The sequence below is a fragment of the Pituophis catenifer genome, unplaced genomic scaffold, assembly GCF_029215685.1.
Source record: "Pituophis catenifer annectens isolate HBS135680 unplaced genomic scaffold, rPitCat1.0.hap2 SCAF_2, whole genome shotgun sequence".
Lineage (NCBI taxonomy): Eukaryota > Metazoa > Chordata > Lepidosauria > Squamata > Colubridae > Pituophis > Pituophis catenifer.
This window is the reverse complement of record NW_027256882.1, coordinates 176,217,967-176,362,145: the sequence shown is the minus strand read 5'-3', so window position 1 is coordinate 176,362,145 and position 144,179 is coordinate 176,217,967. Positions and strand designations below refer to the sequence as shown.

Genomic DNA, 144,179 nt, shown 5'->3' with positions numbered 1-144,179 from the left:
TATTCATTTTAATAACATGAGAGAATTCTGTTGTATCTGAGCAAATAAAATAAGGGAAAAATGGGAGAAAGGATTCTTCTTTGGGAATTATGACAATGGAGTCAAAGCTGTTTTGACACTATCCTCTCTCTAGCAGCCAATAGCACATAGTTTGAAGCCAGCTCAATTAGTTTGGGGCCTTGCTATTTTGAGATTACAGTTGGTCATAAAGAGGGGGATGGGGCAATTTAATATTGTTACCCCTCAGGTCTGAGATGTCACTCACTTTTTCTTACTAACAAAAGATACAAATGCCTGCCATTTCCATATAAGAAATAGATGAAAATTGTGTTGTGAGTATACTAGTATAGCTTTCTTGGGTGGTATCTGCTTATAAACTCGGAGTTTAGTAATTGTGGTCTAAAGAACGGATTTCCTGACAACTGTGACCAGCGTCTTCAGAGGCAAAGTGATTTATTTGTTTATTTAACTTGTATTCCACCCATCATGCGGAATACAAATGAGTGCTAAATTAGCAAATCATCATTAAATTCCCCTCCCAAACCCAGCCCACCCTCTCAAATCCTCTTCAAGTGGTTCTGTATATCAGGGGTCCCCAACAGTCCATGGTCTGTTAGGAACCAGGCCGCACAGTTGGAGGTGAGCAGTGGGTGAGTGGAACTACACAGGTACAGGTTGCATTCTCCTTCCCCCCCTCCCTGCCCCAGTCTGTGGAAAATTTGTCTTCCACAAAACTGGTCCCTGGTGCCAAAAAGGTTGGGGATTGCTGTTGTATATTATTCTGCTTTAGGTGGTGAATGGGTTCTGCCAGTTTAGTGCCCATTCATTTTCCAGACTGGTCCATGGGTCTCTAACCTTTATGGTATCAGTGATCTATGAGTAAGCACTGAGTCTCCTGCTCAGCTGAAACTACAACTTTGGAAGTTGTGGGAGCTTCATCACTGGAGGCTTTCAAGAAGAGATTGGACTGCCATTTGTCAGAAATCATGTAGGGTCTCCTGCTTGGGCGGGGGGTTGGACTGGATGACCTACAAGGTTCCTTCCAACTCTGTTAATCTGTATCTGTATTTCTGTCTCTGTCTCTGTCTCTGTCTCTGTCTCTATCTCTGTTTGCAAGAGCAACCCACTGAGAGATGTTGGTGGATGAAGCCTCATGTTCTGTTGCCCTCCCCAAATTCTCAGGGTTACCATTTTTGTTCTGGCCTAGGGCTCTTAATAGTCCGTACCTCACTAGTTTTGAGAAGGGAAACATTTTCCTGTTGCTTTCTCTACAGATCTGTTCTTTTGATCTTGAATCTGTTGTTAGCTGTACAGTGTTTTGCAACTTAACTAGGATATGTGTACTTCAGATCCCAGAATTCTAGAAGTTGAACTCCACACAGTTGTCAGGTTTTTAAAAAAAAACTCAGAAGGAGCATGGTTAGAAAAATATTCGGCAAAATTCTCTAAAGTTGATCTAAAGCTTCTCCGCTGTAATGCTCTCCAGAGGTATGCCTGGTTGGTACTTCTGAGAGGTAAAATGGACACCAGGAGAGGGAAATTGTCCTGAGTCCTTAATGGCAGCCTACAGCCCATCAGGAAGAGAAGTCCTCTCAGCAGCCTTCTTTGTCCTCAGAGTGATTGGCCAGCCCACTGGATGTTGAGTGCATTAGTCTGCAGCTGGCTAGCTTGCTAAATGGCTCTGATAGCAGGTTTGCCGTCGCTCAGATGTACTTTGCCAGGCAGTGCTTGAGGAGGGCCGATGAATTATTCAGGCTGCATCCCTCCTTCCTGCTCCCCTCCCAGCCTCAATTCTGTTCTGTCCCTGAAATGCTCCTTGTTTCAGGTCCTTGAACTTTCCACAACTGGGGTGAAGCTGAAGAGGTAGGAGGAGGTGGAGAGGTATGGTGGGGGTAGACATCCATCTGCGGCTGGAAGCGATGTTTGCTCTGTCCCCTTGCCTTTCACAACCCAATGAATCTGGAGAGTGAAATCAGTTGTAAATGTGCAAAATCACACCCATGCTCTTGTGTGAGGAAGAGCGGAGAATTAATTCTTGTAGCAGCGAGATGCAAGGCATGGGGGAAGGGAGGGACCATAGACAGGTAGGGCTTTTGAAGAAAGGCAGCAGAGGGCAGAGTAAATGCTTTGAGAGACAGGGCAAGCGTCCTCTGAGGATCATCCCTCTAAGGTCACCTGAAGCTCACTTGGACTTTGGCAGTTGGAGAACTGGAGCAGAATTATATTTTCCAAGGATGAGAAATATTGCACCCTTTTTGTTTATATAATCTTGAAAGGCAGGCAAATTTTTCGATCCAGATTTGCATACGGCTGATCCTAATATGTTGGGGAAGCTTTTGCCAATCCATATTGATGGAATTAAGAATCATAGAGGAAAAATGGCAAGTATTTCATGCCTTGGAGAGATCTGAGGTCTTGGATATCTCCCAAAGGATTATGGGGGCTGTAGTCCAACCTATTTGGAGGCCATTGCTGTTAAAGAAACTATCAGGGCTATATTGATCTGTATGACCTGAGCCCTTTGAACCGTAGGGAATTATTTCCAAACTAGGAATTTAGTCTTCCAATCAAAGACGGTGAGAGAGGCTTTCTGTTCTCTCCCTTCCACTATGTTTTGTTCAAGGAACAGAGTCCTGGAAATAGAGGAAGGAGGCAGAAGGGGCCCTCCATACCTACAGCCAGTCCTCTGAACTTTACCTGCCTTTCACAATTCAGGCAGTAGAAGGGGGTGGGAAATATACACAGGCAGCTCAGCCAGAGATGTCAGCAGTCTCCCTTCACTCAAGAAGATCCTCTTAGACAAGCAAGTGACAGCAGCTGCATGTATCTTCTTTCCTCAGCATGAAGCATCCCTGGTCCCCTTCAGCTACTCACTAGTTTCCTAGTGCACAGCGCCACCATTTTGATGCCATATTCTGGGAAGTCCTGGTTTTTCTTTGCAGAAGAACCAGGAGAGTTGAATTTTTTCTAGGCATGAATCCAGGAATAGAGAATCTATAAGGAGTGGGATGAGAATGTCAGTATTGCTTCGTGCTCCTATTCCACTGCAGATAATCAAATATTTTCAGGTAAAGAGTGCTTCAGTGCTGATTAGTTTCTAAGGGAAATGTGCTAACTTGGCTTCTACAGAATCTGGACAAAGGCAGTAGTGGAGGATAAGATCTGGTTGAGGGAATCCCTATATTCTATTCTCTCAATGACCACACAATAAGTGGAGAATAACCAATATGTTAACTAGCCTGGCACTGGGCTAGGGCAGCAGTCTACAATTTCTGCGAAATTGGAGACAAAACATCAGGTGAGGGAAAATGCAGTTTTAATCAGTCAGGATTTCTGAGCTGGAGAGCCTCGTGATGCCACAAGATCTTTTCACAGAAACGATAGAAGGAAAGAATTCCAGATTTCCTCAAATAGGAAAAATATGCTTTCATAGCAGCGGTGAGGAGCCTGTGCTCTCCAGGACTCAGAATAATATACCCATCATTCTCAAACTTGGCATGTTGTCAGGAGAATCTCAATAACACTTTACTGGGTATCTTAACAGAATCTTGAAAGCTTGCCCCAAACCTTCATTACCCCCTTTTTAAGGACAACAAGATTAAAGTGGTGCTGTTGAATATCTCACTCTCACTTCCCACATTCCCAGGACTGCGCAAATATTTTGCCTCCCTCCCTCCTTCTCAGGGCTAGAGTTGAATCCCTCTACACCTTGGGACTTCTTGTAGATACCACAGAGTTCCCCTGTTTGTGTTTTGTGTCAATGAGATTTCACTTAATTGTTAACCTGTGAAGAACCAAGTTATCTATGCAAACATTACTGATACGTTTTTTTTAAAAACCATAATCTTCTAGGGTAAGGGTGCTCTTTTCTTGTCTGTTACATCTTGTGCTTGTTTTGAGGGTGACATTGTACCTTGTTTATAAACGATTTTCTCATTATATCTCAAGTGGTAAATCAGATTTATATTATAACTTATCTTGATGTAAGTGAAATTTATGTCACTCTTGGCCTGTTCAGACAAAACTGGAAATTGTAACTTAAATAATCCATGGTAAATCATACAATGGATTGGGCCATTAAATATGAATGGACGTGGGTCTATTTGTATTAGCTCCTCCTCAAGATATTTCCTTTATCCAGAGAATGTGAAGCTGATCCATCTAGGTTTTGCCTTCTTGAGGCCCTATGCGCAACCATCTTTCCCAAAAACTGCATAGAAAAAAGGAAGTTCTCCTTTTTTTTATTTGACAAAGCAGGACCACTAAGAGAGCCTTGAGGATTACAGAAAATAGAAGCTGAAAGAAATCAACCAACAGAGGAGCAGCAACAAAGCAACAGGAGGTCTGACAGTTGCAGACTTCCTGGGACTTGTCCAGTTTTGAAAGATATAGGCTGGCCTACTATCTACTTTGTGAATTAAGGAAAAGGAGATGGCTCTAATTCACCCCAAGGCCTAGATGTGGATAAACACACCATCTCCTCTGCCTGTTTTCAGATGTAGTTGAGAGTTTTAGGTGGCCGATTGCAACCCAAGACTCACCTCATCCCCCTAAAATGATGTTTGGTTATGGTGTCAGAATCACCTTCTAGGCAAGCCTGAATATCCCCATGCCTTCCTTCCTGGATCATTTTGTAAGCTTCCCTTCAGTCTGTGTGATGTTTCATCTGCTGTTTTGTTTCCATTCCAGGTTTGGGAGAAATGGGGAGAGCAACTGTGAGGGACAAGAAAGGAAGTCTGAGAAAACAGTGAGAACATCCTACACTTCTTCCTTTGCTTCAGAGGATACCATATGATTTGTGGCTTGTGTTTGGCAACTCAAGGCAGAAGATGAGAAGGGCTTCCCTATATTTCTTATTGGAACATTCCAATTGAGAATGCCCATTGGCAGTGTCTGTGTGGGATACAGTTCACAAAGAGCAAGATGGTAGAAGTCCTGTCTTCCCCCTTCTGTGCCCATTAATTTAAACTGTATTGAAGCTGGAGACCTTTTCTAAGAAATGGGACCTATGGACCAACTCTATTAGCCTCGTCAGTGCTAGATCAGCAGCAAAGCTATCTTTCTCCAATTTCACTCCCTACAGTTGTATCAGAATCACGACTCCTAGTACTTCTAGCCAGCATGAATACAATTCTGGAAATTGTATTCCCACTACATTAGGAGAGCTCTCTGGGCCATTAGTGTGATTGTAATAAATATTTAGCTCAGGAAATTGCAAACCAAAATATAGAGAACAGAATGGGAAGGGAACCCAGTCAGCAGCCTGTTGATGTATCTTTTATTTTTCCCCCAATGCTGATCCCTTGATTTTTGGGGGGAGGCAGAGAGAGAAATAAATTTTGATTTCTTTTTGGGAGACATTAAAACAATATTCCTGTGTTTTGTGTATTACTTTTTGTATTGCCTTTTTTTTTTCATTTTTGCTGGTCTCAGTCGTGTGTCTTAACAATATTTTGATATGTAGTAATAAGAGGAAAGCTTTATCACTTGACTTTAGCTCTATATTCAGAAAAGCAAAATCAGCTATATTTCTGGGTGCTTGACTGCTATACTAAAGGCATAGGAATGTTGATGGTTAAAAAAAAGATGGATATAATCAAGCAATTGTGTTCAGTGAGGCTTGTAGAGGACATTCTGATGGATCATGCTCCGTAAGTCTCAGATCTGCTTGTCTTGCAGTCCACCACCCATAATTGCTTCAAAAATCAGATTCATCTCCAGCTGCAGTACAGCCACCTCTAGCTGTGGCTATTAAAAATTCACTCTTGCCAACTGCTGCCATGCTGAGAATTTGAGTCCTTTATTATTATTATTTTTTCACATTTCAGTAAGCCTTTTGAAACTGAATTGTAGACCAAAGCTATGTGGCCATGTTATTCATTTCTGTTGAGTTCCTGATTTAACAAACAAACAGACAAATAAATTGTCATTCAAAAACTGTGCAAGAGTCTCAATCTAAAACTACAATATGGAAAAAATGCAAATTAAAAAAAACATTTCCATTGCATTCTCTTGAGATAAATCTCACTATCTATATGCTTTTATAAAACACGCATTGAAGTGTTCACATTGCACTATATGCCAAATGCAAATATTCTGCAATCTGTCTGCTTAATGCAAACAGGAATCTTGTTTAATTTCTTCTGCTTTTCCTTATGAGAAGGAGTCTAACAAGCCAGGCAGAGCAATGACCCTCTACTACGAGACCCTCTCGTACTCTAAGTTTTGTTCTTCCACAACCAATTCTCAAATCTCTCCTACCAGCCACAGAGGTTAGAATGTGTCCTTTCAGATAGATAGATAGATAGATAGATAGATAGATAGATAGATAGATAGATAGATAGATAGTTTTTCCCCGAATGCCATCACTGTGCTGAACAATTAATTCCCACAACATTGTCAAACTATTTACTAAAATTGTATTACTATTATTCTTCTCATCCTTCCTATTTTCTATCTCCTCCCACTTATGACTATAACCATGTTGCTTGTATTTTTACAATTTATATTGTTCTGTTTGTTTCCTATTATGATTTGATTGCTTATTAGTAACCTTGACTATCACTAAGTGCTGTATCTTATGATTCTTGATGAATGTATTTTTTTCTTTTTTACCCATTTATGTACACTGAAAGCATATGCACCAAAGACATATGTCCAATCACACTTGGCCAATAAAGAATTCTATTCTATTCTATTCTATTCTATTCTATTCTATTCTATTCTATTCTATTCTATTCTATTCTATTCTATTCTATTCTATTGATAGAACAAACAAACAAGCAAACAAACAAACAAACAAACAAACAAAAAACAAACAAACACTGCATATATCTGTGAGAGCCGGTCCAGATTAGTGGTTAAGACACTAAATTACTGTAGAAACCAGGACATGGTGACCCCCAGTTTAGGCACAAAGACAGCTGGGCAATCTTCGGCTAGCCACTCTCTCTCAGTCCTAGGGAGCAAGAAAGGCCAAACCACTTCTGAAATCTTGCAAAGAAAATTGCAGGAGCTTTTTCGTCAGGAGTCAAAATTGATTTGAAGGCACCAAAGTTAGGCAAAGTAATGCCCCCAACCCCCAGGTATTTTGGGCTTCAACTTTCCTTAGCTTTAGATTCGTTGGCCTATGACAAGGGAGTTGTAAGTTAATGCTTTTCACTGTTTATTCCTAAACTAGTGTTTTAAATCCAGGATTTCTCCCAGCCCTCTTATGGGAAATATTTTAGTTCATGTGGAAGGATGTAGGGAGCAAAAAGAATCTAATCCTTAAAAATAATTACTGCAGAAATTAATTAGAAAAAAGTAGAAGGTAGAGGGGGGAACTGTTAAGAGTATGCAAGTTGTCTTAGAAGCTGTACTTCCTAGCTCTTCTGTTCTCTGGTTAAACTACATCCATGAAAATGAGCTAGATGCTTTGAGTAGAAAAAATAAATTCTGTTTAAATCCTCAAATTTGCCATTCAAATTGTCTAAAAGCAAGAGTTTGAATGGGAAATTGGAGCTCTGCATTCTAAATGTAAACATTTGACAAAATGCAAATACTTTAGGATTGTTGAAATCACTTTAGCCAAGATTGGCAAGCTTTAAATAAGAAACCCCAACCACCTCTCTCAAGCATATATTTGGCTATCAACAATCAAATGCTCTCCTGTATCACTACCAGAGGTGGGTTTCAGCAGGTTCTGACCAGTTCTGGAGAACCGGTAGCGGAAATTTTGAGTAGTTTGGAGAACCGGTAGTAAAAATTCTAACTGGCCCCGCCTCCATCTATTCTCTGCCTCCCAAGTCCGAGCTGATCTGGAGGAAATGGGGACTTTGCAGTAACCTTCCCCTGGATTGGTGGAGGGAATGGAGATTTTACTGTATCTTTCCCCTGGAGTGTGGGGTGGGAATGGAGATTTTACAGTATCCTTCCCCTGCCACGCCCACCAAGCCACACCCACCAAGCCATACCATGCCCACCAAGCCACACCCACAGAACTGGTAGTAAAAAAAATTGAAACACACCACTGATCACTACTGAAATAAAATATAATCAGATATCAGATATTTGGCTGCTTTTTTTTTTAAGGTAATTGTTTCTAACATTTTAGACATCAGCATTTACAGAAGAGAATTTGGAGGATAATTTTAGGAACAAATGAGGTGGCCAACCTTGAATCCAAAACAAGTCTTCAGGCCTTGTGGCTTTTATTAATCGCTAACTTGGCAGGGAAACAGCTCTAGATTGAACAATAATGGCATGAGTCTAATGGACTAAAACTGAGCCTGGTGACCAAGGTCCTAGCAGCAAATGCTAGCTCTCAGTGGTGTGATTTACTCTATCTTTCTCCCTCTATCCTCTCTCAGATACCAATGAAATTAACATAAGAACCTTAAGGTTCTGTTAGGCTTTATGCAATCCCTTTCAAAGACCCCTGAACACATTGGCTCAACATTTTCAGCAAACGTACTGTGGTGCCACATGTTGAGGTGGTCCCTAGATTATAAATCCTGGTTTGCATCAAATAGCATGGGTACTTTTGGGGAAAAATAGAGTTTTGTGCTTATTGCATACTGGCCAGGTCTTATCATTAGCAGAAAAAACTTTGTGTGTCATACATACATCTACATTTAATAACTTAGTCCACAGCTACTTTGTCTTTTTGTAAAAAACAAAACAAAACACAACTTTATGTGAAAGCCTTGATTGACCAAATCCATGATGGGCTGTTAAGCTCAATATTTATGGCCTCTCTGGTGATGATCGTGGCATAGAGAAGATGGCAATTTGGAATAACTCTAAAGACCATGAGTTAAAGAATGAAGGGAAGGGAAGAAAAATGTGGCTAAGTGGAAGAGAAAGCAGAAGGAGAGAACATTTGAGTGAAGGTTTAATTGTGAAGACAGAGCTAAAATGTATATCACAAAATGTGAATTATGGTCATCTTGCTTGGTCTGAATCCACATAAAAGTTGGAATCAATAGATGGGTGATAGAGGGATATTATACTCCAATGAATAGCAATAATGGAAAAACAATGTTGAATTGGGAGGAAAAAAACTGCAACATTCTGAATAAATATGACCCAAGAGAAAATATATTTGGCAAATAATGGTTGAGTAGGAATGAAACAAGAGATTATAGAAAAGCAATTGGCTCATTTGGAGATCCAGGAATAAGGAAAATGGTGATTATTTTTGATAAGAATCTGTCTAGAAAAACATCTATTTGTTTTTCAAATATGTGGTTTAAATATAAGTCTATTTGTATCGACACATGGTAAATGTAAAACTATAATTGGATTCATTATCATGAAAGATGGAAAACATTACTGAAGGATAAAAGAGCGATGAGAAGTTCTCAGTTATAATTTTTTGGTACTGTCAGGACTGCATTTTGGGCAAAAGGGACATGGAATAAAAAATAAAAGAAACTAAAGTGAAGATAAATAATTAAAGGGAGAGAAAGGATGAATCCTGTATGAAAAATGTCAGAAAATAAATTACTCTTCCAGCAGTATGAATGGAAAAGGAATGTAAGAAAGAAGGTAAACACTTCTTTTAACAGAAAGAAAAGTTAGAGTGGGAAGTGTAAAAAGGGATAGTTGGCAAATGATGAAGCAAAAAAGGCTGCAGATGAAGGCTAGCAATGTATGTGAGGGATTGATGATGAGAGAGTAAAATATTGCCTTAGTGCAATTATATGGTGAAAGAGCAAGGAACAGTTAGGAAAGATGGAACGGAACGGAATGGAATAATGCGTAGAGAAACTTTCGGACATTTAGAAGGATAGCGTACAGTACGTGGTCTGTTTCCAGGGAATAAATGTTAAAAGGATAAAAAATGGCTGTGACTAGGTTTGTGCTTCTGTATGCTTTGCTATATGGCAGCAAGAATTACTTCATGAGAAACAGGTTTAGTGTGGTGGGAATGGTATTTGAGATCTCTGTGAATAAAAGAAGATATAGAGTCAAGAAAAGAAGGGCACTGAATGAATGAAGACTGAATACAAAAGTGAGTAATCATTACAAAAATGGATTGAAGTTGTTTATAGAGAAAATGAATGAAGATTGAACTGTTGAGATGAGAGGGAAGACTGAGAAAACTGTGATTGTATAGATCTGATGATATTCTCAGAAAGTTGAAAATTTTTAAAGTTAATGTATAAATCCAAGTATGAACAGTGTTATGTCCATATAAGGGCATCCGCCCTGATTGGCTGCCAGCCATCGGGCGGGAGATTTGAATCCCTGTCTAGGGGCGGTGCGTCTGCCGGGAGCGAATATAAGGAGAGCTCCGGCAGCGCACCAGCAGTCTTCTTTACTTGTTACTATGTAAATAAAGTTGTTACATGTATCGAGCTGGTCACGTCTTCTGTTCCTGCGCCTGATCTAACACTGGCGACGAAGGACTAGAGAAGAGAACCTGAGAAAGACTCACGGCACGATCGCCCAAAGAGCTGAAGTCACTTCACCACAGCGACTTCCAGAATGGCTACCCCGCAAGCCCCGATGACCGCGCTGAACCCGTTCGACCCATCCCGGGAGAAGTGGAGGTCATACATGGTCCGATTCCGGCAGTTCCTGCGAGGCAATGGATACCAGAACCTCGATGATGAGAGGAAAAGAGCCCTCTTCCTGGCTCATTGCGGATCGGACGTCCTAGAGATGGCGATGGACCTCGTGGCACCTAGGGACATCGAGGAGATGTCCTGGAACGACCTGCAGGACGTCTTACAGGAGCACTATGCACCTACAGGCACCCCCATCGCAAACAGGTTCACCTTCCAGCAAAGAAACCAGCGGGAAGGTGAATCCATCAAAGAATTCGTGGCAGCGCTCCGCCAACTCGCTGCCAACTGTGAGTTCGACAATGTGGACAACGCCATCCGGGACCGCATTGTTTTTGGAATGCGAGATGTGGGGCTGCAAAAGAAATTCCTCAGCAGGAAGAGGATTCCGCTCAAAGACGTCCTCGACGAGGCAACAGCGGCGGAGACGTCCGAACAAGCAGCCGCTGCAATGGTAAAAGCAAGAGGGATCCATAAGATCCACAAGTCGGGCCCAACCTCATCAGACGAGGCAACCACTCAATCCGAGTCTGATGAGGAAATGGCCGTCCACAAGGTGTCCCGCCCTCCCAGGCGGGAAACACCACAGCATGGCGACCGTGGAGAGCGATGCGGCAGCTGCAGAGGCGACCACCCCAGAGCAACCTGCAGATGGAGGGACGCGACCTGCCGCCGATGCCTGAAGAGGGGCCACATCGCCGAGGCCTGCAGAGCCACAGACCCAGCCCCGGAGCCGCCCAGACCGCGATTCCGGGAAAATCGCAAAGATAACCAGAGGACATCCAAACGGTCCTCAAACCAGTCCCGGCGCGGGGAGGAGGAATATCCCCGAAACAGAACTGTGCACCAGACCACCACCATCGCTCACACAAGTGACGAGGGAACCACCAAGTTCCACGTGACGCTGCTAGCAGAGGGGTCTCCGTGCAAGATGGAGGTAGACTCCGGATCCGCCTTCTCCATCATGGACTGGCAGCACCTACAACAGCTGAAACCGGCATACAAAAGAACCCAGCTGAAAGCCCCGAAAGACAAACTTGTGGACTTTAACGGAAACCCCATTGAAATCCTAGGCAGAGCAACCATCCATGTGAAATACAACGACTTCGATGGGAAGCTACCCATCACCATTGTGCAGCACAGCCGACCGAACCTGTTGGGTGTGGAGTGGTTCAAGCCTCTAGGACTTTCACTTCAGGGCATCCACGAGATCCGCAGGGACGAACTCGACTCCATCATCGAAGAGTTCAAAGAAGTCTTCGATGGTAAGCTGGGGAAATTTGTGGGGAGGCCAATCTCCTTTAATCTGGACAAGGGAATCACCCCAATCAGGCTCAAGCCCCGCCGAGTTCCATTTGCCCTGCGGCCTAAAGTAGATGAACAGCTGGATAAGCTGATCGCCCAGGGCGTACTGGAACCGATCGATCATGCCTCATGGGAGACCCCCATTGTGACCCCACTGAAGCATGATGGGTCTGTGCGCATCTGTGCTGACTACCGTTGTACCATCAACAAGGCGTTGGCACAGAGCGCATACCCAGTCCCAGTGGTGCAACACCTGCTGCATTCCCTGGGATCTGGATCAATTTTCGCGAAACTGGACCTGGCCCAGGCTTACCAGCAACTGCCAGTGGATGACAAAACGGCGGAGGCCCAAACGATTGTCACGCACAGAGGGGCATTTAAATGTAACCGCCTCCAATTTGGAGTCAGCGCTGCCCCTGGCATCTTCCAATCCATGATGGAACGCCTTCTCCAAGGCGTTCCAGGGGTGGTGCCTTACTTCGATGATGTGCTCATCTCCGGTGACTCGAGACCCCAACTCCTTGAAAGGCTCAGGCTTGTCCTGCAGCGGTTCAAGGACAAGGGTTTGAGGGTCAGGCGGGACAAGTGCATCATAGGAGTACAGGAAGTCGAGTTCCTGGGCTTCCTCATTGATAGCACAGGCATACACCCCACCAAATCAAAAGTGGAAGCAATCCATGAAGCTCCAAGCCCAAAAAACAAAACGGAGCTTCAGGCTTTCCTTGGGTTGCTCAACTTCTACGCCATTTTCTTAAAACAGAAAGCCACAGTTGCTGAGCCACTCCACCGCCTGCTGGGGAAATCGGCTTCCTGGAAGTGGGGCCAGGAAGAGGAAGCAGCATTCCGGGCCATCAAGGGACTATTGACGTCCAAAAGCGTCCTCATCCAATACAGCGAGACGCTCCCCATCAGACTGACCTGCGACGCGTCGCCCTACGGGGTGGGGGCAGTCCTCAGCCACGAACTGCCCAATGGCTCGGAAGCCCCAATCGCGTACTTCTCAAAGACAATGTCCGGCGCAGAACGGAACTATAGCCAGCTGGACAAAGAAGCCTTGGCAATCGTGGCTGGAGTGAAGCGCTTCCACGAATACCTTTACGGAAGACGTTTCACCATAGTCACAGACCACAAGCCTCTTCTGGGACTCCTCGCAGGCGACCAACCAACCCCGACCTTCATGTCCCCAAGAATGACGAGATGGGCCATTTTCCTAGCTGGCTACTCCTATCGGCTCGTGCACCAGCCAGGCACAGCCATAGGGAACGCTGATGCTCTCAGCAGATGCCCATCGAAGAAGCCGGTCAAAGACCCAGCCCCCACGCTCCACCTACTCCACATTGATGACGACGCCAGCTGCCCGGTGTCGTCTGCAGATGTGGCCGTCCACACCCAAAGGGACCCCACACTCCGCCAAGTGAAGTCCTGGATCCTCAGAGGGTGGCCAGCAGAAAAGCCAGAGGAAAGATTCAGCCCGTTCGCCAGGAAGCAGGAGGAGCTGTCCACCATAAAGGGCTGCCTGCTATGGGGAGACAGGGTGCTGATTCCAAGCACTCTGCAACGGCGGACGTTGGAAACCCTGCACAAGGGGCATCCGGGCATCGTCCGCATGAAGGCCCTGGCACGGAGTTACGTCTGGTGGCCCTCCATGGACAGAGACATTGAACAATGGGTCTCCAGATGTGACCCGTGCCAAGAAGTTCGCCCAGCGCCGCCGCAATCCGAAGTCGCGAAGTGGGAGACTCCCAGCAACCCCTGGTCGAGGATCCACATTGACTTCGCGGGTCCGATGCAAGGGCGACACCTCCTCATCGTGGTAGATGCCTTCTCCAAATGGCTCGAGGTGGTGCCCATGGCATCTACCACAACTGAAGCAACCATCCGAGCCCTGCGCCGCCTTTTTGCCACACATGGCCTACCGGATGTGCTGGTCTCAGACAACGGCCCCCAGCTCACATCCCTGGCCATGGAGTCCTTCCTGGCAGGACTGGGCATCCGCCACGCCCTGTCCGCCCCTTACAGGCCGGCCGGAAACGGACAAGCCGAACGCATGGTCCGACTGACCAAAGAGGCCCTCACCAAGATGGGCCCGGGGGACTGGCAAGAGCGCATAGACAACTTCCTCCTCACCCAGCACATCACGCCACACGCCACCACCCACAAGAGTCCGGCCGAACTGTTGATGGGCAGAAGGTTGAGGTCACCCTTGGACCGGCTGCACCCCCAATACAGCCCGGAAGTGACCGCAACCGCCAGCCGCCTGCTCCGCGCCTTCAGCAAAGGAGATTCAATCTTCGCGCTGAATTTCAGCGGCTCCCCTAAGTGGCTGAAGGGGAAAATTGCCAGCACAACCGGGCCCAAATCCTACATCGTTGAGTTGGAAGATGGACAGTTCACGAGACGCCACATCGACCAACTCCGAAAAAGGTGGGGGGGGCACATGAAAACCAGCCTGACGAGGGAGGCCTACAACACCCCGACGAGGTAGGCCTCCAACACCCCGGCGAGGTTGGCCTACCACACCCAGACCAGGTAGGCCTACAACACCCCGACGAGGTAGGCCTACAACACCCTGACGAGGTAGGCCTACCACACCCCTGCGAGGCAGAGCAGCACCACCCCGACAAGGTTGGCCCAGCCCACTACCAACTGCTGTCACACCGGCAGCCCAGCGAGGTAGACCGGGGCCAACCGCACGGGGGATGGCAACACCAACCCAGCCAGGTGGGCACCGGGCACGGCAAGGCCAGGGACCACCAACCCAGCCCGCAGGTAGACCGGGACCTGCCCAGAGGAGGAGCAGCGCACTCCACCAGTTACAGCAGCCTATGCCAGCCCAGCCAGGGAGACTGCAGTTCCAGGCGAGTAGACCGGGACCCAGCCAAGAGGGGCACCCCACGACCCACGGGCGAGGGTGGCACACGAATCACCGACGTGGGGGACCCCCGCCCATCACAGAAGACAGCCAACAAACGACACCCCGACCCGGATGACCCCAGGCACCACCCGACGGTAGACCAGGGACTAGGGGGAAGGGAGAGCCGACAACAACCCGGCCAGGTAGACCTGCACCACCCCGGCAGGGGAGACCTCCACCGCCCCGCAGAGGTAGTGCCGCAACAACAGCCCGACCAGGTCGACCACCACCAACCAGACGGGGTAGACCAACGCCAGCCCGACCTAGCAGACCAACGCCACCCCTGCGAGGTCGAACAACACAACATGGGCCAGCACCACCCGCAGCCGGCAGGCCGGTCCAGAGGGCACCAAACAGAACCACCACCCACCCGGCACCAGGCCGAACCGCAACCGAACCGCAGCGCCCGGGAGACCAGGGAGGAGCAAACGATGGACTTACCGAGACTCAGACGCTCTTCCCGGGTCGGAACCGAGCCACCGAGACGAGGCAACAGATCCACAGGCCAGGAAGAAGACCATCAGAACCAGCCATCCAAGGTCTGCGGTCCGGCCGGAGGCGCTGGGGGTGACCCCGCTCACTCGACAGCCGAACCAAGCCCGGTTCCGGAGAGGGAGCCCGGAGACGACAGAGCCCCGTCCATCCAGGTCGGAGACGGAGAACAAGTGAGACTGCGCAGGTCAGCTAGGGTGCCGAGGCGTCCTACGTACCTGCGCGACTACGTGACTTTTGTAAACGAGATTGACAGTTCAGACTAAGGGGGGAGGAGTGTTATGTCCATATAAGGGCATCCGCCCTGATTGGCTGCCAGCCATCGGGCGGGAGATTTGAATCCCTGTCTAGGGGCGGTGCGTCTGCCGGGAGCGAATATAAGGAGAGCTCCGGCAGCGCACCAGCAGTCTTCTTTACTTGTTACTATGTAAATAAAGTTGTTACATGTATCGAGCTGGTCACGTCTTCTGTTCCTGCGCCTGATCTAACAAACAGCAAATAAGATTAGGGAGGATTCTAAAGATATGGAGTGACGTGGTGAATGGTGTTGCTCTTTAATTCAATTTTAGCTGTTTCTTTTTTTTTAATTGACGTGCCTTGAATTTCTATTAATTTCTTCTTTTTTGCACTCTGCCTAAATGGGTATAGTATGATGTATACGTATGTCAGTATGCTGGTGACATCATTATGTTATTATGTCATCCTCAAGTCTCTGGATGCCAAAAAATAAATCACAACCTCATACTAATTACAAGGCACACCTCGACCACAAAAACATTGTCTATCCTCAATTAGGACAATGGAGGTACACAAAATTTACATAGGGTGGGGCTGCTACATTAAAGATGAAAGCTGAAGATTTATCCATGTTTACATGGAAATGAGCTACATTATAGTTCCAGGAAATAAAGCTATATAAGGAGCAGTATGTGGCATATTCTGGGTAATAGTTTGATAGTACAAGCAGCTGTCCAAGCACTTGTTTGGGGTTGGGCAGATGAGGAGGAGGTGTGATGTGTTTGGATATCCCTGAGCTTTCTGATTTTCCAAGGGCTTCTGGTGCAAAAACAGAGAGTCACAGATATATGCAGTGATAATTGTACTACCTTTTGCATTAACAAGCTGCCAGCCCAAATGGTCTTCAAGTACTGGTGCTGAGAAGCTGAACACTTCTACTCTGATGTGGCAAACAGTAGCCATTGTTGAGCACTTGCCAATGGATCAATCCCTTTAGAGGAAACATCAGATCTTTTCTTGCCAACTCAAAATGCCAGCTGCAAGCACTGAGGTCAAGTATTATTCATGCTGCTGGAGCCTGACTGGCTGGAGTCCATCTGGTGTCTGCTCTTCAAGAGTGTCTCTAACTCCAATGCATCATCATTCTACAACAAAGGTAGGGAACGTTATCTTGCAGATATTGTGAGTCTCTGATTCTCATAGGCTCCAGCCAGCAGGGTGAGTGGGAAAGTTGACAGGAGCAGACCTCTGCAGCAGGCTTAGAGGATATCCATAACCACAGTATAATAATCCCAGCAAGGAGGCATAACGTGGGTCAGGAAAGATGCCACAAATCCAAGTGGTATTTAACACACCACCCAGAGTCTGAGAGAGATGGACTACTAATGAACACATGATAGAAAAGAAGCCTTCATAAAATGAAACTCTTGCCTAAAAGGGATAGAAAAGAAATGCGAATCTGCCCCACCCCCACCTTAAAACAAAATGCAATAATGTCTGCATGACAAAGTTTTGAGAATCATGTTGTTAATAATATTAAGGTCAATAAGAAAAAGAACATTTAAGTAGATCAGAAGCCAGGAAGCCAGCTACAAAAATGATGGGATCATAGAATGAGAAAGGAATCGAAGAAGGACAAGGAGATGGCAGAGATGCTGAATGAAGAATTCACCTCTGCCTTCATTGCAGAAGGTACACAGGGATAGATTCATCCTCCCCACTGTAGTCCAAGAAAAAAAGGAGAGCAGGATCCTAAAAATAACAACTGGCTAAGCAGAGGTCTCTGAGAAAGATTTCAATTACTAGACTATGACCTACATCAAGAGTGTAAAGAGGGCAGGGATAAGCTTTTCTCACAATGGCAGAAACAGCTTTGAGAATTTTACTGTATTAGGAAGACTTTAAGCTAAACTAGAAGTGGAAAGTATCAGAGGAACAGAATTGGGGGAGGAATGCTGGGAGCTAATAACACAGGAGGCAGCAAGAGTACCAGGAAGAAAATCCTCTTCACAATATGGCAATAGAAAGTCCAATACAGAGTGACATCTCCAACCTCAAGTCACCATTCTTCTTCTCTCTACATTCTCCTATCAGACCTCAAAAGAATAAATGAAAAATATTTATTGGAGAAAATTAGGAAGCCATGCATGTAGGAACTTCTCTATATAGTTTAATTGGTAATCCTTCCATTGATGTATCTGATTCCTGGTTTCTTCGTCCTACCTTTTGGAGTTGTCTATCAAGGAGCTACTCATTTTCCTGCATTGAAGTTTTCTGCTTGTTTATAAAACAGTCAATCATTATAAGATCAGTATTTCCAGCGTACGCTGCTGAGCAACATACTTGGTTTCCAATCGTCAGGCGTGATACTGTCTGCAGGTGGGGGATATTGCTCTTTGAAAGCAACCCTTCCCCCAACACTCCCTAATATTCATGACAGTGAAAATGTTCAGCTCTTTGGAGAGGCTTCTGTGGCGATGCCAGCCCAAGCATCCCCAGCTGGCATGCAGCTTATGCCATTGCAAAAGGAAGTGCAAGAGCATATTGCTACTATCAGCTTGCCAATTCCCTTATGTTACAACTCATTCATATCCTCTATTACAGGGCCCCTCTGGTGGATTCAGCATTTGAAGGCAGGAGATGCTTGAGGCATCAGTCAGCATAGGTCAGAAATGATGGAGGAGACTCAGGATTGCCCCTCTGGGAAGCTCATGCGGTTCCAGGTCAAGCTTCAAATGAGGTGCTACATATAGCTATGGGCAGGTTCATGATAGACTGTTGCATTACTCTGGGCTGCTAATTTTCTTTTCCTCCTCAGTGTGCTAACTTTTCTTTCCACCTGAAGGCTGCTACTGGGGTACATGGACATATCCACTTCCAAAAATGAGCCACTTTCTCCCTTCTTGCATTCATCTCTGTTCTGTTTCTCCATATGTACTATTAGAATACACTCCAGTGCCTCTATAACCATGATCAGCACACCCTATGGATGCCAATATCAGGAAATCAGGTGGGTGAGGGCAAGACCAAGGTCCTTTTATTGGCATTCTCCTTGCCTGAGGCTCCAGAGGGCCAACATGAAGCCACCTGGGTGACAGGGACCTTACTGCTAAATGTAGCTATGGACACCTGTGGGGTGCTGTCAATTCTTCCAGCAGAAAGAAGTATCAGTCTTGTTCTTGGAAGCAGCTGCTACCTGCACTGTGCTTCAAACACAACTATAGACTTTGGGGTATGGATGTGTTTGTGTATGCCTGTGGGGTCTGAGCAATCAAAATGTTCTATATGAATCATTCTGCAAGTCCAGTAAATTCTCCACCTCCTCTCCCAATGCTTCCTCCATCAGCTGCTTCTCCAGAGGCCTCCGTCCATCGATTTCCACATCACCAGAGGAACAGACAGCCCAAGTGACATGGTAAAATGGTGTGTGTGTGTGTGTGTGTGTGTGTGTGTGTGTGTGTGTGTGACTTCCCCTCCACATTCCTCTGCTCAGCATTGGGGAACTAACATGCAGGACATGCCAAATATTTTGAAGATGCATCCTCTGTTAACTAGATCCTTTAATTCCACCCTTTTCACAACTCTGAGAATTGAATGCTCAATGCTCAGCGAAGCAGGGAAAGAAAGGAACTAAAGCCAAAGGTGCTTTGCTTGGTTCCCTCCCCTACCCAGTAAGAGAAGAGAAAACAACTTTGGGGGTTTCTCAGGAGGACTTCAGCATTTTGGTCCTCTATGCAGTAACTCTGAAGCACTTCTCTTGCTTCTTGAACTCATAACCTGCTTTTTCATGTGAAAAGGGTCCCCAAGAGCAAAAGAGAGTAGGTATTCTGCCCCTACATACAGTTGTTTGGGAATAACATTACCAGATTTGACCATAGAGACTGGAAAATAAATAAATAATAATAATAATAATAATAATAATAATAATAATAATAATAATAATAATAATAATAATTTTATTTCTATACCGCCCTTCTCCCAAGGACTCAGGGCGGTGTACAGCCTATTAAAAGCACAAGACAAACATCAATTAAAATAATTTAAAATTATTAAATAATTTGGCTCAATTTAAGACCCCAGAAATTTAAAACACCCAATTTAAAATTATGTTGATAGCCCGGCCTGGCGGAACAACAGGGTCTTGAGTGCACAGCGAAATACCCGGAGGTTGGAGATCTTACGCATTTCCAGGGGCAGTTCATTCCACAGGGCTGGGGCTCCCACAGAGAAGGCCCTCCCCCTGGGTGTCGCCAGCCGACATAACTTGGCTAATGGCACCCTGAGGAGACCCTCTCTGTGAGAGCAAATTGGCCGGTGGGAGGCAATTGGTGGCAGAAGTCGGTCTCGGAGGTACCCTGGTCCTATGCCATGTACAATAACAGTAAATAGCATTACTGTTATTGTACAACTCAAGGCAGCATAGATTATGTTCCCAGTCCTTATTTTTTTTTCCCACAATAGCAATCCTATGAGGTGAGGTGATTGGACTGAGAGAAAGGGACTGGCCCAAAGTCACCCAGCTGGCTTTTATGCATAGGGGAGATCTAGAATTCACTGTCTCTTGGTTCTTAGTCCTGCACCTTTAACCACTATACCAGAAGGTACTTCGGTTGACAAATCAGGAGTGCATAAGAAGGAACAGAAGGAAATGAAAATACAGGATGACAGGACATGACGAGAGTGACAGACTTATCACATCAGGGGTGCACTGATAGTTTGGGCGAGGAAAAAGGACTCTTGGCAGGCTTGCACTAAACACTGACATAACAAAGCAATCTTAATCTTTAAATTGGAAAGACAATTATACTGAACACACTGCTAAGCACATATGTTGGGATGTTTACTAATTATTGTATTTTCATCCAGATCTAGAGTTGGAATCGTCACATTTTTCACCCAGCAAGATGGATGCTCAGAGCCCACGAGCATTGGTGATGCCCTGCTCTGTTTCATGCTGGAATATCAGTTAGCAGAAAATGTAGAGTACAAACTAGCGACATGTACAATATCATGTCACCTGGCATTCTCAATAAAATCGCTAATCTGTGGTTAGCCTTGGTGATGTAGCTTCTCATTTTACTTTCTTCGCCTTCTCTCAACAATAGAGCAGTAGAGTACAACAGAGCTGACACATCCTGAAGAAGTGGAGGGAAGATCTGGAGTAGCAGAGCAGCAGTTTACTCTATTCCTTCCCATATGTTCCCCCCTCTCCTTCATTCTCTCTCTCTCTCATTCACTTTTCTTTTCTCTCTCTTTCATTCTCTCTCTCTCTCTTTTATTCTCTCTCTCTCTCTTTCATTCTCTCTCTCTCTCTTTCATTCTCTCTCTCTCTCTTTCATTCTCTCTCTCTCTCTCATTCACATTTCTTTTCTCTCTCTTTCATTCTCTCTCTCTTTCATCCTCTCCCTCTCTCTCCCTCCCTGCCTCTCTCTCATGACAGATTAGGCTAAGAGAGGGCAACTCACCCAAAGTCATCCTGGGAATTTCCATTGAATTTGATCCTGAGTTTTCCTGGTCCTACACCAACACTCTTCCACATGGACAGCTTCATATACACATGCTTCTTATTTTTAAACGAAAATAGGTACAGTACAGTGGTGGGTTTCAAATTTTTTTACTACTGGTTCTGTGGGCGTGGCTTGGTGGGCGTGGCTTGGTGGGTATGGCAGGGGAAGGATACGGTAAAATCTCCATTCCCTCCCCACTCCAGGGGAAGGATACTGCAGAATCCCACTCCCTCCCGATCAGCTGGGACTTGGGAGGCAGAGAATAGATGGGGGCGGGACCAGTCAGAATTTTTACTACCGGTTCTCCGAACTACTCAAAATTTCTGCTACCGTTTCTCCAGAACTGGTCAGAACCTGCTGAAACCCACCTCTGGTACAGTATCTTTAGAATCTACTGATAAATGGATAGACTGAGAGGTTATTGCTGGGGTGCAGAAACAAGAGGATAACAATACCAAAGCACCATCATTTTAGAACACTGGCAAGGGTTAGCTCTCAAGAGCAGCAACTTCACAGTTATCACCCCCATTTCCTCTTCCAGAATTAACTGGTATAGTATTGTGTTTTGGCTCTGAAGCAGCAGCTGAAGCCGGTCTGTGATCTCAAGAAGAGTGCTTCCTTTCATTCTAAATCTAGCTATCATTAAATAAAAAAAGGTCAATACCAGCTGAGTTCATTGCCATAGATGTATAGAGGATGGTTTCTGCTGGTGCAACCGTAGGATTGCATCCTGTCCTCTGCTGAAAGCAGAGCATCCTATCTTCATGGCCATCTTGCAACAGGAGGATCCAAATTCTCCGCAAACTTTCGGTTCCTTTTTGCAAAGCCCTGGGCTGTGATTTCTGTCCCCTCAAGGGCTCCAAGGCCTTCCTCCACTTTCATACTTTGAATGTCAGATACGATCCGGGTTATTTATTACCACAGAACTTGGTGATGCCAGCAGACTTCAGAGAATCCACCACGGTGTTTACTTTGTCCTTTGTGGCTCTTTTTTTCCGTGCTGACAATTACCCATGTAATATCCAGGAACAGCAGTGAGAGGAATCATGTCTGTGTTGCACAGAAGTGATACACGCTGCTCTTGCACTATTGCACAATCCTGGGAAAGCTGTACTCTTGCAAAAATACTACTCTTTCAGTGGTTGTCAAGCAAGGTAGCTAACAAGGGACTGCATTGCAGTATTTAGTGCAAGAGGCACAGCTGCCAAAATACATGCTGCTGCTACTGCCACTACTAGCTTCCGTCTAATCCTGGGAAATTAGTCCCTTTGAACTGGAACACAGAAATAGGTGAAATTCAGTAGTTATTGTAAGTAGGAGTATCTACTTGTAATTGAAAGTATAATTGAATGTCTCCACTTATTTACTGGTTTGCCAGAAGTGAATGGGAATGCTAGTAGGAAGTGACCAAGGAGTCTGGATCTGACCTCAAAGCTGGCAATGCCTAGAAACGTAATTGAACATGTAACTGAATTATTGTTCTTCAGTGTTTGTCTACTATGTCTGCAGGGTCTGCTGGTTTCTGTACTTTGATCACCTGTTTTTTTACAGTGAAACGGCTTTACATTTATCAGCCAACTTGTTCCAAAGTCTGATATTGATTAGAACAGAGGGGAAACGACTGGTCCATGGTCTCTCACATGGCTTTTGTGCCCAAGAGAGGACTTGAACCTGGGTCTTCTGGCTCTTAGTCCAGCAGCTTAACCACTATGTGATACTACACTGGCTCTCGTGTAATTAAAGTGTCTGCTATTAAATTCAATGGTCTTCTACCCTGGGTCTCATGTAATAATTTCTGCTATTAAAATCCAGCTATTGCACTTCTCCTTCCACTTTGAACCTCATGTGTGTGTCTGTACCCATGATGACATTGATAAATATGCACTCTCATACATCCAGGCATGGGTGCACAGTCATGTAAACACTGAAATATATATGTAGATTTACAGGTGTATACACACAGGATGATTTTATACCCACATTCACAGCTCTCTCTCACTTCACTCTGCATTCCTCCTGCATGCTTTGAATTTATCTGCCAGGCTATTTTTGGATCTGGGTTTAGTGTTCTTTCAATAGAGCAGTAGATCTATGTTGAGAAATGGTTTGAATCAGTGGTGGGTTCCTCCCGGTTCGGTCCGATTCGGCCGAGCTGGTAGTGGTGACGATATGACATCACCGAACCGGTTCTCCCCCCCTGCCCTCCCCCCCCACCCTCCCACGTTATTTTTACCTTTTATTTGGTCCCACCCCCAATCTATTGCTGCCTCCTGAGTCCCAGCTGATGACTAGAGGGAAAAAAACTGTTTAAACTCTTGCCGCGGGGCTTCAAAGGGCCGTCCTACAGCTGATCAGTGTTAAAAGCAAACAAACAAGTCGGGTCGTAAGTGCGAGGACCTTCCAGAAATGACTCTGACCAGCTAGCCACGCCCACCTAGTCACATGACCTCCAAGCCACACCCACAAAATAAGCCACGCCCACAGAACCGGCAGTAAAAAAATTTAGAACCCACCCCTGGTTTGAATGTTAGGTCATAGGCAGGGAAGAGGGTTTGCAAGGCACATTGGAACTAGACTATCAAAGTATCAAAGTCTTAAAAGACGATGCAGTAAAAGTGCTATACTCAATTTGCCAGCAAATTAGGAAAACTCAACAGTGGCCACAGGGATTGGAAAAGGTCAGTTTACATTCCAATTCCAAAGAAAGGCAATGCCAAAGAATGTTCAAACTATTGCACCATTTCCCTCATTTCACATGATAGTAAGGTTATGCTTAAAATCCTACAAGCTAGACTCTAGCAGTATGTGGATCGAGAACTAACAGAAGCACAGGTAGGAATTTGAAGAGGCAGAGAAATCAAATTGCCAATGTACGCTGGATCATGGAGAAAGCTAGGGAATTCCAGAAAAACATCTACTTCTGCTTCATTGACTATGCTAAAGCCTTTGATTGTGTGGATCACAACAAATTGTGGCAAGTTCTTAAAGAGATGGGAGTATAAAACCATCTTATTTGTCTCTTGAGAAATCTATATGCGGGTCAAGAAGCAACTACTGATTGGTTCAAAATTGGGAAAGGAGTTCGGCAAGGCTGTATACTGTCGCCCTGCCTATTTAACTTATATGCAGAGCACATCATGAGAAAGGTGGGGCTAGATGAATCAAAAGTTGGAATTAAGATTGCTGGGACAAATATCAACAACCTCAGATATGCAGATGATACCACTCTAATGGCAGAAAGCGAAAGGAACTGAAGAGCCTCTTGATGCGGGTGAAGAAGGAGAGTGCAAAAGTTGGCTTGAAACTCAGCATTAAGAAAACTAAGATCATGGCATCTGGCCCTCTCAATTCCTGGCAAATAGATGGGGAAGAAATGGAGGTAGTGACAGATTTTATTTTCCTGGGCTCCAAGAGTCCCGCAGATGGGGACTGAAGCTAAGAAATTAAAAGATGCTTGCTCCTGGGGAGGAAAGCTATGGCAAATCTAGACAGCATATTAAAAAGCAGAGATATCACCCTGTCAACAAAAGTGCGCATAGTCAAGGCTATGGTTTTCCCAGTTACAAGGTATGGCTGTGAAAGTTGGACCATAAGAAAGGCTGAGCATCAAAGAATTGAGGCTTTTGAACTATGGTGCTGGAGAAGACTCCTGTGAGTCCCTTGGACTGCAAGGCGAACAAATCGGTCAGTCCTAGAGGAGATCAACCCTGACTGCTCTTTAGAAGGCCAGATCCTGAAGATGAAACTCAAATATTTTGGCCACCTAATGAGAAGGAAGGACTCACTGGAGAAGAGCCTAGTGTTGGGAAAGATTGAGGGCAAAAGAAGAAGGGGACGGCAGAGAACGAGGTGGCTGGATGGAGTCACTGAAGCAGTAGGCGTGAGCTTAAATGGACTCCAGAGGATGGTAGAGGACAGGAATGCCTGGAGGAATGTTGTCCACGAGGTCGCAATAGGTCGGAGACGACTTCACAGCTAACAACAACAACAACAAGCAGGTCCTTCTCAATTATTTCAGTGACCTGACCATATTTGACAGGTGTCATGGTACCAAATTGTTAGGGACTTCTAAGCCACAGCTAGAACTACTAATTGACACCAGGATTGCTTCTTCAACGAAACTGTAACATGTACATGGCCAGTTGCCTCACTCAGCAACCTGGCTATACCTGCCCCTTCAGCTGCAGCTTCCAAACCAACCGCAGTAGTAGCTCCCATTACAGGACTTTACAGTAATTTAAATGAGGTTACCTGTGAATAGATAATTGCAGCTAGACTCTGTCCAGGAAAGGCCATACAGTAAGTACCATATTCTTCGGATTATAAAACGCATCGGAGTATAAGACGCATCTTAGTTTTGGGGGAGGAAAATAAGAAAAAAGCTGATTGGGGTGGATTGGCCTCCCAGAATACCCCCAATCAGCTGTTCCCAGAAGTGAATTTTAGCAACAGGTTCCTTGGTTGTGAGCTCTGCGCCTTGCTTTTTTTTCAGCCTCTGAAACCTCCCTTTCAGAGGCTTTTTTCAGCCTCTCAAACGGAGGTTACAGATGCTTTTTTCAGCCTCTCAAACGGAGATTTCAGAGGCTGGGCAGGGCTACATTCAGACTATAAGACGCACCCAGATTTTCACCCTCTTTTGGGGGGTAAAAATGTGTGTCTTATACTCCAAAAAAATACGGTAATTGGTATACAACTCACTCTGGCAATAGACAAGATCAAGCAGGATGAACAGATGCTGCACTCATTTCCCATCCCCACCCCTCACTCTCTTCAGCAACAGGGGTCATCTATAAGGACAACCATGGCTGGTTTTACCCCAAGACAGACTTGAACACAAAAGACTAATTAAATTATACATTAAACTGTAGGAGTCGGCAGCCTCCCAAACTTATGTTTGTGGTTCTGGAAGCCCTGTGAATATTCTACCACATTTCATCGGGTAGCCAGAGAGTTGGCAGGGTGGATTCCTGCCAAATTGAGGCAGGAAATGTAAGACCTAAGATTACACTTTTGGGAAAAGAAAAATCCCATGCTGAATTGCACCCTGAAAACCTTAGCCTGGACAATGGGTATGAATCGGCCTCATCTCCTTTGCATAATTGTCTCATCTCCTGTCAAGACTGCCCCTTCCTCTGAAGAACCTAAATGCTTTCTGTAGTCACCCAAAGATTATTCACCACTGCTATGGGTGGAGCCCTGGTTTAGATGTCTTTTGAAGAGGATTAAGGCAGTCTCAGGGATAAGGCATTCAAGGGCTATTCATCAAATTACCTTCAGTGATGTTATATTTTCAATATTGTTTTGCTTATGAAGTATTGTTGATGGATGCATCTTTGATATTACTGGTTTGTACGGCATCCAGAATCTTTAGACCAGGCAGTATAAGCATTACTGGGATAAATAAATAATAAGAAAACAGCAGGCTTCTCATAACAGGATGGAAGGGAGGTCCTATGAAGTCCTCCCTTTCTGGAAGGCAGGCCTTGCTCTGATCCAGCCCTGCTTTTCCTCTGTCCTCATGATTGACGTTTCACTCCTTGGCTCATCTTTCAAAAGGTTCTGCTTCTTAGAGAAGCCCTTTGGTTTGGACTCCGTTCCTCCTTGTGCGAGGGATGCTAACACATTTCCTGTATCCAGCTTTTCAAACTCCTCAGTTCGTTTTTGAGATGAGGAGTAGATGCTCTGAAACCACTTGCAGACCGCAGGGTAGTCACCTTCTCCTCCCGCCTCCCCCCCCCCAAACATGCTGTGATCCAGGAAGCCCTGCTTTGCTGTCTCTGGGGCTCCTCTATCTCTTCCCCTGGGGAATCCCTGGCTTGCCCATCAGAAACCTCAAATCCCCAAGTGCATCTTCACTGACCAGAGCAGAGCACTGCCCTGCTCTGTGAAATATAGCAATATGGCCGGCACCCGTATCTTTAGCATCTTTTTAGCATCTTTCCACAGTAAAAGACATTGGTCCTCTAACATCTGCCTTTACAGATGTAACCCTTCTCTGGGTTTCTTTTTCCCCCCGGAGAAATACCAGCGGTCCTTTGGCCAAGGCACTAGGGCTGTCCTTCAGATCTGTAGAGTTACAACGGCCATCATCATCCCTAGCTGGCCAGCAGAGCCGCTAGCGGAGAAAGGCTGTTGATCACCCTTGCGATTTGGCTGGGAGGATCCAGCTGCTTCTGAGCCGGGCTCCGCTGCCGCCCATGCGCGCCAGAAACCTAGTTGGCTGGTTCCGAAGGATGTCGGTTTTAGAAGCCCTGCGGGGAATTGGGTGATTTGGGCGTGACCTTCAAGCAGACTCGCCACATCCAGGAAACAGGGCTTCAGCAGCAGCTTAATTGATTTCTTTCCTTCTGCATTTTTTGCTCGGGCTCCCATCTCCTGTACTCCGCTCTATCTGCCCCCCCGCCCCCCCCACCACCAAGGCATCCTCTACCTCACCCGTTTATTTCTAAAGCACCGGGGAGAACCCTCCCCTCCCCATCCCAAAATGAGGGACCCGGGCGTCCCCCTCCCCAATCTCCAGGATGCTGAGAATAGACCAATAGGTTAACCCCACCCCAACCCCAACCCCACCCAAGTTTCCCAAATTCTTCTTAGAATACGGCAGGGCGTGTGTGTGTGAGCGTGCGTGTGTGCGTGTGTGTGTGCCAATAAACCAATTTCCACCTTACCCCTCCTCACCAGCTCTGGGACCGAACCGGAGCTGGGAAGGAAAGGCGGGGAGGAGGGATGGGGGGTAGGGCGGGGCACGGAGGGAGGGGACTCTCCGCCGCCGCTGCTGCCGCCGCCGCCGCCGCTGCCGCTGCCGATTATGTCACATCGATCAGACGCTGCAGCCGAAGCAGTAGGAGCCAGAGAGGCGACCGCAGCGGCCGCGGAGTGAGCGGAAGGACGGGCGCGGCTCAGGTAGGGGGCTAAGAGGACCGAAGTGGGGAGCCGAACCGCTGCCCTCTTTATCAACTTCGGGGCTCTTCGATGGACGGTCGGATGGGGGAGAAGGAAAACCGGGGGTCCCCGTCCCCCGTCTTTGTCAGGACCCGAAAAAAAAAACCTGGGGTGCTTTCCCTAAATCTGGAAGAGAAGAGAGAATTATGAGGTTCCCAAAAGGGCGCGAATTCCCCTCACGATTCCCTGGAGTGCCGCCGCCTCCTCCCCGTTAGAAGGTTTTTCGGTGCCCCCCTTGTCTCCGCTGCTGAGAAAAGTTGCGCGGCTGGGGGTGGGGGTGGGGGGCGTGTTGATGAGGATCCCCCCTGAATCCGGTGCAACTTAAGGCTCCGGTATGGCGGGTTGGTTGTCTGGTTTTATTACAGAAGAAACTGAGGAGGCGGGTGGGAGGGAGATGGCCCCCGACCCTTAGGCGGAGTAGGGGGGGATCCCATCTGCAGAGACCTGTATGGGAATGCGGGGTTCCCGGGTCGAAGACCGGGAGATTAGAGGAGAGATCGGGATCAAAATCTGACAAGTTTTTCAAATCAACGTTTAGATGGATAATGCAACGGGGGGGGGGGGATTGTAGCAGCGCTGGGGGTGAACCAAAGCTATGGCCATGAAAGAAATGACAGGGAGAAAATGCAGATATACGTCCACTTATATGTTCACACTATGTGCCGATCCATCAGGGTTAAAGATTGTGTGTGTGTGTGTGTGTGTGTGTGTGTGTGTGTTTCTGTGAAGGGTTTAGGCTTACACTAGGAGTAGAAAAGGAGTAAGGCTATCTGCAGGATGGGGCATTTGTGTGTCTTGGTCAGGGAATGGTCTCTGGGTGCCATTAGAAAAGGAGGGGAGAAGTGGAGGAGATCAATCTGTGTATGAATGCACCAATGCAGAAGGGGTGCATAGTGGGCGAGGGGTGTGTGTGTGTGTGTGTGTGTGTGTGTGTGTGAAGAGCACAGAGAGTGGGGAGCTTGGGGTGTGAGAAGCGGAAGCATTGTGTGCTGGGAAGGATACTGTGGGAATTGTGGCCAGCGTATGGGGCTGAGTTATGGCTGTGGAGTGAGCAGCAGAAGGGTGTGGCAGTTGGAACCGGGCCTAAAGCAGAAGGCTCTTCCCTCCAGGAGCCCTGGGATGAGATCACCTTTCTTAAGCAGCTGATATGGAGGGAGGGGGGCAAGTTGCTCCTGATTTATGTATTAAAATTACAGCGGGGTTGGGGGGGGTATTGAATCTTGGGTTGTTCTTTGCCCTTGGCAGCACAACATTGTGGGGCTGTTTGCTGGGATCCATCTGTGCTCAGAAGATGCTTCAGGTTGTTGTTTCTTTTCTGAACAGTCTATGTGTGTTTGTGTGCATCCAAGGACAGGTGGGACATGCCCTGCTGTTCATTTGTATGAAGAGTCGTAGCAATTTTGATGAAGCATTACTCTCTTGGAGTTGGGGGGGGTATAACGTGAAGCTGCACTGCTTGGGGACAATGGCAAATGATTTGGGACAGAAGGATAAAATTCAGGGGGAGATCTCTAAGATGGGGATGGATGTGTACAAGAGTACAGGTTGTAGGTGGTGCTGTGCATGTTTGTTGTTGATGCAAGCAACAGCCTTTTGGGGTGTAAATAAATGGGGCTTGTGAGTGTGAGGGAATATTCATTGGGTGATATGTTTCCGTACAGAAGGGAGTGGGGAGGCACCCTGGTGTTTGAAATATTGTGCATGCAGAATTGCTGTTCTGTATTATATGGAGGATGAATGAGGCTGAGAATAGACAAGAATCCAAGGTCTATCAGATTTTTTGAGTTTACATGCATTTGCTATGTAGCTATGTGTATAGTACAACTAGTGTGACTAAATGGCAGGTAAATGGCAAGACTTCTAGATTTTCTGCTTTTTATGGAGTTAGTGCATAATCTTTAGTGGCTAAATCAAGTATTCAAATCTTTTGGACATGTCAGGAATAGCTGATGGATATTGGGACAGCTAATATATTTCTATTTCTCTCTATTTCTCTTTCTATATTTCTCTATTTCTCTCTCTCTTTCTTTCTCTTTCTCTATCTCTTTCTCGCTCTGTATTTCTCTCTCTCTTTCTCTCCAGGAAAAGAGAGGCAGTTTGCATGTAGGGGAGCTATATGTATCCTGACTGCATTATGACATTAAAATGTTCAGCTTTGTTTGGGCTCCTTGTGTATATATAGGGTGTCTGAGAACCTTAGTGCCTCTGAAGATATGTTCTTAAGGTGGAGAAATACTAGGATCTGTGTTCATGCAAGGCGGTCTTCTGAATTGGGTTCTGTAGTATTGTGTGTGCGCGCAACAGGTCTTATTTTGTGCAAGAGCTTGCCCAGTCAATCCACATTGAATTGGCTGAAGACTGGAATTTCATCATAAAGATTAAGCCAGTAGCCAAAAGCACTCAAAGGAGAATGCATTTCTTTCATAAATAGGGGCCATACTTAACTTACTACATAACAGGGACTGAATGAACCTGGCCTTTTATTTCTTAAATGACAGGTCCTGTGAAAAAGGGATCAATAATGCATAGATACTGTGGCTTTCAGCTTATCTCAGATTGTATCTCAGAAGGTTGTCTGAAAAGGATGTTAACTCATATTGTATTTTGGTCATGATCTTTTTCGCTTGTAGGTTGTACCCTGTGAATGTTTTACAGGTAAGAATCTTCTAAAAGGTGTGAATGTCTGATCTTGCTAAGAATAATGGAAGATCCATGCAAAATTCTGCTTGTACCTGATTCTGCTTGCCTGCTTGACATTCAAAGTCATAGAGCTTTGATTGAATGTCCAGCTTAGGATCTGTTTCATTATGGTAATGCCACCATTTTAAAAAGGTACTTTCTATCATGCACAGAGTGCTTTTCTCTTGCCAGGAAATCAATGCAAATGAAAAAAAGAGATGAGAACTAGATTTCAGTGGCTGTAATATTCCGAACAAGCATTCATTTCAAAAAGGAATTCTGTCCATCTATTTAAAGAGGATGGTATGGACAGCTCATCACCAATTTTTGATATGTACTTTTAACACAACTTAAGCAGGGGATTCTTAATCTTGGGTTCAATGGATAGATTTAAGGGAATCATGAACTTGGATGGGAAAAAGTGCAATTTTAATTTCACTAACTGAAAATTAAACATTTCTGTCTTTTCTCAAACTCAAGGATTCTCCTTGGATTTCAATTTGGAGGAAAATAAATCCCACGCTTTAGTGGTCACGTGCTCTTATCAGCAAAACAGGAATTATTGGGATTTGCAATCCAGAATATTCAGAATATTAGTCCCTCACTTCCAGTTTTATACTTTGCAAAAAAGGATCAGATCAGATTTGTGGAGATTTATTTCTCTTTTGTTCATATTGGGGTGTAATGTATGGAGGCTAAGACTTTCTGTCATTCCACCCCTTTTTCATCCGCTTGTCTGTTGGAACAGAGAAGGAAATTAGTCCCAAATATTGGACTCTTACAAAAGTCTTGCTTATTCTGAAAGGATTTGAGTGGATAGACATAGCATCCGCTGACACGTTCTGTGTTTGAATTCTTAGGGTCTAAACATAGGCACTGCAGTAATCAGTTGAGTATTTAGAAAAATGAATGGAAATGAAGGGCATTTTCTGCCCTGAGAGATAATGTGAAACAGGTCCTCAAAACTGGGTTAATTAAAATGACTGGGAAATGTATTCTGGAAAGCTGGAACACTCTTGTGATGCCGATTTTCTTATATTAGGTAAAAGGGGAAAATCTTTTTCACTTTGACTTTTTCTTTTTTGCTGGCGGGGACAGCCTGCTACATCATTTGATCATTTTGCTGGTTCCCTTATTAGGAAGGTGCTGTTCAGTTGTCCCTTTTATCAGCCTAATAACTAACCCAAGAATGCTAATATCCAGGGACATAATTGTGGTAATAAAAAAAAAATCCACTTATGGGTCATTCTAGTTTTTTTTCTGCCTCTTTTATTCCAGTGGGGAGGAGGTGCTGGCCTGTGGATGACCTGTCCTCCCACTCTTGTGCCAACCACAGTTAATAACCAAAATGTTCTTTTTCCTGGAAGAACGGAAGCAAAGCTGGTTGTTCCCCCGTCTGTCTCTTTTCCTCCAAGGCCCTGATAAGGGGTGGCGAGAGGGGGGGGGAAGGCTGACTCTGAAGGGGCAGCAGGTGGCAATTGATTTACAGGAGAATCTGTCTTGCTGCTGCTGGTGGGGATGGCTATATGTTGCTGGGCAACAGAGAATTATGGACTGGCATGCTCCCCATCAATCCAGCTTGTCAATAGTGCTAGTAATAGGATAGAGGGAAATACCAAGGGCCAATGTATCCAGCTGCAGAGATGCCCTCACTTGAGGCTCTCTGCCCTCCTAAACTGGGGCCCTTTTCCCTTCCTTCCAGCAGCCAGCCCTCTCTCTATCTTATTATCTCTGCTCTTGTCTCTTCCTTCTGCATTAGATCCCGGTTTCTCTTGTTTTCCATGAAAGCCCCTTTGTTCCAGGGAATCTGTTTCCTCATCCAATGGCCATACTGTCACCAGCTTTGGCGTTTCCCAGAGCAGCAACAGGACTGGAGACTAAGGGTTCCTTTTCCTCTGGGTTTGGGGTTGGCTGGGGGCAAAATGGCAAGGAAGAGACTGGGATTCATGGGTCTCCAGCTAACTGGCAACCTCGGGTTTTCTTCTGAATGGCTGCTGAATTGATATCACCCAGGTCCATAGCTCCACCAGGGCTGCACCTGCACATCCATTAAATGTAACCAGAGACCTCATGACTCACCCTTCTATCCACACTGAAACTGCTGATTGGCCTGCCTTGAATCTGCATGATCCCTTCCTCAACCTCTGCAGAAATAAGTTGGGGCTTGAACAAGAGGTCTATAGGGTACTATAGGTTGCCCACTCCCCCTTCCTCTCCTGCATGCCTGTGTCCTTGAACTTTATTAGCGATAAAAGGGATGTTCCAAGAGTAAAGGTTCCCCTCAGAGAAGCTATCAGAGAAATGAGAATTTTTAGCTTCCACTTATCTTGCAGATGATACCCCACTGCTCCATTGGGTCCTTTTCATTTGTGGATAAAATTGGAAGAGCCCTTCTCAAATACTGAGCTGTACATATACTTGCAGCTTGCCCTAGCCTGACCATCTATGAGATCCAGAAAGCAAAAAGGCACTTAGTCAACTGAAGTCTGAAAGGACTGAAATGGTGGAAATACCTCTATCACTCTAGAAAATCATCCATTGCTTGGTTGCTGATTGTCTACAGGTGATCAAGCAGGAAAATTTTCTGAAGTGGGAGAGAGTTGGTTAAGCCTTTGATTAGCTGGAAATGACTAACATCACAGATATGTAGAGGGCAATTGAAGCAATAGTAAAATTGGCTTTAATACTCATGATCTTCTTTGCAAAGCTCAGCCCAGGCAGGTCCTATTGAAATCAATAGCAGTCACAATCTTATACAGCTCTCAACAAACTACAATTAGGGAGATTGCCTTGCTAAGTCATGCCTGACTCTTCATGACTCCATGGACCATAGCTTGCCAGCCCCTCTGTCCTCTGCTGTCTCTCAGAGTTTGGCCAAATTCATGTTCATTGCGTCACTGACATTAACTATCTCATCCTCCCCTTTTGTCTTCAATCTTTCCCAACATCAGGGTCTTTTCCAGTAAGTCCTTGCTTCTCATTTGGTGGCCAAAATATTTGAGCTCCAGCTCTAGCATCTTCCAAAGAATAGTCAGAGTTGATTGCCTTTAGGATTAAGTGATTTGTTCTATGTGTATGCTTATGTGAATCAAGATCTCGGGATGCCATTTCAAAATCTTTCCCTCTTAAATGAACGTGTCACATACAAAAATAGAATTCCAGCCAGAATGTAAATGGCCTATCAGATCTGGGAAGACAGAGTGTCACATTTTTGTTCAAATAATAGCACAATCCATCCCATTCAACTGGACACAAATGTCTGTAACTCTCCACATTCTGCCCTTTGTTATATTCCTGATTTGTCCAGAAATTCTATTTCTGGGGGTGGGGGGAGCATTGATTATATGCTGTGATCAGGACCAGACACCCAAGGCTCTTTGAAATAAACTTATGCTGTAGGCAAATCTTAATTTTGTTTCTACACTTCTATCTGGCAATTTGTATTGGTAGCCATTGAAATCCCTGAGGCATCTCCTTGGTTCTTTTCATGTTTTTTGACCCCGTTGATAATACGGCTTGTTTGGAATATTTGCCCCTTGTACATTTTCCTTCTACAATCCCATTTCCCACCTCTTAGGGGCAAATCCACTTGTATGGGATAAAGATAAGAAAGCTGTACTTCTCCACTCCCAAGAACCTGTATGTTTATAAGCAGAGGATTCCTAGCATGAACAGTTAATATGAATTATGCACCTATTTCATGCTCTCTATGGATTTCTCATGACAAGGAATAAAGTGGAGGAAATGATAGAATAATATAGGAGGGTTACAAATGGAAGTCAGTGTGCCTGAAATTCTTGTAAAATGTTATGACTACATACAAAAGGCTTCCTTTGAAGCACTCTAGCTTTTTATTTGATGGTTACTGAGTTAGAAAGTGGGGGCTGGGGCAGCTGGTTCTTCTCATATAGAGTAATCTGCTTGGTTCCCACATGATTTTGCAGTCCCAAACAACTGCCTGTGTTAGGTATTATGGGTTGGGAAGTGTTAGTGTTCCAATAGCTGTTGAACCACAGTTACAGCATCCTTCTTAATTGGACATGCTGGCTAAGGCTTCGGAGGACTGTAGTTTGTTTACATTTGGAAAGCCAGAAGGTCCCTTCTTCTGGATTGCATTAGGCCAGGCCTGAAAAATCGGCCAAATTTTATTTGTGGATAACAACTTTACTCAACTAATATATCACATTAATTCTAAGATGTATGTGCACTGTATTCTCTGTTCAGGGAGTCTCAGACAGGCCATCCGGAGAACAAAAAACACGTACTCAACTGTCTGTGAATTTACATAGTACACAATCAGTTATCATAGCCTTCTAGGATTGTTAATATTCAACAATATTAACAGAAGTTCTAGAACAGAAGTAACCCAAAACGAGCAAGTGTTCAAAACTCTATGTAGATTTTAACCGGGCCTCTGAAAGAAGAACAGAAGGGTGAGATGGGATCTTGGAGCTTATTTGGAGGCCCTGCAATCATTCTGTGTCTTGTGCTGCCATCACTACTCTGGAATCTGGGTCCAGAACAATTGGCGCCTTGTTATACACTTGCAATGTGCTGTTCACTGGACTGCTTGTGGCCCCCAAGTTTCCGCTGCTGTGCCATCAGTCTGACCCAGCCTCGGGGCATCCTTTCTACAAAACAAGCTTGATTTGGAGATCAGGCAGACTGGTGGGATCTCAAACGGAGTGGGTGGAATGTGTCACAGATATATGGGAAGCAGGGTGGGTAAGCCAGCTGGAAGGGCTACATATCAGCAGTTTAGCATAGAGGGACAAGTGGGAGAGAAAGGGGAAAGTAAATGGCTCGTTCTTTCTCTTGTTCTGTTGGCAGGAGAAATGGGTTCTGCTGGGAAGCAAGATATGTAGGGGAAATTTCTCCAAACCCAATGATGAGTGGACACTACATGCTCTGCTTAAGGCAAGTTTATATTGAACTGCATTAGAGAAGACTACAAAGTTCTGCCCATTGAAGGAGGGTATAAACAGCTTTTATATAATTGTACAATAAATACAGTTGATGTGTCAGTTATCATACTGTTTTGATAACAAGAATTGGCTTTAAAGACAGTCCTCATTTGGCCATAGTAATTGGGCTCAAAAACTCCATTGTTAAGTGACACGATTGTAAATTGAAAAACCAGGTGACAATTCCAGCAGTCTTGGTTGCTGTCGTTAAGCAAGCATTGTTGGTTATTAAGCAAGGATCTCATGTGACTGTGACTTCTGGCATCCTGCCAGCTTCCCCTTTGCTTTTGCTTGTAGGAAGTCAGCTTGTAAGGTCACAAAGTATGATCATGTGACTCACTGCAGGATGTTGCAACATTGTAATCACTGAGTTCCTGGATCACAGTCACGTGACTGAAGGGATGCTGTGCCACCCATAACTATTAGGTCCGATTGTAACTACTACTAATTCAGCGCTGACATAAGTTTAAACAGTTGCTAAATGAGTGGTTGTTAAACAAGGACTATTAATATGCTTACTATATGATATACAGTTAGCAAAGTATATACAGGTAGTCCTTGACTTATGACTGTAATGAACCGTGCTCACCAGTGGTGGGTTTCAAAATTTTTTATTATCGATTCTGTGGGTTTGGCTTGGTGGACATGGCATGGCTTGGTGGGCGTGGCAGGAGGAAAATACTGTAAAATCTCCATTCCCTCCCCAAACCGGGGGAAGGATACTGTAAAATCTCCATTCCCTCCCCAATTCAGGGGGAAGGTTATTGCAAAATCCCCATTTCCTGCCAATCAGCTGGGACTCGGGAGGCAGGGAATATATGGGGCGGGGCCAGTCAGAATTTTTACTACCGGTTCTCCGAACTACTCAAAATTTCTGCTACTGGTTCTCCAGAACTGATCAGAACCTGCTGAAACCCACCTCTGGTGCTCACTACAGTCATAAGTCATGATGGTCGTAAGTGGGTAATTATGTGATCAAGCTAATTTTATGACCGTTTTGTTGTTCTGGTTGTTAAGCAAATGCCATTCTCATTAAGCGAACCCCTTGTTCATTATGGGACATTTTTGCCAAAACTTAGAAGTGAACATTGGTTTTTAGCAATTATGTTATAAATTGTGGTCATGTGACTGTAAACATAGCAGTCACCTATAAATGCAAGCCCATTGCCAAGGCCTGAAATGACCTCTGGGGAGATCTGGCTAAGTGACCAGTCGCAAGTCGCAGACTACTTGTATCTGTGAAAATCAGCTTTTTGTGGTTACTCACTTCCCAATTTTCTGTCAAAAAATATGAATACTATATTGCTGCAGTGGGCTATTATCTGCAATTTTCTGTCAGCATCTAGGCCAGGGGTCAGCAACCCGCGGCTCTGGAGCCTCATGTGGCTCTTTCATCCCTCTGCTGTGGCTCCCTGTTACTGGTCGGCTCCACAATTGATAGGGCTTTCGGTTAGGATAGGTAGAGGAAAAAGGATACTGCGCTAGGAGGACACTCTTTGGTGGGGGAACCAGACTTCTGGTCAACAGAGAAAAAAGGACACCGCGCTAGGAGAGGACTATAATGGGGGAACCGGACTTCCGGTCGGCTCCAGAATTGAACGGGGCTTCCAGTTAGGACTTTTGTGGCTCTTTGAGTGTTTAAGGTTGCCGACCCCTGATCTAAGCAAACCAATGGAGCAAATTAATAGAAAGGGTAACTTGAGTCTTTAGGGGCCTAAATAGATTACAGATTTTGGTTTGGGTGTTAGCATTGGATTTTCTCCCTCAGATGTCCTTCGCTGAGTCTTTCTTCCAGAATTAGGAGGTCCATTCCAAGCCTAACAAGATCAGGATTAGGAAAGCAGGATGCAGACCAGTAGTTCACTTCACTATTGGTTCAGAACTGGGAGTGTGCGTGCATGTGCACGAGTGAGCGAAGCGAGCAAGTGGTGCTTCTGTGCATGCGCAGAACCTTCTGTGCATGCGCAGAGCATCTGTGATGACATCTGGGTGGGTGGGCGGAGCCTCCCACCGCCACTACCAGTTCGCCCAAATTGGGGCGAACCGGTAGAAACCGACCACTGATGCAGAAACAAGACAATACCGAATGAAATTCAAAATGAATTTTTGCATGTGGCTAAGACATAATCCTAGTATAGTTAAAATGTATATAATTCAGGTCTCTTTTGGAATAAAAGACAAGACCGTCAGCATCATGTATTATATGTTACTTTTCATTTTTATTATTTATTATTTATTTATTATTTATTAATTAAGCTTATATGCCGCTCTCTCTCCGGAAAGGACTCAGGGCAGATCACAGCAATAAAAACAAATAAAATCAATATTAAGTGTTAAAAAACCATTAAAACTCCCCTTAAAAACCCCTTCAGTCCAATCCGGCCTGGCAAAATAACCATGTTTTAAGGTCACGGCAGAAAGAGCGCAGGTCAGGGGCCACCCGGAGCTCCAGGGGGAGTTGATTCCATAATGTAGGTGCACCCACAGAGAAAGCCCATTCCCTAGGAGTTGCCAGATGACACTTCCTGGCCGACGGCACTCCAAGGAGGCCCTCCCTGTGGGAACACACCAGGCGATGGGGAGCTGTCACGGGCCTAGGCCATGTAGGGCTTTATAGGTGATAACCAGCACCTTGAATTTCACCTGGAGGGCAATCGGTAGCCAATGCAGGTCGCGCAGGAGGGGTGTAAAATGAGAGTGTCGGGACACTCCCATCACTACCCGCGCGGCCGCATTCTGCACCAGCTGAAGCCTCCGAGTGGTCTTCACGGGCAGCCCCATGTAGAGAGCATCGCAGTAGTCGATCTGGGAAGTCACGAGCGCATGAGTGACTGTACGGAGGTCATCACGGTCCAGGTAGGGGCGCAATTGACACACCAGACAAATCTGTGCAAATGCCTCCCTGGTCACGGTTGCAACATGATCTTCCAAAGTCAACCATGAATCCAGGAGGACGCCTAAATTGCGCGCCCTTTCAACAGGCGGCAACACCTCACCCCCTATGACCAACGATGGAATATTCCTTTGGAGCCAAGATGCCGGTACCCACAGCCACTCCGTCTTGGCGGGGTTGAGCTGAATCCTGTTCCTCCCCATCCAGAGCCGCACCGCTTCCAGGCACTGGGACATCACGTCGAGGGCATCACTGGGCTGGTTCGAGGTGGATATAAAAAGTTGGGTATCATCAGTGTATTGATGATACCTCACCCCGAAACCACGGATGATCTCTCCCAGCGACTTCATATAGATGTTGAACAAAAAGGGAGAGAGGACCAACTCCTGAGGTACCCCACATGTGAGGGACCTCGAGGCCGACCTCTGTCCTCCTGCCAACACCGCTTGCGTACGCCCCGAGAGGTAGGAGGCGAACCACCGAAGAACGGTGCCTCCCACTCCCAACCCCTCACGGCGCCGCAGTAAGATACCATGGTCGATGGTATTGAAAGTCGCCGAAAGATCTAATAGGGCCAAGACAGAGGAATATCCCTTGTCCCGAGCCCTCCAGAGGTCACCCACCAGCGCGACCAATGCCGTTTCCGTGCTGTACCCGGGCCTGAAACCCGACTGGTACGGGTCCAGATATGATGTTTCATCCAGGACCAACGGGAGCTGATGTGCCACCACACTCTCAACAACCTCTCTCACCACACTCTCAACAACCCAATTTTTACCTGCAAACTCCAGAATTGGTAAATGAGATCTTGTCATATAAGTTTCAAACTTGGTAATGATTATTAATTCCATGCTGTGTATAATGTGCAAACTCTTTTTTTGTTGTTGTTCTGTTCAATCACATTGGAGACTGCCTGGATAAGTCTCTGTAGTTTTCTTGGCAGGATTTTTCAGAAGTTGTCTGCCATTGCCTCCTTCCTAGGGCTGAAAGAAAGTGACTGGTCCAAGGTCAACCAGCTGACTTTGTGCCTAAGTCGGGACTAGAACTCATGGTCTCCTAATTTCTAGCCTGATCCCTTTAATACTACACCAAACTGTGTATCCATGCAAACGCTGATTGCTTTTGAATTAATAATAATCTTGCAGAATTAGGCCTTTATGTTTCCATTTATAGATTTATTTATTTATTGTAAAGTTTTATAGCCCAGCCAACATAAAAGACTCTAAAGCATTGAAATTATGAACACAACAACACAAATAAATCAAGATTAAAATAAGGAAATAAATGAATGTTCTCCCAAGATGGATGCCTTCTCCTAAAATGAGGGATCATTGACCAGTCTTTCTCAAGAGGGATTGAAATCCAGCTTTCAAAGGGCCATGTTCGCCATATGGTCTCTACCCATGCTTGGCAAGAGTATCTCATAAGACTGCCCTGTTTTAATTCGCCTTGTTTTGAAACACAAGTGATATTTCAGCATTTTGAGATCAGAGAATCCACTCACACCATCAGTCTCAGACGGTGGGAGGGAGTTTTGAATTCCCAGTTCTGAACAGAACCTTAATCTTATTCTCAATCAATTAAATGCCCATTGAAGCACACAAGGAGCACACGGTGGATCCATCCTTTTTAAGTGAGGCGTTGGGAGTGTAAAAGATGCTGAATGTGTTTGTGGGATGATATTCACGCACTCTGAATAACCTTGAGCATTCATACTTGATCTCTCTGGACATCCGTTCTCAGAGCTCGGAGTGAATTGGGTTGGCAGTGGAGAAGACTGAGAAAGCCAAACACTCTTCGTTTCTCACAAGCAGTCACTTTGGCCAACCACCAAGGAACCCTGAGGTTTTGGCTCTTTCAAACTCAGTGGAATGTGAAGGAGCTTGTGACCCCGTCCATCTGTTGGCCAGAAGACTAACTCTCCACAAAGTGACTAGAATGGGATCATATTGGTTGAGGTGGGAGAAGCCAGCAAAAGAAAAAATGGATTTGAAAATGGGCTGGATTCAACTTGGGGCTGTGAGCAGAGAAAAAAAAATTAAGAAAAGAAATTCTCTCAAGTTTGCCAGTGGGAGGAGGTGGACAGCAAAACATTCAGAACATGACCCAGAACAGAGCACCCAGCTGCAACATGAAGAAAAAGCAGAAACATAAATGCAAAACAACCCATCATTTCATTATACAGAAAAAAAAATACATTGGAACCACTGCTAGGAAAAGGGATTGAAAGAATTCTAGAAGCCATATCCTGCATGCTTTCCCTAACTTGTTTAAGAGAACAAGGCTAGCTCCTTAAAGTCTAAAAATAATTATTTTTTTAATTAAATGGAAAGATTTAATTCAGGGAGCTATTCTGCTTGCCACATTCCTAAGGTCATCCAAAAGCTGATTAAAAGATAAAAATAAAATAATAAATCATAATGTACCGGTACTTAGGTTTTTCTCAAAACCAATAGATTCCAGAATGATTTATGGTCAGCTCCAGAATAAAATAAACTAATAAACCTCAAATAAACTAAGAAACTCAGAATGTTTTTTTCTCACTATCTTGATTTTAAAATATAGATATTTCAGAATCTGATAATAAAGCATATATGTAGCTCTGGGTTGAATTGTTGGGTTCCTCGTGTTCTTAAAACTTGAATATTTTTCTGCTGATGTTTCATTATCAGGCAAGGTAACATCATCAGTGCATGGGTGAGTAGCATGGAAAAATAAAATGCCCAGCACTGATGCATATATTTATTTTTATCCCATCTCCATTCTGATAAGTAATTCAAGATGGCATCAGTAGACCTCTTTCTGTTTTATTCTCACAATAAATTTGAGAAGTAGGTTACGTGAGAATTGTTCACTTCTAGCAAAAGCCTTATAGTTGACTTAGAATTTGACCCAGTTTCTCAGTTTTATACCAATGCCAACCAGTGGTACAGCAAAATAAATTTCCAGTCTAGTCTTTAGGTCGCTCTTTGTGTGAAAATAAGAATGTATTCACAATGTTAAGGATAGAGTAAGCTGGCCCAGTTGTGTTTGGGGTACCTCTCAATTTGAGGTCCAACCCTCTAAGCATTTCTTATAAAGGGGGTGTAACAAGATAATAAGGTGAGGATGAGCTCTTTGCAGGTGGTTTTAAAGAAAAGGAATTTTCTGCTATACTCTCTTTCTTATCTTTAAATTCAGTCCTCATAGTCATCATACAAAGCAGCCTCCTTCAGTGTGGCTCCCCAAAACTACAGCCCCCATCATCTGCAGGACAGAAGATAATGAGAACTGTGTGGAAAACAAAATATATAGTACTGGGGAAAGCTGCTGCAGAGGGAGAATGGTTAGGATACAAAGGTGTGGGGCAAGTACATATATCAACAGGAGATTTTCAGAGGGAGGAGGAAAATCCTCAACTTTGTGGTTCAGCCCACCCTGCTCCCAGATGGAAGGGTTGGCCAGAGAAACTGAAAGGGTGACATTAGTCCTCAAGTGAGAATTATAAGGGCTGCCTGTTTAGATTCAGAGACAATTTCTTCCCATCCCCACCACCTCACCCCGTAATCAGGGCCTTCTTTTCTCTTGATATTTTCCCCCTTTCTTGTTGGGATTTGCATGTTTTTCTTTTGCAAATGAAGTCAATGGAGGAAAGAGAGTCAGATGTGGTTAAACCCTTTTAGTTCTACAACGGAAGGACTGGTCTTTGTGTGCTGGGAATATTAAGGCTGTTTTTGTTGTCACTGCTGAGGAAAATCACTGGGAAGAATTGGGAATTGGGGGCCCAGGTGCATCTCTTTCTGATTCTGGATAAGGTGTGTGTGTGTCTATATACATGTTGGGGGATTTGCAGGTTGGAGCAGAAGCCAATTCTCTTGGGTTTTATTTTCCTATGAGCAATAAAGGTTGTGCCTCCTCCCAGCTCCTCCCTTTCCTTTGTGTATGTCTCCATGTGAATTTGTGGCTCTTTGAAAACATGTATGTATGTGGGTGGGTTGGTGGGTGGGTGAGTGGAGTCTTGAAGGCCTGTTAGCTTATTTTTGCCCATGGTTACCCTGGAGACCATAGACTGGTATAGTAGTAGGTCCTGTGAGGAAGTTGGCCTTGAGCTGAGGAGGCACAATTCTATCGCATAGCTTGTAAATCTGCATCCAATCCAGAATGCATATGCACCATTGGGATAAAGTGCTCCCCCTCCCTATGCTTCATTGTGCATTAGGATTGGAGTCTGACTTCAGTGGATCTAAGAGAGAGTGCTAAGGAAGGCCGTGATCTCACCAGAAAGATCCAAGCCAGTATATCCTACTAAATAACCGGATGTGGAGTTCTTGCCACTCTCCGAGCTTGGTTGTTTGCTTGCAGACATTGCCCAACAGGTAACATCACTCCCACAGGTCAACCCTGAGCTAAACTGTAGATACTACCTACATTCTCTTCTATTGTAACCTGAAGTACCTGTTTCTGACAACAATAAAGAAATCTTAAATAAAGATGGACTTCCTTCCCAGGAAGATGAAGTGGCCCTCCAGGCAGTAAGCATTGGCTGTGGGTAACTATAAACCAACACATTTAATGAGCCTGGCTTTCTCTTGGGCATGTAGCATTGAAATGAATGGCAGAGAAAAACAACTCAGCTTGTGTGCAGCTGCACTTTAATTTAAATGGGGTTGGTAGAGAAGAATAGTGTGGTAGAATGTATTTTAAATGAAGTAGTGGGAAATGAGATTCTGTGAAGGTTTTTTGCCACAGGCACCAGAACACACTGGGCCAGCCCTAGGAATCTCCCACACTTCCCAAAATAGGCTCTCGAAAACAGGCACTTCCCGGAATATTTGGCCCAGCATCCCAGAGTCTTCAGAGTCTTTGTGGAAATGGGAACAACAGTTTTGGCATCAATTGCTTTCTTTCAGTCCCAGTTCTGTTCCAGGAAGATGGGGAGGAGATAACCCAGTGTCCTGATTAACTAAGCAATGAAATTTTATTTGCTGTGAAATAAAAGTCAATTCAGACAGCCAGAAATCATCTTGTGGGATCTGAAGATTTCTGAGGAAGAACAGGGGAAGATAGACTTCATGTTTGGGGTTTTTAAAAAGAATTCTGAAATCTCTAATTGAAGCCAAATAGTGACTTGGTGGAAGAAAAGATCAACATGTTCTCATGTGGAAATGCCCCAAGCATCTTAATTCCTTATTCCTGATAAATGTAGTTCTCCTTCATGATCTCTTGTAAAGAGCCCACCTTTGAGGTTTTTTTTTTCTTTTCATTTCTGTCACAAGCAGGGACTTTGGGTCACTTTGTATGTGATACAAGCTTGGACTTCTGGTCAGATCTTGCCCTTCCTTGACACACTCCCTTAGATCCACTGAAGTCAGATTCCATGGGCACATTGAAGTAAAGAGGGAACACATTGTCCCAGGGAAGCATATGAATCATTCTGGCCTGACCACGGATTTGCAAGTAATGTGACATAATTGTCCATCTTCAGCTCAAGGCCAACTTTCTCACAGGACACACTATTTGGTCTATGCCAATGTATGGACTCCAGGGTAACCATAGTCAAAGATAAACTAACAAGCCTTCAAGACTCTGCCCACCAATCCCCCCACATGCATACATTTTTAAATTTCTTTTTCTAAGCATTTTATACATACACATTAACAAAATAATATTTAAACCTTAAAAAGTCAAAAATCCCACATTGTCAGGTGCAAGAAACCAGGAGTTAGGATAGAGTTCAAAAGTATTATGAGTTTATTTCATGCTACCGTACTTATACATAAGAATCTGATCTACTAATGGTCAAGGCAAATTGGCTCTAGATTAGAGTCAACAGAATTCATGGGTGTGTTTGGATTTAGATCTCTTATGGCAGCTTAGCGACTCCAAACTGATGATGTATTTGATCCCACCCTCAGGCTCAGTTTGTCATCTCCTACACACACAAACTAAAACTACAAAAACACCCTCTCCCTTCCCAATACATACAGTATATGCTTTCATATGGTCACAATTTCACATGTAGTCATACACAAGGAAAAAAGAAGAGCCAGGAGGAGGTGGGTCCTTATTGCTCATAGGAAAATAAATATGTAGGCATGGATTTATTGTGTAGCTTGAGCCTCATTATTATCCAGCATGTCTGAGGGGCAACTTTTTTCTGTTGAGTGCTCATGACATTGCCTTTACCTTAACCCCACTCCATGAATGAGACAGGCTTAAAACTGTTCTTGACTTAACCAGGGCTAAAATTGTATTGTTAACATTGTATTTTACTCTTTATTGTGACACCCTCTAAGGCAGTGATGGCTAACCTTTTTGCCATCGTGTGTCAAAAGTGGGGGAAGTGCGGAGGGTCATGAGTGCGCATGCCCACACCCATAATTCTATGCGCCCCGCCCCACTTGTGCGCATGACCCCCCCATACTCCCCCTGCTTTTGGTTTGCCGACTTCCGGTAGAACCAGAAGGCCCATTTTTCGCTCTCCCCAGACTCCAGAGCCTTTCTAGGGGGCCTGGGGAGAGCGAAAACGGCCTTCCCCACACCCCCGGAGTGCCTCCAGAGGCTGGAAACAGGGTGTTCCAGACTTCTGGTGGGCCCAGAAGGCCAGAAAATCAGCTGGCTGGCACACACATGTGCACCGGAGTTGAACTCGCGTGCCCACCGATATGGCTCCGCGTGCCATCTGTGGCACGCGTACCATAGGTTCGCCATCACGGCTCTAAGGCAACTTGCATCATCACAGCATCGTCATGTGACGTATTGGGACTTTCTTCACTAAACCAGGGATGGGTGTGGCCAGTGCGTGACGCATCTGGCCCGCAGGCCATGAGTTTGACAACCCTGCTCTAAGGATACACACAAAATATATAAAATCTTTTAGGCTTGGTCCCCATTTTATTGTGGTATTGTGGTATTTCATTTCATTGTGGTATCACTTGTGATCACTTCACTTAATAACAAGTTGTTGGTCCCAATTGTGCTCGTTAAACAAGGACAATCTATACCAGTGTTTGCAAAACAGCAATGCATCAACTAACTAATCTTAGTTTTGTGTGCTGCAAAAACTCATCCTATCTGGCTAGGTTTTGATTTAGTGTGCCTTGTAAATCCAGAAAATGTGACTAATGGAATAAACCATGATTAAGTTATCCATTTGTAAGTGGATTTTGCAAATACAGATAATTGCAAAACTCACTGAATGGATTTGGCTGGGTAACTCACCTTCCATTTAACATGTGCTTATTGTGAGAATAAAAGAGGGTAGATCTGAACTCATTACCCTAAGATCTTGAGAGAAAAGATTATAATCTGAGCATTATACTATAGATAACAATTAAACCACATCAACCTGATCCAAAGAATTTACAGAATTTAGGGTGGTATTAGAAATGTTACATTTAGTCTAAACACTAAAATCTCTACATTGAAAGCATCTCCAAGCATACAGTGAATTTTCCTTGCACAGAATTGTGGAATCAGAGAACCCTAAAATCATAGAATTGGAAAGCTTCTTAGAGGTTCTGCAGTCCTATGACCTGCTAAGAGAGTAAGGGAATTATCCCGCTTGCTAGAGGCAATTGGTTGCACCATGTATTCCCTGATAATTAATTAAAATAAACTACTAATAGCTTAGAACAACAACAAAAAGGAGGCAGTGGAGGGGCAAATTCTTTTTTTTTTTTAAATTGCTCTCTTTGTGAGAAACTCATTGAGATCAAATGATTAGAGTGGTAACTGCTATGTATTAAAAGCAGCGAGACTTAGTCAATCTCAATTTGCATTAAGATCATTGTTTGTAGGTAGTTATCTTGACTATTTGAAGTGCTGAGCATAGCAGTCAGGCTATGACTGGTGAAGGAACTGATTTGAGCATGGAAGGAGCTGAAAGGAGGAACGTGTTTCCCTTGATACCTAATGTTTGAAATCCCAGCCTCTGCCATGGGTAAATTTGAACATTGAGTTGATCTGTTTTAATTCCCTCTGACCTTTTATCGTTTTAAAACACTGAAACCGTGATTAAATCTCCCAGTGAAAGTGCAAGACACCCAGTCAATTCAAAAAGATGTGAAGAGCTTCACTTGATGGATATTAAGCAGATGCTATGTATTTCCTCTAGAGGGCATCAGGGCTGGTAATAGTAAATCAGCTAATTTAGAAGGAGAAATAACATTGGTGCTGGGGATCAATTATTCTCATTTTTTTAATTTCTCACTGTGTTACAGTGGGACCAGATCTACTGACTTATCAGAGTTTACTTTTTCTTCTAGGAAGAAGCAACAGCTTCCATTTTATTAAATTGCACAAATTAAGTAATTTAACAACTCTTAGTAAGATGGTTTATATGTTGCCTATTTCAGCTAGACGAGAGCCTGCTATCTTCAGATCATAACTGGAAATCTAGATGGCATCTAGGATGCTGTTCATAAAAATCATATCTTAGCATACGCTGTGAGTCCAGTTTGGGGACTTTGTTTGATCTGGCCTTGAGTGCGTCTATTTTTCAGGTATTTTGGTAACACCTGAACTAAAGTATAAATAAAAGACAACTGTGGGTTTTATGTTGTGTATTTTTAATGTTGCAAACCACCGGGAGTCACCATGTGTGAGTTCCACGTGGCCACATAAATTTGTTTAATATAAGTATAAATATTTGATCAATCCATTTAAAGTTAGACAATTTCTATCGGTAGTCTTAATTAAAAGGATTTTTTTTTTAGTCCTATGGGGATTTTGCCTCTGTTTTTTAAAAGAAAGGTTTAGAAGAAAGCCTAAATGTAGTGACATTTGAGCTCCCTCAAAGATCTCCAAGCAGTTGATCAGGGCCTGTCATACAATCTCTTCCCCCATCCATCTTTTAGGCTCACTCTGCCTCTTATTATCTTTTTTCCTAGTTCCTGTGACAGGAGCTTTTGACAAGGCTTGCCATGTCTTTTGTTGATTCCCCTGCTTCCAGGATGGAAATACGAAAAGCAAAAGAAATAAGAAAAAGGTTAAAGAGAGGATTACAATGTGTGAAGAAGGGCTGGCTCAACAAAAGTAGTGGGGAATAAGAAGGTGAAGAGGCTGTGCATAATTTGGATGAATGACTGGTGTAGGCGTGTGTTACCTGATACAGGTAGAAGATCTAATTGGATGCCCGTGAACATCTAAAAATAATAAAATTATCAGAATGATGAGCTTGGGGGCTTATTGACTCCAATTTCTTTCTTTTTTTTTTTTGAAAAAAAGTTTTTTATTTTTAAACAAAACATAAAACAACCATCATCCATTACAAGTACAAAAAGTGTATCGATCGGCTACATATCTTTCATGCTTAATCCCATATCCAAAATTCTCTTATTTGACAATTTATTATATCCCTTTGTATTATTATTGACTCCAATTTCTTGTCCGAACAGCTTCATTTAAAAGAATTGGAGCTGTTGAAAGATTATCTCTCCCCATTATTTTAGTGAAGCAGCTTTTATGAAAGAGTGGCCTCCATTCTGTAAACCAGAGCTGTCTTTTATTTCACCCTGTTGGCCATCAGTGATCTCCTCAGCAGCCTAAAATGCTAGGCTGGCCTTGCTTCCTATGGGCCATTTCTATGCATTCTATTAATCCTTTAAATAGCATCACATCATAATCTAAATCCAGAGAGTAAATATGTGACTTTATCTAGAGCAATTTCAGTTGTGATGCCAATGTTGCCTAGGAAGATTGTGATTTTCGTAGACCTGTGCTAAGTCCTTTTGTGAATTCGGTCTTCTTGAATCTTTGGAAGCATGGATTGAAGCATTGTCTCTTGGGCATTGTGCAGTGGAGCCCAATTGTGATGACCAGAATGCTGCCAAGGTTAGTTAGCTATTTCCGTTAGCAGTGAATAAATTGAGAATGCATTGCCCAGACACATGCTGTGAAAGTTTATAGCATGAAGATAAGTTTTGATGAACCCTAAGCCCTGGGCTTGGCTTAGAAATCCAATAGACTGTGATTGTTTTTCTTCTGTGTAATCATGAGAGCTGGAAGCATTGTTATTTTTTTTAGCAAATGAACAATGAACACTGGGAATTTCAAAGGTATGCTGAGTAGCAAATTTTGCCCAATTGGCTCCTTTGTTTGTTAATCTTTTTCAGTTGAAAGATTTGACTATTTAAATCTACTGCTTTTGAATTTTTTGTGAATAGAACATAGTAAATCTGAGAGTTTGTTTGTCTATTAAGGGCTGGTATAACCTGAATATTCCTAGTTCAAGTCTTCTGCATCCATTAGATTTACTAAATGCCTAAATTCTAATTATAGAGGTAATAATGCTGAACTTCCTCATGGCTATTACTAAGATTGATTGATGATGATGTACCATTAAGTTAGTGTCGACTTTTAGAGACCACATACATAGATTTTCTCCATGATGATCTGTCCTTAACTTGAGATAATAGGATATATAAAGAAAATATACAACAAATTGATCTACCAAAAATAGTTCAGCAATGTCTTTGGAGCCAGCCAAAGACATTTTTTGTTTCCCAGAATTTTGCTCCAGGCCTCATGTTCTAAAAACAGGAGTCTGTAAAGAACCAAACAAATACCCCAAATTAGGCCAGATCTTTGTGCAGTTCACAAGCAGGTTAATTAGAATTCGTGGGTTAACTACATTTTCTAGTGGGAGGCATCACTGATGTGAATTTACACCTCACATTAAATCACTGGCAGTTGACAACCAGAAAACAGGGTTTGTTGGATGGGTTCCACCACTGTGCTTCCAATAGTCAGGTTCTGTAATTTGTGGGTTCATTGTTTCCATGGTCTAATTATTTAAAAGTCAACTCTAATATGAATTTTCTTGATCTTTCCACTACTGAAGGGATGAGTACGCTGTTCTTTTCCAAACATCTTATTTTTGATAGGGTTTTTTTTCCCCTTCTCAAAAAATTCCATTAAATGACATAGCAAATGTTTCAGGTTTGACAAAACAAAAAACAAAATAAAAGCAACCCACTCTATAATCACTTTTGTTTCCAGGTACAATGTTTACCCTATTTAGAAAAGGCTTTTTAAACCCATCACAGAATGGAATAGTGTACTGAAGCTATTAGCACAATGAGAAAACTCAGTAAAATGGAAACAACACACTTGGAGGCACACAACCACTGAGGCTTGCCAATTATGTATTGGGCAATTAAGACGGGGATAATCATGTCTGCCTGGGCTCAGAGTATCCGGTTGCCTCTTCTGGAATCAGTGTGTCTGCTTCTTGAGCTAACCCAGTACCTGGAAGAAAGCTCTCCCGAACTGACAATCTCTCAAACTAACAATCTCCATAAATTATCCTGGAGAATCTAATGCATGGGAAGAATGTCCATAATTCCTAGTCTCCTCTAACAGAACTCTCTGACGTTGCTATTAATTATTATTTCTTTTCATTTATATCATGTTTTCTCCTGTAGTTGCTGAAATGCTTAAAGGCATTTAGAATTCCGTAGCAAAAGCTCCTTTCCTGACACTAAGTGTTTGCTTGAGACTTTTTCTGAGTAAAAGAAGATGAAAAGGCTTAGAGATCTGGGAAACATACACACTTTGGAGGTGTGTGTGTGTGTGTGTGTGTCATAGTCAAGAGATGTCCTGGCAGGGTTTTGGCAGAGATGTTCAGAGACTCCCAATCTGGTAAGCTAGACCGGGAAGTGTGGGGGGGAAAAGGCATCTCAGAAACGGCAGATTACTTGTGTATTCTGCATGCAGATTTTAATTTCTGACAAAGATACGGTTGTACTGGGATTGTTCTCAGGAGCTAGCATGGTTATCCTTGGGCTTTTTGGATGTACATCCAGTTTCTCCACTTCTGTTCTGTTCTGTGATTTGAATGGGCATGTGATTAGAATTGCTTCTCTTTTTCAACCACCTATGATTTCCTCCTGCCCCCTGTCCCCAGTTTGTTTGCTCTGCCTTGACCTTCCTTGGAAGGCTAATCAAAATTCTAGCCTGTCCCCTGTGGGGGTTCCCCCCTCCCCCAAGCCCTGGCTGACAGGTTGCTATCTCCCTTCCCCCTCCCTTCTTAAATAATTCAGCTCCCTGTAGCTGCCCCTTGGCTCCATCTGCATCCTGGTTGCTGTTCTCTGGGTCCCTGCCGCGCTAACAACATAAGCCCCTCGCTTGGTAATTGCCAGATGAATAGAGGACGATCATGGGAGACACCAGAGGGAAATGGAAGTGGCAGGAGGTGGCTCTGGTGCAGGAATGCCATCCATCCGTATTATCCTCTGGATTAATGGCATCCAGGAAAAGTGCTGCTCCCCGCGTCTCTACATGTAAAGTGTGAATACAAATCACCTTTTACTCACTGGTAATCTGGGATAGTGTGCTTAATAACCATTTGCAGACTGATTGTCTTCATTGTTTTGTGCACCAGGGAGGGGATTTTTATTTTTTTTTAACCAACATTCTATTCTTGCTCCTCCTTTCTGAGGTGGTAAGGAAAGAGGTATAAGTTTCCATTACTAGCTAGAATAATAGATAATATTAGACAATAGGATTAGCAAATAATTGGGTGCCTAATAGATATTAGACAATAGGATTAGCAAATAATTTGGTGAATGGTTACAGTTGTAAAGTAGAAATGGGCAAGGCTGCTTGGTTTAATTCAAGAAAGTTGAGCAGTCGCTGGAATGGAATGGAATGAATGAATGATTGTTTGAAATTTTGGAAAGGATTCCAGAGTGCAGTCTAGACGTATGTAGGAAAACTGCAGACATGTCCACCTGATGATCCAGGCTGTGCTGTGACCCTCTGCATGATCTGAGGTCATCCAGAACAAGTATAAATGGGCATAAACAGTAGTTTCCCCCTCTGAATGCTTTTGAGCCTGAAGTTGACACATTGAAGAGCCACCCCCTAAAGATACAGCTTGTTGGATTCAAGGATTCCAGCATGGTGAGAGATAAATTACAATCTTGTCCTTCCATATTCCATAGCTACAGGCATGTAAAGCAACATCAGGGCTATCTGTGAGTTGTACTGAATCATCTGTCACATGCATGTTGTAGATCCAATATTAATACAAATACTGTATTGTGAGAAGAAGAGGTTCCCTCAGAGAACTTTGAACATGACATCTCCAGCTGTCATTTTAAATAAAAACTACTCCCAAATGGGGGTTAGTCTCCTAATGGGAAATTTCATCCCTCCGTCCTGGGGCTTCCAGTATGAAAAGTATTGAATCCCTAAGATAATTATGCTATTTAGAAAAACAATAACCACACAGAGAGTTTCATATAGGTATACAAATTACCTTATACAAAAATCAGCTGAAATACAGGTAGTCCTCAACTTACAACAGTATATTTAGTGTCTGTTTGAAGTTAAAACGGCACTGAAAAAAGTGACTTATGACCATTTTTCACACTTACGACCATTACAGCATCCCCATGGTCACGTGATCAAAATTCAGATGGTTGGCAACTGGTTCATATTTATGACAATTGCAGGATCCTGGGATCATGTGATCACCTTTTGTAACCTGACAAGCAAAGTCAAAGGGGAAAGTCAGATTCAGTAACTTAACAATTGTGGCAAGAACGGTCATAAAATGGGGCAAAATTCATTTAACATCTCACTTAACAACAGAAGTTTTAGGCTCAATTGTGGTCATAAATCAAGGATTGTCTGTACTCAGTGGACCAGTCAGTCTCTTGATGCCCTGCAGAAAAATGGGCTCGGAGCTAGCAGATTATACAGGAAAGACCAAGCTCCTTGAAGGTGCAGCATATTTCCAAGACATGGAACCTTTTTAAATCAATCAATTTTTCCTCCTCCCTTAACAGAATAACAAGAGTTGGAAGAGACCTTGAAGGTCTTCTAGTCCAACCCCCTGCTCAAGCCCTATACCATTTCAGACAAATGGTGGTCCAATCTCTTCTTAAAAACCTCCAGTGTTGGAGCACCCACAACTTCTGGAGGCAAGTCATTCCCCTGATTAATTGTTCTCACTGTCAGGAAATTTCTCCTTAGTTTTAGGTTGCTTCTTTCCTTGATTAGTTTCCATCCATTCCTTCTTGTCCTGCCTTCAGGTGCTTTGGAAAATAAGTTGACCTCTTCCTCTTTGTGGCAGGTATTGGGTATTGGAAGACTGCTATCATGTTGAATGCCTAGAGCAATAGTTATCTCAAGCAATTTCTAGGCTAGAAATTGCTTGAGATAAATTCTAGGCTAGGAATTCTTGGACCATAGATAGTTCGAGGACGGATTCCAAAATCATCAAGTGTTCTGGCTTTGGGTCTGAATTCCATTGCTTTTGTTTCCATCTATGGCAGTAGTGCAGGGCAGGGAATCCAGTCGCTCAGTGCCAGAACACAGCTTGTGTAAACACCGGACCTGGTTTTCATTCCAGATAAGGCAGTCTTCCCCATCATTACACCTTCTGTATGCATTGTTCTGGAGCTCCCTTCCTCCAACCAAGGGAAGTGCTAATGGTGAATGATGGGAGTCACTGGAAGATTTGGTAAGGCTAAGCCAATAGATATCCAGTGCCAGGCCTTGGAAATCCGTTGCTATTCAGAGGCAAAATGTGACTTGCTATAGAAGAATTTAAATTCTTTGTGTAGATTAAAAGAGCTCAAGCAACAGTAAATAATTATTCCATTCCCATGTAACCACTTTCATCAGCCATGGGTTCAAAAGCTCAAGGCTTTTTGTGCAGTCTCTTGTTTCTATATCAACTGCTGCTGGTGCTATTCAAATATAAATTTCACATTGTCATTTTATGGGTGGCTAAAAGGGGTGGGAGAGAAGAACCCACTTAGAATAAAATATAGATGGGGATTAAGACAACTGTCATGTTTACTTGGACACAGTGATTTATTTCTTTATTTTTGACTTGCACCATACCCGTTTTCCCCAGGCCAAGCCTCAACTCAAACAGAGCTTAAGCATTATTTTAAAAAGTCTTTGTGCATAGTTACAATTTAGTGGTTATCATTGCATAATTTGGCTGACTCAAACAGTTGTTGCCCCTGGGGAAATATTTAGTCCCATGTTCAAGTAATGCTCAATTTCAGACGCCCTGGTCAGACAGGAAAAGGTCATGTGGAGGCCATTATTATTTGAAATATCTTTGTTTTTTCTCCTGCAGCAGAAAAAAAAATCTGTAAAAGGGAAAGAAAGACAAAATTGCTAGAGCAGCCCTGTTATTGCAGGGTTGTTCTAGGACTTCATTTCTGTATCAGCAAGTAGATTTCAGATGTCACTCTTCTCTTATGGCTATGGTACTTCAACCATCACCTTTTCAATGATCCCTGAAGGTTCATTGCAGGAGATGAAAATTAATTTAGCTGACTGACTTAATGTCTTTCTCAGTCACTGTTTCTCAGCCTAGGAAGAAGGCGCTGGGAAATCATTTCCAAAAATGTTGCCCAGAAAAACTGCATTGATGTGTCCATATAGTCTTCTGTAGTAAATATTGATTTTTAAAAAGTTATGCCAAGAGATTCAGCTCAACTGGGGGCAGCCTATAATAGTTATTTTATAAGAGAACTCTTTGAGGATTATACCTAGTCATTCTGACGCAACAACTGATTGGATTTAGTTGTTCAGACATTTCATCTAATGTCTTGCAAACAAGATGAACTGAAATTACATTAGATTTCAGCCAACAACTTCATTCTATTATGTTTATGGCAAATCCCTTCTCATGTGTAGACCCACTAAGTCTTTTCCAGGTTAACTACGAAGGAGCAGCCATATGGCCTCCCTGCCCTCTTTAACCTTACCAAGAGAAAAATTAAGTCAAACATAGGAGAAGAAGTGAAAAGTTACTTTTGGATTATTTAGCCTTACTTAGGCATTTCCTTTCATTTGATGCCTCCTCTTTTCCTACCATGTTCCCAATGCTTTGCAGGTGTATGCCTGCAACAGGGATTTCATTGTATTTTCATATTCCTCCCTCCCTTCAATGAATGTATCTGGAGGGTAACATTTGGAGGAAGATTGATTAAACTCACAATACCGTACCTATGTAATGGGCTGCACCTGGCTAGGTGGATGACAAGGTGTTCAAACAGCTTCAAAACTGTGACTGGGATTTTTCTGGCACCCCCATGCCAGAAAAGATAAACCCTTTCATCTATCGATTACCTTGCTTGTTCTATTTTGTATTTTTTTAAAAAATCTTCCTGGTCATCAGAAATATCTGCTGGGGCAGGCTAGCGTATTATGAATATATGCTGACAATAAGAGCTGATAAAATGGAACTTTATTGAAATCTACTGTGTTTGAGGTCTGTCTTCTGCATATCCATTTTATCTCTCTATCTTTATGTATATCCAGGGTGTTCAAAAACTCATTTAATCTCCCCCCCACCTCTCTCTTTTATCCTCCATTTTATTACTCTGTTTATCTGCCTCTCCTCTCTCCCATTCTCCTTACTCTGCTATTTCCATCCATCAACCCTCGGTTCTTTTCCATTAGTCCTTGCACAAGCTCCTTTCTTTTTCTTTTTTTCCCTTCAACACCCACCCTCATAAAACCTTCTCCAGATTCCCACCCCCTCCACTCTGCCTCCTTATGATCCATTCTCTCTCCCTGAACAAAAGAAGCTCTCCCCTTTTCCTTCCATACTGAAAAGACATTCCAGGGCACATTCTCTGAATTGGGGTGTATTCTGCCTTTATTCTAATTTAAGGATATCCTAATTTCTATTTATCTTTGTAACCCTCCCCCCTCCCTTGTTTTAATAGTCATTGTGAAAAGAAGGATGCTTCACTAATTGCTTATCCACTTCACACAGCACGCTCCTCCAACAAGTTGGACTGAAGGATGATACAAACAAATAAACACAAAGCTTCACTGCTTTTTTCCTTTCCTCCGATCCATTTTGCAGTCTGCACTACAGTCCTTGGGGAAAGGACAGTTTACTGGGAGGGGGAAGGAAACCAATTTACACTCTTTTTTTTTTTTTTTTTTGCTAATGCATGCTCTTTCTCTTGTTCTTTCTTCAGCCACAAGTCACATTAGGGCTTGTATGCAGCTGTCTCCTTCTTGGCTATATTGCTACCCAGGTGAAGAAAGGAGGCCTGGCCTGTGTTGCCAGAGAAGATGGCCTCAACACCAGCCTGTCTGCTGATGCTGTGGCCACTGGTTCTGATTTTCTGTGATCCAGCAGAATCCATCAAGTTTCCTGAAGACTGTGAGTAGTAATGATATTCTGCTGCATGTGTTTTAAAATGGGAAGGGTGGAAGCTCTCCTTGAACATAAGCTGTCACAAGCGGGAGGGTCTGTGAGGAATTCTGACTGCCTTTTGTTAGTTCTGGATCAATTTTGGAGTCATGAAACGGCACAGAAATATTCTGGAGGTATGTGATTTGGAGTATGAGTGTTTCATTTTCAATGTTTTATTAGAGCCGCAGAGAAATGTGTTTAAGGCACCTTTCTCTGTTTTCTTGACTGAATTAATATTCTGCTGCTTTTGAAAGCTCAAGGTGACAGACACAGAAAAGTCTCACCAATTTTATTCCCAAACAACTCTGTGAGATAGGTTGGACTGAGAGATAGATAGATAGATAGATAGATAGATAGATAGATAGATAGATAGATATGCTCAAAGCTACCCAAGGAGATCCATAGTTAAGAGGGAGACCACTCCCCAACCACTATAGTACACTGACTTTCCTATTATTTATGATATTAACTTTTCTAATAATGTTCCACATCTCAGTCTAAGCAGTATCATCAGAAATCTAAGGGAGGACCCCTTGGGGTAACAATTCATACTGCCACCCTAACAGGACAGCCACCCCCAAATAAGAGAGGTATAGAGGTAGCTCTCAAGTTACAACATTCATTTACCAATCATTTTGAAGTTAGAGCGACACTGAAATATTGACTTACGACTGGTCCACACATTTGAGACCATTGCAGCATCCTTATGTTCACATAATCAAAATTTGGGCATTTGGCAACTGGCATGTATTAACCATGGTTGCAGCATCCCAGGGTCACATGATTGCCATTTGCGACCTCCTCAGCTTCTTCTAGCCAGCAAAGTCTATGGGGGAATCCAGATTCACTTAACAACTGCATGATTCACTTAACAACTGCAATAATTTGCTTAAAAACCATGGCCAAAAGGTTGTAATATTGGGTGTGTCTTGCTTAACAAATTCCTTGTTAACAACAAAAATTCTGGACCTAACTGTAGTCATAAATTGAAGATTTACGACTGTATTGATGTTGATCGATACAAATGGGTGGTTCTGCATGGTTTATGACAAGAGAAGAAAGATAAATGGGGAAACAGGAATCACTAAGTCCAACACTGAAGAGAATCTTTTGCACCCACCTGCTGCATCTCAGCTTTATGACATTAGTTCTACACACCATGCCATCATTTGGTGAACTTCTTACTAGCCGTGAACATTTTTTCTACATCCTTTGATATCTGCTGTGTGCAAACAATTTCATATTTCTGACATTTCACAACACCTAGATAGATTGGTCACAATACCATTGAAAAGGAGACAGACAGTTCTAATAGACAATGAAAGTGTTAATAATTTAATTTAATTTTAATTTAATTTCCAATTTATATACCGCCCTTCTCCCTGAGGACTCAGGGCGGTGTACAGCCAAGATAAAAAACATAGAATACAAATATTAAAACATTTAAAAATATATATGTAAATTTTGGCCCGAAAGTTAAGAATCACAGACTAATTAAAAGAATTTAAAAATTTTAAAAATGTCTTCTTAAGCCAACCCGGCTTGCTGAAAAAGATAGGTTTTCAGGGAACGACGGAAGGCATTGAGGTCCTGGATTCTTCTTATCTCCGGGGGCAACTGATTCCAGAGGGTGGGAGCCCCCACAGAGAAGGCCCTCCCCCTGGGGGTCACCAGCCTACATTGTTTGGCTGATGGCACCCTGAGGAGGCCCTCTCTGTGGGAGCGCACGGGTCGATGGGAGGTCATCGGTAGCAGCAGGCGGTCTCGGAGGTAGCTAGGCCCTATGCCATGGAGCGCTTTAAAGGTGATAACCAACACCTTGAAGCGCACCCGGAAGACCACCGGGAGCCAGTGCAGCTCGCGCAGGAGCGGTGTTACATGGAAGTTACTCTTTTAACCTCTAGATATATAAACTCGTCACATTATTTATTTTGGCTAACCATTGTTGTGCAAGAACAGAATATGTATTGACTAGACATAGTTTACACCAATACCGTTTACTATACTCTGTAATTTCCTGCCCTTGAAAACTATCTTTGCTTATACCTTATTCATTCACCGATTCATGCAGTCTTTTGTTTTTTTTATTCTTATCCCTCTCTTTTTTGATAATCTTATCAACTCCTATATCTTTCTCTCTATATACATCTATAACTTTCTATCACAGCATATCTGCTCTTCTTATATTTGTTTTGCAATCCACACTTCATTCTGTCTATGACTAAAACCTCTAAGTGTGCTTGTCAGTTGCTGGAGACTTTGTTTTATATTTCAGTCCATGTTCATTCAGGACCACTTTTTCTTTACCGTATATAATCAGGCAATCCATGTTATATGGTATAATTTGTATATAATATGAATCACATTCCAGATTGAAATTCAGATACCTGTTTACCAGATCAAATTGCAATAGGAGTTGCAGCACAACACTCCAGTACTGTAGTTTATGCTTATTATAATTTGCCAAATATAGGAGGAGTCACAAATCTTACCTTCTTGTCTTTTGCATACTGATTTCAGTGATAGTTTTGAATCTTCTTGTTTGTTCTACCATAACAAGCTTTTTTAAAAACACAGACCAGTTTTCAGTACCAAGGACAGCATACAGAAACCAGGAAGCAGGTATTGTCTTTTAACACTAGGGAGAGCATTCAAGGTTAGCCTCTGCTGCTCCCATGAACATCATCCCTTCTCGAGGTTTTATCTTGTGGTGGTACAGCTAATAAGCATGAATTCTTCTGTCCTGTCCAATTAATGAAAGTGTACATTAGAGCAGAGGAGAACAATGGGGAAAAAAGAACTGCGATGTGTTTTAATTTTTTTTTTAATGTCTAAATCCGTGGAACAAAACTGATCCTTCCTGTTTTGGCAACTTCTCTGTTAGGCATAATTCATACTCTTAGATGTATGTATGTAGATGTGATAGCAGGAGATATATTTGCATAAAAGTTGGATTTGTATTTAATGCAAAAGAGACATGGGTAAAAGGAGGATTTTTATCTGTATTCAGTGTCAGTTGGAATCTGACCATCTGGAGGTTGTGAAAGTCTGAAAAGAAACGTATGCGTGTCTAAATAAAAATTATGCTAAGAAGCTGGTGCATTATTTTGTAGTAAGTCAGCTTCATGAGAATGATAATGGTTGTATTGAAGAAATCTTTAAAAAATCAAGTGGGCCAAAGGGTCTGAGAGGCGCCAAATGGCAGGTCCACAAGCATTGTGTTGCATACTCTTGATTTAAACCAATCTCCTACAATGGTTTCATGGAATAAATAGGACGTTTTTGAACAGGATATGAAGCAGTCTGATGGATCTTTTGTGTCAGGGAACTCTGTGCTGAGGATATGAATTCTGAAAAGCATTTTCCTTGACGGTGTTACCGTGATTGACGGTGATTTTTTTAAAGCTTAGTTTTTTTAAAGCTTAGTTACTTGGCATAAGGTTTTAGAAGTGGACTTCAGCATATGAGAAAATTTATATGTAGATGTTAGGCTTTATGCATTGTGGTGACAAAATTTTGGTGACATCCATCACTGTTATGTAAATGTTTTGTGACAAGCCCTAATGGCTGCATTTTTGGAGATACTAATTGTTACTGACATTGTCCAAAAATCAAGTTGGGAGGGGACACTGTCTAATCCAGAATTATTAATGTAAACCACAATAATATGATGGCTAAATTATGATTTTTATAAAAAATAAACAGACGCTAAAATAAGAAATAAATATTCTGCTCCATTCTGGATATTAAATTGCTATTGTATCTCAGTAAATAATAAACTGCAAGACCGGGAGACTGAGACATATTTTAATTCACCCATGATAACTATAGCCCTCTTCCCTCAAAAAATATTGCAGCACACCTTTCTCCTCCTGCTTTTCCCAGAACAGCAGCCCTGTGAGCTGGTTTGGGCTGAGAGAAAGTGACTGGCTCTAAGTCACCCAGCTGGCTTTCATGGCTAAGGTGGACGTGAACTCACAGTCTCGTGCTTTCTAGCCTGGTGCCTTAATCACTTGACCAAACTGGTTCTCTTTTTGCATGAAATCACCAAACAAAGGCTGGATACTGATATATACCTGGAACTCGTATTTTTAGAATAGTTTGTAATATGTATATATATATATATATACGTATATACGTATGTACGTATGTACATATGTACATATGTACATATGTACATACGTACGTACGTACGTACGTACGTATGTATGTATGTATGTATGTATGTATGTATGTATGTATCAGTGGTGGGTTGCCCCTGGTTTGGACCGGTTCGCAAGAACCAGTAGTAAAACTGGTGGGAGGCTCCGCCCACTGCCCTGGATGTCGTCATATGCAATCTGCGCATTCGCAGAAGCTTGGTGCGCGGGCGAGTGAAGCAAGTGCGCGTGTGCGATCCCGTTGTGAACCGGTAGTAAAGGTAAGTAGAACCCACCCCTGGTGTGTGTGTGTGTGTGTGTGTGTAAAGAAGACCCATAAAATACATACATATATACATATACATATACATATACATATACATATACATATACATATACATATACATATACATATACATATACATATATACATACATACATACATACATACATACATACATACATATATATATATATATATATATATATATATATATATATATATATATAATTTTTTATTTCAGATTTCTATACCGCCCTTCTCCTTTCGGACTCAGGGTGGTGAACAGCCAAGATAAAAACATTTATACACAAAAGTTAAAAATAGATTTAAAATAATTAAATAAATTTGGCCCGTAATTTAAAACTTTTCAATTAAAATCCATATCAAATTTTAAAACCAACCATAAAATCAGGACAGCCCGGCTAACTGAAAAAAAAATAGGTTTTTAGGGCCCGACGAAAAGTCCGGAGGTCGGAGATCACTTGTATCTCTGGGGGTAGATTGTTCCAGAGGGTAGGTGCCACCACAGAGAAGGCTCTCCCCCTGGGGGTCGCCAGCCGACATTGTCTGGCCGACAGCACCCTGAGGAGGCCCTCTCTGTAGGAGCGAACTGGCCGGTGGGAGGCAATTGGTGGCAGAAGGCGATCCCGTAAGTACCCCAGCCCTAAGCCATGGAGGTTTTATATATATATATAAAATTATATATATATACAACATTATATATATATAAAATTATATGCAAGTTTTGGTGTATTCGGGTCTTTTCCCATGTAAGATTTAGAGTATCTCAATCTTATACAGGAAAAGACCCGAATACACCAAAACTTGCCTATCTCTCCCCGTGAAAATCTATGAAAACATAAAATCATATATATATATATATATATATATATATATATATATATATATATATATATATATATATATATATATGTCTTTTTCTTTTTCGTAGGCTTTTATGTGCATATTCTTTCTAGCAGGTAAAACCTGGCTAGAAAGAATATGCATATATATATATATATATATATATATATATATATATATATATATATATATACACACATATATACACACACACGCACGCGCACACAGACACAGACCCATGCAGTATATAGCCCCTATTTTATGACTTCGGTTGGTTAGTCAGACATTGTACACATTTTTAAGGTTTACAAGCTAGTAGCTAGATTCACACAATGTACATTCACACAATGTAACAAATTGCATTATAGTTTGGTTATGATGAAGGAACTCAGGCATTGATTTGTGCTGGTACAGATATATAGGTATCTTCCATAAACCCTAGCCATTGCAGCCATCAAGGAGTTACCAATTTTGGAGAAAGCTGTACTAATACTTCAGATCCTAAAATGTTCAGGTGCTAGATTCAGAAGAAAACAAAGCATTGCAAAATATGATGCTATTGGACGAAAGAGAAATTTGCCAAATTGAGATTAATTTCCATAATATTTAAATACAATTTCAGAATTATGTATAATCTTGTGGTTATATCAGTTGTTTTAAACTGATGACCAGTTGAGAAGGGAAAGAGACAATAGTTTTTCGCTTTAGCCCATAAAATGAATTGTTTGTGGGTCTCTTAAGTATCGTTATCAGTTACAGACACACACAATTCAGAATAGGCAGACTCTAATTCAGTTCATATGCAACATAATGCTATTTATTAGAAGTATAGTGTAGTATGTAGTGAGACGTATGACTCACTATAAATTATAGTGTAATAACTTTATTTTTTTTACATTTCATAAATTGTATGCAAATTAGTTTTTTCCCCCAAAGTGAACAGATTTCTAATTTTAGCTATTGATTCTTACTAATATTTATTGATTTGATTTCCAAAAAGACTGATGAAGCATATTGTATCTATTAATATCCTGTAATTTTGAGGTCCATTCTTCAGACTGTTTAGAAATCAAATCAAAATCACTTCTACTTCTAAATAAAGATTGATTCTCTAATAAATTCAAGAACTTTCTTCCATTTCCCATTTTTATTTTTTTGAAGAGCTATGAGTCTTGGTTTGGGCTTCAATAGGCCTCTGGAATCATGTTATGATTTGCATATCTTTAATTTGCAGCAGTGATAATGGTGGATATGAACTCTTTCTCCGATAAGCTCATAAAAATTCACCTTTCTATTTTGGTTCTTTATTATTATCCCACTCCACCCCGCCCTTATTCTGTGTTTGTGTGTCTTGCTCGTCTCCTCTCCCCTTCTGTCTGGATGAGTAGGCAAGGAGATCCCTGGAGACCCTTTCCCTCCGCTAATTGGATTGGAGCTTTTTTCCAACCTGTCGCTGACTCAACCAAACACAACACTTCCTATAAGAATCAATTCAGCTTGTTAAATTAAGGGGGTAGAGGAGGCTAGCTGAATGTTTGGCCTTCTCCATGACACATTTGTTCTGTAAGGAAGTGAAAAGACATTGGCATAGGAAATGTCTTTCTGCACATAGCCTACCCACAATAAGACCCTCAGGTTATAAACCATTCCCTGCGAGGGCATTGTGATCTGCAAACATTCATAAACAATAGTGTTTATTTTCCTGCTGTGAAAACTTCACCTGCTGTTTTCAAGCATTGTCACTGATGCTAAGGATACCATTTCAGCACTCTTCCCCCGCCCCCAGTCCACTGGTGGTCCTGCACAGTACACAACCAGCTAGCCACCTGCAACTCCAATGGCCCTGTTCATTGTCCCTAGAAATGTCAGGCAACTTTTCTGAATGAAAATGCAGCACTTAATGTAAAGTGCACTGTCTCATTGTGCTGATTGACCAGTGAAATAAAGAAGAGGATAGATTGTGGTTTTATAACAAAGCACACATGCTTTGCATACAAAATATCCTGTATTCAGATCTTGGCATCACCTAGATATGTCCTAATATCCGGAAGAGTTACTGATAGCCAATGTAGATAATACTGAGTTGAATTAATCCACTGACTTAATTAAAAGTATTTTTAGGATAATTGTCCCATTATTTATTTTGGTAATCTGGTGTGTGTGTGTCTTTGTGTAAGAGTAATAAGTGTGAATAATGTTTCAAATATAACATATTTTGAACCTGAAGTGGGCTAACTGAACACTGCCTAGACATTGGTCCAACCTCACCAGGAGCTGTATCAGTTTGAACTGGGCATTCTAAATATAAAATGTGTTTGCTCTAAACTTACGATACTTGCGGTAGTACTTCCTATGGGGATGGAACAGCCTGTTTTGAACATCTCTTAGGTATAAATATAGATTTGTGGAGCTACATATGGTTATAAAGGAGAGTCACCTGCAGGTCTTCTCTAAATGTCCATGCATGCATCCATTCCACCTAACAACATGCCCATATATTATTATATCTGTATTATTATTGTATTTTCAATTTGCATTTTTTTGTTCTGTGCTATGGTATAACACTGCAAAGCTTCAAAATTGTATCATATGTTATAAAACATACACTGTCATCCACAGGTAGTCCTCGACTTACAACAGTTCATTTAGTGACAGTTCAAAGTGACTTATGACCATTTACAACCTTTGCAGCCTCCCCAGGGTCATGTGATCAAAATTCAGACACTTGGCAACTGATTCATATTAATGACGGGTGCAGTGTCCTGGGGTCATGTGATCACCTTTCATGATCTTCTGACAAGCAAAGTCAATGGAGAAGCCAGATTCACTTAACAACCGGGTTACTAACTTAACAGCTGCAGTGACAACTGTGGCAAGAAATGTTGTAAAATGGGGTAAAACTCAATTAACAAATTTCTCACTTAACAACAGAAATTTTTGGCTCAGTTTTGGTCATAAATCGAGAACTACCTATATTTGCCTACACTCTCTACATTAAGGTGAACTCTAGAAAGCAACTGACAATTCAGAGAGCAAAGGAAGCTCTGAATTGAACTGGCTACTAAAGAAAAATGTGTCTCCTCTCATTTCACAATATGTTGGGGAAAAAAATCCCTATTCCAATTGTTTGAGTCTTCAGGTAATTTTTGATGGGAACACAAGTTTGTTTAGCTCAATAACTTTTCTCTTAGAAGTACTGAATGCCACATCAAGAAGTACAGCTTTTTCAAGCAATGAGAAGTCTGAGGTAATCTCCACAGGTCACCATTTGCCAACTTGATCTCCCTTTCCAGATGTGCCAAGCTTCATTACTAACTATCTGACTCATCATAATCAAATGAGAGTTATTGAAGTTCAAATGTCTGGAAAGTATCAGGTTGGGAAATCTCTTGTGAGGGATAGTTACTTGCTACTATGATGTTTTCCTTTAAAAAAAAAAAATTGACAAATCTGTATTAAGAGAAGAGAGGAGATGGGAGAAGCACATAGGCAGTAAAAGTCTAGTTTCTCCCCATCTCAAATTTGCTGCTTTCAAGATCTCTTACTAATGAAAAAAGGAAAAGGAAACAAACAAAATTAACCTTCCTGTCAACCAAAACAAAAACACACATCAGTTTCACCCTGGGGGTTGGGCATGGCACAACCAACCATTTCTTGCTTGCCATTAGCATCTAGATTACACAAAGGGTAGGGAAAGTGATTTTTCCACTTTCAATGAACATTCCAGACTCTGTACTTTATCAGATTGATTTCCTGCAACTGTCCTGCTTTCAAATGCAGATTTTTTAACTCACTGTGCTCTTCTGTAGAAGTACTGTTTTCACACTGCCTTGTTTTGAATTCTCTAATGGTGCAGAGGAACACAACTGTCTCATTCACTGAATATGGCATGCTGACATCCAGCTGGCTTTCCAGTCACTTGTACCTGACCATTTCGCATATGGGTTGTGTCTTGCACCTTTGTGCTTCCTACTTAAAGTGTGGTCATTTGGCTGATCATGTTGTCGTTATGCATTTTTCTTCCTTTCGGTCTTGCTCTCACAAACTGCATGCTTATAGTTTTCTTGAGGCACAGGAATGGTGGAATGATCACTAATAAGCACTTCTCTTTTTTCTTTTGTTGTTTTCTTGCTGACGCAGTTGACCGGACAAACTGTGAGTCTTCCATAAAAATGGGTGATGGTGATGATAATGGTGATTGGGCTGGGATGAGAGAGAAGAAGCCAAACAGTGATTGCTTTGCTGATATAAATAGCACATTACTATACTTTTATACTCTGTCTGCAGCGTGAAGCTATTACATTATTCTTGGGTAGGGTGAGATCTTCAAAGTATGGGACCAGTGGTCCCTTATGTGTTGGATTTTTGGATTGCTCATTTTCTGTCCTATTTTTCTGTTTCTTAGTACAACAACCTCCCGAATTCACAATACAACCAGACAACGAGATTGTTTTATATCCCACTGATGAGATTATCCTGAAATGGGAGGCTACTGGAAATCCCTCGGTGACGTGAGTGTGGACAAGCTTCAATATTGTTCCCCTTAGCCCAGTTCAATTCCAAATGGAAAACATTTAGTGGGAATGTCCTCCTTAGGATCCTAAGATAGTTCTGTCCATATCTTGGAGAGCTAAAGACCAAATCATATCTTTCCTTGCTTTTAATTGTTGAAAAGTAGACAAATTTCTGTGTTCTGGAAGGGCAAGGAAGAATTGGTGTGAGGATTTAACTATTTTTTCTTAAGTAATTTCTCTGGCTCTCTGATTTCTCTGGTTAAAATTGCTCTTTTTCCCAAGGCAGGTATTTGAGTATAATATCAGCAGCTTTATTTTGGATGGAGGGGGGGGTTGGGGCCACAGTTTGAATAAAAACAGTTAACTACCATTCCCTAGTGCTATGGCCATAATTTAATTTAACATCGCCTTCCCTTCTCTCCCCCCTTCAGCCACAAAGAAAAAGGCATCAGAAGATCTAATCATTTATCTCTCAAGTCAATATAGTTTGGCCTGGAGATACTTTTTTATTATTATTATTAACAGAGGCCCTCTACATGCTGATACTGGGAAATGTTATTGTTAGAGAGACACCCCCAACTTGGTGTTTGATGATGCTAGGAAAGATGGAAGAAAAGAGAAGAGGATGACTAGCAGCAAGATGGATGAACTCAGCTACAGTGGCAATGACTGCACTGTTGGATGACCTGAAGAACCAAGTTAGGGACAAATTGTTTTTTGGGGAAAAATCTATGTCATCACTAAGAGTCAGCACTGACTTGATGGCATATAATCAATCTGTCAATCAATTGAGGTAGTTTGGCTGAGAGAGACTGATTGACCTAAAATTCTCCAGTGACTTCCTGTGACTGAGACGGACTACGTAATAGCAGATTCTTTATAATTTTCTCCATGTGTAAGAGTGTGTGGATATGTAGTGTCAACCTCACACATCCAGCTCCATTATTGGGCTAAGAATACTGATTTCCTTGGAAAGATGTTATAGAGATAACATATATAGAAAGAATATTAAGAACAAAAAAAAAAACCTACCTGGTAAACTTTTTCTACCTTCAACTCAATATTGAGTCCTCACAACTGCCTATAATAGGCCCCACAGTTTTCTTGTCAAGGTTTTCTTCAGGAGTGGTTTGCCTTTGCTGCCCTTTCAAGGGCTGAGAGAAAGTGACTGCCTGAGGTCACTCAGCTGACCTAAGGCATGACTAGAACTCATGGTCTCATGGTTTTTAGCTTGCTGCCTTAACCACTAGACCAAACTGCATTTTTAAAGATACTACACAGTAATAATAATACAAGACATGATAATTCTGCTAGGAGCAAATCTGTTTGAATTCCATTTTTTCCAGCTATAACCTTCCTCTGTTTCAAGCCCAAGTCCCAATTTTTGATTCAGAACAAAGGAATCTAAAAAATAGTATTTATCTCCTATATATACAGCCCTGAGACTGCTGATTTTAGGAATGGATGTCCAGTATTGATATTGGACTTTTCACAGTGCACAATGCTCCTAAATTCTGCTTTGTTCTTAATATCTCCATTATTCCCTCCTATGCTGGAAATGTCCCTGACCTTACTTGGACCTCTGCTTCTCTTCTAATTGATTTCTCTCTCCTTACCCCAGTTCTTGTGTGTATCAGAGGAATGATTGTTTGCCTGCTTTTAAATCCCCCAACGATACAGTTCCACCGCCACCTCTCCAGTCACATCCACCTTAATCAGTGCAGACTGAAAACCAAGGTTATTTATAGATGTAGACCAACCTGCCAGTCAAAGGTTATTAAAAAATAGCATAGGAGCTCAGTAGGAAGATTGCATGCATCCCCTTTTCCTTCTCCTTCCCTTTTCTCTTTGTCATGGGTTTTCCTTTTGGCAGGTACCGCTGGACCAAGGATGGGGAACAGTTTGACCCAGAACAGGTGCGAGGGATAAAACAGTTGGAAAATTCAGGGACTCTGATCATCCATGCAAACAATGGGAATGTGCCAACTAGGTTCAATGGGATGTATCGGTGTTATGCCAGCAACATATTGGGCACAGCCGTGAGTTCTGAGAGCCGCATCATTGTTGAGAGTAAGTACCTCTCTGCCTCCCCCAAGGTGTCCTTCCTACTTCCCCCTCCCTCTTTTATAAGTGTGCCCACCAATTCTCTGCCTTCCTCCAGCTCTGCATCACTTGCACACACCTATATACACACACATTCACACACAAATGTTTCTCATTCTGGCTTTGCGGACGAAGCTTATTTTAGGACCCACAATAATGCATCTTAAGACGTCCATACACAAATATACCCCCCCTTCCAATTTTTTGAGAAATAAATTTCTCCCTCCCTCTTGCCATAAATGTCTATGCCTGGGTCTTTTACCTGCCTGGACTCCCCGGAGTGCAGCCGATTGCTCTTGTTCCCATGGATACAGTTGTCATGGTAGCATCGTGTCATGTGATGTAATTGCCAGCCCCTCCTTCTCCTGCCTCCTTTCTCTTCTGCTCAGCCTTGCTTTCTGCAGTCTGTCAAGGAAGAAGGAAAGATTTAAAAGCTGGAGGGATACAGGAAAGGAGACACCTATTGATATCAAAAAGGATGTATTTTTCAGCACTAGTAGTGATGATTTAAGAACATCCTCTCTTTGTTCCAAAATTGCACTGATCCTTTATTCTTCAGCTTGGCTGAAGTTCTCAAAATAAATCTGCCTGCTATTAATAATAAAAAAGCTATTGTTGTTGCTATTGAGGGTGTCGTATTAATAAAGATTTCAGAAATCAAGTATGAGTCAAAAAGTCCTTGGTTCAAGTCACAAAAGTGTATAAATGACTACTAGTTCTCTGAGACAGCAGATGGATTGGTAAACTGCCTCAGCTTTAATTGGCTGAGTATGGCAAGGCATCTCCACTCACTAAGTAATGATCAAAAACCTGTTAAAATACATTTTTCCCCGAGGCACAGTGAATAACTGGATATATTAAAAACCAAGCCCAGAGGACTATGCAGCCAATTCCTCTCCATTTACAGTAGTCTTTTCCCCCCTCCATGATAATCCCCCTCCCCTCCATTCACTAATTGCTTCGATTCCTGCTTCATTGCCTTCCAGATGCCCCACAGTGGCCAAAGGAGGAGGTGGCACCCATCACAGCAGAAGAAGGGACCCACACAGTCTTACCCTGTAACCCACCCACTAGTGCCGATCCACCAAAAATCTACTGGCTCAACAGCAGTGAGTATTAGAAACTGTCTTTTTTTTTTTTTAATTTGATTTATATGCCGCCCTTCTCTGGAGACTCAGGGCGGCTTACAGTGTGTTAAGCAATAGCCTTCATACTTTTGTATATTTATACAAAGTCAGCTTATTGCCCCCACAAACTGGGTCCTCAATTTACCTACCTTAGAAAGGATGGAAGGCTGAGTCAACCTTGAGCCTGGCGAGATTCAATCTTACTTTAATTGCAGACAGCTGGTGTTAAATTACAGTGCTCTGTCTGTTGAGCTATCCAGGCTCCTTTTCCAAAGTCTGTGAATTTGGTTGTGACAGATCACAACATATGGACTGATTACTTTTCTGAAAGAACTAGAAGAGCTGGCATTGGATGAACGTCAAGAGGTTCCCAACAAAAGAGAAGGAATATGGAAGCATTTGATGGATAGGGATGGTAAATGGGTAGATGAAGGTAGGTGAAAGGTACGTGAAGATGGAAGAATGGCAATATTGGCACACGTGTTTTGCAAATACATAGTCCCTCCCAGGTAATTCTTTGATCATGTCATTCAAGAAAGATGTTGAGCTCTTACAGATAATCTGATTAAAGATTAAATCTGATTAAAGATAATCTGATTAAAGAAACAGAATCAGATAAATGCACTATGTATGATGTTTTGCTTTGAACTGGCTGCTGGATCATTTCAGATTACATGCCAACCTGGGTAATAGTCCCAGAACATATGGGAAAGCAAGAGAGAGGAAAGGCTTTCCATAAACTTTTAGGAGGTATGTTCTTGTTGGAAAGAGAAGGTGTTTTTTTTTTTTTAATTGTAAAAGTTTTACAATTATATTTTCACCCCATTTTCACCCCCCTAACCCACCCCAAACTCCCCAACCCACCCTCCCTAACCCCCCCTAACCCTCCCCTCCCCCCGGACTTCCATAGAATATACCCCATCATTATCCCCTTTATATTAAAAACCTTAAACCCCCCCAACCCCCATATCATTTTTCATCTTCACATAGTTCAAATATTTCTATCTTAATATAATATAATACTATCAATGAAAAGCTATTTGATACTTCCTAGTTTGATATTTGTTCTGCACATAATCTATCCACTTTTTCCATTCACATTCATAAGTCTCTTGTGAGCGATCTTTTAAGTATGCTGAAATCTTCGCCATCTCAGCGAAACTGGCCATCTTCAAAGTCCATTCTTCTACAGTGGGCAAAGCTTCATTTTTCCAATATTTGCCTATCAACAATCTCGCTGCTGTAATCATATACAAAATCAACTTTGTTTCATCCACTGTAAAACCCTTAGCTATACCCAATAGAAACAATTGTGGAGAAAATTGAATTTTTTTCTTTAAAACATTCTGTATGACCCACCAGATTTTTATCCAAAAAGCCTTAACTTTCTTACAGGTCCACCAAATATGATAATATGTAGCATCTGTACAATCACACCTCCAACATTTTGGCTGAATATTAGGGTACATACACGACAATTTTTTAGGATCTAAATGCCATCTATAAAACATTTTGTAAAAGTTTTCCCTCAAATTCTGCGACTGTGTAAATTTAACATTCTGAACCCAAATTTTTTCCCATGTTTCCAACATCACTGGTTCTTCAAAATTTTGTGCCCACTTAATCATACAATCTTTAACTAATTCAGTTTCTGAATCCCTTTCTAACAAAACATTATAAAGCCTTTTAATATGCATTGGACCTTTCTCTTTTATATGTCTAACCAGTTCTTCCTCGTGCAACATAATACCAGTTTTTTGGTCCTCTTTCCATCTCAATTGTAGTTGATTATATTGAAACCAAGTTAAGTTAATCCCTTCATCCAACAGTGTCTGTAATGTCTTCAACTGCCATCTGCCCGCATCTGTAAAAAGAACCTCTTTGTATAAAAACCCCCCAAGTGACATTATATTTGTATTCCACATAATATGACCAAGATCCAGCCATAGCGGTATTTTATAATCCCATTTGAATCGGTGCTTCTTCCAAACTCTCATCAAAGAGTCTCTAAGTATATGGCTTTTGAATACTTTATCCACTTTGTTGTCATAAAATAAGTAAGCATGCCATCCAAATTCAAGATCAAAACTTTCTATATTCAGTATTCCAGTCTTTTTCCTTCCAAACCAATCGCTGGCTTGAGTCAAAGCTGCTGCTTCATAATATAACTGTAGGTTTGGAAGTTTAAGACCTCCCCTTTCTGGAACATCTTGCATAATTTTCAATTTCACTCTCGGTTTTTTCTCGTTCCAGACAAACTTATTCACTCCAGTTTGCCAGACTTTCAGTTGTTTATCACTTTTAAGCACCGGAATCATTTGGAACAAAAAAAGAAATCTTGGCAAAATGTTCATCTTAACTGCTGCTATTCTCCCAAGTAAAGACAGCTGCAGTTTTTTCCACATCTCCATATCTTTCTGTACAACTCGCCACAGTACTTCGTAGTTATTTTGAAACAATTTAATATTTGATTCTGCAACCTGAACTCCTAGATATTTAACCTTTGGTACGATCTCAAAACCTGCCTTGTTTTCAAGTTTATGTCGTCGATCTTGTGTCATATTTTTAACTATCATCTTAGTTTTTTTCTGATTCAATCTAAAACCTGATACTGTACCATAATCTTGTATAATGTCTTTCATCTGGATTATTGATTCCATCGGCTGTGTTAGGGTAACAACCAGATCATCTGCAAATGCCCTTATTCTGTAATCCTCTTGCCTTATCACTATACCTTTCAAGTTATTCGAATCCCGTATTGTATTCAACAAGACTTCTAGTGTTAAAGTAAATAACAATGGGGATAACGGACAGCCTTGTCTGGTCCCTTTTTCAATATTAAACTCTGATTCAAACTTCCATTAATAATAATCTGTGCCTTTTGCTCTTGGTAAATTGCTGAGACCGCCTGTATAAATTGGTCTCCAAATCCCATTTTTCTTAAAGTCTTTAGTAGAAAATTCCAGTCCACTCTATCAAAGGCCTTCTCCACATCCAAAAAAACCAGCACTGCAGAGATCTGTTTATTCTTCTCAAGATATTCCAATAAATCTATAACTTGCCTTACATTGTCCTTCATGTATCTGCCCTCTATAAATCCCGCTTGGTCATCGTGAATCACCTCTTGAATTACTGGCATCAATCTGTTGGCTAATACTTTTGCATAAATTTTATAGTCATTATTTAAAAGAGATATTGGTCTGTAATTTTCCGGTTTTTTAGGACCTACTTGTTCAGAAAGAGAAGGTTTAACTGGAAAGAATGTGGGTCCAATCCTCCACTCTCAGGGATTAATTTAACACTCTGGTTAGTCCGAAGTGTTTGGAACCTGTTTTGGAAGTCAAAATCCCCTTTTGAAAGACATAAAAGAATGCAGTTCCTCTATTGTGACCACCTGCTCCAAAATCTCTACATGAAGATGATCATTATGACTTACGTAGAAGGAATAGAATAACTTTGCTTTCTTTCCTCTCATGGATGCTTGGGCCAAGAAGCAAAGTGGGTTGGTGTTGTGGTCCACCAGTGGCCTGCGCGGATCGTGACTGATCCCGACAATGAAGGGGCTGGTTTGGTGTCATGCCAGCAGCCAGCACAGCTGGCGCTTGCGTCGGACAGTGAGGAGGCTGAAGAAGATGTAGTGCCAGAGGCAGAGACTCAGCCAGGGCCTTCAGAACCTCCAGAGGCTCCTTCAAGTGGAGAGAGCGAAGTGGAGGAGCCTCTCCTCAATGCTCGAGCATGCAGGGCTGCCAAAAGGCAGGAGTGGCTACTCAGGAGGAGGAGGTCTCCTTGAGAGTAAGGCTTGAGGATAATTGGCCACTCCCTTAGCCTATTTAAGTCACACACCGTTAGTAAGTTTCTTGCTAGAAACAACTCGTATTATTATCAGAGTATTTTGGTTTATCACATCTTGTCATATCTTGGGCTGGTTGCCAACCTTTGCCAGTCTTGTTTATTCTTGCTACTTAATAAATTTGATAAGGACCGTTGATATGTGTCAATATCCTTGGAAATCCGGAGCTGGGGCAGAACAGTTGGCATTTGGCTGTCTTATGATAATTCTTTCCGCTTTGCTGTGTCTCATTTGCCTCTCCTTCCCATCTCTCTTTCTGCAGAGATTGAGCACATTGCACAAGATGAACGAGTCACTGTAGGGCAGGATGGAAACCTCTACTTTGCCAATGTACAGATGAAGGATAGTCAACCTGACTATATTTGCAATGCCCATTTCCAAGGTCCCCGACTCATTATCCAGAAAGAACCCATTGAACTAAAAGTCATCCCAAGTAAGTCTTAAGGACACCTTATGTTGAGGTGCTCAACGATGGAGTGAGGAAGTAGCTGGCTATTGTAGGAAGATATCAATTACATTTTTAAAATCCTGATCTTCTGCCCACCCAGTTTAATTTATGGTCTTAACATTTGAATAGTGAAGTTCTTGTGGAAACCTGCAAAATTATGAGATGAATTATTGCCTGAAATCTTTATTAGACTCTATCCATGGATTTTGCTGCAGTCATTTGCTTCAAATTTAGTATTTCAGTTTTTCCTAACCTGTTACCCTCCAGATGTGTTGGATTTCCATTGGAGTTAAAGTCTAAGCTTCTAATGGACAACACATTGAGGAATGCTGCAGCACTTGGTTCCCAATACTGTCCTTTGATGTTTTTCACTTGGCATCTTATGACCAGCATTGCACAGTGTTGCTACCCATTGAACCATAAAACTGGAAGCTTTCATCTAGGCTATTGGTTCACTGACCAATGCTGGCACCCAAATGAAAATATCCCCATTTAATAGTTGTCCAGCTTCTGACTGAACACGTCCACAAAGGAAAATTCTTCTGACAATTAATTTTATTATCAAATAGCTTTTACCATTAGGAATGTTTATATAACATTGAACCCAAATCTGACTTTTTGCAATTGAAAGACTGTTATTCTGTCTTTCAATTCTATTCTGTGTTCTGTGTCCTGCATTATCTTCCTCAAGGACACATTAGTCAAAATGCATCTGATCAATGTAGAATAAGGTAGAATGTTTCTTTTCTTTTCTTTTTTAACTTGGGAAACTGCCTTTAATATTTGGCAGCAAAAATCTATTGCTCCCTTAGGAAGCTTAGAGATAAGGGAATCAAAGAAGTGGAGACAGGGTTTGTGAAATAACCAGTGATGAAATTATGAAAATTGAGAGGTATATTCATGCAAAGTTTAAAACTCTGAGAAGAGCTTTGTAGCAGTGAATAATGGAAGAATATGATGTATTATTTATTATCATTACATAATGCTCAGCAACTAAATGATTTACCAGAGATAGCAAGAAACTACATGAAAGATGAAGACTTAGAGAAGTGATATGTAGAACCCTTTTGTATGTTCCTAGCAATGACCGAGACAAGAAGCTGATGAATAAAACTGAGGACACTAAATTCAAGTCTTCGTGATCACTGAGGGAACTTTCATCTGGTCTCTTATCTCTCTGTCTAGTATACTTCATCAAGCTGTTGTGAAAGTTAAAGAGGAAGAAATATCCAAGGGAATTGCTAAAGCTGCTCAGAGTTGCTTTTCAGAGTGAGATAGGCAGCATATAAATGTAATGAATGAATGAATGAAGGAAGGAAGGAAGGAAGGAAGGAAGGAAGGAAGGAAGGAAGGAAGGCTAGGTCATAACCTCATTTAGAAAGCTTGGAAAGTTGAAGAAGGCTTTATGGAGGAGTGTGTGTCAAACTGCCTGTTAGTGGAGCCAATGACACACTCTTTACCCTCAGAATATGAATATAAAGTCAGTCAAAAGTCAAATGTTCTGCAATTGTGTTGGCCTAGACCATCTGTACAGGTTTCTGCTGCTTTATGGTCTTATGATATTGAGTAATTCTTTTCTTCTCTCTCTTCCATAGCCAACACTTTCTCATACCAGAAACCAATTCTAATTGTGCCAGAGACCACACGCAAGAGCTACGTGGCCTTGTTAGGAAAGCCCTTGATACTAGAATGCATTGCTGCAGGACTGTAAGTATCTGAGATATTTGCCAGCAAAAATAATATATATATGGCAATGCGATCCTATATCTTTCAAATCCCATGAGTTCAGAGAGACTTCCTTGCACAGGGAGCTTAAGTGTACAAATGGACAAAAATGAACATTAGCCAAAGGACTGCTAGTACAGATTTGAAAAATACTTTGCTAAACCCATAAACTGATGAAATATAGGTAATCCTCAACTTGCAACCACAACTGAGCCCAAAATTTCTGTTGCTAAGTGAGACAGTTGTTAACTAAATTTTGCCCCATTTTATGACCTTTCTTGCCACAGTTGTTAAATCACTGCAGTTGTTAAGTTAGTAACATGGTTGTTAAGTGAATCTGGCTTCCCCATTGACTGAATGGGGAATGGGAATGAGAATGGGAGAGCTGGGTATACATACTTCTTGAGTATGATAACAAAAATGGCCAATGAGATAAGAGTACATCTTGATTTCAGTAGCTGTTTCTAATGCTGTCCCCATTCTGTTGTGGATAGGTTGGAAGATTGGAGAAGCTTATATCTGTATGTGTATTTGAAAGGGAATGGATATGTTTTAAGGCAGGGGTGTCAAGCTGGCGGCCCACGGGCCAGATGTGTCAGATGTAGGCCACGCCCACCCCAGCTCTGCGAAAGGGAAAAATGTCATGATATGGCATGTGATGGCAACGTGACGCCGCGAGTTTGACACGTGTGTTTTAAGGGGTTGTGACTTCTGATTTCCAATTGCTGGGGAAAATACAGCTTGGGATTTAATTTTTGCTCCTTACTGGTTTGGAGAGGCAGCGGAAATCTCTAATCCAAAGTTATTTTTTCCCCTTTTTGACTGCATAGAAATTACTCCATCCTTTGAGTGGCCTTGGAAGTATTTATTTAAAACATTTCTATAGCCGCCCGTCTTATAACCAACTCTGGGTGGCTTCCAATCAAGTCGGATAGAAGCAGAGATTTAAAAACCAAAATACATCAGCAGTAATTAGAACAACATTTTGTTCATCTGCTACTCCAGGGACACTCAGCTCCTCCTGCCATTCAGCTGCTGGTTTGATGATGAGAAGGAAAACATCAGCAGAGAAGTGGAATGATGCCCTTTGATTACATGCTTAGTAGTGGTTTAATTAACTATGCTGTTAGGTAGCAACAAACAAACAATAATGAGGGGACCGAGGAGGCAAAACAGCCTGGTGTCTTGCTGAGGCAGTTGGCAAGCCAATCCCTGCTCTGCTATGAAGCTCACGTTTCTCTAGGCCAAACTACTTCACAGGTTTCTTATGAACATAAAATGAATATGGTAGGAGCTGAGTATCTGGTGAGCTGATCATCTGAGAATTCTCCATCGTTAACACCAAGTGCATTTAAACCAATGAGATAATTTAATCATGGCACAAGTCAGCTTTCATTAATCTAGCACTTTCCAGATGTATTGGACCACAACTCTAATTATCCCCAGACAATGAACCTTTAGGGATCTAGATGATGGACTTTGGAATCCAAGAAATCCAAAAAGTGCTAAATTAGGGGGGAAAGGACTTAACAGATTTGACTGATAACACTAGTACTACTCTCTTGATCCAGATGCATCTGCTGAGTTCTAAAGAAAAATTAATTTCAAAGGTAATAAAGGCAACTCCCTTACAAATAAATACATACATTCTTTAAAAAAAGGGGGGAAAATATCCACAAACCTCACAAAGTGCAAGTATCCCTCTCTGCTTTATGTACAGGAGAAAGATTCCTCTTCTAAGATGATGAATTCTCCCATCTGCAATTTTTATATGATCTTGTTTAAAACATAATTTCAAATAGAGTTCTTTTTAACTGAACAACATAATTTTAAGCAGTGACCTAGATCAGTAACGTTCAACTGAGTTAGAATCCAGTTTTATACACATTCTTTTTCTTCTTCCCTTTCTCTGCAGCCCTACACCATCGGTGGAATGGATCCACCTGAACAGAATGAACCCTTCACCTGGGGTGACCTTTGAGAACTACAATAAAACCCTTTGCATCTCAAGTGTGACAGAGGATGATGATGGAGACTATCAGTGTATCGCTCGTAATGAGCATGGCAGCATCCACCACACCTATACCGTTAATGTTGAGGGTATGTCCATCCACAATTTTAATCCAGTAGGGCCTGATAGGATAAAAATGGGAAAGATTTGGAGTAGTCAGACTGGCGAGTAGCAAGATTTCTCTTTTGAGAAAAGATTATGGTGAGATGAATAGATGTTACAACACAATGTCACTCCAAATTCTTTTCTCCTATAGCCTACCATTTGATGTGACATTATTAGGTTGTGTTTCTCTCACTAAATGACATTCAGTTGTGTGCAGAAGTTCAAGTGGAATTCCAACCCACAGATCTTAGCAGCTCAGTGCTCTCTATATATGGTGGTGCAAAACCAAATATAACTGAAATATTGACTGTGAATAAAAACTTAGATTTTAAGCTTAACCAGACATCCTGGCTATAATGCAGCCCAAACTTAGTGCTCCATTGCATTCATTGGAGAAAATGTAAGCAGATGCTTTGTATTTTCTTTGAAGGACATTAAAATTTAAATTTCCAAACTTCAGTTGGATAGTTCCCCCCATTAAATAAAGACAATAATTCTTATTATTCAATTATTATCCTGATATTTCATGCTTTTAGGGCTTAAGCTTAATACCAGTGATTGCCAGCAAGAAGCATTTTTTTGCATTCCAAGGACTACGCACACCACATCTTTACACAATATTTTATTGCAGCACACAATTTCCCCAACAGCAGCCTATAGCTCTGGGTCAACTCCACTTTTCTAGACTTTGCAAAGTGATGTTGCCATGCAGATGTGTATAATACTCAACACTTTATATTCAGTCATTTCATACTCAGTCCAAAAGCTAAAATAGATGAAGTTTCCTAGTTGAAGAAAAAGGCAGGTTCTTTCCTGCTTTGAAGAATTTATAAAAGAAGGACTATGCTACTTTTACCCTCCAGGTGTTTTGTATGATGACCCCCTCCCCCAGAATCTCTAATTATTGGTTGGCATGGTGATTCAAAACAAACAAAGCATCAACTTGCATATACCTGATTGAAATATGAGAGGTAATAGAAAGGGAGTTTGAGGACAACTCATCATAAAGTGAACATTGCGTTAGTCCATATAAAAAGAGATCTGGGAAGCTAACTTTCCTCACTGTAATGAGCTAATTTTTTCTTAATGGATGCTATTTTCATCCGGTCTTCTTTTCTCAGCTGCTCCATACTGGATAAAAATGCCCGTGAGCCAGATTTATGGACCAGGGGAGAATGTCCGCCTGGATTGTGAAGTTGATGGAAAACCTAAGCCAAAAGTGTCGTGGAGCATAAATGGGACTCCTCTAAAAGGTGAGTGAATGAGTGAGAAAGGCAGAGAAAGGCAGAGAAAAAGCAGAAGGCTACAATATCATCTTAGCTTCCCGGGGCTAAACTCTTGGCTGCTTTTCAGATGTGATGCCAGATCCAAGAAGGAAGATTCAATCAGGGGCTTTAATCTTCAGCGAGGTGCAGCCCAATGACACCGCTGTTATCCAGTGCCAGGCCCATAATAAGCACGGCAGTATCCTGGCCAATGCATACATCCTTGTTGTCTGTAAGTTCATCTCTCCACTTTGAATCAAAATGGGGCTGCTCACAGTTCAAAGGACAGGCAAAAAACAAACAAACAAACTAGCAAAGGCTATTTCAATTGTTCTATCACATCACTAACCTTTCAGTTTTCACTTTAAAATTCCTCCAGTAGCTCTTTCTCTTGCAGCAAGATAGGAGTGTGAATGAAGTCTGCACTTCAGTCACCTTTCCAGGGAATGGCATTCAGTATTTATAAATTATGTACAGAGTCTGTTTCTCATTTTGCTCAGGCCTGATGACAAAGGCCTTACAGTGACAAAGACCCTTTTTGCCTCCAAATTAATGGCATGATGTGGCATTGGAGACAGCAACCCACTGAGGAAGTGTGTAGTCATCTTAGTGGGTTTAGCAATAGCTCTTCCCAGAAACCTTTAACTAAGGAAAGGAAAGGAAGGAAATATATTAAAGAGTGAAGATTTGTTTAACCTAACAATCTCATGAGAAGAACACTTATTCTTACCTGCTATTTTATTATTATTATTATTATTATTATTATTATTATTATTTATTTATTTGTCAACAAATAAGAAAACAAGTAACAAAGTAGACACAGACATGGACAAATGAAAAATTTTTGGCACAAAAAAAAAAGGATATAAATTGGCAAAACATAGCCATAAGCACATAGAATGATTACATATAATTGGGAACAGTAGGACAGGGATGGTAGGCACACTGGTGCGCTTATGCACGCCTCCTTAGGGACCTCTTAAGAAACATGAAAGGTCCATTCTGGCCCATGTGTCCACCATCTGTGCTCATCATGGCATTAAAAAAACCCTGAATATACTGAGTACAGAGACTTTTTTCTGGTTGTTTTCCATTGATTTACAATCCCCTTATTCTGAGGTGGTACCGTGTGTTGACACGGCTAGATAGGATTTCTTGAGGAGATGAGTATTCTGCCTCATTGGATACTCATTAGATACTACACTCATTGACTTTTTTGTTTTATCCAGGGTTGCCAGCAGAGATCCTGACCCCAGATGGCATAGAGTATGCTGTGGTGGAGAACCAAATAGTGATCCTACATTGCAAGACTTTTGGGGCACCCAGACCTAAAGTGCAGTGGTATGCTTTCTGTTTTGGGTCATTTTCAGAAAGCACAATGTGTTTTGATTTGTCCACAGCTGCTCTGACATTGTTTTTATAGCTCCTCATATATATCAAAATTCTCTTAGTATTACTCAGTGATAGTCTTTTTCATTTGTACTTGGAAAATCAAATCCCTCTTTGGATTTTATTAGTCTAGCTCTGTCAGATAACAAACCAATGGGCAAAATGCTAGTGCCAACAGAGGAAGAGAATTGGGCCAGTGAAAACACAATTATACTATTAGCCTATTGAGGAAATTGCAGAAGTTACACGAGGGAAACAAAAATCAAACATACGTATTCCATTGCTCTATTCTCTTTTTAGATAAGCAATAACTATCATAAAGGCCTAAGAAATAGCACTTTAAGCAAAAGAAAGGCAATTAAAGGTGTTATATATGAAAAAAATTATTAGGGGCTGGATTGTGTTGCAAAAGAAATGGCGGCAACTCTGAGTGCACTGAAATGTACTGTAGGGAGAGATCTCTATTTGTCAGACCCCCTTCTCGTTTTCATTTCCCAGGTTTATGGAAGACATGAACCCTGCCCTAAAAGATGAACGAACCTTTATATTCACAAATGGATCCCTGAAACTTCAGGAAGTCCGACATGAAGATGCAGGAAACTTCACATGCTTGGCTGAGAATGATCAAAACAATGTCTCCATCATTGCCCGCCTGGTTGTCAAAGGTGAGACCAAGTTTTCCAACCATGCATTAAATCAAAGAGAAATATGACAGAAAATAGTTGACCATAAGAGATGTGATAGGAAGGAAGTAACCTGGAACAAAGTACTGTGGCTTTCAGCTAAATCCTCTAAAACTGTTTTCTTCCACAACATTCCTCCTCATAAGTGGATGTGGCAGATTATGCCAGAGTTTTTACTATTGGTTGTAACATCAGATGCATTTCTAAAATCCAATGAAATGAGCATTGTGTCATGATGTTTTATTCCTTACACACACACACATGGCATACAATGTTGTGATGCTCATTTTATCATCTGCCTCCTCCTTGCCTCCCTACCAATGCCCACGTGGATGAGGTTCTGCCAGGCCATCTGCCTGTGGCATCAAACTAAGCTTTTAATCTGGCAAGCCTTTCCGAGAGTTCATATCCCTCCTGGGATGAGGTTGAGGGAAGTTGGTGTTTATTTATGCTTGCTAATAAATTCTTTGTACCTAAAGATGTATTGTCTTTTCTCCAGTGTGGAGAATGGCTTAAGGATAATCTCTTCATGTGGAAAATGACCTGAAGACTTTTATTTAAAATTAAGTAGATGGCAGTTTTACTTGGGAGCAAATGTAATGGATGTTTTAGAGAACTGTGATGCTATCAAATGTGAAATGATTTGTTTACACAATACACTGAACCATAGATCAACAACTAACAACATTTCAGCCTACCAAATTGTGTGAATTCAGCCCACACAGACCCTTTATGGTTCAGTGCATTGTGATAACCCAAAATTAGCTCAATTGAGTAAATCGTGATTAAGCTTTATGTGAACTTAATAAAAGAATAGCACTAAAAGATTGGTTGAAAATGTTTTTTTCTGGCTTTTTCAAGGCATGTGGCAGCCTAAAATGTTGTCTTGTTTGTGGTTTAGTCTGCGTTGAGAAGACAGTTTCTGTGAAAAGTGTAGGACAAATTTTCAGTGGAAAGAGTCATGTTTTACTTCCTTAAGGTGAAAATGAGGAACTGCTACTGACATTTTCAAGCTGGAAAATGTCTTGGGCCAGTCATAGTTGTATTAGGACACATTCAAGCCATGCTGAAGAATGATTAAAAAAAAACAAAAACCAAGCCACATGGGATAAATGTATGAGAGATATCTACAGTAAGAGTTCATGGGCAGAGAAGCTACAATACAGTATTCCATCCCTATTCCAGGAGCAACACAGATCGAAGAGGGACCTATCAACATGGAAAAGAAGCAAGGTGAGAGTGTGACCTTCCACTGCAAGGTACTGTTTGATGAGAGTATTCCAAAGCGTGGTATCCAATGGCGCCTAGATGGTGAAGATATTGAAGAATCAGATGACGATAACAAGTAAGTTCAAAGAGTACAATCATGTTGAATAAAAGTTTAGGGTTCAAAGGAATTTTTGCATTAACTTTACACTGAATGTTGGTCTTTCCCTAGATACATCATTGGTGACATGTCTCTGACTATCACCAAGGTGGACTTCTCTGATCAAGGAACATACAGCTGCCTGGCCTGGACCACTCTTGACTCTGTAGAAAAAAGTGCCAATCTTTTGGTGTATGGCAAGTATCAAAAAAAGAAAAATTAGATCTGGATTGTTTCTCTCTTGAGGTTAAACTTCAGACCAGGGAAATCTAAAAGGGATGCAGTGATATTCCTGCCGCATGGGTACCAAATTGGTATTTTTTTTAAAAAAATACTAGCTTTTTGCTGTGTATCTGTTTTTGCAATTTGGCCCATGTATATTTCTGGCAAAGCCATCTATAGTACAGCACTTTTACAACAATAAAAACAGAATTGAACCAAAGCAACTTGTCAATAAATAAAAATAACAGTAATTATATCACAGTTATATACCAAATATACATGAATTTCAAGAAGGGAATGCCAGTTACAAAAACAGGGTTTCAGATTATGTTTCGAAGTAATTAAAGATGTAAATTATACCACAATGGGATGGGAATTGCATAGCATTGAGACAGCTACCGAAAAGGCTCTTTTCTGTATTGCACTGTTATTTTCTTTACTTTCTTTACTTTTTTCTGTTAAAATATTTATTGTTTTTAATTATTTAATTCACTTTAAATTCTTTTTTTAAAAAAAATAAAAATTACAGGTAGTTCTTGACTTATAACAGTTCATTTAGTGACCATTCAGAGACAATGCTGCCAAAATAGTGACTTATGACCATTTTTCACACTGCTGCAGCAACCTCATGGTCACGTGATCAAAATTCAGATGCTTGGCAATATATATATTACCATTGCAGTGTCCTGGGGTGATGTGATCACTTTTTGGGACCTTCTTACAAGCAAAATCAATGGGGAAGCCAGATTCACTTAACAACCATAATACTAACCTAACAACTGCAGTGATTCACTTCACAAGTGTGGCAAGAAATGTTGTAAAATGAGTCAAAATTCACTTAACAAATGTTTCAATTAAAAACAGAAATGTTGATCTCAATTGTGGTCATAAGTCAGGGACTATCTGAGTAAGAAAAGGCTTTGCCATCGGTTGATTCCAGTTAGGCCTCAGAAATTCAAGATGGCATGTTCTGATTGGTAAATTAATTAATTTTAATGGGATATTATTTGGGATGTTTAAAATTAAGCTGGATCATTCAGATGTGGTATTCAGCCGGTTCTGACTGGTTCTGGAGAACCAGTAGTGGACATTTTGAGAAGTTTGGAGAATTGGCAAATAGCACCTCTGACTGGCCCTGCCCCCATCTATTCCCTCCTGAGTCCCAGCTGATCGAGTCCCAGCTGATCGGCTGGGTCTTCTTTTGTTGCCCTGCAGGTGGAGCTGGAGAGCAGGTTAGTGGGGTGGGGAGGGAATGGAGATTTTACAATATCCTTCCCTTCCCGTGGAGTGGAGTGGGGTGGAAATGGAGATTTTACAGTAACCTTCCCCTGGAGTGGGGTGGAAATGAAGATTTTACAGTATCCTGCCCCTGGAGTGGGCTGGAAATGGAGTTTTTACAGTATCCTTCCCCTGCCACACCCATCAAGCCATGCCCACAGAACCAGTAGTAAGAAATTTTGAATCCCACCACTGGGATGGTTCGCTGAAATGTGGAGAATTCTAAATATTGATAACAAAATTTATTTATTTATCAAATTTATTTGCTGCCCATCCCTCAGTTCAAGTGACTTGTAAAATAAAATTTATAAATGATATAAGTATAAAAGTAAATGCTATAATTTACATACATATGTAATATAATTTATGTTTTAGCTACATATAAAAACATAGTGTATAAGACAAAGCAGACATTGGTCTGTTTTTTAATGAGGTGAATTTGTTTTGTAGTGTGTTATAAAAATACAGACTGAAACCCAATGAATAATGGCTTTGAGCCACAAATGTACAGAAAATTGACAGATAAGTTCAGAATTTTCAAAAATAAGCCTCTATTTAAACAAGCTAGTTTTAATTACATTTAATCAATCAATAACTTTAAAGGCTACAAATTCAATCAGCTTTAAATGGCGCGGATTATGCTGTCAGCATATAATTTGTAATAATTAATGTTGTAATACTGTCCCTGAAGGTAGAGTAAAAGAATTCAAAATTTCATATTGTGGGACAGGCTTGGAAAATCTATATGGGGGAAAAAAATCTTGGATTTTTCTTGTAGTGAGGACAGATAGATGAGCAGCTGTCTCATTATTGTCTTTTTTTTTGTCAGGCATACCTGGCCCTGTGTCAAATCTGGAGGTGCAGAGGCAGCAGAATCATCAGGTAAAGCTGACATGGACACCTGGAGATAACCACAACAGAGAAATAAAGGGTAAGGAATCGTGCCAAGTATCTCACCATTAGGGAGAAATGACCTCTGATTAACTCGTGGATTTTCCCCTTGGAAAAGGCATCCACAAGGCCTGCTGCTTTCATCAAAATGACAAAAGCAGCACTGTTGCACCACAACCTTGGCCTCTTTTGTATCCGCGTGCGGGGTCATGACACGGGTACAGAAGGGGCAGAGCTGACATTACAGCACTGCTTTCATCCTTTACTTCTCATTTGAACCATTCCATGGATGTCTCTACTTGAGACCAGTTTGGGTGAGCAAAGCAAGAGGTCAATCAAAGTCATCCCTGGCTTCTATTTTTCTCTTAGAGCAGCTCTTAGAAAATATTTGCACAATAGAAAGCACAATAAACAGCCACTTTATATTTCCTTGTTTATATTGCCATTGTTGCTTGTGACTTAGCACAGTTTAAAACAATCAAATGAAAAAGACTGGTTGAAAAGATGCAGTTGTCTGTGATGTGTAAAATGACTATTCAGTGCTTCCCTGGAGATACCCCTGAATTTTGAAGCTAGATATAAATCAGACATTGGTGAAAATGCCATCTTTATATTTCTGTTTCTGTATATATGTAGAAATACAGAAACTATTCAGTCAATCAAGATACTGAATTAACCCAAATGCCTGGATCATACCAAACCAAAAATTAGCTTCATCTATGTACAGGTGCATTTTACCTCAGCTTGTAGCATAAACCTAGGAAAGCCATAAGGGCCTAGTGAAAGGTGATAGCAATTTTAATAAGCTTTTTTTTTTTAAAAATCATTCAAACTCTGAGATGATGTTTCCCTTCTCCCTCACAGAATATAATGTGTTTTGTGAAGAAACCAAATTTGGGCCAGCAGAAAAGGAATGGATAGCCACGGTCCCAGGAAACCAGCCATGGGCTATTCTTCACCTCTCTCCATTCAGAAATTATAACTTCTATGTGCAGGCCAGCAATGACCAGGGGAAAAGTGAATTAAGTAGCCGGTCTGCCAGTCATGCCACAGATCCCGCAGGTAAGAAAGTTCAAGATGCTGGAAGAAGGCTATAGGGATGGACCCTTGTTATGGGCAATTGTCCTTGTAAAAGTTAACCCAACCATCCCATGCATAAAATAGTGTTGCCCCACAAACATTGGCTCCTAATGCCTCTGGGACAGGGATTTTCAGTCTGGGAGACACAGTAGATATTTGGTCTTGGTTGATTCAAAACATACAGACATCCCAGTATAACTCTAATCTCTTTGTTTTCCAGCGCCTGAGCGAAACCCAACTGATGTCAGAGGAGAAGGAAATGAAACCACAAATATGATCATCACCTGGACGGTAAAATATTCTTTCACCTCAGTGATATTGGTCCCAATCTCTTGTGCGCCTCACCCACAGATTCAATGCCACTGGCATCATTTGTAGGACTATGTTGTAGCGCAAGGAGTGGTTGCTAGAGTTGTTGAATTTTTACTGAAAAGAAATTCTGATTTTTGTGTAATTATTCAAGGTTGGTGGATTTATTTTTCATGGAAAGATTGGTTCTAATTTATAACGTCCTTGAGCTTGTCTGTACAAATATAGCCCACCATCCAGTGGTGGGTTCCTCCCGGGTCGGCCGAGCAGTGACAATATGACATCATATTCTCCCCCCACCGCCCCCACCGCGTTATTCTTACCTTTTATTTGGCCCCACCGCTAATCTATTGCGGCCTCCTGAGTCCCAGATGATGGGCTATAAGGAAAAAAACTGTTTAAACTCTTGCCATGGGGCTTCAAAGGGCCGCCCTACAGCTGATCAGTGGTAAAAGGCAGTTTGGTGGTAGACCGGTGCCTGCAAAAATAAATGGATAGACCAGTGCCTGCAAAAATACATGAGTAGACCAGTGCCTGCAAAAATAAATGGGTAGACCAGTGCCTGCAAAAATAAATGGGAAGACCGGTACAGCTCTGCAAGCAGTTAAAAGCCTGGTAGATCAATACCTCTGCTAAATCCTAAAGAATTGTCACATGACCATCAAGCCACGCCCACATAATAAGCCACGCCCACAGAACCAGTAGTAAAAAAATTTAGAACCCACCCCTGCCACCATCATGAACACAGTCCATGGGCTTAACATTGTCAGGCACATAGGAAACTTAAACAGACCCCCAAAGGAAGTAACATATGGGTAGTTCACAAATTAAAACCTTTCATATAGTGACTGATCAAAATTACAATGACACTGAAAAAAGTGACTTATGACTGGTCCTTGCACTTATGATGGTCACAGCATCCCCACGATCAGGTAGTCATAATTTGGGTGTTTGGCAACCCGCATATATTTATGAGGGTTGCAGTATCTTGGGATTGACTGCCATTTGCAACCTTCCCGGTCAGCTTCCAAGAACAGAGTCAATGGGACAAACTGGATTCTTTTAACAATCACATGATTCACTTAAGAACTGCAGTTATTCACTCAATAACGTGGCAAAAAAAGGCTTAGCTTCTATTGCTTAGCAATAGAAATTCTGGTCCCAATTGTAGTTTTTTTTTTCTTTTTGCTTTAATTTATATGCCGCCCTTCTCCGGAGACTCAGGGCGGCTTACAATGCATTAAGCAATAGCCTTCATACTTTTGTATATTTATACAAAGTCAGCTTATTGCCCCCACAATCTGGGTCCTCATTTCACCTACCTTTGAAAGGATGGAAGGCTGAGTCAACCTTGAGCCTGGTGAGATTTGAACTTGCAGTAATTGCAAGCAGCTGTTGTTAATAACAGTGCTTTAGTCCATTGTACTACAGGCTCTTAAATGTTGAATTCTTCTTAAATTCTTACATTTAACTAAATGTAGTTAAATGTCGTACATGATTAGAGATCTACATTTGGGTTTTGCAAGCCTCTTTATTCTATCCTTGGAGCAGATTGGACTGAAACTGTCCCATATGGTGGGACTGAAGGATGGTCTCTTCAGGAGGAAGGCACCACTGCTGCTTTCAAGGAAATCAGTATTTTCCAAATCCAGTTGCACGCATCCTGTTCAACTACCCGAATTTTGCAATGCTCTGAAAACAGTTGTGCCCTGATGGATCTTTGGGATGGAAGTGTATCTCCATTCCTGTCTTATCTGAAGTTGAAACTTTTCAGTTCACACAGTTATATAAACATGATCACACTTTATAAGCTGTCTTTGTTTATATCCTGCCTCATCAAGTGGATGAGTACGCAAGGGATTTTTAATAACGTCTTCTTGATTGTGGCCTTTCCTCCTGAGAAAGTGTGATTTGTTTCTACCTAATTCATTTAATAATTTAAATGGGAATCAAATGTCATTCTGTATCATCAAGCTCTTGATGCTATATGTTTTTCACGTCCACATTCCCTTTTGTGGTTTTTTTTATTTATTATTAAACATGTACTTTGCCATTAGGCATCTGTAAGCACTTAAGGCTGTTTACAGCAATACAGATAAGTTGCTTATGTGTAAATATGTTAAATTGCTATTACTTTGCTGGCTTCCTGTGCTGTTCAAAATCATATGGGCTACTTCATGGTGAATCTTCCTTTCTTTAGCTTAGTGCCAGTGGTTAACTTGCCACGTGTGTGGGAGTGACAGAAAATGTGTGTGTTGCAAGGTCTGGAAGTCGTGTTTGTGTTGAAGCAGTGTATGCCCCCACACCCCAACTGTCCATTTTAGTCACTTAACTCTGTTTGGGTTTGCTATGTTGTTTGCGTTCCAGCAGAAATAGGTGGCAGCATACCAGTGTGCTTCTCTTCCAGAATTGTCCCTGAATTGTCACGCTTGTCATAATGATAGGTTATTTTGGCTGAATTCCCAGGAGGAAACTGATGCCAGATGCTTCATTTCAGAGAGGTTTCTACTAAATTCAGCTGCTATTCCTGCTACAGCTGGCCTGGCACTGGTTGCTCCACATGGTTCATTTGTAGCGCCTAGAAGAAGATGCCGTGTAAAATCCCACACATTTCAAAGATGCCAGTTGCTTTTTGTCTCCTGAATTAGAAATGTGTTTCTCTTCATGGAAAAGGGGGAGTTGGTTATGGAAATCCCCTTCCTTCTTGACGCCAACAGGATTCCCAGAAGTGCTTTGACAATTGGAATAATAAAACTAGCTTTGTAATCAAGAAGCATTAGGCATAACACGCTCTTATTTAGAGAAGGTGAAATGAACAGAAGAATTTAATGGGAAAAAAATCCTAAGATTTTAAGCATTTCCCCAGAAGAATTAAGAGCATAATACTGGTTTATCACTTTTTAAAAGGTTTTGTTTGCTTGATTGTTCCTAAGGAGAAGACAAAAAGTAAGCCGTGCTTATAAGTGATATTTGCATTTGAGAACTGTTAACAGGCAAACTTTAACTTTGCTTTAGGCATTAGCTGAAAGCACAAAAAGATGACCACTGAGGAAAATTTGCAACATACCTTATTATAAGATGTTTGCTTTTTTTCTTGCCCCCATCTTGTCTGTCTTTGTGCCTCCACCTGCTGGTGTTTTGGAGACATGTGGTGCTTCCAATGCATGGTTTCTTCAATCTTTTCTTGAGCAGTGTCTTCCTTCCAGATTTGGCCATTGCTGCTTACCTCATGTTGTATCAAGAGATGGAAAAGTAATGTATCTCTTGTTTAGATGGCCACTTGGGTAGTTACCCATGGCAAGCAATTGGTCTTGACATAACTACTCAGGCTGACATTTAAAAAGGAAGTGGCAGACTGCCATTCTTTCCCGTTTATTCATTTATTAAACAAATTTATGTAGCGGCCCAACTTACACATAGGTGACTCCTGGTGGCTTACAAAATTTAAAAGAATCCACCATATAATAAAAACCCATACAAAAACCCATATTCCACTCCCCATGACATGAACAACACAATCAAATCAACCTCTTGATTGGCTCCATCTCCATTCATGGTCCTCAGGCCCACTGACAAAACTTTTTTTAGGGCCTTTTGGAAAGACAACAGGGTGGGAGTCAACTGTACCTCTTGGGGAGTGATGTTCCATAAAGAAGGGCCCACCACCAAGAAGGCCCTTTTTCGTGTTGTCACCAGACGTACATCCCTAATTGATGGATGTAATGTACAGACAATGATAGTATGGTTTAAAAACAACAAGCATGAAAATCTTTGGCAGGCTCATTCTCTTCTGCCACATGTTCCATTTTTTCAGCTGTTGCTCTGTTGCTGCTATCTGTCATGATAGCCATGAGTCCAGGGGCAGAAAAAGCAGCATATTCTACTCCGTAGCCCTTTTCTGACTTCCAATTTGACAACCTTCTGGTGCCGTGATTCTGGCTGTTGCAACAAAAATCAAGAGTGAACAGTATGCAGTTGGCATAAGAAGAGGTCATAACAAGATGGGAAATCAAAGAATAAATACAACAGACTGACCTGTTGCTGAGGGACAGGAACCCCTTGTTGCAACGGGATTCTTCAGACTTACGTTTTTTTATTTACTCCCATCGAAGATCATATTACTAAGATGGACACTACTTTGGGAAGTTCAGACTTCTAATTTGAGCTACAAAGAGTGTATTTTTAAAATACTATTCTCTTTCCTGGGAATTTGGATAGGATGAGCTCAGTTATCTAGTTTACTGTGAGTGATACCTATCTCTTTATACTGTAAATATCGGAAGTTGACTTTCCTATCACCAAGATAGAGGAAATATGAAATAAATCGCACCTGTTAGCCAGACCTCTGCTTCCTGCATATCTGAAATACCCACATATTTTTTATTATATTGTTATATTCCTAACCCTTCCTAAGCCAGGTAATAAATTAGTTCTGTAGAGATGACAATTCAATTGCTAAAATTCCTGTAAACCCTAATCTCAACTCAACAATGACTTGACTTAATGAAGGCACTATGAATGAAAATCTTGCTTGGAAAAGGTATTTTCAATCAGGAACAATGCCCAAAGGCTACAGATTTGTCTTCTACACCCACGTTTCTTTGGTGTAATATTCTGGTAATATTACAATGGACTTTTATTTCCATCTTTGCTATTAAAAGTGTAATATTCTTCAGTTTTTTCTTTAGCCTAAAGGAAATGAAAGGAAAAAAGGTCTAAACTTGTCATTTCTTTGATTGCATAATTCACAGCTACTGGTAATTCATATATTAAAAAAGAATCCCTCCTTTTATTACTCTTCTTCTACATTCCATGGATCTGCTCCTGAATTTTGGGATCGAGCTAACCTATTGGTCTGCCTCAAAGTTCTAATCCCTTCAACTTTGATGCAGGCTCATCACAATCTGGTGACCTTTCATTATAATCTCTGGCCCAGAAGTCACTTTCCACTTTCTCTCTACAAGAGAAAACTACCCCTTTTGTGAAACAGTTATCATTTTTAGCTTTCAATCAATGCGCTAACTATACTCCAGGTACTGCCTACATTATCTATGACTGGGGTCTCCAACCTTGGCAACTTTAAGACTTGTGGACTTCAACTGCCAGAATTCTGGGAGTTGAAGTCCACAAGTCTTAAAGTTGCCAAGGTTGGAGACAGTGGTGAAATCCAAATTTTTTTACTACCGGTTCTGTAGGCGTGGCTTGGTGGGAGTGGTGTGGCTTAGTGGCCATGGCTTGGTGGGCATGGCAGGGGAAGGATACTGCAAAATCTCCATTTGACCCCACTCCAGGGGAAGGATACTACAAAATCTCTATTTCCACCCCACTCCAGGGGAAGGATACTGCAAAATCCCCATTCCCTCCCCACTCCTGGGGGAAGGATATTGCAAAATCTCCATTCCCACCCCACTCTGGTGCCAGCCAGAGGTGGTATTTGCCAGTTCTCCAAACTGCTCAAAATTTCCACTACCAGTTCTCCAGAACCTGTCAGAACCTGCTGGATTTCACCCCTGGTTGGAGACCTCTGACTTATGAAATGGCTTGGCTACATCCTTCATTCATTCAACCCATATCTTGCTAATGGAAAACCTATATAATATAAATGACAATATAAATGATATTTTAATTTAATATAATTTAAATGCTAAATGTCCTTGTCCCTAAACTTCCATGTTCAAACTACTAGGTTCCCAAAATTACTTTTCAAAACATCTTCCATTTCTTCAGTTACATATGTGGTTCCTTAGCAGATTTGCTTTGCTTTACTACTTAATCTCTGAAATGGATGCATTCAGTGAGACATCACACTGGTAATATTGAAAACCAGCCAGCCATGTTAAGATGGATATAATCATTCCACAAATGGATGCCCTAATCTGAAGCATTGTATCTTCTCTTCTTCTGCTCAGCCTACATCTGTTTGCATCTACTAACAAGCAGTGTCTGAAGTTCTATTAATGATCGGAAATTGGCAGATGGTTTATAACTGGATTAAATCACTTTTATAGGTGTTTGCTTTAATCCTTCACATTACTAAGATTTATTCTTGCCTTCTCCAGCTACTATCACTATGCATTTTAATAACCCCACAGTGACAAAGGCAACTGAAGGTTGACTTTCTCACTGAGATATTCTCTGCTTATTTGAGAAAACTAATTTCTCAAGGAGACAGCAGGATATATTACACCGACTTCCAAGGCCTCCATTTGACAGCATGGGTTCTCCTATGCAGACATTCAACTAGAAGGCCACATTGCTAATTCTTAGAAAAACCTTAAAGATGGACTTTTATTTCTAAGTTTGCTATAAAAAATTGTAATAGTTCACTGATTTTTCAAGGGTTTCTTTTTGTTTAATAGTCAAAAGCTCTAAATTTGTCATCTGTTTCAGTTAACTATGTCCCTGTAACAGGTTATACTATCTTCTTGCACAGCTAAACGTTTCAAAGATCTGTTGAATTTATATCCTCTATTCTGCCTGTGATGGCAGGCTGTCTCCATGAACCCAGTTCCAACATGGAGTCGGTTTATGTTTCTCAGTCTTTTAACTGCACAGCTGTGCAAAACTGCAGTATTTATTGGTATGCACCTGTTGACCCGCAAAGATTGCAAATTCTGAATGCAATTGCATGAGTGCATCAGTCATGAGAACTCCACACCCTTCTGAGCAGATATTTCTTATCTTGCTTTCCATGAAGTCATGGCCCATTTTTCCTTTTAATTGAAAGCTGCTACTGTCAAGAGGATGGGTGGGCTCCAGTGGTGGATTTCAAAATTTTTTATTACCGGTTCTGTGGGTGTGGCTTGGTGGGCGTGGCATGGGAAGGATACTGTAAAATCTCCATTCCCACCCCACTCCAGGGGAAGGATACTGTAAAATCTCCATTCCCTCCCCAATCCAAGGGAAAGGTACTGCAAAATCCCCATTTCCTTCCGATCAGCTGGGACTCAGGAGGCAGAAAATAGATAGGGGTGGGGCCAGTCAGAACTGTTACTACCAGTTCTCCGAACTACTCAAAATTTCTGCTACCGGTTCTCCAGAACTGGTCAGAACCTGCTGAAACCCACCTCTGGTGGGCTCACATTTCATCCTAAAATATAATGAGGTTCACTTAAATTAAGCAAGATGTGTGAGTCCATTCATTATAGCTTTCTTACGTATATACAAGATCACTATAATTTAAAAGCCTTGACATTATGTGTAAACACAATTAATTTATCCGCCAACACAATTAATTTATCCCTGCCATGAATTTACTTTTTAAAAAGAAGCTGCCCAAAGAAATAATTACCTGCTAATCATTCACATCTTATACTAGGATTAACTTTATAATGTTTCAAATGCCCCAGAAAAGCCATGGATAGGACAAGAGCAGGATAGAAACCTTCTCTTTGTGTTCCTGAGCAATTAGTGTCAAGAGGCCTACTGCCTCTGATCCTGAAAATATTGTGACTAATAGGCATTGATAGTTTTATCCCCCCATTGATTTTTCTAATATCTTTTTAAGGGTAATAAAAGCAGAGTTGATAGCCACTGCTGCTTTTTAAGATAGCAGAATCCATGCACTCTGTGGTGCAAAAAGCCTATTATTTAGTCTCTCACAAATCTTTTACCTTTTGTCTTTTTAGGGGACCTAAAGGTCCCATGCTGATGACCTTCTACCGCTGCACCATAGAGAGTATTTTAACTTACTGCATCTGTGTATGGTTTGCCAATTGCACTGTGGCAGATAGGACAGCACTCCAGAGGGTTAACATCATTGCCCAGAGGATCATTGTTTACCCTCTCCCCTCTTTGGAAGAGCTTTATAGCTCCCGCTGCCTTAAGAAAGTTCAAAACATTCTTAAAGAGCCATCTCATCCTAGGCACCCTTTTTTTGAACTATTACCATCTGGCAGACGGTATAGGATAATAAAAACAAGGACAAATAGGCCAGAGGTGGGTTCCAGCAGGTTCTGACCAGTTCTGGAGAATCGGTAGCAGAAATTTTGAGTAGTTCAGAGAAAGTAGTTCAGAGGTAGTAAAAATTCTGACTGGTCCCATCTATTCTCTGCCTCACAATTCCCAGCTATTTGGGAGGAAATGGGGATTTTGCAGTACCCTTCCCCTGGAGTGGGGTGGGAATGGAGATTTTACAGTATCCTTCCCCTGCCACGCCCACCAAGCCATGTCACACCCACCAAGCCACACCCACAGAACTGGTAGTAAAAAATTTTGAAACCCACCACTGAAATAGGCTGAAAAACAGCTTCTATCTCAGGGCAGTAACTATATTGAATTCTACTGTATAGTGCAATATTAATTCAATATCGGTTTTCAATTCAGTTGTATAGAATGTGAAGGATGTATGTTTGTGTTTTATTTTTATAATTATAATGTACACTGAACATGGCATTTGATTTTGTTGTACGAGGTGCAATGACAATAAATAAACTAACTAAACCTAGAGTTCTAGAATTGTAAGAGATGATGAAAAGATTCTGTTTTCTCTTTGAAGGGTGTTTTCTCACAATTCTTCTGCTATGGTGGCTGGAGCTGCTAAGAGTAATAATCCAAATTAATTAGTAGGTCACCAGATTACAGTACCTTCCTCTGTTTGAGGCCAATGTGCAGCTTTGATTTGCTAATGTTATGCAGGAGTAAAAGTGATCTCATGCCCGGCTTCAAAACGGCTTGAAAAGATTATTGGAAAGCGCTCTGCCAAAGTGTTCCCATTCAATGAAGCTTGACAATGAAGTTTTTCCTCTTCCTCCTGCTTATTTTTCAGCCCTTGCCTCACAAGGAGTGGAATGCCCCAATGATGAAATATCGTGTACAGTGGCGGCTTGAGAATGAAGGCCGATGGGATGAGGTTGAAATTGAAGAACCTCCTGTACTGGTGACAGATACCCCTGTCTTCTCACCTTATGAGATCAAAGTGCAAGCACAGAATGATTTTGGCAAAGGGCCTGAGCCTGAACCTGAAAAAGGTTATTCAGGGGAGGATGGTGAGTAATGGGGGATCCATTCCTCCCTTGTGCCCATAGATTCAACAAAACTCAGCTATGTTACAAATTGAGGAAGTTTTAATCCCAGCACATCTGGAGGTATCAAATGGAGGAGGGGTGGAGGTAATGTAGATTATTTTAGTACCAACCATGGCAGGAAACCAAATTAGATGCTGAGCATCGATCTTCTTTTTCAAACAATTCACTAGAACATTGCTATGCTATCATTGCTCTTCACCCTGCATCTAAGGTTTCCATTTCTCTCACATTTCTGAGGTAGTTTTTAAATCCTTATTTCTGAAAATGTGTGTTTTTGAAAAAGAAAAAAGTTGTAATTATCTTCTTTATCATCTTTTAGATGTAAGATGATCCCTCGCCTCCCATGTTTATGTAAGAGTTATTTTCTAAATAGGATTCAAATGTGTTACTTTTGCTTCCTCCACTGAGAAGGAGTCTGATAGCATCCTTGCGGGCTTGTTAATTTGAAAATTGTTGTGAGAAAATTTTTGCTGCTCCTAATTTTTGAATTCCATAGTTCAATGTTCTCAACCTTGCAATTTTAAGATGCCTGGATTTCAACTCCCAGAATTCCCCAGCCAGCAATGCTGGCTAGGGAATTCTGGGAGTTGAAGTCCAAGCATCTTAAAGCTGCACAGGTTGGGAAACACTGCCACAATCTTTTGTGGCTTTTCTCCTATAATGCCTTCAAGGACAGATAGCTCTGTTGGATGGGGAATGGTTTTACTACTCAGTAAAACAAGTAGAGCAGGATTTACTTCTCATCCATACCCAGCAGAAACTGCCAAAAAATATAAGTAACAGTTTACACCAACAGTCCTTTATAATTGGATGTTTTAAGCATACAGAAGTCTTTAATGACAGAATTCAGTTATTGCTTTCACTATCATAGTCATCTTGGTTATATGTATATAAAAAATACTGGAGACAGGTCCTTGAAATTGCTGGATTTTATTTTTTCTAAATTGAGGGTGGGCTATTGCCTGCTTGTTCAGCCAGCAGTTTCAACTAAAACTTTCCCAAAAGTTCAAATTGAAATTTGTTCTGGAAAACCTTGACCCAATTAACATTCCAATACTGAACCTACTTAGCTAACCTCACTGGGAGATTCCTTAGTAATCATTTCTAAGATTGCACAGTACATTAGAGATTTCATCTTAATTTATATTTGTGCCTCCTGTGATACTCCAACTTTTTTTTTCCTCTCATGGTGGCAGGGAAGAGTTTTACTGTATTGTTCAGAAGGATGGGGATGCCATTTCTGATTCCCCCCCTTTGCCAACTTTGCTTCCAACGCTCCATGGCATAGGACTTGGGTATTTGCGGGACCGCCTTCTGCCGCCGATAGCCTCCCACCGACCAGTACGCTCCCACAGAGAGGGACTCCTCAGGGTGCCGTCAGCCAGGCAATGTCGGCTGGCGACCCCCAGGGGGAGGGCCTTCTCTATGGCAGCTCCTGCCCTCTGGAACGATTTGCCCCCGGAGATACGAAGGGTATTGGATCTCTGGGTCTTTCGCCGTGCCCTAAAAACTTTTCTTTTCCATCAAGCAGGGCTGGCGTGAACCCCCCCTTTTTTTTAGCCTTTTAAATTGTCAATGGGTTTTAGTTTGAATGTTTTAAATTTTGGGCCAAAGTCATATAATTCTTTTAAAAATTTTAAATTTTGTATTGGTATGTGTTTTAGTTCTGGCTGTGCACCGCCCTGAGTCCACTAGGAGAAGGGCGGGATACAAATTGAATAAAATAAATTAAATAAATAAATAAAGTTGATAAAGCATATTGTACAACTAAAAAGTTTGCTATTGTACTATTTTGTGACATTTGGGACTATCTTAATAGAGGAATTCCCCAATAGAGCTTTCTTTGGGGATTTGGAGTCTTGGCACTTGCAGAATTCCCGATGCCATGTCTCTTTGTAGAACTATCAGACTGAACTTTCATCTCCCTTTCCTTTGTTGCTGAAATTGAAAGTGTAAAGGATCCCTCTTTTCCCTAGTGCCTGAGGCTGTCCCTGAAGATCTGTTGATTGAGATGATAAACAGCACTACCATCAAGCTTTCTTGGATCCTTCCCAACAGAGAGAAAATTTGGGGACATCTTAAGGGATTCAAGGTATGGCACAAGAACTTCGCATTGCATCCTGGAGGACAGCATTTGAAGCACTTTTTAAAATACTTGGTGCCCTCGAGATATGTTAGAATTGGCTTTATCTAGTGATTGGCTAGATTTCTACAGCCCAAGTGTGGTAATACTACTCCTAGAATCCTCAAAGGGCAGACTTCCTGGAGTATTATGAGTTAAAATTCAAAATATTTGGAAAACTCCAAATCCGGAGTGGGTGGGTAGAGAGAAATCTGTCCTGTCACAATTATGGTAAACATTATATCTCATATAAATCATGTTAACTGCCTTCATACTGTAAACTTTATCCTTCATATAAATTCCCAAGCTATTGTAATATTGCATCTCCAAGTAGTAAAATCAGAGTAAATAATGTAAAAAGAGTCAACTGATGGAGAATAAATTTCACCACGTAAGAGGAACTGTGGACAGTCCTCAGGTATAATATATCCACACAGGTTACAAGATGCGGATGTTTATGGTACAGAACTGAGATTGATTTGCTGCAGAATTGCTTTTTAATTTTTTTGTTTTTTAAACTCAGGGTAAACACTGGCCTGTGGGACTTCAGCAAGACTCTGAATAGAACTGCCATTCGGCCAGAAGTTTACTGACCAGGCTAGAATTACAACTGAATGTAAACCCAGAAATTGTATGTTTTGTTTGTATCATTTCCCTGCTTTTTGCGAGCGATTCCTTGTTAAAGGTGCCCTTCAGGGAAGGGAACATTCAATATGTGCTGAAAAGCATTTTGGCCTTGTATGCCTTCTATTCATACAAATTAAGAAGGAGACATAATTCTTGACATGCTCAGAGGCACTCTTCCAACACATTTTGGAGGGGAGGAATGAGCGATTCCACTTACGATGACAGGCATTTTTCAAAAAACTTGCCAATATTGAGTGAGCTGGTGAATGTGGGTGTCTTGAAATCTGGGCAAATAATTTCTCCCTCTTTCTCTTTCTTTCTCTGAAATTCCACCTTCACCAGGTGTATTACTCCAGGCTGGGAACCCTGGCAGAACGTAGCCGTCGACAGGCCCATCTTCACTTCCATTCCCACGGGGAGCTGCTGATTTTGGGGAATGTGTCTGAAGTCATACTGGGGGGCCTCAGGCCCTGGAGCCGGTACCAGGTTCAGCTGGCAGTGTTGAATGGGCGGGGGGAGGGGCCCCGCAGCGAGGCCATGGAGTTTGTTACACCTGAGGGAGGTAAGAACCGGCAGCCTTTCGCCCTCAGACCTTTCAATCTGTGCTTCCTTCTATCCACCTTCTGAACTTCTTTCCAACTTCTGCTTCTAGAAGCTCTCCCCGTCCATATTACTTTATTTAGACCTTGCATTATGTGCAGAATATTAGACAGAATGTATAAAAGAGTTGAAACATGAGGTGTGAACGCAGAAATACTTTGCTCACAAATCAGGTCTGAAAGGCATGGGATGTGCTGAAACGAAACAAATCCCAGGCTGTCCAACTGTTTTCCTATTTGGCAACCCCATTTAAGATATTTTAACTTCATGAGAAAATATGGTAGTGCAACCAGGGAAATAGTGTATAAGGCATAAAACTGAATTGGAGGAGGGTTAATTCTAAATCAAATAAATTAAAATGAGCCTCTAATAACCACAGATTCCTCTGCCCGCTCAATTAATCAGTTTGTAGAAACTATTGTCTTAAAAGTAAAAATTTGCATGAAGGGGGGAAACTATTGCTGTTATTGGTACTATTATTGTTATACAGAAAGAATGATATGGTAGGTGTGGACAATCTTTTAGGGGTTGTAAAAGAATATAATGAGGGACAGCACTGCAATAGGAGGAATAATAGTAGAAAATGGGCAAAGTATATTACTGTATATCTGAGTATGTGGGTAAAGCTGGATTTTTCTGGATTGGAGGAAATTAGGTTTTTCTTTATGTTATTAAAATTTAGATAGTGAAGGCCTCATTAGTTAGCATCATTTATATGCTGCCTTAATCATAGATTCTTGGGGACTTACATCTAAAATTCATACTAAATTCACAAATTCTAAAAACATAACAATAAAAATGCAAACCACTAAAAACAAAAGCTAGAGAGAAGGCAAGGCCCTTGGGTTGACAACCTCTTCCTCAAAAGTTCTGTATCAGTGTTTCTCAACCTTGGCAAATTGAAGATTTTGTGGACTTTAACTCCCAGAATTCCATGCACTTAAAGATGCCAAGGTTGAGGAACACTGCTCTTTATTTTTAAATCTTAAAAGATTATAGTAAAGGTACTGTCTTGATCTTCAGAATAAGATGTTTCATTGGGCTTGAGCTGTCATAGAAATCCATTTCTGGAACTCAGGACCTCTCATTTTTTGTGGTCTGGTAATCCTCAACCCATCTCCCAACTTGTGTGCTTATGATAGGCTCTTGTAGTGTAGTATTACCGTCATGTAGGAGAGACATCAAACTCTCTATTTCCCACCCTCATAGTGGCAGAAAAATTGCAGTACAGCATTGCAGTCAAAAACGACTCAAGACATGCCTGTCTTTGGGACTTGACCTTTGCCATCCATTGTACTGTAGGATAATTTTATTTTCTCTCCATAACAACAGTGATTTCATTCTATCAGGACCTCTGTTGTGGCTTTGGTTGCAATACTAAGACAGAGTAGATAAATTAAGCATGCGATGAATGCTTTGCAAAATGGCAGATAGATTTTTTTGTTTTGATGGGCTTGTTCTTGCTAATGGGAATTTGCTCCAAGTATTTGGAGAATCCAAAAGGCTGGAGCATGCCCTGTCTACTACAGCTTTCTTCCCACTTCTCACCATTTATAACCCTCTCCTTCCCATTTACATTCCTTGTGCCCTTCATTCTCCATTTCTCTTTGCCTCCTTACATAGTACCTAGCACCCCTGAATTCTTTCAGTTGGACTATCTCTCGGACACAGCAGTGTTGCTAGAGTGGATGCCTCCAAAATATCCTAATGGGAAAATCCTGAGATACGTGTTGGGATACCAACAAGGTGAGTCTGTAGCAGCTCTGGGTTTTTCGGAGTTTTTCCCTGTAGGACAGGGAACCTGGAGAGGAAAATCCTCACACATATTTTATATTTAGGTATGTTGCTTTTGATGCTGCTGTTCTTGTCACAACTTTCTTTGAGTGATTATTACCGTTGCATCAATACTGTTAATCAGAACTATAGAGTCAAAGGACTTTTGAAGGTGATCAAGGTTCAGCAATGAAGGATACTGTTAGAGAATCCCTGTGAGATGACGATCTGTCCTGTACTTAAAAATCCCCACCAAAGAAGAACAACTGCTTCTCAGATCAAATACTTCCCTGATGTTTTGCTGAAATTTGCTTTCCTGCCGTTTCCACCTGATGTTGTAATCCTACCTCCCACTGTAATACAGAATAATTCTACTCACAGTCTTTCAGTTACTTCAAGAATCCTAACATTTCCCACCCGCAGTCTTGTTTTCTATAAGCTGAATTTACCAGTTCTTTCAATATTTTTTCAAGGCAGAGACTGGTTTCACAGGATTTTCACCATGCTGGTTTCCACATACCAATGTCTTAGTAAAATATGTGGCACCAGAATGGGTCGTACTTTTTGAAAGCAAAATAGTTATGTCTTTCTTCCATTCCTTCAGTTTCAGTAGTAGATAATCATGTTTCTGATGAATCTGAAGGGACTTAAAGAGACTCAGGATGGGAGACATATTAAAAATGGAATCTGATTTCTAGCATATTGTGGCAAGAATCACTAGCTAGCATTCGGTGATTTTTGCCACAATATGCTGAAAATCAGATTCCATTTTTAATATCTCTCCCATCTTCCTTCCCTTCATGCATGGTTCCTTCTTATCTGTTTTATGCTTGTTGAACACTGCCAACTCAGCAACAGGATTTGCATTTTCTGGCATGATATCTGCCTTCTCCAAGCTGACAGGTTCTGTGAAATGAAATCCATCAGATATGGATGACAATGGCATTATTTTCTGATAATTGACCTGTTACTCTTCTGCCATCTTGTGCCTAGCCAATCAGACAGAGATGGACATTGACAACATCCAAATCCCACCCACCCAGTACAGGCTCAATCTCAGCGACCTTGATCCCCACACTCCCTACAAATTCTCCTTGTGGGCAGAAACCAAAGAGGGTCGAGGAGAAATATCCTTACTTGAGGAACATACAATGCACGAGTCAGGTATGTGAAGCCTTAAAAATATTTCCTATTAATATTAAAAAAAGAGATGATATATTTCATACAATATTTTCCTAGAAGCCATGGTTAGTGTCCTGAACTAAAATATGCTTAATTTTTAAAATTATTTCCTGTTTGGTTTGCTCTCTGCCTTTTGTTCAGAAGCTCATTTTGAAAACATAGTGCTCCCTGTTTCAATTTTCGCTTATAAAAACCCTGTAAAGTAGGGTGGGATGACAGCCCTGACCTCTTCCTCAGCACCCATGGCTTTATGACCTCTTTTCACACTTACCACCATCACACTATTCCAGCAGTCATGTGATTGCTATTTGGGCACTTGACAGCTGGCTCACACTTAGAACCAGTTGCTGCATCCTGTGGTTTTGTAATTGTAACCTGTGGCCCAGTCATGTAATGATTCACTTTATGACTGTTTTGATGATGGAGATTCTGATCCCAATTGTGGTCATAAGTCAAGGACTCCCTGTAGACCAGGGGTCCTCAAACTATGGCCCATGGGCCAGTTACAGCCCACCGAAGCCATTAATCTGGACCATGCGGGACCGCGAGGCTGCCCTGCCCACATCGCCCCACCTACCTGCCAGCCCCCACTCGCCTTCTGAAGGCCGAAGAAGCCCAAAGGGAGCGGAGGCCCCAGGAGGTCAAAACAGGCCTGTTTTTGGCTTCCCCAGCCTCCAGAGAGAGAGAGAGAGAGAGAGAGAGAGAGAGAGAGAGAGAGAGAGAGAGAGAAAGAGGGAGGGAGGGAGACACACACACACACAAAGTCCCTCACCCCCCCCCCCAATGCAGCCACATCCCTTCACTAACCTGCTTTCCACCCCCAGGAGCATAATAAATTAAAGTTTAATTTGTGTGTATTGTTTGGACTGCTAAATTGGCCATGCCCACCCAGTCACATGACTACCTAGCCATGTCTACCCAGCCGGTCTGGCCCCCCAACAGTCTGAGGGACCGTGAATTGGCCCCCTGTTTAAAAAATTTGAGGACCCCTGCTGTAGACTATAATCGGTCCTATGATATTTCCATAGATTATATCTCTACTAGGGTCTACTCGAATTGTTTACACTGTTAGCCTATGCCTTTCTCTGTCACAATTCCTTTAATTCTTTCCTACTTTCAGCTGTGAAAAGCTTTGTGAGTGTGTTCTGTGTACTTTGTTATATAGAGGCGAGAGTTGGGTATTCAAAAGAAGCATAAAAGTGAAATTGAATGCAATAGAATTAGTTACTTAGTGTGTGGTCAAATAAGAAGAGGTAGGGCCGAAAATGAATGAGTGCTGAATGAATGTGGATTGAATTCAAAATAAAATGACAGTATAGACTTTCAGGTGGTTTGGTCATGTAGAGGGAATGAGTGTTGAACTGTACAGCAACATCTAGAAAGATGAAATGGTGAAGAAGAAGAACAAAAATATCAGGGTTGTATGACTTATTGAGATCTTGAAAAAGAGAGGGACATTACAGAACAGGCAATGTATGAAGCAACATATGGACACTGTAGAAGGAATGCTTGGTCTAGCTTGATATAAAAATATGGAGAAATGTGTTGAATGGTTTGGGTGTTCTAGCTATGTTTCCTAATATTTTCCCCTTATCTCGCCTCCTAATTGCTTTATCTAACTATTTCTTATTCTTTTACTGTGCTCTACGTAATGCTGCTCACCCAAAAGGAAATAACATGATATGTACATATGTATGTATGTATCTACTCAGCGATGCTGAAGTATCAGATGTCATAGTGGATGGTCCAGCATGTGTAAAGCAATTTGAAAACAAGAAACGACAGCAGCCGTGTATCAGGTTGTGTTGGCAACATAATCAGAACTTATGGAGAGAGTAACCATTAGACACGCACAATGTAAAAACCCTAAAATTTTAACTAAAAACATTAATATTCACAGGGACCATTTTTGTGTGCAGTTGCAGCTACACTACAGCAGCTCCTTCAGGGTGGGAGTCTTTTCTTTGATCTCAGCTTCTTTCCTTTTTTTTCCTCCTTTCCTTTTTAAAAGCTCCTTTCCAGGGATTTTCTCCCCAGATGCCTGATTGTGTCTGGGCTGGGAAACTAAGCAAAGGCAGGCACGAATGAGAAACTATCACAGAACCTGCTAGGCCATGGACTGCATTGGCAAAGTAGTTTTATACTGCAACCACAGAAATTGGATGAGTACGTCCCAATTCCCACAGTGGAAATATACTGGTAGTTAATATGGTAGTTTTTCTGAGGTCTTAATGACCTTGCTGTTCACTCTGAAGCCTACAAAGGTGGGACTTATGTAGATTCTCCAGGGATTGTGATTTTAATACTTTTCTCTATCATTTTCTCCCTGCCTCTATGCCCAGTGAACTTGTCTTTTGTAAACATCAGTGTGGGCGAGACAGGAGAAAACTTCACCACCATCATCTGGATCCCACGTCAGAACCAGCGAGATGTGGAGTTTGCAGTCCATCTTATGAGCAAAACAGGTAAGAGGAGAGAGGTGGATGTCTTCTTTCTTGCATGATCTTCATGGTCCTATCTCAGCCATGAGTAAGCATCTTTTGGGGTGAAAAACTCTGAAGATCACTCACTGTTGATGCCCCCTACAAAATCCTCATTCACTAACATCTTGTACCATATACATTCTACCACTCTTTTCCTACACCTGGGGAGGGAGAGAGAGAGAGAGGGAGAAGGAGAGGGAGGGAGGGAGGGAGGGAAAGAGTTTATTTTCATTCTATTCAGGACTTCAAATGTGTGAGCTTTCCAAATCTTCCATTCAATTCCTGGAATCTATGACCTGACCCATCATGTTTCTTCTTATTGTTTTTTTCTTCCCTTTTTCCAGTCATCTGTAGCAATATCTTTGGCAGGGATGAGGAATTCTCGCTACCTACCCATCTGATTTATTGAAATTGCTAATTTTATATGTTGGGAAATCAGTGATTTGCAAGTGCTGGAAGGGGCCAAGTTTCTTCCTTTTGAAGGCCTCTTCTTGTAAATTCCTACTTTCCTTATGAGGAAATAAGTGATTTTCAATCACTGGGAGTCCATAGTAAAGTCTACTTTCCATCAGCTAGCCGAAGAATAATGAAGAATGGGGTATTAATCCATGACAGCAATAAATTACAACTGGCTGGATTCCTACTAGACTAAAATCAAAGGCAACACATACTGGTTCAGGAGAGTGGGGAACTCAACCACAATCTTTCTGTCTCTCCTTTTATTTCAAACAGACAAAGGACAATGGCATGATGTAGGGAAGGCCAGTTCTGGCCAGGGCTCATACAGCATTCCAGATTTGCAGCCAGGCAAACAATATCGTGTTCGACTGGTGAAAGTACACCGTACTGGGGACGTTCAAATAATTTGGGAGTCAGATGTGGAGACCAGTGGTGTGGGTAAGTTACATTGGAGAACCAGGAATTATCCAAGACTTAATAATTAATTATTAATTAATTAATAATCTAAAAATGCTCAAAATTCATCTGTTTTTAAAATTACTTGCTTTGCTGTTTCCTTAACTAACTTATTTGGCCAGAATAGGATCAGAAGTTGGAGGACAAGCTAACTCTAGTCAGGGCATGAGTTCCTTTATATTGGAATAACAATTTTATCCATAGGTTTTTTTTTTGTTTTTTATTTTTTAAATTTGATTTATATGCCGCCCTTCTCCGGAGACTCAGGGCGGTTTACAATGCATTAAGCAATAGCCTTCATACTTTTGTATATTTATACAAAGTCAGCTTATTGCCCCCACAAACTGGGTCCTCATTTCACCTACCTTAGAAAGGATGGAAGGCTGAGTCAACCTTGAGCCTTGGAGAGATTTGAACCAGCAGTAATTGCAGGCAGCTGTGTTAATAACAGGGTGCTTAGACCACTGTACTATCAAGGCTCTTTTTAATGTGGATCTAGATTAAAAATTATTCCTACGAATTCCTCACGCAATCAAAAAGTAGGGCATTTTGGTGATAAACACCACATAAATATCACATTTGGTAAATTTTGATATTTCCTTGTCACTCTTGCAAAACAACTATTAGTAGAATGCAGGAAGAAAAGAAAGAAGGAAAGGAAGGAAGGAAGGGGTTTCTAGCAACAAAAGAATGTATTGGGTCTATTGTGGTATAATTTTAAAGTAAATGAACAATACCTATTGACAGTTAGCACTCCATGTTCTCTTTGTAAATTTTTTGATACATACGTATAGTTTAGAGCAGGGTTGTGCAAAGCCTGCCGAATGCTTTCCCAAGGATGGGTCCAGGTGTTTGGAAACATCTGATCTAAGTTGTTCTGGAAATAATTAATTTCTACTCATTTTCCAGTTCAGTAGCAAGTTGGAAAAGTCCAAAATTCCGCCTTCCAATGACCAAGCCTAAAGTTTTTAAAGAAATCTCTCTCTTGTTCAAGTTCAAAGTCAAATAACATCCACACTTTTTTGTTTTGAGATAGAATATGATTACATTGAAAAGGAAGAAGGTCTGCCTTGTTAGAAATGTGCATGGCAAATTTCAAAGAGAGACCCTGAGGGCCTGATTGTAAAGGGACACCCTTTTTGTTCACAACTATCTATCAGATTAACCAAATGAATCCACTAATCCCTTCCAGAGGTGTCACTGTTACTTTCTCCTTACTGCTGTTTGTCCACCCACCGCAAAGCATCCTTCTCTGCCTGCACATCTGCCAGTGCTATGCCAGTGAGTTGATACTGTGCTATTTTAAAGTGTAGGATGATTTCCTAAGCTAGCAATGAATGAAACTGACCGTCCACTACTATCCATTGAGAGGGCGGCTGCTTTGCTGCTTCATGGCCTGTGTGTTCCCAAGGCAACACCTAATTAATTTAGCTAGGAAGCTAGGAAAAATGAAAATGGTATGGAGATGCAGTTTCAACTACTTGGCCAATGTTGGGATCTGGCCTTGTATTTTAGTTTTAGGACTTTTCCACTGTGTAGACTACATATACCAGATAGGAATGAAACCAGTTTAAGAAATCCCTTTCCAGATTTCAGCCCCTTCTTTGAAAATTCTTAGGATTTTTTAAAATATTCAGTCAAAATGGAGCTTCCTATAGGAGTGGTGCTGTGGCCTAGAGGTGGAGCTCTCGCCTCACAATCAGGAGGCTGTGAGTTGGATCCTAGATAGGGGAATATATTTCTCTCTCTGGGCACAATGAGAATATATCTGCTAAACAAAACTCTGCATTGGTGACAGGAAGGGCATCTGGCCATTAAACACTCTGCTAGCTCCATTCAGTTGCCCAGACTTCACTCCACAAGGGATTATGGGGTCGTTAAAAAATGATCATCATGATGATGATAATGGGGCTTCCTAAACTTAAATCCATCTGTGCTCTACAACCAAAGGGTTCTTCTTCTAAGTGACATTCCCTCCAGGTATTTGAACCATCTTTCTTCATAGAAGTTGGATTGTAGTCCTCTGATCATCTTTATTGCCTTTCTCTGAGCCTGTTCCAATTTCTCTGAATGTAGTGCCCAGAAAATAACACTCTACTTAAGGAGCCTAGCCAAAATAGTTGAAATTCCTGTGATTTATGAATTAAGTTATACATCTTTTAAGCTTATATTAAATTATACATCTATTGGAAAGTAGTTGTAGATGAGTATTCTGAATATGCTTTTTGAGCCAGTTTTGGATCCACTTAATTATCATGCTATCCAGCCCACATTTTACTTGCTTTACTTTACTCATGACATTGGGATATTTTGTCAAATGCTTTGCTGAAATCAAGTTGCAGTTTTGCCTACTGCATTCACACAATCAATTAAAAATGATCCAATTTAAAAAAGAAATAGATAAGGCTAGCCTGACAAGAATTGTTCATGACAAACCCATGTTGATTTCTTAGTTCAAGGGTCAGCAACCTTAAACACTCAAAGAGCCATTTGGACCCGTTTCCCACAGAACTCTGTGGGAAAAAAATGAGTTGAAAAGCTCAATGAATCGTATGCCGGTGGGTGTTGCACATTGGTGGTTGTGATGCATGTTTTGAGCAACGGAGCCGCAGCAGAGGGATGAAAGAACAACATACAGCTCCAGAGCCACAGGTTGCAGACCCTGTCTTAGGTTATTGTTTCTAAAATGCTTTGAGATCCATATCTAAATTATCGTCTCTAGATTTTTCTGAGGTATTAATCCCAGCTAACTGGTCTGTACAGTAATTTGCTGGATCTTCCTCCTTTCCTCTTGCTGAAGAATGAGTCCATACATTCAGATTCAGAGATTCTACAGCAGGGGTGTCAAACTTGTGGTGTCACATTGTCATCATGTGACGTATCGTGACTTTCCCCCCCCTTCGCTAAACCAGGTGTGTGTGTGGCCCATGCGTAATGCATTCGGCCTGCTGGCCGGGAGCTTGACACCCCTGCTCTACAGTAACTGTTGATTGATTTTGAAGTATGCTACATTTTGAAGATAAAGCTTTGAATTTAAATGATAAGCGGAAAATCCTTTTTGAACTGGAAGAAGAAGCCAAAATATTACCTACCTGTTGGTTGCTAAGTGCCAGTACTAACTTTGACTTGGTAATGAAATACTTGTCTGAGAAATAGTTATTTACTGGATTTACACCCTATCTTTCACTCAAAGGCTCACATTGTTGAGCCTTTGGTGGACATAGTCCTATTTTTCCTCACAAAAACCCTACACAACTGGTTGGGCTGAGAGAAAAAGAGAGTAATTGATTCCAAATCACTATTTGAGCTTCCATAGCCAAGTGTGGAACCTGGATCTTCCCACTGCAATCCAACCTCTTAGTATTTGCTCCAAGCTAACTTCTAAATAAAGGCTCTGCCCTTAATTTACAGCTGTGGAAGCCAGGGAGGGTTTCAGGAGCTTTGTTTTTACAAAACGTATTTCCAGCCATCAGTGCTGAAACATAGTTAATTGATAGAATCTTGACTTCAATTTGTAGGAGCTCTCAGATTTTATTTTGGACCCCTGAATCTGTTTTGGATTTTGCTTTTGCTTGTAACTTTGCCTACACTTTTCTGACTTTTAGCTTGCCTCTTGATCTTATTTTCAGTCACAGGTTTTTTGGCTGGACTGTCAGGCGATAGATATTTAGGAATATGCTCTGTAACCTTCTGTGGTACTTTCTGTTCTCTCCTTTGTCCTTCATGTTCATAAGATTCTTTTTTCTTCCCCAGTTTTACTGATGGCCTCACTCCTTTAATTTTTTCTCTTTGGACTTTGTAGACAGAAAAGGATCTGATCTCTGTGCAACCTGTGGGTTTATTGGTCCCGTTATTCTTCTTCTCAGCTTACTAGATTCTATAATTACATAAGTAGTTCTACATTGAAATCACTGATTTGTGCTCCCCCTTGCTTTTGTAATTCCTTTTGGAACATTACCTGCAACAGTTCAACTGTTGGCAGAAGCACTTGTTTTGTCCTCCCTGAGCTTTTGCCTATCCCAAATATACTAAGGCAGGTCCGGTTTTAGGGCAAGGCAAAGTAGGCACTAGCCTAGGGCACCAAAGCTTAAGGGTGTCAATGCCAATCTCCTTCTGAATCATTCTAAAAATTCAATCCTTGCATTAGCAGGAGGTGGCACCATCAGTCAAAGTGGCCTAGAAGTGCCCTATACCAGGGGTGGGTTCTACTTACCTTTACTACTGGTTTGCAGCGGGAGCATGCGCGCACGCTTCTGCACATGCGCAGATCACCCATGATGATGTTGTGGCGGGTGGCCGGAGCCTCCCGCCAGTTTTACTACCGGTTCTATAGAACCCGACCGAACCAGGAGCAACCCACCACTACCCTATACCCTTCCTCTGGAAATGCCCTAAAGCAGGGGTGTCAATTATTTTGATTGAGGGCCGCATCAGGGTTGTGTTTGACCTTGGGGGGGCCATGTGGATGTGGCTGGGGGGGAGGTGTGGCTGGGGGCGTGGCCAGCTCAACATCACTCATCAAGGCTCTGTTTTCTGCCGTGATGGCCTCCTGCAGCCCTCTGCCAGCGAAAAAGGAGCCTGGGTGGACCATGCGCAGCGTCCCCAAACTCCGTTCTTGCTGGCAGAGGGCTGCAGGAGGCCGCTGCCTCTGAAAACGGAGCCTGGGAAGGCCAGTCCTTCATTGTTTCCAGGGCAACCCCATGGGCCAGATCCCGCTCCACAGGCCTTGAGTTTGACACTCTTGCCCTAAAGCATAGCTTATTCCTTTTTGGACCACCATCCCACAATTTGCATATGCTTTCTCAATGTTTCTGTTTCTTCCTTCAAAAATGTATTAACTTGAAAAAGATTGGAAAGAAGCACAATGCCTTTTGATTCGTATCTTTAGTAGCTATTACTGGAAGGGCTATTACTGTACTCTTTATGTTAGGAGCTCTATTATTAGGAAAGTTCATAGCTGTATTTTCCTGGCTCAGAGAATAAAACCTCTTCGAAAAGTGAAATTGGATTTTTAAAAAAACCCTAGTTACTTCATTATTGTATTTATTTAAGGAAATCATAAGACAACATTTCCATTTTAAAGGTAAATTATTTGTGAAAGGTTCTAGGTTTTTTTTTTTTTATTCTATTCATAGCTAGTATTTTTCAATATATCAGAGGGGTTTGGTTTTTTTTGCAAAAAAATATGTATTTGTAATTGCCTTATATTTAGTTTTAAATATTGCCTCCTTCCTGATGTCTCAGGCATTTTAATTTTGTAATTTATTATTTATAGTTGTTTTATTTGATGTGACATTTCAAAGAAAGGAAAACCACTCCAGCATTTGAAAAAACATATTCCATTTTCATACTGTTGGAAAGCGAGAGGTTGAAGGAGACCCTTGAAATGCATTAGTCTTTTTTTGCAGGCTGTATAACTACTTTTTAGGCAGTAGAAAAAAATTCCTCTATGCTCTCGAGTCTTTAGTTGCTTTTGAGCTGCTATGTTGAGTAGTTGCTCTTGGATTTTAACTTATTTTCATGGGTTTTGAGGCATACATTTCAGGGTGGGGAATAGGTGATTATATTTTAACTTTCTTGTAAGCGGCTTGATCACCATGTACACGAGTGGAGAGATATACATTTGTTAAATAAATAGGTAAGTATCCTGTTTCCCTGAAAATAAGACATCCCCTGATAATAAGCCCAATCGGGCTTTTGAGTGCATGCACTAAAATAAGCCCTCCCCGAAAATATTTAAACACAGAGCTGGAAATCAAGTCTTGCTCCACGCACCCCAAAATAATAAGACCTTCCCGAAAATAAGGCCAAGCACTTATTTCAGGGTTCAAAAAAATAGAAGACAGGGTCTTATTTTCGGGGAAACATGGTAGATGGACAGACAGAATTTTTTCTCCAAAAACTTTACCCTGCTTAATCTTTCCTGTTAATTTGGCTCGGCTTCTATTCTGTGCTGTTTTGTTTTAATTTACTTTAAAGTCTTATAATTGAACATGTATTTATATACTGCCTAGGAAATTAGCAATAAGCGGATTGGGCTTTTTACAGGACTTTCCGGCTTCACTAAAAGAGATTTCATTACATAATTATCAGATTGCTTTTGTAACTCCAGAGTCCCTCCATACATGGCATTGGTGCTGTTCTGGCATTGGCACCATGTCCTGATGTATAAAAAGAAACCCCAAACCAAAATAAATAAATAAGTAACAAAAGCACCCTGCAGCCCAGCCAGTTTTCTACCAGCTTGGCTGGGCACAACAAATCTGGCTCAGCATTTGATCTTGTGAAGCTTAGTGCCTGGTGGGTAAGCAGCATTCCTGTATGGGGAAACTTTTTCTCTTTTCCTCCTCTCCTTCTTTCTGAATTCACCTCTAATCAGGGGTGAAATGCTCCCAGATCGGACCGGATCGCCTGATCTGGTAGTGATGGCGGTGGGTGGTTCAGAGAACTGGTAGCAAAAATCCCTGCACCCCCCTCTCCACATGCCCAGCTGAGCCGCGAGATCATCAGAGGCTTTTTAAAAAACTTTTTCTACAACCTCTTCCGCCGAAAAAAAGCTTTTAAAAGTAAAAAAAAAAGCCTCTAATGATGGCGCGGCTCAGCTGGGATCGTCAGAGGCTTTTAAAGGCATTTCTTTTTCTACAACCTCTTCAGCTGAAGAGGTTGTAGGGGAAAAAATGCCTTTAAAAGCCTCTGACGATCCCAGCTGAGTTATCTGATCGTCAGAGGCTTTTAAAGGCATTTTTTCTACAACCTCTTAAGGTTGTAGAAAAAATGCTTTTAAAAGTAAAAAAAAAAAAGTTGGCCACGCCCACCCAGTCACATTACCCCCCCCACCAAGCCACGCCCACAGAACCGGTAATAACAAATTTTACATTTCACCACTGCCTCTAATACTAGATTTCTCCCAAGCAAATTTATCTGCAGAGTGATCTGCTAGAGGAACTTAGTCAATTTCACAGGGTTATAGTATTTGAGAAAAGTATCTGACAGCAAGACTACTCTTATGGCATTTACTTTAGGTTTCAATAGGCATTCATATACATGTAGAATGGTATCTTGATAGGCAGGCAACCTTTTACCCATTACTCAGAGTTTGGGGGAAAGAGTTGCTGGGCAAACGGAATAGTAATTCATTTTTTTTCCTTTTGTAGAGAACGGGAAGTTTATTGTTCTGTAAACTTCAAGACGTGTCGTAATTCACAGGCTGTTCATGCACTAGCTAGATTAGGGTTACCAGAGTGGTCAGTATTTACCCCCAAAGGTTAATGGGACTATCCAAGAAGCTCCTGTTATTATCCTGATTATTCTTTGTAGTACTATAGGTTAAAATATTTATTAAATTATTTTCGTATATACCAAATGTTTGGGAGTTGATGGACAATCTGAAACTTCATGAAGGGATCAATGAGCTGAAGAGTTTGGGGATCTAGGCAAGATGATGGTGAAAATGTGGCAATTTTCCTACTGATCAGCTGCGGGGGGGGGGGGGAACGCTGATTGGTTCCTTATTTTCTCACTTTGCAGCATCAGCATAAGTGAAGATAATCACTCCAGAGAGCCTGAGAGCTTCAAATGCTTTGGGGATTGAGGAATGGAAGTGATGAAAATAATGAGAGGTGGAAGTGACCTCATTCTATAATTATGGCAATGTGGAAGGATCTACTGAGATGAAATAATATTTCCAAATTCTAAATTCAGCATGTGGGAGAAAGGGAAACTTAATTAGCAGTTTGGGGGAAGGGCCAACAAAGAACCTTTCTTAGAACATTTCTCTTCAGGAAAAATGTGTTTGGAAAAGAACAATTCTAAGTGAACAGAGGAGAAAATCCTTCCAATTAATTCCCAACACAGTGCTATAACCATTATAATGTTTGACTTCTTAGGAGGTCCTCTGATACAGCAATATTTCTAGGAATTGCTAAAGGGAAAAATCTGGTTTGACCAAATCACCACTGGAAGTCCTGCTGAGTGTGGATTGGTGATTACCTTTTGTGAACCATCAAAGGCAGGAATAGGAAACCTCCTATTGTTCTCCAGTTCAGCTCCCATCTTGAAAAATGAAAAATTTTGAGGGAAGAGAGCTGCAAAGCATCCATAGCACCTTTTTCTCACAAATCAGCTGTTTCAGGTTCTCTCTGCTATAAAGGGCAGGAGAAAGCACTGTAGGGGCTCCCCCGCAGCTCTTTGTGGCTCTCCTCAGACTACTCAATTGAGCAGGCAAAGAGGTTTGGAAACAGTATTGTGAGCAGGAAGAAATGGCCAGGTAGTGGAGGGGATGGGATGGGAAGAGGATGGGGCCTGGCAGCAGAGGCTTGTGGGTTAAATGAGGTGATCCTGAAGTATACTGTTTCACAGACTGCAGGATCATATCATGTATGCGCCTGAGAAACGTCAATAAAAACAGCTCTGTTTAAAGAAAAACCAGTCACTCAGTTAAAATGAGTTGCAAATGTTTTCTGCTCCCCTCCACAAGGATTATATCAGAGAAGTACCATAATCAATACTGATAACATATTTATTTATTTATTTATTTATTTATTTATTTATTTATTTATTTATTTATTATTTATTTATTTATTTATTTAATTTGTTTAATTTCTCCAACAGGACTCAGGGCGTTGAACAGCCACGGTAAAAACAACATATAAAATTTAAAAGCAATTTAAAAAACATTAAATAATTTTGGCCATCAATTTAAAATAACCCAGTTAAAACCAATTATAAATTTAAAAACTGCAAAGATGGGGTCAAGCCAGCCCGGCTAGATGAAATAGATGTGTTTTCAGAGCCCGACGAAAAGTCCGGAGGTCTGGTATCGTGCGTATCTCTGGGGGTAGGTTGTTCCAGAGGGCAGGTGCCGCCACAGAGAAGGCTCTCCCCCTGGGGGTCGCCAGCCGACATTGTCTGGCCGACGGCACCCTGAGGAGGCCCTCTCTGTGCGAGCGAACTGGCCGGTGGGAGGCTATTGGCGGCAGAAGGCGGTCTCGTAGATACCCTGGTCCTAAGCCATGGAGCGCTTTAAAGGTGGTCACCAACACCTTGAAGCGCACCCGGAAGACCACAGGAAGCCAGTGCAGCTCGCGCAGGAGAGGTGTCACATGGGAGTGCCCCATCGCTCCCATAATCCCCCGCGCGGCCGCATTCTGGACCAACTGGAGCCTCCGGGTGCACCCCAAGGGGAGCCCCATGTAGAGAGCATTGCAGTAGTCCAGGCGGGAAGTGACAAGTGCCTGAGTGACCGTGCGTAGGGTCACACATATAATCCTCAGCTCCCCCCAACAAGGCAATAGTATTCTTTTTCAAGTGTGAATTTGAACAATATACCCTACATGTTAACTTATCTTTTAAAATTTCCCTTAATATTCCATTTCCATTTTAGAAATAAGCAAGCTCTTTTTTATAAAGATCAATGTAATGTAGACAGCACTGTGTGCAATCATCTCCCTTAAGAGATGCAGAAAGAAGATGAGTTTTATCCCTCAGTCAGGGAGGAGCAACGGGGGGGGGGAGGAGGAGGTCTAGTAGAGCAGCTTCTCTGTCAATATTTTTTATTGAATTATGAAGTATTATAAAATACAAAATACAAAGTAAATAGAAAAATGGGGAGGGAAGAGAAGTGAGGAAAGATAAGAAAAAGAAGAAAAAGAAGCATTGACTTCCGACTCTGTTTCAGTAAAATAAGACATCAAATCACAACTTTTTGCTTTTTCATAATAATGCGAACAAGTGATTTCTATAAAGATCTATCGGTCTAATCGGTCTAATCGGTAAAACCCAAAGTCAGATTTTCATTCTTTTCCACATTAAGCATGAAGTTCAGAAGCTGTTCTTCCCCAGCTACGGACCCAAAAGAACGCAGCACACACTAACTCTATACAAAGCTTATTTTACTCAAATAACTTAGTCTTTATCAATCAAAGGCTGTTAATAAACTGTCTTAACAGCCTACCAGAATTCTAAGATAAGGTAATTACAGTCTTACTAGAGTTGGCAGCAAGCCCAGAAGCAATTTTGCAGAGAATCCAGACGCAAAGGAGAGTGAACTAAAGTTGTTCTCTACAGCTTGTTGCAAGTGGCGTTCCTTCTTAAATAGGCTAAGGGAGTGGCCAATTAGCCCCAAGCCTTACTCTCAAGGAGACCTCCTCCTGAGGAGCCACTCCTGCCTTTTGGCAGCTCTGCGTGCCTGTGCATTGAGAAGAGGCTCCTCCTCTTCATCCTCTTCACTTAAAGGAGCTTCTGGAGGTTCTGAAGGCCCTGGCTGAATCCCTGCCTCTGGCACCACATCTTCTCCAGCCTCCTCACTGTCCGACTGCATAGGCTGCTGGAGCAGCACCACACCAACCTCCTCATTGTTGGAATCAGCTACAATCCTCACAGGCCGCTGACAGGCCACAACAGAAGCGGTCTCCATGTGGAAACAAAAGTATTCATGTTCTTTTCTTTAATCAAAGTGGTCAGTTTTGCCTTTTCAGCCAACTCCATCAACTTCTGCAACCATTCGTCCATAGTAGGCATCGAAGTGTCCTTTCATTTTTGTGCATAAAATAGTCTTGCTGCGATCAACATATATCATGACAAAATTCCAAAAAAAATAATTCTCTTAGAAAATTAGTAGAGCAGATTCTCAAGCTCAGGAAAGGCGAAAAGCAGCCCTTTGAATTAGTCCCCAATATTCTCCCACCAGCCAGTATGGTTTTTTTCAATGAGAGCAACAGCACTAGGTTGTCCATCTCTGTAGCTTGTCCTTATGGGGTGGATTGGCTGTTGACATCTTTCTGCCCCTTGTTTTGGACAAGCGGATTGCTTGGTAGGGAACAGGCGGCTTTTGGTGAGATGGTATTAATGCTAAGCACCGATTATTTTCCACAGTTCCAGAGAAACAAAAAAGCTTTGCTGCAGAAGGTTGGTTCATCGGATTTATCAGCGCCATTGTCCTCCTCATCCTGGTTCTAGTGCTTCTCTGCTTCATCAAGCGCAGCAAGGGCGGCAAGTACTCGGGTGAGGTGCCCCCAGCCCCACCCTAGCACCTCGCGGCAGACCCCCATGGGCCTCCCCCCAGGCTATTATCAGTTATCAGTTATATAGCACGCTTAGTGTGCCTGGTGCCGTTGGTCCTCACAACAGTCCTGTGAGGTAGGTTGTTATCGTTCCCATTTTACAGAAAAGAAGCTGAAGTTTACAACTGAGCTCAAAGTTTGACTCTTGTGTCCAAAGCTCACATCAACGCTTGAGCTGCTGGTCTGGGTTAGATGCATTTAAGTCCAGTGATCAAGATACCACATCAGGCTCAGGATAGTGAGCTAAAACCATGGTGGGGAAATATTGAAGATATTATAGACATAGCTGTGCTATCTGCTTAACCTGGTTTAATGATTAGTAAAACTAGTAAAGCAGGCCGGGAAACATACCAGGCGAGTGCTCTTCTAGAAGATTCTCAGCTTTTCTAAAACTTCAACTCCCATTACTGTTTGCCAAAGAAGATGAAAAAAATATGTTTGTTCTTTTCAATTCAAGAATAAAAAGGTACCCTTGAGCGGAAAGACAAAACAGTAAATCAAGATAATGATGATAACAATAGTGGTAGCAGTATTAAAATAGATGTATTGTTCTTACAGCGCTATTGCTTCTTTTTATAATGCTTCATAAGTGTCCTAAAATCTGTCCAGAGATGACGATGGATTAGTGTACTTCAATCTTCTCCAATTCTGCACCTTTCAGAGGTGTGGGACATAAATGACTCTTGTTTTCTAGCCAGTGCTGTTACTGAATATTCTGTCTGTGAGTGTTGGGAGTTGTAGTTCTAATGCATCTGGAGGGCCCAGGGTTGGGGAAGGCTGTGGTACAACCTGGGTGGACAGGTGCTTCTTTACAATGGTCCCTTTAACTCCAACCTCCTAGCACTATAGGGTTCCTCTAAATCTCCACCCCCCCATCTTGCATTCAGATCTTGCTGGTTATGCCCTTATTTCAAGGAGCTAAAGAGAAATCTAGCCCCACTGAGAGACAACACCCCCACCCCGTTCTTCTATTCCATATTTTTAAAGTTTTCCCCATTGCTTTTTGGGAAATCCCCCTGCCCACCCCCTTCCCAAGGTCCCACTTTGGAGGGTCCCTGCCCACCAACCCTTTTGCCTTGTGTAACATACTTTCTCTTCTACCCTAGTGAAAGACAAAGAAGATACGCAGGTGGATTCTGAGGCCAGGCCCATGAAGGACGAGACCTTTGGAGAATACAGGTACAATAAATCATTGTTCCTTTTCATGGCTAAAAAACAGTAAATTGCCCCAAATAAATGACATACATAGTTCCTTTGTTTTATAATATATACCATTTTCATGATAAATTGAGATTATCTTGATACAAATTTGTATAGTTTGGGTACAAATTTAGCCTTGATTATTTAAGTCTTTGGGGTCATCAGCCATAGATTTAAGAGCATGAGGAAGCAGTATGACAGCACAACAAGAATGCAAAAATGACAGAGTGGGAATGAGACATTTTCCACAGATTCTAATGAAAAGCACATTAACTTGCCAACAGATGGTTAATGTTGGGAGGGGGCAGGAGGAGATAGAATGATTTAATACACATATGAGACCCTGTCAGCAAGTTTTGGGTGGCTTGGTATACCAGAGCAGCAAAAAGATCTAAGTGTTGTCATTCACAGTGCATCAATAGAAGGCTGGGGTTATCAAGGCTGCTAAATTATGCTCACGGGTATAATAAGATAACAAAAAGGACAAGAATTGGCAATGAACCAAAGGAAGGAAAGTTCATAGTGTTTCCCCTTTACATGTATGTATATATATTTGTGTATATGAACCCAGCCATCTGAATGGTGCCAGGATCTATTGGTGCCTTCCATTTCTCTCCTTTGACTTCAACTTGCCTTCTTTGAAATATGATGCTACTTTTTCTCTTTTTTCTTTTTTCTCTAATCTCCCCTGCCTTTTGCTTGACTAACCCAGATCTCTGGAGAGGTAAGAATGCAAGGGGTAAACAATGAATGTTGCACTGCATGTTGCTGGGGGAAGGTGAGGTTAGAAGGGCCAGGATAACATTACCCATTGGTATGCTTCTGGATTTCACTGACCTTATCATATCTGGGAGGAAGAAAAGCCATTTCCATAAAGGGAGTTTGAGAGAAATCTTGCTTTACTTTCCGTAATTAATGGAAAATAATAATCCTAAAAATGGCTAAGGATAATTTTAAAACAATTCTTTTCTGTTTCTGCTCTCTAGTGAATAGCAGTGGCAAGAGGGATATTTCACGTTAGAAAGAATATTGGTTAGGGACTACATATGAAAATGGCTTTTAAAATTTCAGAATACATTTTTCTCTAAAATGTCATTTGTCAAGAGTCTCCACCTTAATTGCAGGTAGACTGTAATTTAGCTTGCTGTCCCTGAAGTAAATACATTTGATCCCTGACATCTTTTTCAAAGAATCATCCCCTTTCCCTCCAGAGGGAAACATAAAATATAATCAAATTGTTAAAAGAAAATACTGAGATTTCATACTTCAGGGTTGCCCTGTTTAAAAAGTTGTCTCTTTTGTGTTTATGTGTGTAGATATATGTGCCTAAGAACAACAGAACAATGTTACCTTTCTGTCTTACACCAGAATTCTGATTTCCTTTCTCTAGGAAGCAGTTTTAGTTAATGGAAATTCAGAAAAAGAACGGTCCCATTGTTTGAACAATCCCAAATCTTCTACCAGGGTATATTGTAGCCACAGCAATAAGAAAACTCAATGGGGGTCCTTGGTGCTCTCTGAACTTCGTGGCTTTCTTGCAGATCTTTCAGATCTGCAGATGATATTACTTGGTTTGATAATGAAATGTCTGCAAGAAAACTACCAAGCTCAGAGAGCACCAAGGACCCCACAGTTCAACCCTGAACTACAAATATTCTCTTCTAATCAGTACAATGATATTTGCTGGGTATCTTTGGTGTATGTTCAAATGTATGTGTGGATAGGCATTGTAATGCTTTTGGGATGAAAATGATCAGTGCTAACTGTGCATGGTTTGTCCTCCCTCTCTTTCTCATTATCTCCCTTTCATGAAGTTCATCAATGATTAGATTTAGGTAACAACCTTCCCTTCCCTTCCCTTCCCCGCCTGCCTGCCTGCCTGCCATATCTTGCTATTTCCTCTCTAATTTACCTCCCCTGGGTACCAAAATTGTATCTAGCCAGATGCCCACCACAGTTGGATCTCAAAGATAGGGATACTGGCTGGTAGCCCTTCTTTTGAAAATCCCTGGCAGATGCTGTGCAGTCTGTCTGCTTCTCTCTGCTAAACTCACATAGTCCTCTCTCTAGTACTGGGTCAGTCTACACAGCCTTTGAGTTGGTTTAGTATTCATTTGCAAGAGTCTCAAATGAGCTTCCTGGGTTTAAAAGGAGCTTCCTGGGTGCTCCTTTGGCTCTACTAATTTCCACATCTGCCTGTTGATTCTAAATGCAAATCAAATATATTTGGCTGGATCCTTTTTGGTTCTGTTTCAGCTCTCCTCCACACATGTTCACAGGGCTTCCATTTAAGTTTATGCACATCCAATGCATACTTGTTGGCCAGTGGAACTTGGAATTCAGAATCCTAATTCTGCATGCTGCCCTTTTGTATATCGGAGCCTTCCTCACCCAATGAGGCAACGCTGGACATTTTAATGTTAGAGTGGGGGTAAACCCAAGCTCTCTGACATGTCCGATATTTGATATCTGCTCCTAGGCGTGTTCTCTTTCAATTAAACTATTGTAAACTTTGATGCCCCTTAGTGTACAGCTATCTTCTTTGAAGTACAGGCTTTCCTTCACATAGGGATACCCATGCTCTAATTCTTTTTTTCCTATTTCATTCCATTATTGCACACCCATCACTTTAGATACCGTGTTTCCCTGAAAATAAGACCCTGTCTTATATTTTTTTGAACCCTGAAATAAGTGCTTGGCCTTATTGCCATGCACTCAAAAGCCTGATTGGGCTTATTATCAGGGGATGTCTTATTTTTGGGGGAAACAGGGTATGCATTGCCATTCTTACAAATCTGCACAGCAGCACTAGGAAACATTGTGCTGAATTTTCCTGGGATGAAAAGCCAGTCTAGGCATACAGTGTATGTGTATCTTACGCACATGGGGGTCATTGTGATAGCGTGGCTAGAGAGGGGTAGGAAAGTCAGGTTCATATCCCTACTCAGCCAGTCAATAATGTGAGGGTGGTGGTTATCTCAGAGCCCACAGGGATATTGTGAGCTAAATTGTGTACCCAGGTGGGGGATGGAAGAACTTTTTTATACATGAGTCCCTGGAAAAATGGTGGGACCTTAATAAACTAAAAATAGGCTTATCTTTGCCCAGAAAGCAGAAACGAAGCAGGCCCATAGGTTGAGCACTGTTCCACACTGCTGCATTTGCTCCTTTTTTCCCCTCTGATTGGCCTGTTTCCATTTAAAGCTCCCCAACTGGGTGAGGCTTTTAAGACTCACATCTCATTCAGATTTGCTTGGAGTGAAAAAAGAGGCCTCCATCTCTGCTTAATACACGAGCAGGGCAAAGTGTTGCTTAAGATACTACACAGGAGTTTTGCTTACTTGGTTTTATTTATTTGTTTGTTGGTTTGTTACATTTTTATGCTGTCCTTTTGAATATTCACCTGAGGCAATTAGATAAATAACCTCCTTCATACCTATGGGGGTTAAGTACATCAGAACGTTTTCTTTGGCTCCATGGTCCAGTGGGCTCTTTGTCTAAAAAAAATTATTTCTTTAATTTAAAAAAAGGGAGACAGTGGCATGCTGCAGACCGAGTGACGGCCTCTAGCATTGCTTGTGTTTTCAAGAATGTTTCTGGACCTCAGATAGATGTGTGATGATGCAATAATTATTTCATCGATAAAATGCAAACAAAGGGCTAACAAACTACTTCTGGAAAAGAAATACAAAGAGAAAACTGAGGATTCCCCCCTCCACCCTTCCGCCAACTTCAAATGCTATCCAGCTGCCCATAAAAAATCACAAAGATATACTGACATAACATTTGCCATTCCCATTGTCAATCCCTTTCCTGCATTTTTTTTGGGGGGGGGCTTGTCACCTGCCTATTCTTGGACAGGATGAAGGTAATACCACGGAGATGCAAAGGAGGAAAGATGTTGCTAGAAGATGTTTGTATTGTGATTAGAGGCAAGCAGGGATAGGGCATAGAGAGGAAAGGGAGCAGGGATGGGCTGCTGGGGGTTTGCAGGAGTTTGGGAGAACCTCTAGCTAAGATTTTGTGCAGTTCGGAGAACCCCCCAAATCCCACTCCTGGCTGGCCCCTCCCCTCCCAGGAGTCCCCACACAGCCGGTTTGGGATGCAGGTAAGTGTAGGGCATGCACAGAGGCTCAGGGAGGAGGAAAAACAGGCCTACTGGAAGTTCAGGAAGGCCGGAAACAGGCCAGTTTCCGGTCTCCAGAGGGCCTCCAGAGCCTGGGGCGGCTGTTTTCGCCCTCCTGGAGGTTCGAGAAAAGCCTCCAGAGCCCAGGGAGAGCAAAAATGCACCATGGTGCAGGAGGCCGACTAGGCCACACCCACCATGGCCATGCCCACCCAGCAACTGGGCAGAGAACCCCTTGCTAAAATTTTTGAAGCCCACCCCTGAAAGGGAGTCACCTTTTCACAGAGTGGGAAGGTAAAGAAAGGAAATGAGCCAAGTCCTCTATAAAAGAAAGGCAGAACAATGGTAGTTCTTGTGAAAATTATTCTGTAATTAAAGACTGAGAAGGAGTTTTGTTGATATAGCTCTATTAAAAAGAGCTCATATCCTGTACTTCTTTAATAGAGCAAGATTGGTTAAACTGGTAATTATTCATGATTTGTAAGTAAAGAAGAGACAGGATCATAGATCCCTTCCTACACATACATATAAATATCTGGGGGGGAAATGATAGAAAGCAGATAATATCAGTATAAGAGATTTAAATTTATCCCTGGGAGGAGAAGATGACAGCAAGATTTTAAAGTATATTCTTTAAAATACAGTATATTCTGAGAGCCAGTTTGGTCTAGTGGTTTTAAGGCACCAGGCTAAAAATTAAGAGACTTGTGAATTCTAGTCCTGTTGTAGGCATGAAAGCTGACTGGGTGATTTTGGGTCAGTCAATCACTCTCAGTCCAACCTACCTCACAGGGTTATTGTTGTAGAGAAAATAGGTGGAAGATAGAATATTAGGTATGATTGCCTCCTTGAGTTATTTATTAATAATAGATTGCCTCCTATTTTCCCTAGCAACCCTGTGTGGTGGCTTGGACAGTGAGAGAGACTGACCCCAGGTTACCCAGTGAGTTTTCCTGTCCTAAGGGAAGACTAGAACTCATAGCCTCCCATTTTCCAGGCCAGTGCCTATAGTGCCTAAGCTGTTTTATTGTACTGTAATCATTATTTTGCTTTTTATAGTGCCACTTCTGACCAAAAAACCTCACCTACTTTAGTCACAGAACATTATATGTTTTCTTTGGGAACATGTCTATGTGCTCAGAAAAAGGACTAAAAGGAAAAAAAACATTTAAAAGCATTGCAATCAGGAGTAGAGAGGGAGGAGATAAGAACAGATACCATCCTGGTAGATTTATGCTTTCTTACTGCTTAATGGCCTCCATGACCGCCATTTTCTGAAACAGCCAGTCTCCCAGCAGTCATTTTTAAAAAGCATCCATAAGATGGCTTCAAAATTCCAGATGTGCCCATGAATCCACAACAGTTGTAAACAGTTGTAAACTTGCTCCTAATTACACTCTTATTTTCCTTATGATTATTTGCCTTAATACACATATAGTAGTCTATAAAATCCAGACTTCAGCTAATCAACAAAATCAGTCAATATGCTTAACTTTAAATAACCCTCAACTTCATAGACAAATGTGAGGGGGGGAGATTTTTAGCCTCATGTCTATTAATATGGTAATGAGATCGTACAAATGCATAAAATGTATGTAAAATAAATATAATGGATGTGGCAGTGTAGGAACATTCTCCTGAGTAATTTACAAGAGCCTGAATGTTGTCCGCTGGGGTGCTTTCAGATTTTACCCATTACATCCCAAGCTCACAGATTGAGGTCCATAAAAAGCAAAGCTTTATTGTACTATAATAACTAAATTGTGCAGGCAGGCTTTTTCTGCTTTCCAGATGTGTGAGGGCTCCTCTCCCATAATCTGAAGCTATGGCAACAGATTTTGGGAATTGAATTCCAACACATTCAGGGACCACATACTTGGAGAAAGCTGTTAGTTGCTGATAAGTGAAAAAGTATTGTATTTTTAAGCATATGCTTTTTCAAATTTAATCAAATAGCTTGTTAGCTATGGTTCACGCCATGAGGGTACTTTAGGTGGTCTATATGTCTCAGAGTTTATTTGACATTGCTGCTCAAAATATCACAAAATATAGGTAAGAATACAAATATCTTGTAAGATGGCCACAATCTCCTCTAATTTCAGTAATTTGTTTAAAATAATATTTTTTCTTTAATATTGGGATCTTAGATACATTATGTGGGAAAGTCATGCTGTAACGACCATCCCTCCCCCAAGAGAGAAGAAGGGTCTAATTACGGAAAATATTGGGAACATCTGTGGGAGATATAAAGAAACACTGGATGATGAATGTTTGCATTTTGTTTCATTTTAATTACATTCCATGAATTCATTACAATTTGGCAAATAAGGCAACCTGTTCACAGTTTGACATAGCCAGCCATGACTAACAGATTATAACGGAATAAGATGAGATCCTTTTCATATCAGCATGAAGTTGTTTTGAGTTGTGCCCTTCATAAGTGGCCTTTTCTGTTTTGCATGATTTCACTTTGCCTCTAGAGAACACATCTGTGTACACAAACACACTTTCTAGCATCTTTCACAAGCAGCCAGCCCTCCCTTGTGGGTGACATCAAAGTCCTGAGGAGGGAATGACAGTTTGCCAGACTAGGACAACATGGATGTCCCGTTAATGAGGATAGCTCATTCATTAGCCAGTACTGGGGCTCCAAAACAAAAATAAATGACAACAGCATCCCATCTTCTTAAAGCAGGTATGCACAAAATGTGACCCAGGGATGAATGAGGCCTGATTTTTTGGGAATTCTCCTTAGGGAGAATGAAGCTAACTGTATAGAACTTTTCACCTGGAAGTGGCAAAAAAAAAAAAAAAGGTTCTTTGACTCTTAAAACTCTTGAATTCCTCTTCTAAAATGGGCCTTGGCTCTGCCTACTTTAGGAATGTGGCCTGTGACATGTCATACAAAATTTGGTTTGTTCCTTGATCTAAGAAACCCTGTCTTGAAGGCCATTTTTTTTGCATTCCAAAGGAGATTGACAGCATGCTGCCCACTGAAAGGTTCTTAGCATGTATTTTAATGGAGAAGCAACCAGGGTCTTGTGTTCTGGCTTCCTGAAGGGAATGATCCAGACGGACTGATGGTTTCACCAACTATGAAAAGATGCAGGGAAGTTCTCTTGCACGTTAACTGTTGAAACCAATATGGAAGCTTTAGATGGGATGACTTCTGAGTGATTTAAGCCCCATCAGTCAGATCAATTTGCCTTCCAGATACTTAATAACCTGCTGCCTAAAGATGGGCCATTTCATTTTATGCTGTGACAAAGTCATTTTGGTGTGAGCTGCAAACTCTGGTCTTCCATAAAGGCAGCTGGAGTTTCCCTTTCAGTCATTCTGAGATTGTGTGAAGCCCCCTTATGGAATGTGGACTGGTCCCTGGCATGAGTTTATATGCATGTTCACCTGTAGCTATGCACAACTTGCTTATATGTGCAGATATATAATACTACTATGCTTCCCTCTATACTACTATATTATTATTATTATTTATTTTCTTAACATGCTGTGGCTTTTATCAGGGTTGCCAGCCTACTGCTTTTCAGATTTTTTGGACTGCAACCCCTAAAAGCCCCAAGCAACATGGATCCTCCAACCAACCCTGCTGTGGATTTGGAACCGTTTAGTCCAAAACGACAGCAGGGTTTCAGATTACTTATCCAACTTTGAATTTCTATTGCTATAAATAAAAATATGATTCTTCCCACTCTATTATCCTTTCTCATTGTTGTCCTTTTCCCTCCTACAGTGACAATGAGGAGAAACCCTTCACCAGCAGCCAACCCTCCTTGAATGGTGACATCAAAGCTCTGGGGAGTGACGATAGTTTGGCAGATTATGGGGGCAGTGTGGACGTCCAGTTCAATGAAGATGGCTCCTTCATTGGCCAGTATAGCGGCCAAAAAGGCAAAGAAGGAGGTGGAAATGACAGCTCTGGGGCTACCAGTCCTACCAACGTGGTCACTGCCCTGGAATAAGTGGAGGCATTTTCCCAAAGGATTCCCCCCGCCCCCAGTCCTGGAGAAGAGGATTTCCCTATGGATTGCTGGGGGCAGGGGAGGTGAGCACAGGGTTAATCACCTCACCCAGGCAAAGAATCAAAGAATCAATGTTCTTCAAATGGAAATAGTAATTGGTGGAATCTACCCTTTGTTTACTGGCTAACCCCACCCCAAAAAAACTAATCAGGGAGGGTTAGAAAATCAGGGGATTCCTCAAATAATCCACCTAAAAAGTATCTCATTTCCACACCTTCCCCCCCAACCAGTTATCCTTCAGCCAAACTATGTCCATGTTTTGTGTGGTGGGAAGGGAAGGGGAAGGGAGGGAGAAGGGGAGGGGCATATGACATGATCCAAGGGATGAGCTTATTGGTGAAGCCCAGGGCTTCATAAGAGGGGAGGGAATCAAGGTTCAAAATTGCCAAAACAGCAGATGACCCACCCACCCCCCTTCTCAAGATCCTCAAATGTTCATTCTTTGTTCTTGTTCAAGAAGGGGATTTTAGATGGTGCTGCAATGTCTAATCCCAACCCAGATCAGGACAGGAGACAAAACAGAAAGTGACCTGAAAGAATTGGGAACCGAAAAACAGGGAATCCTTTCTCTGCCTCTGAGAGAAAGGGTGGTTAGAAAGAACTAGAAGCCAGAAGTCTTGGCTATGCAAAAGGAAGGAATATCAATGGGCTGAAAGTCAGAAAGGGTCTGGGCCTTTCAATTTTGCCATTTACCACCTTCTCAAGGATTCAGCTAAGGATGGTCTCCTGATGCCTCTTTTAGAAGGGAAGGGGTGCTCCAGCCAAATCTTCTGATTGCCTCTCTGCTGATCTGTCACTCTTTCTTCCCTTTGTTGCTCATTTTCTAAATCAGGCCTTGCCAAGGCAGCAGTTCTCTCAAAATTGTGGCTTTCAAACTTTTTACCTTGAGGAAAGCCTTTCCGTGTCTGCTCATCTACTAAGATATTTCCATTTTTCTGTCATGGAAGTTGAGACCTATTTTGGATTCATGAAAGCCATTGACCGGTTGGTCTATTGAACATCCTCTTTACTTCACCTAAATTGACTCTATACCTGCCATTAAAGTAGTCCTTGTTTACCATAGCCCTACAAGAGCCTCTGATCAATTGCCAAGAGATCTCAAGGTATCCTAGAAAGACAGTTTGAGAACTGCTGCCTGACCTGGTCTCCTGGTGCTGAATAGCCCAATTAGAAGGATCCCTTTGTCCTTTCTCTCATGTTAACTCCCATTCCCTCTTTCATTGGGTGATCAAAATCCAGTTCTTTCCAGATCCCACCATTTGACAACCTCCTCTTCCTCTTCCTTCTGTCTTAACTCCAACTCTCCTCTCAAACAGCAGAAAAGAAAAAAAAAAAAAAACCAAGACCCTCCCTGCTTTTTGAATGCATCTCACGCAGCTGCCTTGCGACACACTCTTGTCTTTCAAAAGTGGCTTCTTGTTCACTGAATCAACCCTTACCCCATTTCCACCTCTGTCTATTGTAATGATGACTATTTTTTCTCTTGCTTGTCGGGGATGAAATGAATCCTTGCTTTTTTTGCATACAAAGTTTTTTAAAATAATAATAAAAAATAATAAAAGTACTCTGGTGTTTTGAGCAGCCCTACACAAAATCGTTCCTGCCTTTTCCCTCTCTGTAAATATTTCCAACCCTTGTGCTTGAGTTTGTTTTAGATGTCTTAGGACTGGTGTTTTTGAAGTCTTTTAGTGGGTCTATTAAGGTGGCTTGGAATTAAAAAGAGAAAAAAATGAAAAAAGTATTTTAAACAGTCCTCTTTCTCCTGAAACGTGATGCCATTTCCACCCACCCATCCTCCTTGCCCTGTGTATTCTTCTCTTTTGTCAGGCCTGTTGCAATCTAACTTTCTCTCTTGATAGCTTTTTATATATATATATATATATGTATATATATAAACAGAATTATAAAATGATAAATAAATGATGAAATTGGAACTTGCTTGGACTGGTGATGGGGAAGTTATGGTTGGGAAAATTTATCTCATGTATGTTGTTATAGGACTCTTGCATGAAAGTTAGGAAAATCTCTTAAAAAAATGAAATTTCCTTTTGCCAATTCAGCTGGGAATTTTTGTGATTGTACAATATAGAGCAGAAAACTAAATCAGGGTAGAACCATTGCAGGTTCAATCTCTGGCATCTCCAGTTAAAAAAAACAAAACACCAGAGAATATGATAGGAAAGTCTGTCCGAGACCACAGAAAGTTGCTCCCAATCAAAATTGATAATACTAGGAAAAATGGAGTCTGATCAGATTTCAGGAAACTAACCTGGTTTTCTCTGGCTCTTGTTGGCAGTGATTTTTTTTTTGGGAGAAGTGGTGCCCTACTGATTCTATAGGGCATGGGTCTCCAACCTTGGCCACTTTAAGCCCGGTGAACTGCATCTCCCAGACCAGAGGTGGGTTTCAGCAGGTTCTGACCAGTTCTGGAGAACCGGTAGCGGAAATTTTGAGTAGTTCGGAGAACCGATAGTAAAAATTCTGACTGGCCTCGCCCCCATTTATTCTCTGCCTCCCAAGTCCCATCTGATCGGGAGGAAATGGGGATTTTGCAGTAACTTTCCCCTGATTGGGGAGGGAATGGAGATTTTACAGTATCCTTCCCCTGGAGTGGGGTGGGAATGGAGATTTTATAGTATCTTTCCCCTGCCACACCTACCAAGCTATGCCCGCCAAGCCATGCCATGCCATGCCACGCCCACCAAGCCATCCCCACATAACCGGTAGTAAAAAAATTTGAAACTGTTGGAGACCCCTGCTATAGGGCTTTCTATGGTTTCTTTGCACGGAGGAGGAAGAGGAGGGAGGTGTCTTTGTATAACAATAGATATGAAGCATCTGTACCTTTCTCAGAAGGAAGAATTACCACATGTCTTCTTGCTGGGATTGATGCTCCATACATTTCTACCATTCCTTCTTCTATCTTGAGATCTCTTGAGCTAGACCAGACCTTTGAAAACATTGGGTTTTATGCCCTTTGGAGTAATAGTGAGCTGCAAAGAAAATCAGTAAGGCAAGGAGAAGATGAATCTAATGGTAGATATACCTTCATGCTTGTAATAAATCCCAGTGTGATACCCTAGTTATTGCTGCAAACAATGTACTAGGCTAAATATTGTTTCTTCCTTCTAGTTTAAAAAAATATGCATGTAAAAACCAAGAGCAGGTTGGTCTTACACCTCTTGCAGCATCTATTTAATCAATGTAATTTAATCAATATAATTGGCAGAGTAATCAAGTAAAGCTTTAATCACAGATTAAAGTTTGCCCTTGATTAACTAGTATTTCGGAGTCTGAAGGGCACGTTGATGTGTAGAGGCTAGACGTCACCATTTTCCATTCTTCTGCCAAGTTTGATTAATGTAGAACAAAAAAATGGCTTTTTACAATAGCTGAACTCAATAATGGAGGGATAATTTTGTCTTTCCACATATAATTGCTAGAAGAAGTAATATGCAAGCAAGTCTGGTCACATTTGACTTAAATTAATATATATTTTATATTTCCCGAAATCTAGAAATTTCATAATTCTAATGAGATATGTACATGTTTGTTGGGAAAGCATATTGTGGATCTGATGTTTTAATGTAATGTGCATATGCTATATCCTCTGATTCCTAAATTTATAGCAAAGAAAATAACAATCTTTTTCTTCATGAACAATAGTTTCTCAAGTAAGTATAGGAAAAGATGAACAAATATCATCATTTTATATTCAAAGCAACTAGTAGAAAAAGTGACACAAGGCTACTCTGAACATTTCTGGATGAGATATCCAAACAGCCCATTTGGTCTGTTAGCATAACAATTTCCAGCTTTTCTAACTAAGGAAGTCTTTCATCACTAACTAATGTGCCATGATACCTCTGCATGTTACTCATTAATGTTACACCATGAGAAATTCCAGGCTTCATAAATAATTTAAAAACCATTAGTAGAGTATTAAGATGAAACTGAGGAATAATGACTAATTAAATGACATTAAAAAAATGTCACACACAAAAAGTGTGCAAAATTCTTTAGTGCAGACTTCGCTGTTTGTAGCTACCAGGAAGCTACCACAGTTGCAGAATGCCTCTTGCAAGAAGAATGATAAAAAAACAAAACAAAACAGCACAATGTATGCCAAGGCTGTATTTAATTCATCTTTGTGTAAGGCAATTGCTAGTATTCCCAAGTTCTCTTTACATCAGTAAGCACTGGCTAATTTATCTGTGATAACTCACACATGCAGGCACTAGCAGCAAGAATAGCTTGACTGGATTTCTTTTTCCCTTTGCTCTGCATCATGCAATTGTAACAATCAGCCAAAACAAAACAAAACCCCTGGGTCAGACTAGTAAAGTTCTGGGGATGTAACAATAGAGCCAGGAAAAACATTACCTACATTAATGGAAAAAGGAATAAAAAGTGAACAACTGCTGCCAAAGATAAAGGTAATGTTATAGATTCAAAGGGCCCATCTGGTTACCTAGGTTACCATCTTAATACCTTCATTAGTTGCAACAGAAAACCACAGAGGTGAGCTAGATGGCATTCCATCTTGTTACGAGCCAAGCTTTCCCAAGGTGGATTCATCTATGTATTATAAATTGCAATTCCCATAATCTATACTCCCTCCTTATGCTGGCTGGGGCTAATGAGAATTGTAGAACAAAGGCAGTGGCAAAAACCCATGTTGAAACAAAGCAAGGAGTTGCAACCCAGTACTTAAGTTATTTGGATGTAAACCATTCTGAATAAGAAACCATAGATGGCTTCCTATCTGCCAGGCAGAAAGCTGGATGAAAAATGACTTCGCTTAAACCCCACCAGATCTTTCCTTCAACTAGATACAATGACTTGCTCACACTGTCTCTATACACAGCGGGGCTTGCTTCCAAATAAGTGTGCCAAAGTGGCTTCGGTTACCCTGAATGCCAGTGAAATAATCTTATTTGTTGCTACAAAAGGAGATCTTACAGCCCTCAAAATGCAAGCAGAGATATCAAAAGACTGAAAAATGTATTAGCAACAACACTGGCAATGGTCTTGTAGAACTTAAATAGATATATGAAGTGACTGCCGGTGGGAGAGTTGGATTTGTATGCAGCCTTCTGCATTGCTAACCCCTCTCCAAACAAATGATCAATATTATTACACAGTACTAATCATGAAATTTAAGTTTAATTAACAGGGGGCAGTCAACCTTCACTTATTAAGAATAATTAACGGCAGGTCATTCCACAAAATTATGAATAGTTTTCAAATTTATAAAACGTTAATATATAGCCTCTAATACACTTTACACTGAGCTCAAAAAAAGACAGAAAGGCTAGTGGGCTGCAAGTTGCCTGCCAATTCCACCCTATCTGCCTACCCAGAGGTCTTTTGCAGTCTTATGAAGGACTTTCTCAGACCTTGCATGGTAATAGGTAGCCTACATGTTTCATCTTAAAATTCTGGAGTAAATCCCTTCCTTCTCGTGGCCACTTGTTTTATCAGTCTGAAACAAGGATATAACTCAAATTTATGCTGCCCTAGCAACCAAGTCTATTACACTCCTCCTCATTGTGATATGCACATACTGCTAACCCTAACATTTGGTATGATGGTGCTTGGTAGAGCTTTGTTTTAGGGTTAGAATTCTCCTACAGTTTTAATTAAGTGACACAAAAGATGTTGAAACAAGAAACTGAATTAAATAGCTGTGGGTATTGCCTGTAGAGGGAGCTGGATATTGTGCTGTTGTTCTGTCCTTCAGTCTCCTGAAGGATTCTTTCCCACAGCCCAGTTAAAGTGCCTGTCACCAGTCCTTGAAAACTGTACTAATCTAAAATGTTCTGCCCCCAATGGAGATCTCTATCCTGTTGTACAGGTCATGCTAAGGAAAGGGATTACTGGATTCCCCAGCTTTGCTTCCCTTCCCTCCTCTCCCCATTCCTCCCATCAAACATCATTAGGAAAATATCCAGCAATCACTGGGGAGAAAGTGAATTTCTACTGGAAGGTTTATCCATTGATCAAAACTCCTATTTTGTACAAGGGCACAGGTTCAAAGAAAGCCCAGCTAACAGCTAATATCAGTTCTTCTGGAGAGTAATGGTGGTGTTTTTCCTCATGTCGGAAAAAAGCCTATTATCAATTGATATCCAGAAAAGCACTAAATCCATGTTCTTTAGACCAAATAAAAGCTATCACTTGTGTATGTGTGTGGTGGTGATGGGGAGTGGAGAAGCTCCATGGAAGAGAAAATTGTCTCTCCGCGCCCCCCCAAAAACAAATCATTACTACTCACCTGTGTTTAGGTACATCCAAGTTTCTGAGCTGAAGAATGGCTCAGTGCTTGAGCAGGGGGAGAGACTGGTTGGAAAAAAAAACCCCTCGACTATCAGCTGCCCAAATCAGAATGACTAAGACAAGTCCCAGGATGCTTAAGGAAGGAAGTATCCCTGCACCAAGATGTTTCAAAGTGCTGATCCTACCCTCTACCCAAAGCATCACCTTTCTGCCAAAGAATGATTGAGGAAGTGCATCAGATCATACTGCATATTTTGGGATAATGGGGAAAACACATAACTAAGGATGACCTAAGGCTGCCTCAGGGATGGGCAGATGATGGGATAAAACCACTTGAAGAAACATCAGAAATGAGATTACTGGAGCACGTTTGTGTCACTCTGACATGTGAGGAAAGTGAGTACATTTCAACCTATTTTATTCAACATAAATCGGTACCCTCCTAAATCAGAGCTTTTAACAGGGTTGCAGTCTGGCCCATCCCTCCACTGTGGCTCTCTCCACAAATATACAGTGCAATGATATGAAGACAGTCCACTGGAGAAAGGAAGGAAGCTGTTATACTTAGTGGTCCCACCAAGACTGAGAGGGCCCTGTTCATGATACCTTCCAGAGGAATCCCCACCTGGAGCACTGCATGCATTCTAAAGCACTTCGTCCTTCCAATCCCACATCTTGCTATGAGTTTTCTGGCATCATTTCTTTACATTTCACAGCTACATATATAGACTCCTACGTAAATATACATATGGGCATCAATAGGGCCTGGATATTTACATGACCGCCTGCTGCCATTGACTGCCTCCCATCGACAGATACGCTCCCACAGAGAGGGCCTCCTCAGGGTGCCGTCAGCCAAACAATGTTGACTGGCGACTCCCAGGGGGAGAGCCTTCTCTGCGGGGGCTCCTGCCCTATAGAACAAATTACCCCCGGATATACAAAGGATCCTCGACCTCCGTGCCTTCCGTCGTGCGCTGAAGACCCTGTTATTCCAGCAAGCCGGTCTGATGGGACAATAATTTTAATCGGGTTTTAAATATGGGTTTTTAACATGGTTTTATAAGGGTTGTAGAATGGGAATTTTAAATTCGGCCAAAAATTGAATTATTTTAATATGGTTTTTAAGTTTGTCTTGTATATTGTTTTATTATGGCTGTTCACCACCCTGAGTCCTTCGCCCTGAGTACCGAAGGGCGGTATAAAAATATAATCAAATCAAATCAAATCAAATAGGAATGCTATCAGTGTTTTAAAAGGAAAGCAGAATCTCAAGCATCGTTAATAACAGTTGCATTGAGATGGAAATACTGCTGTTTCACTAGAAAAATACTAGGAGGTAGTGCCGTGTGCATCTAATTGGTGATTTCCCAGATCCTTTTTCAAACTGTGATTATAAGACAAGAGACACAAAACCAAGCCTAAGAAGGTAGGTGGGAATACAGTCCAGCAGTGTTTTCTTGGTTCCCCTTCTCCCCTGCTATTTAAATGATGCATACAATTGCTTCAAGCCCCACTGCTGTTGTGGGAATGTGTGTAGAGCACGGGTGTCAAACTGGCGGCCCACAGGCCAGATGCATCACACGCAGGCCACACCCACCCATGCGGCTCCACAAAGGCAAAAAACGTCGCAATACATCACGTGACGCAATCGAGTTTTGACACCTGTGGTATAGAGTGTGAAGATGAAAAGTTAAGGAGTGGTCACACACAGCAGGAGGGAATGGTATCATAATGATCAGTTACTCTTGTGCTGCATTGCCACATTACAGGTAGTCGACTTTAGTGACCGTTCAAAGTTACAATGGCACTGAAAAGTGACATGACTATTTTTCACACTTATGACCTTTGCAGCATCCCCATGATCACATGATTTACATTTGGATCAATAGTGGGTTTCAATTTAGTTTGCTACCAGTTCGCATGTGTGTGCACGATGCTTCTGTGCATGCGCAGAAGAGTCCGGGCAGATGGGCGGAGCCTCCCATTGCTGCCGCTACCAGTTCGCCCGATCCAGGACGAACCGGTAGCAACCAACCACTGATTTGGATGCTTGACAACTGACTCACACTTATGATGATTGTAGTGTCTCAGAGTCATGGGATCCCTTTTGCGACCTTCTGACAAGCAGTCAATGGGGAAGCCAGATTCACTTAACAACTGTGTTACTAATTTAAGAACTGCAGGGATTCACGTAGCAACTGTGGCAAGAAAAGCCGTAAAATGGGGCAAATTAACTTAACAAATTTCTCATTTAGCAACATAAATTTTGGGCTCAATTGTGGTCGTATATTGAGGACTACCTGCATGCTAATAATGAAGAGTATGAATTTGTACAATCATATGTATGTTCATTCAGAAGGAAGCCCATAAGTATTTAATGGTTCTTACTTCACATTCAATATAGCTAAAGAGTGATTGTGAGAAAGGTAACCAGAGATGGGTTTGCTTAATACTATGTAGATGGAAGACTATGAAGATCTGTACACTACACTAGAAAAGGGGGGAAAATATCAGAAGAAGACAATGACAAATAGTTCATATCTTGTGGCTAAAGAAGGTGCATAGATAGCAATAGCAATAGCAATAGCACTTAGACTTATATACCGCTTCATAATGCTTTTACAGTCCTCTCTAAGTGATTTACAGAGTCAGCATATTGTCCCCCAACAATCTGGGTCTTCCTTTTACCAATCTTGGAAGGATGGAAGGCTGAGTCACCCTTGAGCCGGTGAGATTTGAACTGCCGAACTGCAACTAGCAGTCAGCTGAAGTGGCCTGCAGTTCTACACTCTAACCACTGCGTCACCTCAACTTATATATAGATGTACCTACGGTATATATAAAGTTTATCAGGAATTAAGCTCAATTCAGAGGCTGCTCATCTTAAAAAGTATACAGCACTGTAATATTATTATGTGATTGGTGTTCTACATTAGGGTCAGTACATGCAGTATATGTTGTGGTAGATCCATAACTCAGCTTAAAAAAAACCTTTTCACTCATTAGTGTTTTAAAGCAATCCTGCCTTTAATGCTGAGTGGATATGATTTTAATCTACACGTTTCCCCTTATACAGTTTTCAGCATATCCAGTTAGTGTCCTGCCAAAAAAATTAGAGTACTGTAAATAATATTTGCTACAAGAGAACACAAGGGGGCATACAATTCCATCAAATGGACATATTCTGATTGATGTTTATGGATATAAATGTAGAATAATTGCTATAATTTATATAGAAATAGAAAAAAAATCTCATCTAAGTGAAACCTGACCAGATGATTAGTGGGTCCACACAATTTGTTGTCCAAGAACGAACTGTCAATGGGCAACCTCAAAGCATGTCTTATGTACATGTGCTTTAAAATACCATTAAAATGAATTGAACCTAGACAACCCTTCAAGTAAAAGTTATTGTAGTTTATTATATTAAACATTTTAAAGAAGAATACAAACAAGGAACGATAAAAGACATGAAAAAAAAAATAAAAGGGTAAAGGACAAATAGTGAGATGAATAAGTAAAGGGATCTAAAATATCATAGGAAATAGAATTTCCCAATATATCCTTAATTAGCTTAGCAACTATGAAATGTATTAAACCACTTATTGAAAGGGAAAACTAAGAGTCACTCTTAAGCTTCGTGTTAAGAATACGTGGTTAACACAATATAAATCACCAACTAAAATTATAAGCTATAATCAATTAGTAGTAGACATCCAATTTCTCATGAATTTGAAATATAAAGTCCATATGTAGAAAATCCCAAATTTGGGGTTTGGTACATAGCTGCATATTAAATTATAATCCAAGCATAGTTTCCAATTATAGGATATTTAACCTTCCCTTACCTGTGTCATGCCTTCAATTTTGCATTTTTTAAGGGTAGATTGAAGGAGGGATCAATAAAGATGTAAAATCTGGACTTTCCCAGAATAAAAATTAAGCACCCTTTCCTCCCGACACAGTGATCCATTCTCACATTTGCTTTAAAATTAAATCAATGGCTTTTTGATACCAAGTCCATTTGATCCTTAGTGACTATTGCTTATTTCTGTGTGATGCAGATTAAAAGATGAGCGGAGCAATTCTCAATTGTAGAAGAAGCCAATGGCAAAAAAGAAGAAAAAAAAATCCTTAGCTCTGCTTTGGCTGATTTTGCATCTTTCCACCGTACTGTTATTGCCTTAGAGGAAAATGAATGTATTACACCAGTAGTTGATTAGGATTGTTTTTGGTTCAGATTTGAGATCAAGGCTAAGCAGATATTTGAAACATCTGACACTATCAAGAGAGAACTTCTGGAAGCTCAACTGACACATCTGCATTATTCAGCAAAAACTGCAGTCTTTGGTAATCCTGTTAACACGTTCCACTAACTTCAGTTAGAGTGCCTTTTAAAGCAATGGCACAATAAAATTGCTTTCAAATTCATTCTTGCTGAGAAATAAACTCCAGTCAAATCAAATCAATCCTTAATTCCAAGGAAATCTGAAAAGAAATAGACTTTTATATTCATTTAGCTGATTGTTCTACTGAATTTGATCTGACATGGTACTCACACTGCCAAGTATTCAACATCAATTATTTTTTCTCCCAGCACTGAGATGAATCTTTACAATGAAGATTAGGAATGCCATGATGTCTATATGGGATCAATAATAATTGTAGCCAAAGAAAGGTTATAATAAATATTTCTCGGCAAATAATTGAAAACTATACTTGAATATATACATTTTATCTGTATTTTGTCTGTCATCTTTTATTTGGAGAAGTGGTAAGAAACATATTCTTATTAAAATACAGATGTGCACACAAACTATGTAGGATTGCTATAAAAACATTAGTAAATCTGGTTTATCAACAATTGTCATCTGTTCATAGTTATTACAATGCATACAAATGAGACAAACAGAACATGAAAATCAAATTCAGCTCTGTATCATAAAAGGATAAAGGATAAAGGACAGCTCTATTTCTATTAGCTCTATACATTTTTCTAGTTTGGTTCCTCAAACAAAAGGCTTTTGTATCACTGTGCTTTCCCTCTGACTGAAATTCAAATCAAGGACCCTCTAAAGTGCTTTTGTACTTGTTGAGAAAATTGGAGAATTCTGAATAAAAACTATTCACTTACAATCATGAAACTTTTAAAATCTCTGGGGCAAAAATATAGATGTAGTGAACCTCACATTATGAGAAAGAACCTCAGTTCAGTTCAGTTCAGTTCAGTTTAGTTTAGTTTAGTTTAGTTTAGTTTAGTTTAGTTTAGTTTAGTTTAGTTTAGTTTAGTTTATTGTCATTGCACATGGTACAACGAAATTAAATGCTGTCTTCAGTGTACGTTATAACTATAAAAATAAAAACACAAACATACATCCTTTACATTCTATATAATTGAAATTGAAAACCCGATATTGCAATATACTGTAGAATTCAATATGGTTATTACCCTGGGATAGAAGCTGTTTTTCAGCCTATTTGTCCTTGTTTTTATTATTCTGTACCATCTGCCAGATGGTAATAGTTCCAAAAAAGGGTGCCCAGGATGAGATGGATCTTTAAGAATGTTTTGAACTTTCTTAAGGCAGCGGGAGCTATAAAGCTCTTCCAAAGAGGGGAGAGGGCAAACAATGATCCTCTGGGCAATGATATTGACTCTCTGGAGTGCTGTCCTATCTGCCACTGTGCAATTGGCAAACCATACACAGATGCAGTAAGTTAAAATACTCTCTATGGTGCAGCGGTAGAAGGCCACCAGCAGTTTTTCATTCAGTTGTTGTTTCCTGAGAAGTCTCAGGTAGTATAATCTCTGCTGGGACCTTTTTACCAGTGCTGCAATGTGAGTGCCCCAGGTCAGGTCCTCTTTTATGATAACACCCAGAAACTTAAAACTGGCCACTTGCTCCACTCTCCATTGATAAGCAGGGGCTGCATGTTTGATCTGAGTGATCTGATCTGAGGAGCCTAAGTTGCGCAACAGACTAATGCTACTGTTAAAGATAGTATTTAGCTTCCAGCTGCCTGCAATTACTGCAAGTTCAATTCTCACCAGGCTCAAGGTTGACTCAGCCTTCCATCCTTTCTAAGGTAGGTAAAATGAGGACCTGGTTTATGGGGGCAATAAGCTGACTTTGTATAAAATATACAAAAGTATGAAGGCTATTGCTTAACGCCTTGTAAGCCACCCTGAGTCTCCAGAGAAGGGTGGCATATAAATCAAAATTAAAAAAAAATATTCCTTCTATAGTCCACTATAAGCTCATTGGTCTTATTTGTGTTAAGGACCAAGTTATTGTCTCCATACCACGAAAGCAACCGTTCCATCTCATCTCGATAGGCAGACTCATCCCTCCCCCCCCCCTGAGATTAGTCCCACCACTTTCATTAACTCTGGAGATCAATGATCTATTTGGCAGCCAAAAATAAAATCTCCCTCCAACTGAACTCAACTCCTGGTCATGATCATCATGGTCTTGACAATAATGATGTCTAGCAACAATACTGAAGTACTAGTTCACTATTGCTTCCTCTGGAATTTCCAACTTCCCTTTTGAGTATATAAGCCTGGGATTTCCTGTAACTCATTAATTAATTAATTAATTAATTAATTAATTAATTAATTAAATTAACATTGTGATTACAGAGCTGCAAAGATGTTTCTTTGTAGGGGGCAGTTTGGTACCTGTCCAATTAAATTGTTCCAAGCAAAACCACCGGCCCAGCTTTTCTATAGTGCTCAGTTGGGCCCCTATTTCAATTACATTTCAATTAGCCCAGAAAATAGCAAGTTTACAGCCATCCAAATGCATCCAAATGCATTCCTAGATGCAGAAGACTGAAACCAGGCCTCAAATAACAATTTTCAGTTGCTAAAACTAAGCATTTTCCCACTTGCTTTGTTCCATACAAGCTGTAACTTTAAAGCTACCGTATGTCTCCCTGGCCTTCGCCTGGATATTTCACTCTCCATAAACAGCAACCAGCAGTAATGTCCTTATAGCCACATACAGAAGATGTAAATCTTTAACAGGAAAGTTCCCAAATGGGAGGAGACAGACTCATCTGGCTCAGAGGGAAACCTGCCAGCCATCTCTTTGTGATTGCATTCCCTAAAATAGGATTTGATTTGTTCGTTTTTGGCAGTCGGACAGGGTAGATTTAGTAACATCCCACTCAGGGAGTTCATAAATCACTGAAATCAGGAACCTTAGGGAATATGCTTTTTTTTTTTCATTGTAATTTGCATAGGGATTTTAAATTAAATTTAAAAACTTAATTACAGCCTAGCAAAATCAAACGTTTACAAATAATATAGCAAGGACAGATCAGGTAGTCCTCATTTAGTGAGTGCTTCAGACACTGTTATGACAGGGATAAAAAAGTAAATTGGCGACCAATCCTAGCATTTACTATCTTTGCAGGTCTGTAAAGCAAAGGAAGGATGAAATAAAATCATAAGTACAGCTGCAGTTTCACTTAATGACCACTTTGCTTAGCAACCAAATGTCTGAAGGTATTTGGATGTGTTAGGTATAAAATCTAAGTTTTATACTTAGGGGGAGAGCCTTCTCTGTGGGGGCACCTACGATCTGGAACGAGCTCCCCCTGGAGATACGGAGGATCCCGGATCTGCGCACCTTCCGTCGCACGCTTAAGACTTTCCTATTGTGGCCTGGCCTAAATCTTCTCCCCTTTTTAAATGTAAATTTTTAAATGTAAATTTTAATTTGTTTTAAATTATGGGGTATTTTAAATTCAGCCAAATTATTTAATTCGTTTTTAATTCATTTTAAATTTTTTGTATTTATTTATTTTATTTATTTATTTATTTATTATATTTCTATACCGCCTTTCTCCCGTAGGACTCAAGGCGGTGTACAGTCAAGAAAAATATAGACACACAAACATCATAAAATTGCTAACTATTTATGTGTTTTATCTCGTGGCTGTTCACTGCCCTGAGTCCTTCGGGAGAAGGGCGGTATAGAAATTTAATAAAATAAATAAAATAAAATAAATAAGTAACACAGAGCAAAGAATCCAGCAAGAAATTATGTGGATGCACTGTGTAGATACATCGAACATTTATTCCAGTTACTATTTATTTGGATGAGGTTTATGAGAATGTTTCAATAGAGAGATTTATAGTTTGTAGGGTTATAAAAATCCTCTTTTATGAACTGTTCAGGAACAGACCACTTGCCTTGGAATGGATCTTTGAAGCTGAAGAAGCTGCTGGATTTCCTGCCTTGCAGTGGACAGATCTAAAGCTTTTCTGGGATTATTTCTCCCCCTGAGTGCCTAGTCTCCATTTTTATTCTTGTTTTAATTTTTGTTTAAAAAAGCAAAAGGAAAGGAAAAAAGAGAGAGCCAAATACAAGTAAATAGATAAGCAATATACAAGCACCAGAAGAATAAAGTACAAATTCTCAAAATAACATTTAATTTAGTTCTACATCTTGTATCATTTTAAAGCTACAAATCATCATTAAAATCAAATTAATGTATAGGTATCCATGACAGTAATCAGCAGGGTATGAAATTTAAAGTGAAAAATTACAATCTGTACTAGTCAATAAACAATGACATCTCTTGGGACCAGGAAGCGTGACCTTTCTGTCACCGTGCCTGGCCTCTGGAACAGCATTCCCCTTTGGATCCTACACTGATGTTATTCAAGAAAGCTTTGAAAACCTAGGCCCTTACCTCAGATCTTGGGTTAAAAGGCATGCCAAACCCCCATAGGATTTTATTTGTTGGGAAAAATTTTTTTTGCCAGATGCAAGTTGTGTTTCGTATTGATTTACTATTTTATGACCTTTTTTTAAAAAAATAATTTTTATTAAACATTTTTCAAAAAACAAAAAAGAATCATTAAACAATAGTTTCTTTCCAACAATTTCACAATGGTTAAACATTTCTTACTTGTCCATTTTTTCTCCCTTATTTCAATGTATCCTTTATACATACAAGTCTAATATTAATTTATTTACATATATAGAATATAATATAATAGAATATAGAATATAATAACAGAGTTGGAAGGGACCTTGGAGGTCTTCCAGTCCAACCCCCTGCCCAGGCAGGAAACCCTACACCACTTCAGACAAACGGTTATCCAACATCTTCTTAAAAATTTCCAGTGTTGGGGCATTCACAACTTCTGCAGGCAAGTTGTTCCGCTTATTAATTGTTCTAACTGTCAGGAAATTTCTCCTTAGTTCTAAATTGCTTCTCTCCTTGATTAGTTTCCACCGGTTGCTTCTTGTTCTACCCTCAGGTGCTTTGGAGAATAGTTTGACTCCCTCTTCTTTGTGGCAACCCCTGAGATATTGAGATATTGTGGCAACCACTGAGATATACATATACTGTAAAGAACAGTGTACCCAATTTCATTTCTACAAACTACATTTTTTCTGTTTCCTCTTATTTGTTGTTACATTTCTACTCCTATATCTTCCTTATTTGATCTTTCCTTGCCTTTTATCTCTCTCCTCTAGCCATTTGTACCATTTCTCCCACACTATATAATATTCTGTTTCTATGACCTTTTAATGTAGTGAGCCACACGGACTCTCCTGGCATTGGACACCCTTAAAATCCAATCCAATCCAATCCAACCCAACCCAATCCAATCCAATCCAATCCAATCCAATCCAATCCAATCCAATCCAATCCAATCCAATCCAATCTATCTATCAGAACTCTAACCTTGTTTAACTAATCATCCATGACTTAACATTAAGAGAAATGCAAGCTTGGCTGTGATATAAGTCATGGGCGGCATTATAATCCAAAAATGGGTCCCATGTTAAATTAAATACTCTGTCAGATGTATTTTTTTAAACATGAGATTAATTTAGAGACCAAGGCACATCCCCACAGCTTAATTTGCCATCCTTCGACCAAAGAAATTGTATGGATTTTCCAAGGAGAAGCACAGAGTACCCTAACCGTTGTTAGCAAATACAAAGCTGGGCTGGTATACCCTGTAGAAATATAAGGTTTAGCAACATTTAATAGAAGGATGGCAGGTTACAAAGGGAATTCAACTTTCGGAATTGCTGGGTTTTACAACGTTGACACAAGCTTGCCTGCTCTGTTGTTAAGTCAGCACCAGAGAAGGATGTCATTTTTTGATTTCCCCCCCCCCACTTTGAACCCTCCAATTCTCCAGCCTTTTGCTATTGCCTCATAATGGTTCAGAGATCTGTGAGCTGCTTGATATGTCAAGGGGCAAGAAAGGATGCTGTATGAATACTGATTTTACATTTGACACCCACCTTCAGAAGCTGAAGGGTTAGATCTTTCCAACCGAAAAGGATGAGGGAATGAAAGAACCAAAGGCTGACTTTCTCAGGTTCTCTGTTCCCCATGCTAAATTCCTTGCCTGTATTACATACCCTTGAATAAGTGTGAAAAACACACACGCCACTGCTTAGAGCCCACTCTGTATGGGATCTAACGACACTAAACTGCAGCATTTGCAATGAACATTTTGCAAGCAATTTGTGAAGGTCAAATGATATTGAACAGATGCAGATTTTAAAACCTTAAAAGAAATCGTACTCTTATCTCCTTTAAAACTCCTAACTAAAGGATTTGATTTTAATCACAAGAGGGTGAAGGTTACAGAGCTCCACCTCAATTGGCTGTTTTCCCTCCTGCAGTGAGCTTTCTCCTTTTGTCTACAAACTGTTTTTATCCTTGCAGGACTCACTTCTACTACTGGAACTTGAGGAGGGGGGGGAGGGGCAATGAGAAAAATAACCTCAGCAACCTGGGGAGGAAGTGGGGGGGGGAAGCAAAGAAAAGGAGGGGGTGCTCATCTCTGCTTTAACCCCTTTCATGACTTCTCTCTTAAATAGGTATACCACTGCTTAATGAAGGCTGCATTTAAGGACGCAAATTTAGTGCTGTTCTTATTTATATTACACTTATATTTTATCTTTGTTCTGGGAAATCAAGATGGCATAATTGGTGGGTCACCTCTAATGTTATCCTTACAAGAACAACCCGGCACAGTAGGCTAGGCTGATATATTTATTTGTATATTTGCAGAGTGGTTGGTTAGACTGGTAACCTGTTTTTCCTTCAGAAGCTCAAGGTGGTATACTGTGCCTTCCCCTCATTTTTTTTCTATAGCCCTGTGAGGTGGTTTGGGCTGAGAGAGTGTGGCTGACCCAAAATCACCCAGGGAATTCCTGTGCCTGACGGTGGACTAGAAACCGAGTCTCTTCAGGACCAGTTCATCATGTTAACCATTATATCATCCTGGCTTCCTTCTGCATAATGCTGCCATGCCAAAGCTGACACCTTCTGGATTAATTGGACTTGAGTGCCTCCCATCCAGAGCTCAGAACAGATGCTCTTTGGTCCACTTGGGAGGCGGATGCTAGGTTGGTAAGGATGATGTAAATCCTAAAATAAAGATCTTATTATTTATTCCTTTTTCCCCCAGATGTGCACACACACACTAACAAACATACACGCAGGCAGTCCGATAACTACGCGTTGTAATTGGGGAAGATTAAATGAGAAAACATTAAATGATAGGAAGATTATAATGGTTATAATTTCTGGTCTTTGGGGCCCTTTCACCCTTTTTGTGACTAGAGCAGACGAGGCTCCCTATTTCTCCTGACCGGCACAGCCACCTCCCATGCGCGATGCAGCGACGCTCCCTTGAGAAAGTGCCATGAAATGAGGTGGAGGCTGCTTGAATCAACACGTCCTGCCTCAGAGGTTTGCAGTGCCTCAACAATAGCCGTGAGTTTGGGGAGCCGTACGTTCAGCCAGTGAGTGAACCTTGGGAAAGGAATTCCATGACAAGCCATTGTACATTTCATAACCCCATTACTTCTTTGCACAGGCTGCTCTTTCTCTGCTCTTCATCAGCTCTGGCCTGTCACAATGAATCAAAGAATCAATTTACCTCTCGACTCTCTCCATGCCTGGAATCATTTATGAGATGTTGTGGGGGAACCCCGGGGCAAGCATTGCAGTAACAAATGGTTCCCCATTTTCTTCGCTTACCCTCTCTAATCCCTGCCTTATTTTAGACCCATTCCCACAGCTGGCACCAGTTGGGGGGCTGCTGGGGAGATGGATGTGGGGAAAGGAACCCTGCTCACATACGCCTTCCCTAATCTTGTCTGAGGGTTGGGGGAATTTTGTTTTGAAGTGAAAAATATGGTAAATGAAATTAACTAATAAATTGGAAACTAAAACAGCAGTGCTAATAATTAAAGCAATAAACTGGAAAAAGTCCCAACAAAGAATTTTAATATATAACAACCTCAGCCCTATTATATGTTATTAAATAAATTTATTTATTTATTTATTTATTTATTTATTTATTTATTTATTTATTTATTTATTATTGCGATTTATATGCCGCCTTTCTCCCGAGGGACTCAAAGCGGCTTACAAAATGACAATTTCCAATACAAATCACAACAAGATAAAAATTAAAATCAAACCCCAATTAAAACAGTTTAAAATCTAGGTCATATGGAATGATAGTGTTTTGTCTCGCCATTTTTACAGTATATGGATATTTGCAAGGTTAACAGAGAATAGATCTCTTGAACTTACTCTTTAACATCTAAAGGTTTGCTTTCTTTCCAGCTATGAAAGATAATCCTCTTAGTAGATACACGGATTCTCCTAAGCCAATGTTCTTCAGGAAATGTCAAATCCAATATTTTCAGACTCTAAGAAATACGGGCATTGTGGTCCAGCATGTCTGGAGAACTCATGTGGTGCGTGAAGGGCATACTCTGCGAATTTGTTTTACTTCCAAACAACCCACAGCATGCTTATGAGACAACCATAAAACTCTTCTCAGATGTATTCACATTACTTGGTTTGGAGGCAGGTTCTTGCAGGTGACTAGGCAGTTATGAAATTATCTTCCCTTTGGGGGAGGAGGGGAGGTTAAACAGAGAGAACAATGGCAGACATGGAGAAAATGATCCTGCTGGGTTTTCCCTGCTTATCTTCTCACTAGATATCAGACTGTCCTTTCCGCCTTCTAGCCTACACTTGCAGTCCGTAATACTAGGGGTCAGGATACTAGTATTTCATACTACCTGGTTGATGTTTATGTATTTCTTGGTTAGATTTATATTTCACCTTTTGTTCAGAAGCTCAAGACAGGGTAGCACATATCCCCCCCTCACCCCCCCGTTGTGTGTGTGTGTGTGTGTGTGTGTGTGTGTGTCTTTTGTATCTTTTGTTCTGTTGCTATTGATAGCCCCTTTTTCTGGTTTAGAAATTAAGCACTTTAAAAAATTACTTGGATGGAATATATGGGGAAGAGACAGGGTAACACAGAGATCTGGTTAACATAGGAACAAACAGACTTTTTAATTAAATAACCAAAAAGTGAGCTTTAAACAAATTCTCATACTTCCCCCTTCTGTTTCTGCTCTGCAAA

At 41.3% G+C, this 144,179-nt stretch overlaps 1 protein-coding gene across 4 annotated transcripts; it reads left to right on the top strand.

Moving 5' to 3' along the window:
• The first annotated feature begins 55,492 nt into the window (after positions 1-55,492).
• On the top strand, positions 55,493-124,749 carry L1CAM (L1 cell adhesion molecule). Of its 4 annotated transcripts, none has more exons than XM_070938159.1 (26): positions 55,493-55,620; positions 65,345-65,450; positions 67,327-67,523; positions 68,543-68,665; positions 72,796-72,966; positions 74,577-74,688; positions 76,622-76,806; positions 77,944-78,075; positions 78,176-78,319; positions 79,317-79,428; positions 79,975-80,141; positions 81,345-81,504; positions 81,598-81,722; positions 83,855-83,956; positions 84,781-84,978; positions 85,217-85,287; positions 94,073-94,292; positions 96,308-96,423; positions 97,423-97,642; positions 99,304-99,426; positions 100,447-100,617; positions 102,978-103,100; positions 103,851-104,015; positions 114,906-114,938; positions 116,200-116,272; positions 124,168-124,749. In XM_070938159.1, the coding sequence occupies exons 1-26, from the start codon at positions 55,530-55,532 to the stop codon at positions 124,394-124,396; spliced, it is 3,669 nt and encodes a 1,222-aa protein (XP_070794260.1). In that variant the 5' UTR covers positions 55,493-55,529; the 3' UTR covers positions 124,397-124,749. The 4 variants fall into 4 exon arrangements, with proteins under 4 accessions (XP_070794260.1, XP_070794259.1, XP_070794258.1 ...); XM_070938158.1 differs by having other exon boundaries at positions 114,906-115,022; XM_070938157.1 differs by having other exon boundaries at positions 114,906-115,034.
• The last annotated feature ends 19,430 nt before the right edge of the window (positions 124,750-144,179 follow it).

Coding starts and splice junctions, on each gene's coding strand:
- L1CAM (XM_070938157.1), top strand. CDS start 55,530: ATGGCCTCAACACCAGCCTGTCTGCTGATGCTGTGGCCACTGGTTCTG. Junction 65,451..67,326: donor ACTGGAAATCCCTCGGTGAC/GTGAGTGTGGAC, acceptor TCCTTTTGGCAG/GTACCGCTGGACCAAGGATG. Junction 81,505..81,597: donor GAATCAGATGACGATAACAA/GTAAGTTCAAAG, acceptor GTCTTTCCCTAG/ATACATCATTGGTGACATGT.